This window comes from Oncorhynchus mykiss, chromosome 13, assembly GCF_013265735.2.
Source record: "Oncorhynchus mykiss isolate Arlee chromosome 13, USDA_OmykA_1.1, whole genome shotgun sequence".
Lineage (NCBI taxonomy): Eukaryota > Metazoa > Chordata > Actinopteri > Salmoniformes > Salmonidae > Oncorhynchus > Oncorhynchus mykiss.
This window is the reverse complement of record NC_048577.1, coordinates 43245180-43372712: the sequence shown is the minus strand read 5'-3', so window position 1 is coordinate 43372712 and position 127533 is coordinate 43245180. Positions and strand designations below refer to the sequence as shown.

The 127533-nt window shown below is 42.7% G+C and overlaps 7 protein-coding genes and 1 pseudogene across 22 annotated transcripts in view; 4 read left to right on the top strand and 4 right to left on the bottom strand.

Moving 5' to 3' along the window:
* The first annotated feature begins 10473 nt into the window (after nt 1-10473).
* Nucleotides 10474-16984, top strand: LOC110487544 (retinal cone rhodopsin-sensitive cGMP 3',5'-cyclic phosphodiesterase subunit gamma-like). The gene is made up of 4 exons (XM_021559457.2): nt 10474-10548; nt 12590-12747; nt 14518-14558; nt 16097-16984. Exons 2-4 carry the CDS (start codon nt 12602-12604, stop codon nt 16171-16173), a joined length of 264 nt encoding a protein of 87 aa, XP_021415132.1. The 5' UTR covers nt 10474-10548; nt 12590-12601; the 3' UTR covers nt 16174-16984.
* Nucleotides 16985-19564: 2580 nt separating this feature from the next.
* LOC110486463 (G-protein coupled receptor family C group 5 member D) lies at nt 19565-25935 on the top strand. The gene is made up of 4 exons (XM_021558087.2): nt 19565-19901; nt 21268-22556; nt 22843-22898; nt 23804-25935. Exons 2-4 carry the CDS (start codon nt 21338-21340, stop codon nt 23900-23902), a joined length of 1374 nt encoding a protein of 457 aa, XP_021413762.2. The 5' UTR covers nt 19565-19901; nt 21268-21337; the 3' UTR covers nt 23903-25935.
* On the bottom strand, nt 25316-64345 carry LOC110486461 (RNA binding protein fox-1 homolog 2). 12 transcript variants are annotated; one of them, XM_036941152.1, is made up of 13 exons: nt 63378-64345; nt 58114-58164; nt 44610-44807; nt 44316-44486; nt 43840-43893; nt 43204-43296; nt 32169-32256; nt 31986-32039; nt 31707-31851; nt 30222-30264; nt 29014-29108; nt 28645-28720; nt 25316-28458 (listed from the first exon to the last, which is right to left on the bottom strand). In XM_036941152.1, exons 1-13 carry the CDS (start codon nt 63621-63623, stop codon nt 28414-28416), a joined length of 1359 nt encoding a protein of 452 aa, XP_036797047.1. In that variant the 5' UTR covers nt 63624-64345; the 3' UTR covers nt 25316-28413. The 12 variants fall into 12 exon arrangements, 11 of the variants coding, with proteins under 11 accessions (XP_036797047.1, XP_036797046.1, XP_021413758.1 ...); XM_036941151.1 differs by lacking the exon at nt 30222-30264 and adding an exon at nt 30652-30697 and having other exon boundaries at nt 63378-64339; XM_021558083.2 differs by lacking the exon at nt 30222-30264 and adding an exon at nt 30652-30697 and having other exon boundaries at nt 28582-28720; nt 31986-32042; nt 63378-64334.
* Nucleotides 64346-74863: 10518 nt separating this feature from the next.
* LOC110486460 (CD9 antigen) lies at nt 74864-86957 on the top strand. The gene is made up of 9 exons (XM_021558082.2): nt 74864-74981; nt 76174-76293; nt 78690-78792; nt 79019-79116; nt 81825-81899; nt 82071-82172; nt 82358-82447; nt 84513-84596; nt 84814-86957. The coding sequence occupies exons 2-9, from the start codon at nt 76228-76230 to the stop codon at nt 84979-84981; spliced, it is 786 nt and encodes a 261-aa protein (XP_021413757.1). The 5' UTR covers nt 74864-74981; nt 76174-76227; the 3' UTR covers nt 84982-86957.
* Nucleotides 86958-95032: 8075 nt separating this feature from the next.
* LOC118938568 lies at nt 95033-95090 on the bottom strand (annotated as a pseudogene).
* Nucleotides 95091-100658: 5568 nt separating this feature from the next.
* LOC110486458 (epithelial membrane protein 2) lies at nt 100659-106934 on the top strand. Of its 2 annotated transcripts, none has more exons than XM_036941144.1 (5): nt 100659-100767; nt 103682-103764; nt 104310-104412; nt 105221-105361; nt 105446-106934. In XM_036941144.1, exons 2-5 carry the CDS (start codon nt 103687-103689, stop codon nt 105607-105609), a joined length of 486 nt encoding a protein of 161 aa, XP_036797039.1. In that variant the 5' UTR covers nt 100659-100767; nt 103682-103686; the 3' UTR covers nt 105610-106934. The 2 variants fall into 2 exon arrangements, with proteins under 2 accessions (XP_036797039.1, XP_036797038.1); XM_036941143.1 differs by lacking the exon at nt 100659-100767 and adding an exon at nt 101046-101201.
* A 284-nt stretch (nt 106935-107218) lies between these two features.
* Nucleotides 107219-110939, bottom strand: LOC110485182 (germ cell-specific gene 1-like protein). The gene is made up of 4 exons (XM_036939744.1): nt 109991-110939; nt 108551-108712; nt 108067-108178; nt 107219-107723 (listed from the first exon to the last, which is right to left on the bottom strand). Exons 1-4 carry the CDS (start codon nt 110286-110288, stop codon nt 107219-107221), a joined length of 1077 nt encoding a protein of 358 aa, XP_036795639.1. The 5' UTR covers nt 110289-110939.
* Nucleotides 110940-119751: 8812 nt separating this feature from the next.
* The window catches only part of tcf20 (transcription factor 20), a 25133-nt gene continuing 17351 nt past the window's right edge, over nt 119752-127533 (bottom strand). For 2 of the 4 annotated variants that reach the window (XM_021558077.2, XM_036941142.1), the window contains 5 exons: nt 124123-127533; nt 123842-123935; nt 123596-123659; nt 122053-122153; nt 119752-121171 (listed from right to left, as the gene is read on the bottom strand). The exon at nt 124123-127533 is cut by the window's right edge and continues 5105 nt beyond it. In XM_021558077.2, coding sequence (XP_021413752.2) covers nt 121155-121171; nt 122053-122153; nt 123596-123659; nt 123842-123935; nt 124123-127533 — 3687 coding nt within the window. In that variant the 3' untranslated portion in view covers nt 119752-121154. The remainder of the gene's footprint in view (nt 121172-122052; nt 122154-123595; nt 123660-123841; nt 123936-124122) is intronic. The other 2 variants (XM_021558078.2, XM_021558079.2) reach the window with 2 other exon arrangements.

The window sequence follows — 127533 nt, the reverse complement described above, 5'->3', positions numbered from 1 at the left end:
GATTTTAACCTATGACAATGTCAGTATACATATATATATATATATATATATTGCTCAGGTGTACCCTTTAATCATATATCATATATCATTGAGAAGTTTAGATCCACAGTTATCCATCAGACACCTTTTTTTGTGCCATTGACATTAGGATGTTGAAACCTTAGCTTAGATCTGCCTCACAAGATGGAATTATTTCAAATTACATATGATTTCAGGGTTTATGTGAGCAATAACTTGTTGTATACTGACATAGTTTGTCATAGGTTAAAATCCCTATTGGAAAAAATGTATGGGATGGAGGAATGAAAGAACGAGCTCTCATTGCTGCACATTTTCCAACTCTAGGGACATGTACCTTCAAGGACTAAAACAGCAAATCCTGTTAATTTGGTTGTTGCCATGGTACCAAGAGATTTTGTCCAGAACTGGGGGTGAGGATTTTGGGATTCCACACTACAAAGCAAAAAGGAGCTTCATTCATTTAATAAAACATTTTAAAAATTGAGTTTTTGAATGACAAATTGCTAGTTATTTTCTTTTGTATATTTATTGGGATAAATGTACATGAAAATAGTCTAAAAGCTTCAAACATAAAGGGCCAGAAAGTATTCACACCCCTTTTCCCACATTTGTTGTGTTACAGCCTGAATTTTAAATGGATTAAATTGAGATGTTGTGTCACACACAATAACCCATAATTATGTTTTTGGAAATGTTTATAAATTAATACATAATAAAAAGCTGAAATGTTTTGAGTCAATAATTATTCAACTCCTTTGTTATGGCAAGCCTTAATAAGTTCAGGAGCACACATTTGCTTAACAAGTCACATAATACATTGCATGGACTCACACTATGTGTAATATGTGTTTAACATGATCTTTGATTGACAACCTCATCTCTGTTCCCCACACATACAATTATCTATAAGGTCCCTCAGTCGAGTAGTTTTCCAATGCCTCGCAAAGAAGGGCACCTATTGGGTGCGTAATGGACGGCAGAGAAGTCAGGCGCAGGAGAGCAGAACTTGGTAATAACCAGAGATTTATTAAGCAAAACCAACGGCATCCAGAACAACAAGAATAAATGGGCACAAAATAACCCGTTGTGCGCTCCCGGGGAACATGCACAAGCACTACAATAAACAATCCCACACAAAGACATGGGGGGAACAGAGGGTTAAATACACAACAAGTAAATGAGGGAATTGAAACCAGGTGTGAGGAAAAACAAGACAAAACCAATGGAAAATGAAAAGTGGATCGACGATTGCTAGAAGACCGGCGACGCTGACCGCCGAGCTCCGCCGAGCTCCACCGAACAAGGAGAGGACCCAACTTCGGCGGAAGTCGTGACAATTACACTTTGGATGGTGTATCAATACACCCAGTCACTACAAAGATACAGTTGTCGGTTCCTAACTCATTCACCGGAGAGGAAGTAAACCGCTCAGGGATTTCACAATGAGGCCAATGGTGACTTTAAAACAGTTACAGAGTTAGGGGAAAACTGAGGATGGATCAACAACATTGTAGTTACTCCACAATACTAAAATAATTGACAAAGTGAACAGAAGGAAGCCTGTACAAAATAGAAAATATCCCAAAACACGCATCCTGTTGGCAACAATGCACTTAAGCAATACTCCTAAAAATGTAGCAAAGCAATTCACTTTTTGTCCTGAATACAAAGTGTTATGTTTGTGAAAAATCAAATGCATCACATTACTGATTACCCCTCTCCATATTTTCATGAATTCCCCTTCCAGCAGGACAATAACCATAAACACAAGGCCAAATCTATATGGGGTTGCTTACTAAGAAGACAGGGAATGTCTGAGTTACAGTTTTGACTTAAATCTACTTAAAAATCTATGACAAGACCTGAAAATTGTGGTCTAACAATGATCAACAACCAATTTGAAAGAGCTTGAAGAATTTGAAAAGAATAATGGGCAAATGTTGCACAATCCAGGTGTGGAAAGCTCTTAGAGACTTACCCAGAAAGACTCACAGCTGTAATTGCATCCTAATTTGCTTCTACAATGTATTGACTCAGGGGTGTGAATACTTATGTAAATGATATATTTCTGTAATTCATTATTTGCTAACATTTCTAAAAACATGTTTTTTTACTTTGTCATTAGGTTGTGTAGATGGGTGAGAGAGAAAAAAATGATTGAATCCATTTTGAATTTAGGCTGTAGCATAACAAAATGTGGAATAAGTCAAGGTGTATGAATACTTTCTGAAGTATTCCCCCTTTTTTTATATGAGAAAAAATGTCAGAATTATTAAAGGCAATTCTCTCTTTCTCTCTCTAGGAAGTGTGCCAGTTAAGAAATGTGTCAATAAAGTGACAGGTCAGTGTTGGTATTCTATTTCAAGGTTGCTTGGCGATGGCGATTAAAGGGGGATACGAAGGATTATATGCAGTGTCACACATCTCACATGGTCTATCTGTCCAGACACCTTTAGTCTAGAACTGGGTGAGCTGAAACAAAGATCCTCCCTTCCAGACAGTCCCACATGTTGATATTGGTTGATACCTATTGAAAAGGATATACTGTATGATACAGGGTTTACTTAAAAGGCATAATCCATGAAGGTTCTCAGTCCCATTTGGCAATGTTATAAACTACACACATAATGAACCTGAGACTAAATAAAAACAAACCAGTGCCCCCAGTTCCTCTTCTTCATTTGTTTTGTGCAAAGAGGCACAGTGGCATAAGATTCCAGCCTTATAATTGACTAGTGCCATTTAAATTGGTGTATAGGATAATGGACATCAAGAGTATAAATTGGTTGACTACACTAGACCTATGTCAGCAGATGAGTTAGAGACACCTGTGACTGCTTTTAAATGTTAGCTTGTGGTGAGATTAGGGCTGGGCAATATCGCTTAAAAACTCATATTTTGTTTTTTTCAAACGAATGGGCGATTAACGATATACAATACTAGTCAAAGGTTTGGACACGCCAACTCATTCAAGGGTTTTTCTTTATTTTTACCATTTTCTACATTGTAGAATAATAGTGAAGATAACACATATGAAATCATGTAGTAACCAAAAAAGTGTCAAACAAATCAAAATATATTTCATATTAAGATTCTTCAAAGTAGCCACCCTTTGCCTTGATGACAGCTTTGCACACTCTTGGCATTCTCTCAACCAGATTCATGAGTTTGTCGCCTGTAATGCATTTCAGTTAACAGGTGTGACTTAAAAGTACATTTATGGAATTTCTTTCCTTCTTAATGTGTTTGAGTCAATCAGTTTTGTTATGACAAGGTAGGGGTGGTACAGAAGAAGATAGCCCTATTTAGTTAAAGACCAAGTCCATATTATGGCAAGAACAGCTCAAATAAGCAAAGTGAAACGACAGTCCATCATTACTTTAAGACATGAAGGTTAGTCAATCCAGAAAATGTCAAGAACTTTGAAAGTTTCTTCAAGTGCAGTCACAAAAACCATCAAGCGCTATGATGAAACTGGCTCTCATGAGGACCGCCACAGGAAAGGAAGACCCAGAGTTACCTCTGCTGCAGAGGATAAGTTCATTAGAGTTAACTGCACCTCAGATTGCAGACCAAAAAAATGCTTCACAGAGTTCAAGTAACAGACATATTTCAACATTAACTGTTCAGATGAGACTGCGTGAATTAGGCCTTCATGGTCGAATTGCTGCAAAGAAACCACTACTAATGGACAGCAACAATAAGAAGAGACTGGCTTGGGCCAAGAAACACGAGCAATGGACATTAGACCGATGGAAATCTGTCCTTTAGTCTGATGAGTCCAAATTTGAGATATTTGGTTCCAACCGCTGTGTCTTTGTGAGAAACAGAGTAGGTGAATGGATAATCTCCGCATGTGTGGTTCCCACCGTGAAGCATGAAGGAGGAGGTGTGATGGTGCTTTGCTGGTGACACTGTCTGTGATTTATTTAGAATTCAAGGCACACTTAAACCAGCATGGCTACCACAATATTCTGCAGCGATACGCCATCCCATCTGGTTTGCGCTTAGTGGGGCTATCATTTGTTTTTTCGACAGGACAATGACCCAACACACCTCCAGGCTGTGTAAGGGCTATTTGATGAAGGAGGAGAGTGATGGAGTGCTGCATCAAATGACGTGGCCTCCACAATCACCCGACCTCAACCCAAATGAGATGGTTTGGGATTAGATGGACTGCAGAGTGAAGGAAAAGCAGGCAACAAGTGTTCACCATATGTGGAAACTCCTTCAAGACATTCCAGGTGAAGTTGGTTGAGAGAATGCCAAGAGGGTAGAAAATCTGTCATCAAGGCAAAGGGTGGCTACGTTAAAGAATCTAAAATATAAAACATATTTTGATTTGTTTAACACTTTTTTGGTTACTACATGATTCCATATGTGTTATTTCATAGTTTGAGGTCTTCACTATTATTCTAGAATGTAGAAAATAGTGAAAATAAAGAAAAGCCCAAGAATGAGAAGGTGTGTCCAAACGTTTGACTGGTACTGTATATCTACATTATAAAAAAAGTGTTTTCTCTAATTAAGCTTTGTTGTACAATTAAAATGTAAAATACACTGCATTTAAAACAGTCAGCAATAAAGTTTAAATTCAGAGCTTGAGAAATTACACATAAGCTGAATATATGCCTTCCACAACCATAAGACCCACTAATAATTTAATCAAAATAGTTGTACCTGCTTTTTTGTGCAATAATCACTGATCTGGTTTTCAGGTCTGTCTATGAAAAGTGCCTTTTTGTTACAAATTTAACCAGAACCATGCATAATGCACATTCACTAATAATGCAGCAGGCATTATAGAAAATGTACACCGGTCTCATAAACAATCTCTCAAGCAAAAGCCCACACGCTAGTGTGTAGCCAGCTAATATTTTTATTTCAAGTTTAGCCAAATTGGATCTAGGTATAATCCCAAGCTTTGAATTCAGCTAACAAGGCAAAACAGTTTAATTGTTATGTATCTGTTATTTTACCAGGTAAATTGACTGAGAACACATTCTCATTTGCAGCAATGACCTGGGGAATAGTTACCGGGGAGAGGAGGGGGATTAATGAGCTAATTGTAAACTGAGAATTATTAGGTGACCATGATGGTTTGAGGGCCAGATTGGGAATTTAACCAGGACACCAGGGTTAACACCCCTATTCTTACTATAAGTGCCATGGGATCTTTAACGACCTCAGAGAGTCAAGACACCCGTTTAACATCCCATCCGAAAGACAGCACCCTACACAGGGCAGTGTCCCCAATCACTGCCCTGGGGCATTGGGATGTTTTGTTAGACCAGAGGAAAGAATGCCTCCTACTGGCCCTCCAACACCACTTCCAGCAGCATCTGGTCTCCCATCCAGGACCAACCCTGCTTAGCTTCAGAAGCAAGCCAGTAGTGGTATGCAGGGTGGTATGCTGCTGGCAATAAATTGTTAATTGTTATGAACACAACCTTCTGTCCGTCTCCAACTGTTTGAACAGCATGCTTACCTGTCCAGTTTATTCAGATGTTGAAATCAAGTGGCCTACCTTATTTCTCAGAATGGGAACGAGTTGCCAATTCCTAATAAAATTGTTTTATGATTATTGTAAATTTATAAAACACAGACTAGACAACTTGTATAACAATCTTTATTTGACTAAAATGCTGCTAGCGATACATGGTACCGTAATGCGCGCGCAACAAACTGAGTATTACTTTCCCAGAAAAAATGTCCACTGGTTACATCCGTGCTCTGCTCGAGATTTGAGGAGTTTAAACATAGTTAAACATATGGTTCGAAAGGTTAACTTCTCCTTTATTACAGTAAAATAATGTATCCATGTGTTTCAACCTCAAATGCAAATAGCGAGTTGAAACTATTTGTCAGAGATATATATATATTCACTTTATATATTATCTACCTCACTTTATTTGGCAATGTTAACACATGTTTCCCATGCCAATAAAGCCCTTGAATTGAATTGAATTGTAAGAAGTGATCTCTTATCTTCGTTGTTGTGAGTGAGAGAAAGAGGCGAAGCGATAGGTTTATATGCGCTCATTTTTAATTAACCGAGCTTGTCGCCTGCCTTCCCTCCTTTGGGACAATGACTCCCATTGTTAGGGTGGAGACATTAGCATCTCGTCATTATATACAGATCTCTGGTATAAATGGGAAGGTGCTCAACACAGAAGGAGCGAACGGGATGAGACCAAAAAGACAACACGAGAACAATCGGACACAAACGCTAATAAAAATATATCACCCAGCCGTAGGTCAGGTCCTCCCAGTCTGGACCATAAACAGGTTGGAAAATTCCAGAAAATTATGTCATGGCTTTAGAATCTTCTGATAGGCTAATAGACATAATTTGGGTCAATTGGAGGTGTACCTGTGGATGTATTTCAAGGCCTACCTTCAAACTCAGTGCCTCTTTGCTTGACATCATGGGAAAATCAAAAGAAATCAGCCAAGACATCAGAAAACAAATTGTAGACCTCCACAAGTCTGGTTCATCCTTGGTAGCAATTCCCAAACGCCTGAAGGTACCACGTTCATCTGTACAAACAATAGCACACAAGTATAAACACCATGGGACCACGCAGCCGTCATACCGCTCAGGAAGGAGACGCGTTCTGTCTCCTAGAGATGAATGCACTTCGGTGCGAAAAGTGCAAATCAATCCCAGAACAACAGCAAAGGACCTTGTGAAGATGCTGGAGGAAACAGGTACAAAAGTATCTATATCTACAGTAAAATGAGTCCTATATCGACATAACCTGAAAGGCCGCTCAGCAAGGAAGAAGCCACTGCTCTAAAACCGCCATAAATAAGACAGACTACGGTTTACAACTGCACATGGGGACAAATATTGTACTTTTTGGAGAAATGTCCTCTGGTCTGATGAAACAAAAATAGAACTGTTTGGCCATAATGACCATCATTATGTTTGGAGGAAAAAGGGGAGGCTTGCAAGCCGAATAACACCATCCCAACCGTGAAGCACGAGGGTGGCAGCGTCATGTTGTGGGGGTGCTTTGCTGCAGGAGGGACTGGTGCAGTTCACAAAATAGATGGAATCATGAGGCAGGAAAATTATGTGGATATATTGAAGCAACATCTCAAGACATCAGTCAGGAAGTTAAAGCTTGGTCGCAAATGGGTCTTCCAAATGGACAATGACCCCAAACATAATTCCAAAGTTGTGGCAAAATGGACAACAAAGTCAAGGTATTGGAGTGGCCATCGCAAAGCCCTGACCTCACTCCTATAGAAAATATGTGGGCAGAACTGAAAAAGCGGGTGTGAGCAAGGAGGCCTACAGACCTGACTCAGTTACACCAGCTCTGTCAGGAGGAATGGGCCAAAATTCACCCAACTTAATGTGGGAAGCTTGTGGAAGGCTATCTGAATCATTTGACCCAAGTTAAACAATTTAAAGGCAATGCTACCAAATACTAATTGAGTGTATGTAAACTTCTGACCCACTGGAAATGTGATGAAAGAAATAAAAGCTGAAATAAATCATTCTCTCTATTATTATTCTGACCTTTCACATTCTTAAAATAAAGTGGTGATCCTAACTGAACAAAGACAGGGAATTCTTACTAGGGTTAAATGTCAGGAATTGTGAAAAACTGAGTTTAAATGTATTTGACTGAGGTGTATGTACATTTCCGACTGTACACACCAAGACAGTTCATGTAGAATGCATGCTGTGTATTTGTCTGTCTATGTACTGCCTATAGTAAAGTCAAACCCCATCCAGGTAAATCAGTGCTAATTTCTTAACCCCTGTGTAATCCAATTATCCAAGTATTACTGTTAGCGCACATAAAGAAAAGGCTGGGCCTGTGGTCTTAAAAGATGTACATATTGACCTACTAATACTAACACCATGCTTTGACTTTCTGTTGCATTTAAAGTTAAATGTCAGTGTTGTTTATGGAAAAATGGTTGACAACAGTTAATTGTCTTTTAACTGTCTGTCAGACAGGTCATCACTAAGAGATCCCTAATCACATCAACTGTACTTAAATAACCTCTTGAACTATAGCTTCCTGACGTCTATTCTAGACGTTTCTTCAACAACAAAGTGAAAGACCAAGTGGCGTCTTCACAATGTATCAACAGAAAATGCAATATTCTGTTTATCCAAAGTTCTGTATGTAGTTACAGGATATTAGCTGTTTTTGTCACAGGTCAATAATTGAACATAGAATCCAGATCACTCTAAAGGGGTCAAGAAATGACCCAGTCCTAGCCTCATCAACCCAGGTACTGTCTGAGAGGCTGATCCATATCCATGCTTCTGAGTCTTTCAGATAAGGGTTTCTATAACTGGCCTGCCCTCAAAACCAGACCAGACCAGGGGTCTGGGTCAACATATCCAAGACTCAACTTGAGGAGCAATATGTATGGCTACCTGTTTCTCATTAAAATCATTCATATCAAAAAAAAGATTGAAATTATATGAAATATCTCTTATGAGACACAGGACCGCTAAGGGCAACTTTGCTAAGACCAAGCAGTGCAGACCTCCATTATCAGGCACGTGATGAAGTACTGTATATGAAATAACGTCAGCTTCCTTTAAAGGCCCTTGGTCTGCACTGCTTGGTCTGTCCTGTACCAAAGGGTCCTACATCTCTAATCCAGAATGTCCCCATTAACTCTAGGTCCATATTTGGCCACTTCACCATGCCCGACCTCAAGGTCAATGTCCTTGCACGTCAGAGCTCTGTGGTTAGACTGTTGCCTCCTGTGATGATGTGATTTTTGCTAGCACGGTTAATTTACATTGACATTTTTAGTCATTTAGCAGACGCTCTTATCCAGAGTGACTTACAGTTAGCACATTCATCTTAAGATAGCTAGTTGAGAAACACATATCACAGTCGTAGTAAGTACATTTCCCCATTAAATGGGCACCTTCCCATCTAATTATTCCCCATGGACATTTTTACCATATTCAACAAGGAAAAGTCAAATACAACACTACACCCTCCCCCCATACAGAGGTTTTGATTCATGCTGCACTTCATTACTAATACAAATAGCACTGAAGAAATTAATGGGGTAAAAAGAGTTTGATGTTGTGTAATGATCTTAAGTAACGCTACACTTAAACTGTACTGTCTAGAGTATAAACTATAGTGATTTGGGAATTATCTACTGTTACAGTTTGTTGTATTTGCTCTAAAACACATTTCAGAACTATGTGTTTACAGTTAGCTCTGAAACATTCATAAAAATCACTTATTGTTTGAATGTCCTTGATACAGTAAGATGCTGCGTGGTGATTGGATATATAGCTAAAAGTATTAGACTCACAGTATGTAGTCACATACTAGAAAAGGATGATCGTACGCAATGCAGATTCTCAGTACTTCCTCAATTGTCTGACGTATACCGAATACTGCAAGACGGACATGACGACTAACTTGGTTTTCAGTTAACTTGGAAAAAATTGTCTAGCCAATTATGAGTAATGGGATTGATCCATTATTAATTTTATCCACCAAAAAAATCCATTCTGAAAAATGTTGCTATTTTTTGCTATTGGCTTCAATGTTGGTTTAATCAGAAATGTTTTGATGTTATTTCTGATGGTAAAATACAGGTAGACCAGCTGTAACAGGACTGTTAAAGAATGCCACCTGCAAAAATACACTAAATACAGACACACTGATTATCACCAAGTAAAATAACTTTAGTAAATTGACCCCTAACCTACATGACAAGTCAGGAAATGTTCTTTATTTTTCAGGTGTGTTTGTGTGTGTGTCATTTTTTTATTTTACTAGAGCTATCGGTGTATCTTAGGTAAAATATCCCACTCAGGCAACAAAATAGTTGTGAGGAGAAGATAGTGGTCTAACCGTACCACCTGATCACAAGGATCAAGGAACATCATGAGTGACAACACAGTCTTTAAAGACCAATCACAGTGACAACGCAGTCTTTAAAGACCAATCACAGTGACAACACAGTCTTTAAAGACCAATCACAGTGACAACACAGTCTTTAAAGACCAATCACAGTGACAACACAGTCTTTAAAGACCAATCACAGTGACAACACAGTCTTTAAAGACCAATCACAGTGACAACACAGTCTTTAAAGACCAATCACAGTGACAACACAGTCTTTAAAGACCAATCACAGTGACAACCCAGACTCTTTAAAGACTCATCACATGGACCAGGAACGCAACCACATGCAGACACTGTCGACTCCTTTGACAAGCTTGACACAGGCGTGCCAAGGCTTAATGGGATAAGTTAGTTAAAAACGACCGTATTGACCTTCCTCACTGACGTCCCCACCTCCTCTGATGTCCAGGAATGAAGGTGGAGTGGGGTGCTGAAGGAGCTGGCTGACCTTTTTGGAGACCATGTGACTGGAAACCAGGAGACTCCACGATTAACAATCAGGGGTATTTAAACGAAGGCCGGTTCCTTGTGTTCACTTTGCTCTTGGACTGACATGCAGCAGTAGCTCTCATTTCGAGACAGAAGCTCCTTGGAACATTTGTGAAATTAGGTGAGGCAGAGACTTTTTATGTATTTATTTATTTAACCCTTATTTTCCAGGTAAGTTGACTGAGAACACATTCTCATTTACCACAATGACCTGGGGAATAGTTACGCGGGGGGGGGCGGGGCGGGGGGGGCTCCTTATTGCTACTTTTCTTTATTATTCCTTAGAAATAATACATTATTACTACTTAATTACGTATCGCTAATATAGATGAATACATTAGTGCTACAGTATAAGTACACATAACTTGTAAAGGAAGTATAAAGGAGAAGTTCTAAGAGTATCAACTTCTAAGATTGTGATTGATTGACTCATGCAAATCTAACACCTGTAGCCATGATGCAGAATGTACATGCATTTGTAATTGCAGCTCAACTGCTCATTGAGAATTCTAGCGTGATAGCAATGAGTGTGCATTCAGATTGGGAAGTGAAACAATGGATTATGGACACAGTGCATGGAGGAATCCAGTATTCCATACTAGAATACCATTAAGAAGGCATGGCCAATGCATTGCTTCCCACTCAGTGGTATGCTAGTGTTGATATTGAAACAGTGAGATTTTATTTATAATAGCGCAGTGGGAACTAGGTGGGAAAACATTTGTGCCAATCAATTGATAAATGATGTGACTGTAGAAACAGTTGACCTGCAGAAACAGTTGAACTGTAGAAACAGACAGGTTAATTCTGCTCCTTAGAGGGCATTTTCAAAACGTCCAGTGGAAGGCAGATATCTGAGAGAGTACAGACACCACATTCCTAGAGAGAGAGAGGCTAGACTTACCTGTTAGAAGCAAAGACTGAAATCACAACAACAGATGCTTTTGCACAGCTTTACAGATCTCTATCCACTCTGGATGGGTATTAGGCAGCAGCATAGGGAGAGCCAGATCTGGGATCTCATGCAGGTGCAGCATCTGTTGAGTTACACACCGTGTCCTGGTAAAGTGAGCTCCATCCACGTCATTATGTTAACAGGATTAAGGAGCTCCCAGGTTCGGGGAAGGGGGTACTCAGGAGACAGATTAGGAGGATACTGCTTAAACGGATGAAGAAGAACAGGAACAGGGACAGAGTGTGGCCTCACCTGTTGTCCAGTATAGTGTCTTAGCCACTAAAGAGATTGGCAGGCCAGCCACTGCCGGTCTCAATACCATCATTAATTAACGTCCGTCCAAACTTCCTTACTAAGTCATAAGGATCAACCTTTTTTTCACTGACGACATCAAAGGCCAATGGGATCTAAAATCAGATGCACAGTAGTGAATATATCATTTACAATAGTGTTACACTGCTATATGCATGTATAAAAATTCAGCGGGGGCAAGTCAATTCAATATTTTAGTCAGGTCAAAATAATTGATCATATAAAATCAGGCATCCAAAAAGAAGAAGATGTCCATGCTAAGAAAGGAGAGTGGCCAGTGTCAAGACAATGTACCAACCCAAATGGGAAAGACGTTTTGAAAAATATATTATGGGGACTGAGAAATGAAGGAGGTGATTTTCCCCCTCCCTTCGTGTTCTAAGCAATTGCATGTGACACAGAGGACATTCCTGGGATTTAAGAAGGGCAATTCATCAAATTGGGTTTTATATGGAATCAGAGATAATCTGGCTGTTTAGCTAAATCCCCCCGATCTTTTCTGATTACCAGTAAAGTGGCTGGAGGGAGCCTGGCAGAGAGCAAGAGATTAGCAGAAAGACAGCAGTAGAGAAGAAGGGAGGGGGGCAGACCTGAAGTGAAGTAAAACTAGCTAAGATAGACGTAGAAAATGGGAGTGAGGATAATACAAGATAGAGGGAAACTATAGACTTTCTGGCCAACACTATAACAGCTCACCATTTCTCTTTCTAATGGGATTCATTGGCTTGGGAAACATGTTTACATTACCAAAGCAAGTGAAATAAACAAAAATTAAATAAACAATCAGAAATGAAGAGTAATCATTACACTCACAAAAATCTTAAAACAATACAGACATTTCAAATGTTATTTTATGTACAGTCTTGTAACAATCTCTTGTCTCTCTCTGTGTCAGACCTCAGCAGAAATGAACACAGCTCCCCCTGCAGGAAGTGCCCTGGCAACGCCCGCTGGGACAGCTGGCCCCACCACCCCCAAGAAGGGACCCCCCAAGTTCAAGCAGAGGCAAACCCGTACATTCAAGAGCAAGGCCCCCAAGCCTGGCCAGAAAGGGTGAGAATCTTTCTCTGTCATCACACATTCACACAGATACACACAAAAACCACACACAACCGTTCCACATACAGTGCCTTGCGAAAGTATTCGGCCCCCTTGAACTTTGCGACCTTTTGCCACATTTCAGGCTTCAAACATAAAGATATAAAACTGTATTTTTTTGTGAAGAATCAACAACAAGTGGGACACAATCATGAAGTGGAACGACATTTATTGGATATTTCAAACTTTTTTAACAAATCAAAAACTGAAAAATTGGGCGTGTAAAATTATTCAGCCCCCTTAAGTTAATACTTTGTAGCGCCACCTTTTGCTGCGATTACAGCTGTAAGTCGCTTGGGGTATGTCTCTATCAGTTTTGCACATCGAGAGACTGAAATAATTTTCCCATTCCTCGTTGCAAAACAGCTCGAGCTCAGTGAGGTTGGATGGAGAGCATTTGTGAACAGCAGTTTTCAGTTCTTTCCACAGATTCTTGATTGGATTCAGGTCTGGACTTTGACATGGCCATTCTAACACCTGGATATGTTTATTTTTGAACCATTCCATTGTAGATTTTGCTTTATGTTTTGGATCATTGTCTTGTTGGAAGACAAATCTCCGTCCCAGTCTCAGGTCTTTTGCAGACTCCATCAGGTTTTCTTCCAGAATGGTCCTGTATTTGGCTCCATCCATCTTCCCATCAATTTTAACCATCTTCCCTGTCCCTGCTGAAGAAAAGCAGGCCCAAACCATGATGCTGCCACCACCATGTTTGACAGTGGGGATGGTGTGTTCAGGGTGATGAGCTGTGTTGCTTTTACGCCAAACATAACGTTTTGCATTGTTGCCAAAAAGTTCAATTTTGGTTTCATCTGACCAGAGCACCTTCTTCCACATGTTTGGTGTGTCTCCCAGGTGGCTTGTGGCAAACTTTAAACGACACTTTTTATGGATATCTTTAAGAAATGGCTTTCTTCTTGCCACTCTTCCATAAAGGCCAGATTTGTGCAATATACGACTGATTGTTGTCCTATGGACAGAGTCTCCCACCTCAGCTGTAGATCTCTGCAGTTCATCCAGAGTGATCATGGGCCTCTTGGCTGCATCTCTGATCAGTCTTCTCCTTGTATGAGCTGAAAGTTTAGAGGGACGGCCAGGTCTTGGTAGATTTGCAGTGGTCTGATACTCCTTCCATTTCAATATTATCGCTTGCACAGTGCTCCTTGGGATGTTTAAAGCTTGGGAAATCTTTTTGTATCCAAATCCGGCTTTAAACTTCTTCACAACAGTATCTGGGACCTGCCTGGTGTGTTCCTTGTTCTTCATGATGCTCTCTGCGCTTTTAACGGACCTCTGAGACTATCACAGTGCAGGTGCATTTATACGGAGACTTGATTACACACAGGTGGATTGTATTTATCATCATTAGTCATTTAGGTCAACATTGGATCATTCAGAGATCCTCACTGAACTTCTGGAGAGAGTTTGCTGCACTGAAAGTAATTTTTCAGTTTTTGATTTGTTAAAAAAGTTTGAAATATCCAATAAATGTCGTTCCACTTCATGATTGTGTATTGCTGATTCTTCACAAAAAAATACAGTTTTATATCTTTATGTTTGAAGCCTGAAATGTGGCAAAGGGTCACAAAGTTCAAGGGGGCCGAATACTTTCGCAAGGCACTGTATTCACACTAACACTTAGTTTTCTCACATTCTCAAACATGTATACAGACAGACAAATTCTATCATCTGTAAGATACAAACATGTTTCCTTGTCAATTGCAGATTTGGTGATGACATCCCAGGCATGGAGGGTCTTGGCACAGGTAACTTTGATATTCCATCTGCAATCATCAGTAGTCATGTTTGTTCATCTATATATTTGTATTTCTACTTTCAGTATACAGCACCTTCAGAAAGTCTTCATACCCCTTGAATTATCCCACATTTAGTTGTTACAGCCTGAATTCAAAATGGATTAAATAAATAAAAATGATCACACATCTACACGCAATACCCCACAAACACAAAGACAAAACATATTTCGAGACATTTTTGCAAATGTAATGAAAAAAAGTATACGTACATAAGTTCACTCCCTTGAGTCAATACATGTTCAAATCACTTGGTAAGTCTCAGAGTTTTGCACAATATTTTCCCATTATTATTTAAACATTTTAGCTCTGCTCATTGCTAGACAACCATTTTCAAGCAGATTTAAGTCAAAACTATAACTCGGACACTTAAGAACATTCACTGTCTTCTTGGTAAGCAACTCCAGTGTAGATTTGGCCTTGTGTTTTAAGTTATTGTCCTGCTGAAATGTAAATTCATCTCCCAGTGTCTGGTGGAAGGTTTTCCTTTAGGATTTTTCCTGTGCTTAGCTCCATTACGTTTTCTTTTTACCCTGTAAACTCCCCAGTCCTTAAAGATTACAAGCATACCCATAACAGGATGCAGCCACCACTGTACTTGAAAATATGGAGAGTGGTACTCAGTAATGTGTTGTATTGGACATAACACTTTGTAATCAGGACAAAAAGTGAACAGCTTTGCCACATTTTTCGCAGTTTTACTTCAGTGCCTTGTTGCAGACGATGCATGTTTTGTAATATTTTTATTCTGTACAGAGGTCCTTCTTTTCACTCTGTGAATTAGGTTAGTATTGTGGAGTAACTACAATGTTGTTGATCCATCCTCAGTTTTTTACTATCACAGCCATTAAACTCTATAACCATTGTAAAGTCACAATTGGGCTCATGGTGAAATCCCTGAGCGGTTTCCTTCCTCTCCGGCAACTGAGTTAGGAAGGACGCCTGTATATTTGTAAAGACTGGGTGTATTGATACACCATCCAAAGTTAAATTAATAACTTCACCATGCTCAAAGGGATACTCAATGTCTGCTTTTATTATTTTATAGGTGCCCTTTGTGATGAGGAATCGGAAAACCTCCCTGGTCTTTGAAGTTGAATCTGAGTTTGAAATTCACTGTTCGACTGAGGGACCATACAGATAATTTTTTGTGTGGGGTACAGAAATGAGGTAGTCATTTAAAAATTATGTTAAACACTATTATTGCACACAGAGTGAGTCCATCCAAGAAAATGTGTTGACTCAAGACATTTCAGATTTGAAATTGTAATTAATTTGTAAAAAATGTGCAAAACATAATTCCACTTTGACATTATGGGGTATTGTGTGTTTTAATCCATGTTCAATTCAGGCTGTAACACAACAAAATGTGAAATTACTTCTGAAGGCACTGTATATCGACAACCAAGACAACCAACAAGTGTTTCTTTCCCTTTTTCATCAACTGGACAATCAATAGTAATTATTTCTCCCTCTCTCATTCTCTCTAGACATAGCAGTGGTCTGCCCATGGGAGGCTTACGGCGACATGGAGCTCAGTGATCTGGCCAAATATGGAATCATCTAAGACTACTGCCTCCTGCCTTCCCTTAACCTCTACGCTCTTGACCCTTTCCTTCTGTGTTAGTCTGGCGCGCCACCATAAGGCGACTGGCCATCCCCCTAAAGTCATCTCGTCACTCCTCGCTGTTCTTAAGTCTGTTGTGGTCAGGCGCTGCGGCCTGAAAGACCACATACGATAGGCAGACGGAACACTGAACTGTTTATTTTTATTATTATCATATAATAGTATTATACTGTATTTTATACAGGACATAAGAGATACTTGATGTGATAAGACAAGACCACCCCCACCCCTTTCGACATTAGCCGACCTCGGCTCCCCCTTCCCTCTATCCTTTTGTAACCACTCAGATCCCGTTAGTCCCCCAATTCCTCTGTGAACCATCAACCACAGAATTGGACGCAAGCAAAAGACTAGCTATGACTAGCTTGTACTTGCTTAAAGTCTACCACAGAACTGTAAATATGTCTCTGTTTCCAATGCAACCTCTATCTTCGTTACCCTCCCTTTTTTACCCCAATCTCTTTTTTGCATTGTGTTTTTTACTTGCTGTTGATAAGGCGTGCTACTGTGAACACACAGGAAACGAAAGGGATGAGACCAGGGAGGAGGGTGTGTGATGCTTTGTCATAGATCATTATGGTGAAGGCATTCCCTGTTATCCCTGTGGTGCTACCACACCGCCCCCTTCTTAGTGTACGGTATGCCACCAAACATAATATAAATATATTGATGTGTTACAAACACAAACACATTCATATGACGGAATGTGTATGTGTGATTGAATGTCCTGATAGATACATTAAAGTTTTTATTTTCAATACACAGGTTGTCCTTTGCTCTTCTGTCATCTCTGAGAAAATATGAGAAAATACAACCCCTTCCATGATGGGTATCTGAGTATGTTATACTTTTAATTAATAACTGACATTCTTTTAATGAACATTCATAAGCATATAATTCAACCATATTTTTTTCTACGTTGCTCCACCATAGCAGACTGTAGTTTGAAACTTTAACAAATGTAGAGTACCAATCAATTGTTTGGACACCGACTCGTTCAAGGGTTTTCCTTTATTTTTTACTATGTTTTACATTGTAGAAAAATAGTGAAGACATCAATACGATGAAATAACACATATGGAATCATGTAGTAACTACAAAAGTGTTAAACAAATCAAAATCTATTTTATATTTGAGATTCTCAAAGTAACCTCCCTTTGCCTTGATGACAGCTTTGCACACTCTTGGCATTCTCTCAACCAACTTCATGTTGTTGTCACCTGGAATGCATTTCAATTAACTGGTGTGCCTAATTTGTGGAATTGCTTTCCTTCTTAATGCGTTTGAGCCAATCAGTTGTGTTGTGACAAGGTAGGGGTGGTATACAGAAGATAGCCCTATTTGGTAAAAGACCAAGTCCATATTATGGCAAGAACAGCTCAAATAAGCAAAGAGAAACGACAGTCCATCATTACTTTAAGGCATGAAGGTCAGTCAATATGGAAAATGTCAAGAACTTTGAAAGTTTCTTCAAGTGCAGTTGCAAAAAACATCAAGCGCTATGATGAAACTGGCTCTCATGAGGACCGCCACAGGAAAGGAAGACCCAGAGTTTCCTCTGCTGCAGAGGATAAATTCAGTACAGTTAACTGCATCTCAGATTGCAGCCCAAATAAATGCTTCACAGAGTTCAAGTAACAGACACATCTCAACATCAACTGTTCAGAGGAGACTGCGTGAATCAGGCCTTCATGGTCAAATTGCTGCAAAGAAACCACTACTAAAGGACACCAATAAGAAGAAGAGACGTGCTTGGGCCAAGAAACACGAGTAATGGATATTAGACCGGTGGAAATCTGTCCTTTGGTCTGATGAGTCCAAATTTGAGATTTTTGGTTCTAACCGCCGTGTCTTTGTTTTGAGATGGCTTTGAGATGGCTTTGGATGAGTTGGACCACAGAGTGAAGGAAAAGCAGCCAACAAGTGCTCAGTATATGTGGGAACTCCTTCAAGACTGTTGGAAAAGCATTCCTCATGAAGCTGGTTAAGAGAATGCCAAGAGTGTGCAAAGCTGTCATCAAGGCAAAAAGTGGTTACTTTGAAGAATCTAAAATAGATTTGGATTTATTTAACACTTTTTTGTTACTACATGATTCCATGTGTTAGTTCATAGTTTTGATGTCTTCACTATTATTCTACAATGTAGAAAATAGTAAAAATAAAGAAAAACCCTTGAATGAGTAGGTGTGTCCAAACTTTTGACTGGTACTGTATATATTTCTCACAAACGGTTACTAATTTCCATGACATACCAACCACAATTATTGAGTAAGAATACTACAGTATGCCACTCTTGGAATATCCCAGACAATGTCCTGGGTGTTACAATCCCTTAGCACACGAAAGGAGGGGGAAATCAACTCCTTTATTTCACAGTCCCCCAAATATCATTCTCAAAACGTCTTTCCCATTTGTGTTGCTACGTTGTATTGGTTGATGCCCTGTGTTCATAGGTCAGTCTGTGTCTGTGCTTTGATATGTATTTAGTAACTCTTGATAGTCTGCTGATACGGTATATTCTTCTCCTAGGTCCCTGAAGCTTATGGAAATCCTATACTGTGAACAGACAAACTATCCCGGCCTTTGTGTCTGTCTCTATGAAAGCTTCAGTGTTGATCCACTCTGCTCCATTTACACACACCTTACAGAACGTCCTTGCCTGTACAGACTTGATCCCAGGAGCTCAGCACGGGCTTGTTCATACAGAGACCCATTGGAAGGCATTCTCCCTCCCTGAGGGGTATCAGTGTTGTGGGGTTATGTCTAAGTGGTTACTGTTAGTCTCAGGGACAGTTAGATGAGTCAGTTGTGTTTTTCAGCCTCCTCCTTCCTCCTCCTCGGTTGTCACTAGTTACTACAGCCACAAAGTAATAAACCAAGTCCATTTCTACAAAAATGAGATTTTAAACCTAACCTTAATCCTAACCACACTTGTGTCTAAACCTAACCTTAAAATAAAACCAAAAAGCTCATTTTTGTTTGAATGAATAGCCCATTTTGAGTTTGTGGTTGTAGTAACTAGTGGAAACCCTCCCCCTCACCTGTAACCTCTCTCTTTTTAACATAGCAACCAGCAGTGTGATTATTTATGATGACATGGCATTCAGATCCTTGCCTATGCATATCATTTCCAATCATGTGGTCAACTCTCATAGATAGATGTTCAACCTTAGCATTTCTTTAATACTGTGTGTGTGTCTGTGCGTGCGTGCGTGCTTGCGTGCGTGTGTGTGTGTGTGTGTGTCAGTGCCTGTTCCATAGCCTCCAGGGATTCGAGCCCCACCTATACTTTGCTGTTTTGTGAGATAGACTAAGAAAAAGAGAGTGCGAGGAGGGGAAGTCAGGGGTGGGTCAGTCCAAACGTCTCTCCTATCGCTTCACCAGTAGATGTAAATGTGGGTGAGGTAAAAAAAAAAAACACCATCTTTCGTTTCCAAAATAATTTACTCCCTCTCTCATTCCTCTCTTCCTGCTTTCCCTCCCTCCCTCTTGCACTGCTTGTGAAAGATATGGGAACATCCTTGAGTTAGGAGGCACGTTCATACATAGATGACTGTCTACTGATGCATCAGCTGAGAGTTTATTGCAAATCTCAAGTGGAACTACAAGTAGGATCAGAAATAACCACCGACCACAGAGGTGGATGCACTGAAGCCTCAGGATAAAGGGTAAATAATTAATGTTACTATTCTCTGTTAGTTTGAAAGTTGTAGCTTGAAAGGAGGTATACCCTACCAATTTGTTTGCCACCTGTTTTGCCACAGGAAGAGTTTGTTGTTTTAAAGTAAAAATGTTGCTCACAAGATTAAAAGTAAGCAGTTGAGGCAGCGATGCCTTCATGTCTCCTGTTGTTGGATGACAATGAATCATTATTGTTTAGACTGTTGTTACTGTCAACCAATTCAACAACCCAATCAATGGAAAAACATTCAAAACAATTGTTTTATTCAATATTTGTTTATGTTAGGTAACAAATTACCAGCCACATAAACATGTTCCTTAAATAATCAGTAAAGATAGACTTGATAGAGATGTTTTAGTGACTTTTAGAGGTTTTATCTCCTGCCCTCTGTGCAAAACGGAGTTATCCTTAAGGGTTAAATAAAGTGGCCAGGGCCATATTTATCCAGCGATAAGCATATTAAATGTCATATTTGAATCCCTGACACTGAAACAAGGGCTCTGTTATGAACTAGAGGAAGTGACAATCAACTATCAGGAGGGTATATCTCTGGCTTCTTTCTCTCACTTCAATCTCAGTGTGTCAACCTCCCTTGCATTTGTATTTCACTGTCACGCTCACTCCCTATTGCCGTCTTTCCGGGTTTCACACGACTTTATGAGTTAATGTAGTCTATATTTTTCCTCTGTGGGAGAGCAGGGATGGGCAACGGGACGTCACAATTTATTTATGATTTATTACGAATTCAGTTGGGGTTTCAACTTACTGCTGCGAGTTAAAATAGTGGAATATACAAGGTGCAATTTCGAAAGGTGGTTGTGCATCAGCAGTTATTCTCTTGTCATGTAAAGCACTGACAGTCTGTCAATTAGCCCATGTCAGCTAACATTTTTTAGATCCCTAAGTTAGTTTTGCGGCCAGCTATCTAAACATTTCTCTCCACCCTATGGCAAAATGTGTAGAATTGCAGGAAATGATCTGTAAAACAATGTGGGTACGCAGACCCGCGAGCAACTGCGACCCCTCATGATGAGTTCAGATTTTCTGTGGCCCCGACTCCCTCCAAGTTGTCCATCCCTGATGTAGAGTATCTAGAACCTGTTCCTAATTAAATCGCTCCTAATTCCTCTATTCTTACCTTGTACACAAAGTTATTTCCTTGTCCTGGCATGTCTGTGGTCTGGCTGCTCCCTTCCCTCTGGCTGCTCGCTCGCTCGCTCTTTCTCTCTCTCTCTCTGATCTTTATTCAAAAGCACCTTAATTGATTTGATTGTCCTAAATACCGCTATGCTCTATAAATAAAGATATTCAGAGTTAAAAATACATGCTCTCATGTCTGCTACTTTTTCCAGGTAGCAAGGGCCCATCTGAGCAGGGAGTATACCATCAAAACAGAAAACCAGAGAGGAAGGACACAACAACATGCAGACAAAACAAAACAAAAGGATGGTCTTTCCATTCCAGACACACAAATCTATTTTTCTCATCCTACTATTCAATGTCCCACTTCCCAGCACATGTCAGACCACACTGAATGCCAGCACCCTCAACCAAACCATCCATCCCAGTGCTGCCACTAGCTCTAATGCTATCCCCAATACCACCACTAACAATCCCACTGTAAAATCCACTATCAACCGAGGCACCACTTCCTTCCTCCAACGCAACTCTTCCTCAAACTCCACTTCCCAGGATGCAATCCTGGGGTGTGGGGCGGATCTGGACCCTGTGTACTCCTACCTGTGTGACCGTCAGGCGGCGTGGGGTATCGTAGTGGAGAGCCTGGCCTCACTGGGTTTTGTGGTCAGTTCAGGGCTGCTGGTGGGGCTGCTGTTCTGGACCCTGTGGATGTGTGTGTCGTCCCGCCAGCGCAGGGGCATCGGGGGGAGCGTAGCTTCCATGGCTCTGTTCCTGCTCAGCACGGCGGGGGTCTTCGCCCTGACCTTTGCCTTCGTCATCCGCCTCACCACCCAGACATGCCCCACGCGCCTCTTCCTGTTCGGGGTGCTGTTCTCCCTGGCTTTCTCCTGCCTGCTGGCTCGCTGCCTGGCCCTGCTGGGCTTCTCTGTAGCCCGGGGCTGGGGGGAGGCTGGGGTGGCTCTGGCCCTCTCCACCCTCCAGGTGGTCATCGCTACAGAGTGGCTGATCATCGTGCTGCTGCGGGACGGCCAGCCCTGCCAGTACTCCCAGGGGGAGTTTGTCATGTTGCTCATCTACGTGCTGGTTCTGCTGGCCGCCGGCCTGGTCCTCTCCCTGTGCTGCCTCTGCCGCTCCTGTCTCACCTACAGCTATAGCGGGGGCAGCCACCGACAGAGCCAGGTCCAGGCCACGCTGCTCTGCCTCACCCTGCTGCTGTCTGCTGCTATCTGGGTGGTGTGGATCGCCCTGCTGACCCGGGGTAACATGGAGATGGGCCGGCGGCCGCAGTGGGATGACCCGGTGCTGAGTATAGCCCTGGTGGCCAACGGCTGGGTCCTGCTGCTGGGCCACGGACTAGCCCAAGTGGTTCTCCTCTGCAGGTGGGAGGCCAGCTCCAAGGAGGGCCCCCTAGACTTTGGTGGATGGACCAGTCCCAACGCCAACCTGCCAGGGCTGGGGAGCCCGAAAGAAGGGAGGGAGAACAGAAGCTTTGAGAACGACGGTGAGGAACGGAGAAGTGAGAAACAGTAGCACTGGAAAGGAGTAAAGCAGGGAAATGTACTGTACTGCATGTCTACGTTTAGTTAATCAGCAACATAACATTAGAAACACAGAAAATGGACTGGTGGTACAGTACTAATAAGTTAGCATGGAAGCTACATCATATATGGGCTAGATCCAATGAATAAAATATTACATATGAGGTTAATTACGCAATCTGTCACTTTAATACTCACTGTATGGAATCTGCAGATAATTGAGTCATTGTATTGTGTTCTCTTCCCCAGGCAGAAAACAAGACCCCGTTTTCCAATCACCATATGAGTCTGGATTCTCAATGACAGTGAGTAGGCGTCAAAATGGCTCTGGGCTTACTGGGTGATTATAGGAACAAGAATCAGCATGTTGTAACAAAGAATAACTAACAAAAACATATACTTAATCCAGTATAAGATAATGTATAGAATTGTATTTTACAAGAGACACAATTCACAAATTCTACAGCACAAGTGTAGAGTCATGTTTTAAGTGTAAAACTAACAGACTCAATAATCCATGCCTTCTGGGAATGCTATTAAGTCCAGAAGTTGTGGGCGGAGCTAGAAAGTTGGCTGTCAGAAGTATTACAATGTAAATGTATTTCTGCATATTTCAAGACATGGCACATGGGGGTGTAGTGAGATACCCGGTGGTTTGGATGATTCTCTAACAAAAACTGAACATACGCACATCCAGGTACTTTACATGGATGCCTGATGAAAACTTACGGGTTGTAATGTTGTTATAAATAAATATCACCTGGGAGCGTGAGCAGCAGTGTGCGGCATTTCCTTTCTGTTTTCCATGGACAATTCTCTTCTCATCACTCATCTTGAAAAAACGTATACTAAAAATGTGGAAATCAATCAATTTGCCATCGTTAACACAATGGAAAAATCTAATGATTTATTATTTCAATATTGAAAGAGCGTGGGCTACGGAGAGAAACAAAATGTTGCAGTTTCAGGCCATGTGGAGGAAAGTAGTGGGGGTGTGTGCTAGTGGATCTGGGCAGGTGTGATGTGGTTGATGTTTGTATGATGTTGTCATTTGAATGTTTATGTCTTGTGTTGTTCATAAAAGATAAATAACATCTTACAAAAGAATATGACCCGTGCCATTACAAGCCATGTATATGTAATGCCGAACAACTAATTGACATTATTTACTTCACTAATGTTTTAAAGTTTCACTATGTTTGTGTTTCAGGAAATAGATCCTGACAAAGATTACTCCATCCCTCGTCCTCAGACCACCAACATCAGCGAGCCCTATGATGTATACTATGGACACAGCCTGTCTGATTAAGATCGCTTTGCTTTTCATGTACACACACCCACAGACAAAGACAACCTAACAGCTTAACATATATAAAAAAACGTTACAACCGCAATAGCATCTGCTATATATGTGTATGTGACTAATACAATTTCATTTATACATGCACTCTCACATGGCCCAGAAATGTTTTGGAAGTTCAGCTACAAATGTACATGTCTTGTATAGAACCTGCATTGCAACATGATTTCCATAATTACGTGACTAAGGCTCAATTGATTAATTACATGTTTCTTTACTCAGGCTGGATCCAGATAGAATGAGCTTACTGAATCTGAGCTGAATGTGACAAGTGTTTTTGCAACATGCTACTTGAAAACACCAGAGACAGTGTCTAATAGTCTCAGGCAGGAGGAGGCGTGAATCTGTCTGTATCAGGGTGCCAAACTGCAGGGATGGGCAGGGGCAGCGCCAGGCATGTGTGAAGGAGAGACAGGACCTGGCAGCGATAAAATAGACCCTTGTCATCATGTCTTAACATCTTACGTAAAGGTGCATGCCATTTTTTTATTTTTTACATCCCACTTTATAAACACGTTTATGCATATAAATACATGCTATGCATATTGTGCCGTTTGAAAAAGTGTTATTAAAATGGAATGTTAAAAGGTATTTTTGTTAGTCGTATCTAACAGCAGAGGGCTGATTCATTCCCACAAAAAGAAGCATAAGCTAGACTGAGTGGTACTACGGTTTTCACCACTAGGTGACACTGTACAAGATGTGAATTATTGTTGGTGGGATTCAATTTACCTCAATGTTCATACCATTATTGAGCCACCAAATGTAAACAAATGCATTCCATCATGTCATTTCCCCATGCAAATAGCAGTGTACTGATATTAATGATAGATCTGTAGCGCTCTAGGAATGACATGAGAGCAATATAACGTTCTACTCTGCCTGCCTATAGCCATCATGGTCATCTCATAATGGGCGAGTCAGTCGGGTTAATACCTCAATAATTCAGTGGATCCATGTGCTTTATTGTTTCACTGATCAAACAGCCCTCAATGTAATCCTTTCACTTAGTCCTACTTCAATCATCTGGAAGTGCATGTCATCAAATTGGCAATTAGCCTCTTGTGCATTAGAGCAATTAACAGGGATATGAGATTTCCTCCAAGCTCAACCCAGACATTCACATTCATTAACTTTAGACACAATGGTTAGTTAGACACAATGATTAGACACAATGATTGGTTAGGGAAAATTGGCTACTTTAGAGTTCAAGTTGGCATAGTTTCGTCCAGCTCTACTACTAGTGAACAATAGGTATGAACTGTGTGACAGAGCCATACCCTATGATTACATAAAAATAATCAATGGCAACTAAATCTAGTAAACATTTTACCCATATAAGGAGTTGAGAAAAGAAGAGTATAAAAACCAAACCGTTTATTATGTACATTCAATAACAATGACAGGAAATAGAAGGCAAACATGAAGATGGAAAAAAATGAAAAGAAATACACAAGTCACTTGAAGAAAATAAAAACAATATCACTTGGATCAATGAGCTTAGCAATGCACATGTGAAAACAAAAAAAGTCGCATGCAATTCCAACTCATATGAAATCCCGGTCCAACAACTCCCACTAGGTTGACTTCAGCACAGTGCAGGGGTAAGTCAGACACACAGTTGGGTCTAAGGTGATCGCCGTGAGAGGGCACGTGGGAGTCTCCACTGCTGGGTAACAAGTGGAAGGTTATGGAGGGATGGTCAGTTGCTGTGCCATAGAGCAGTCTTGTGCTACAATGCAAGGCATTGGAAACAACAGTTCAGTCTGTGCTGGACTGCTGTGTGCATGGTGGGACAACATCATTGGTTACTTAACATACTTCAAAGGAAAAACTGCAGGGGTTCAACATTCCAAATTAAAATTGAACTAAGGGATACTGGTAATTCAAATGATACCATGACCACAGAAGAACATAGATAAACCCAGGCATAAACTTAACAAAACAAGCAGTATTTTACATATCATTACCCCCCCCCCCCCCCCCAACTAGAAACAAACTCAAATGGACTATGTTGAAACCCCTCTCAATCCTGCCTTCATATTTCACATAACCTCCTTTCCATAGAAATTGTTTTGATTCATGCAACAAATGAAATGACTTTTGACCCTGTCCTTCTCACAAAAACATGCATACTGATACTTTTAATACTTTTTAAGAGAAGTTCAAAATTCTTATTCTCACGATATCATGGCATAAATACTCAACAGAATAACTAATGTGGCTGTATGCATCCCTCCAGGCCTGATAACACAGCTAGCATCATGTCAAAAGGTGGTTTATGGCTCAGCTCTTTACCTGGGTCCTCCACCCTACAACTGTTCCTGAACTACACACTCACTCCCAACTGGAAAAAGGAGGCATGTGGGGGCTCTTTAAAAGGGTGTGGAATAGAACACTTTGTTTCACCATCACACTCACTCTAGTCTGACATTTATTCTCTATCAAAATGCCAAATTCCCCTCTCAAGTCTACTGTGGACTCCTAAATGTTATATTTAACCCAACATTTTCCACTGATTTATCTGCCTGGGACCACTTCATCCAAACCCCCTTGGCACATTCAGCAGCCCCGTTTTAAAAGACCAACTGTGACAGTTCCCAAATGTATTTTGGGGGATTTTAAGTCTATTAATCTGTTGCTATAAAATTCTGTAAATAAATTCATGTTTGCCCCTATCTTCCCTCTCCACTTCTCAGATGACATTTCCCAGGACACGGTGCTTTTAAAACACCACCATCAGCAAACTGAAAGGGAGCACTTTGAACCCACCATAAAATAGAAAAAGAGCTAAAATAACAGCAAGAACAATCAGAAAAAGTATAATAAATGTGTACACTTGACCAACAAATGTGCTTTTAGAGAATCTTTGGAACCAAAAGAAACAATAGCAATAACATATTCAGAGTATATGGAGATACATAATAGGTCAAAGACTATTTATATATTTTTGTTGGTCACTTCCTGTACCTTAAAGTAGCATTGAGGCAGTGACTTTAATACATATTGGACTAGAACATTCCCAAAGACATAGGAGGGAGGAAGATTGCATTGGGTGAACATTACGTTGTTTCACTTCTCGCGGGTCTGTATTTGTGTCAACTTGACAAAAAAATATATATTAAAAATGGTGAAACCAAAAGTAACATCAACTTGCAGTGTTTGTAACTCTCATGTTTCCTACCATCTGGTTTGTTCTCTCAAACCCCTAAGAATTCCATTCTTATCTGTAAATAGCTGGGTCCAGCTTGCATGACTGGTTTCTACAGCATGTTAGCTATGCCCAGACACTTTCAATGTTTTTACCCCGTTCAGTCTCCATTCTGATGCTACACCTGGAATGTCATATAGTCTAGTAAGGAGAACATGTATACGGAGTTGTGTTGAGCAGGCATGAGTTGTACAATATTCTCAAAAGTAAAAAATGAAGACAATGTAGGTATATGATAGTAAGGATACATGATACAGATCAAAAGACGTGTCATTATAGTTTCAACTACAGTAAGAATCATAATCATAATACTTAGACCAGCAATAGCAGTATTAATCAACTGGAAAATGGGAAAAAATGATGATGAGAGTGGATGTAATTTCATTGCATCCACATTATATAATAACTTTAAGCAATGCTTTTTCATAGATAATTATAGAAAAGAAAAACTGAGGTAATGCAGAACAAAAACAAGTCATTTTGTTTATTTTTCCTTGTCATTTTCACACCATTTATCGTTTTTTGTCCTTTACAGTTGGGTTGGTGGTGTAATGTAATGTAATGGTAGACTGTTTGGATTTCTCTAATCATTTCCCGAGCAACAGCTGTTACCTAGATTTAACTGCGTCGTCGCTCAGCTTTTATAGTTCAGATTATTGACTTTTTGCTACTTTTGCGTTTCTTCGTGCCATTCACCTTTTTGTTGAACAGGTTCTTTAAAAAAAAAACAACTTGGATGTGTTCATTGTTTAACTGATGGGAGTCCACCACTGGGCAGGTTGTCAATGTAGTGTTTCATATAAAGGACCTAAGATTTCACGCTAGTGATGGCCTACTTTTAGGTCGTACTAACACATGGAGCTGTGTACATATGTGTGCATTTTACATTTGAGTATTATTACCACAGACTATCAGGAGCAAAGGTTTGTAGTGATGTAGTGTAAAAAGTTACTGGTGGGCAGCAATTTCTCCATTCATGTCCAATAGTGTTTTTTATGGAACCATTCTTGTTCTTCCCACAGTTGTCTTCAGTTATTGTTGCCAGTCTTGAAATTCATAGGCAGTTTTCATTCATCCATTACTATGTCACTGAGTGTGACCGTTGAAGCAAGCCGAGTTACAGTTGAGTTTGAGTGGATGACCTTTTTCCAAAACACATGGGTTAATACTACCACCCGTAGAAAATGGAGGGGAGCTCTTTCCAAATGAAGAGGTTCAGAAATGTGGAATTCCGTGGTGCGAGTGCTGTTTAGTACGGCGCAAACCTACTGTATCCAGCCCGATATAAACTAGCCTGGAGGAGAGCGAAAGGGAGAGAGATAAAGAGAAATTAGAAATAAGGAAAAGAGGATGTATCTGTTTTTAAACAACAGACAGCAGTGAAAAAGATGTGCGAGGAGTAAATAACTACATTTACATAAAGTGAAGATAACTCAGTTTCCAGCCTGTTGTTGTAGTGTTGCGGCTGGGGGGCTCTTACCATGGCACCGACTCCATAGGCAGCTGCAGCAGGACCTAGAGCGTGGTAGGGATCTGTAGTGTACACTCGCCCATAACTGTCCCAGAGGAATACCAACACATGTATTTCAGCTGCATATAGTTACAGTGAGAATATAACACACACCGTGCACTGACTCATAAATAGGCTGAGATATTACAAATCACATAAAAGATCTGTAAGATCACGTGATACTGATCTGTAAGATCATAAATACCCACCAGAAAAACAACTAAAATCATTTCTACTGTGAGTCATAGCCTAGCATGTTATTGTGTAAAAGTCTGCCCACATTACTGCATTTCGAGGCTGCTGCTTTTTGAGTCCTCAGACGATCCTCCTTATTCTTACCTGTCACTGTAAGCAGCAGCTGCTGCCGCGGCAGCAGTTGCCCCGGTTACAGCAGTAGGCTGAGCAAAGCGATAGGCAGCGGCAGGATAGCCTCCCTGGGAGACAGAGGGACAAATGGAGGTTATTACCATGGTACAGCTGAGGTAGACAGGATCATTACCGAGGCAGAGTTGTGTAAGTGCAGAGTGAGTTAAAGAATCACACAGTACAACAACCAAGTTTAGAACATTTGTGGTTAAAGATTGAAGTATTAACAAATGTAAAAACAAATCATAATAATTACACTGGAGGTTGTTGACAATCGTCAATAATGCAGCATATCAACGATTCAGAATTATAGAGAAAGATAAGTAACATTTACACGAACCATCCATATTATCGTTGTGATCTCTCATATGCATATAAGACAAAGAGAGAGGGGGGAAATAGAGATGCCACACTCAAACACACTCACAGTGTCACCTCCTGGCATTGAGACAGCATGCTTGCCCCGATTCAATGCAAATCTATTTGAACACACCACTGCATTTGGACCTAATCATACAGAACACAACCCAGAGCATTCCCCTGGAAACCTGCAGTACAACTAGTGACAGGACAGAGGGAGGGGGGCTGTAAGAGAAGGTAAGGGGGAGAGAGAAAAGGTAGGCCTATGCCTGTAGAGCATGCAGACGTGGATCAGCATGCTTCAGAGAAGAGTCGAGACCGGGAAGGGGTTGGGGACAGGCTTTAGTAATAAGAAACCGTGTTCTCCTCGTCTTTATTTTCAGCCCCACAGGGCACTGCTGCTACACAGATAGAGTATCTTCCAGCTCATCTCTGTACCTGTTCCAGCTATGGATGTTACTCAGCATAATGGATGTGGTAACTTCCAATCATAAGAAATGGTGCTGGGAACATTGGTGTTTGTATGAAATAAGAGGCTCTCTGCCAGTGACTTCAAGACAAATACAACTGCCACCTTTCGTGTTATCACTGCCAGCAGTCTACCTTTCAGAGACCAGGTTCTCTTTGAACAAACTGGCAAAAAACACTCGCTGTTTAGTAGCTTAGTAACAAACCCCTTCCCCACAATCCACCTGTGCAGATGTCAGTGAGTTAGTAGGAAAATGAAAAGCAAGTTACCGTTTCAAAACAAAACAACATCAAAAGATCATAATCACCAGAGGGATAATAAAAATACACACTGTGTTTGGTAATGACCCTACCTGAGGCAATCTGCTACTAATGACAGAGTCCTGAAACACTATTCTATAGAGAGAACAGAAACAGCCATTGTCAACCTGGACACACGCACACACACTGACAGACACGCGCCCTGACACAAGCGCACACAGAGCGGCCCGGCTACCCATGTTGGAACCCCGTGTTACAACACCAGACTACAACACCCTCTGTTACAGTCTGTCTTCTGGGAAAACTCAGACCCACAGGTGTGATCCCAGGCAGCGGTGGAATGGTAAAGTACAGAGTGTAACTATTAGCATAATTCAACATAGGAGCTGTATGCATGAAACAGTCGGTTTTTTTTCAGTCACATTTGGGCAGCTCTGTGCAGCGCAATTAATTATGCACATGCAGAAACGCACAGAGAGAAAGGAGAGAGTCGTGAGGGAGTGTGAGTGGGAATTTACTTACGTATAAGTCTGCAGCTCCATAAAACCCACCATCCTGATACACCACGCTACGAGAGAAAGGCAGACAGAGGAGATGGCAGACAGAGGAGATGGCAGACAGAGGAGATGGCAGACAGAGGAGATGGCAGACAGAGGAGATGGCAGGTGAAGAGAGGGGTGGAGGGAGGAAATAGGGAGGGACAAAGGAGGGAGGAATAGGAGCAGAGGAGATGGCAGGTGAAGAGAGGGGTTGAGGGAGGAGATAGGGAGAGACAAAGGAGAGAGGAACAGGAGCAGAGGAGATGGCAAACAGTGGAGATGAAAGGGTCGGTGTGTACAGTGAGATGGTCCAAGACCAGAGTGGCAGGAATGAAAGCCAGTGTGGAGGAAAGTCAACAGGGAGATGATTGAGGGGAAAAGTGAACGCACAAGGAGAGAGATAGAACAGTTATTTCACACACATGCAGCATGCAGAGGAAATACACTACCATTTATTTCTTCCATTACTGCTGAACCAAGTGGTATTATCAACATGAATGTATTATAGGGTACCATCCTCTATCAGCATCCCCCAGGGAGAGGGAACGGAGGCCCATTTACATTGACAAGGTCCTGGACAGACAGAGGACAAATCAGCCAGTCGTTTGTTTGAAGTCAGGCAGTAGTGGATTAAATATGGAAGAGCCATTTCCTGCAGCACTAGTTAAAATAAAAAAAAATCCAGAATATTGCAGTTGCATCTCCAGAATATTGCAGTCCACAGCAGTTGCATCCCCATTAACCAATTGGCACAGCCCAGCAACATGCAACACAGTACAGTTTCTCTGTGAGTCAATCTAGTGGAATTATTGGAACACAGAAAAATAGGAAGAAAATGTGTCTGGTCTTTGTGTGCAGTGTGACGCAGAGGATCAAATTATTGTTCTGCTCAGAGAGAGTTTGTGTCTATACTACAAACTAATGACATTACACTTATTGGTATTTATAGTAAAGTCCTGAATTTACTGAAGGAACGTATATAAACGTCATGTTAAGTGTGTCCGTTCAGAGGATGGATTCTGTAGTTGAATCCCTTACCCAGGGTAGGCAGGGAGGGCAGGCTGCGGCACCGCCGCACGCACAGCGCCGTACACTGGCCTTCCCCGACCCCTAAGGTGGGCACCACGGAAAGCAGCTGCCGTGGAGGCTGCCGCTGCCGCAGACGGGTAGGGGAACCCCGGAACTGAGGGAGAGGGAAGGAGAGAGAGAGGATATGAAAATCCAATGCCTGGGGGCACTATGAATTAGGGATGTTTAAATGAAGTCATATTTGGGTGAAATGAAGGGCATGAAATCTAAGAGGAAGACAAGGTTTACCTGCATAGAGCTCTGGTCCGTACATGGCCTGCACCATTGGGCTTAGCTTCCATCCTGCTGAGAAGCAGAGAGAAGGCAGAAATAGGAGGGTTTCATATAGATAGGGGATACACAGGGAGATGGGCAGCTGACTAACAGTTAGGGATCATAATGAGGCTGATGGAGTAGTCTGCATCTGGTTACCATATGGCAGGGTGCTAAGGGCCTCTCCGTTGGGGTAGGGGCTGACCATCTTCTTATTGGTCATCACCCTGGCCGTGGCATTGTTAACCTGGGGAGTGGGAGGAGGGACAGTGAGCACAACGTTTGGCCCGTTCTATTCAATTGAGGAAACACACACAAACACTCTGACACAAAAGACAATCACACAAGTGGACCAATATTAGACATTTACACATGATAGCAATTGCTTAAAATAAAGCATATCTAACTCTGACTTTGTGAATAATACAATGGTAATAACACTCCTGCGGTCTAAGGTCAACAGACCATTTGCCAAGAAGATGGTGATTGTGTGTACACATACAGGGAGGCCACAGTTACAGTCTGCTCCCCATTCACCATCGCTGGATCGTCCACATCAATACGGTGGTGGGTTTGATGCATCACATCGTTAACTCCTCCCTGCCAGGCTGCCTCCTCCCCAGCCAGTTATACGACAGCTGACAACATCGCTTATGATGAAGTAGTCTCTGCTCTCCCTGGCGGTGTTTGTGTGCGCGTGTGTACATGAGTGGGTGGAGGATTGTTAGGGGGGAATCTTAGTCATGCAATTAAAGTGTTCTGCCCAAGAGGAGTGTAATCGATGACTCATTGTGGAGACAACTAGCTACACTGAGGGCCAGTGGTTGAGCCCAGCGGTGAGAGGAAGAGAGATTTATAGGTAAGAGAAGAAAGGAAGAGATAAGGTGGAGGAGAAGAGCTGGGATACATGGCACTGCAGGAGAATAATAATATGTGTTTGCAGTATGCAGGTGTGTGAACAAAGACGGGTATTTCTGTCTAGTGCTGCGCCCGGCTGTTGAATCAAGATGGCTGCTAGCTAGGCTAATCCCCCCACTGAACTTCAAAGGGCCATATTAGGCTCCCTTAATCGTTATCCATCTCCTTTGATGGGGTTTATGAGAATGACTGTTGTGTCGTGCAATTTCACAGTTTGAGTGTGCCGTCGTGCCATGTCAAACTTTGTTGTGAGCTACTAATGACCTATTGGCCAATTGGAGAGCTTTGAGACTTCTATGTGACGAAGTTCCACTTAGAAGGCCATTATGGATTCAGCCACCTTCAACACCCCACTAGTCATACTCTATCACTGCAGCCCTCATTCAAATGGAAATGAGAATTACCTCATTTTCCTTCATTGCAAATGAGATGGTCAGCCTTGAATGATTCAATTAGCTGACATAATTGTCCCTGTGAGTGAAGACACTAAAATAAAACGAATAAATCAGCCTAATGAATCAGATTAATGCTGATAATCTTTTTACATCACAGCATTCATATCAGGGTCATTTATAAACCTCTATTTTGTGTGTGATAACTGGGCAATGATGCATTTCCTTATGTATAGTTAGTGGTGTGTCAATACCAGGGGAGGTAATGCAATTTGATCAATCTCACAGAGAGGTAAACATGCAAATCAAACAGAGACCAGTGAGAAACACATCTGCATGGGTTAATAATAAACATTCAACCCCATCCCAACTTAGGACACAAGCCCACAGCAGTACCAATAGAACTGGACCGCCCCCAAATTAAACCAAACTTGTTGGGGTTAACCTAAAAAGAAATCAACATCAATACATAAAAAGGGGGAGAGAAAGAGGGGTGCAAAAAACATTTGTTGGACAAAATTAATAATTTTATAAGACAAAAATTATACGCAGCCAAATATGGGCGCATCACATGACCAAGAGTGAGAATAAAGAACCAAAAAATGTAATTCAGCCAATCAGCAAGCGTCGGATGCAGCATAGAGACCAATCAAAACAATCGCAGCACTCCCATATCAAACGCATACAGAGACAGATGGGACAGGTAAGGAGTTCAGGAGAGGGATGCAGGTGAGAAAGAGAGAGATAGATACAGAGCCAGTCCACATACAGTAACAGGGAAACACAAAGATGGTGTAAGAAAGAGAGAGACATCGTCTACATAAGCAACAACAAAAATCAACAATTATTTTTCAAAAACAAAAATAACAAATACCAAGGTGCGTCATTCAAAAAAAGCAATTAGATTCTGTGACCATTCTCCCAAAAATCTCACTAAGTTATATGTGGAGGAATAGAGAGACAGAGTACCAAAGGATGGAGGGAAGAGAGAGAAGAGCAATCCTCATACCCCAAAAAAGAGAGAAATCAAATAATACAAGACACTGCCAGGCATTATTACTGTGTGTCACGAACTAAGACCAGTACACAAACTAATACACACACCATTCAATAAAAGAAAACCAAACCAAAGAGGAGTTAAAAGGACAGCAAAAGACAGACCAAAGGATCAACCAGTTCATCCCAATGTGTTTATATATAGTTATCTTTTCAGGAATTAGGCTACTCTATAAAGGAATTCATACATTCTGTTCTGTGTGCTTTAACTCCTGCTTGTTAATCCCATTACTACACTCACTACAGAGAGGTGAGTTATTGCCGTTATAAACTTTATTGATTGACTATTCTCTTAAAGTGCATTCTATAAGATGCCCTGCTACTGCTCACAATTTGATCTTCAAAAATCCTCAAGCTTCAAGAGCAACACGATTAACGTTGCTTTTCATTGTGAAGAGAAAATATGGACAGATGGATGAGCTATCTTTTCTAAACAATTGCAATTTCACCTACTCCTGTAACAGATATACTGACAATGACTGCTGAATGGACATAGATCTTGTACCTTTTGTTAATGCAGGGGCATAGCCAGAAATTGGTGGGTGGGCCTGCAGAAATTTGGATTGGCCAACAGGACCAATCTGATTGGGTGGGTCTGGCAGGGCCTGGCTCCCCAGTGGGTGGGCCCGTGTCCACCCCACAAATGCCTGTGCCCCTGTGTTAATCTATCGGTTTCCATGAGTGATTCTCCCTGAAGTTTCAAAATGTGAAATACATAAGCATATACACTTTAGCGCAGAATGCGTTCACATTTAGAACACAGAAAAACACATAGAATTAGGAATTAGAATACTAGAATTGACATTAATAATTTTATGATAGGATAAAGGTGAGCCATTTTGGTCAGGGAGTTGGTCAATTATGGTTTGCCAATGCTGTGATAAGATGATGTAAAACAGGGCTGGGAAACTAGTGGCCGCAGCCCCCCTTTTTGAAGGCCCTCGGATATACTGCTTTTTTTTTTATTGGGGGGGGGGGGGGGGGGGGGGGGGGGGGGGGGCTCAGTCGGGGTCACAACTTACTATTGCGAAGCAGAATACACAAGATGCAATTTCAAAATGTTGTACATCAACTGTTCTAATCTTCTGTCAGTCAAATTAGCCCATGTCAGCTAACATGTTCTATATTGGTAAATTATTCTAGCAGCCAGTTATCCAAACTTATAGTAATCAAGATCGAATTAGAGCTTGGGGGCATTGATTTTGCTAGTCAGTCTCACAGGTATTATATTAAAAACTAAAAAGGATTGCATGAAATTTGTTCTAAAATTGGAAAATCTTCTCCCCACCTCATTGCACTTAAAAAAAAAACTGCAGTAAACTAGCTCAAAAAGAGCAACATTTTATCTCCACCCCATGGTGCCCATCCCTGACATAAAATAATGAATTTATCTGCCCTGTATGTTTGTTAGCTAGCAATCCAGCCAGTTTTAGAGGAATGTTTCCATGGATTTTTGTATTTTTATTAACTGCCAATATGCCAACATCCCATTCGATCAATGCAGTCAATCCACAGCCATACACTGGCTGAAATCAGTTGATAGGACTTAGACAAGTTGGAAATACAACAAGTACTGATATTATATCATAAAATAGCACTCAACTGCCCATGAAAACAAACATTTTTAACATGTATGGTTTACATACATATATTTTAAATGATATTTATACAGAAAATTGGTATAAACCTTTAAACTGTATTCATAATTATATCACAATATTTTAGGTTAACAATAATTTGATTACACAATTTCTGATATATCACATGCATTACTTTAATTTTCCAGCATATGTAAATTCTGGATTATGCCTCAGCCATTAATTCCAATTAGACTGGTTTGGATTTCTCCCTGACCAATATGGCAGCCATTTTAACCCCATTCTAGAACTTTGAGGGCTTATGAAATTGCCCCTCTAGTAATTGAATAGGATCTCTATGGAAAAACACACCATGTTATAGGAAGCAATACTGTGTTCTAAGCATGTCCATAGAATTACCATTCTATGTGCAAGTGCAAGTTCAACTTGATTGGGTTGATTCATTATTGTACCATCTAATCAGCATAACTGATGTCCCATGTTACCGTGTTTGAAAATGGTAACTGTAATTTCTGTACTACTTTCTGTGTGCCTGAAAGCAGACGAGCCACATTTTGTGCATTAGGATTTATAACTGCAATATGTAACTATTTGGGCGACCCGTCCAAATTCATGTTCGCAGGCAATATTAACTAGAGAAATTGTGTCACTTCTCTTGCGTTCAGTGCGGGGCATATACACTGACTCTGTAATTGCAAACAAAGGTTTCTGTACCAAGTATTACGTTCTGCTTTTCTGATGTATCAAATACTTATGTCATGCAATAAAATGCTAATTAATTACTTAAAAATCATACAATGTGATTTTCTGGAGTTTTGTTTTAGATTCCGCCTCTCACAGTTGAAGTGTACCTATGATAAAAATGACAGACCTCTACATGCTTTGTAAGTAGGAAAGCCTGCAAAATCGGCAGTGTATCAAATACTTGTTCAACCCCCCTGTATATGAAATACAAATGGAATAGAGAGAAATAGTCAACGCGTCATAATTTCTATAATAACCACCAGCTTTCATATGTTCTCATGTTCTGGGCAAGGAACTTAAACGTTAGCTTTTTTACATGGCACATATTGCACTTTTACTTTCTTCTCCAACACTTTGTTTTTGCGTTATTTAAACCAAATTGAACATGTTTCATTATTTATTTGAGACTAAATAGATTTTATGTATTATATTAAGTTAAAATAAGTGTTCATTAAATTCAGTAATTGTCACTATTACATCTATCTATCTATATATATATATATATATAATAAAAAAAAAGGTATACAAAATTACAAAATATTAATAAAAATCAGACGATTAATCTGTATCTGCTTTTTTTTGGTATCAGTATCAGCGTTGAAAATTCATAATCGGTTGACCTCTACTTCAAACAGCTGAAAATACAATATTTTTACGTTATTGAAAATATATTTCACAGCGGTTTAAATGGTACAATGACTCTCTACACTACAGGTCTGTCAAATAAACAGAAAATTAGGCTAACTATTAGAATTTTAGCAACCAGGAAATGGCAAAGCGATTTCTGCATTTGCACCTTTACACAGGCCCTTCCATGAATCTGAAACCCGCCCAACACTAGAGACAAAGAAAAGTTATAATGACAGATTTATTTTCCCCTTAACACTGACTGAAGCAGCTGAAAGGATGATAACAATTGAACAGGAGCTTCCCAGAGAGCCATGGATTATCATCATTACTGGGGATAACAATTCATTAGGAAAAATATACATACAATGAAATATTAATCAAATGGGTTCTGGTAAGCCATGTCATTGCAAAGAGGAGGATGATTAAACTTGGACATTCCGGGGAGGTGTTAATGAGAGGAGGGGAGGGGGGTGGATCCATTATTATTACTAGTTAGACCAGGCTATCAATGGGCTGTGTGTGTGTGTGTGCCTCGTCACTGCTACCTTCCCTATCAATGCAGGTCCCATCATAACAGGGACTTATACTCTGGATAGCTGGGAGATCAGAACAATGCGAGGCTACCATACTTCAAATGTATTTGTAATATACAATACAAAGATGCTGTGGACATAACTAAAGCATGCAACTACTGTACGTCTTGCTCCCAGCATCTACTGCCACTGAGCTAATTGAAAGATTGAAACTTCCAAATTAACGGTTCCTTTAGAAATATTCAAAACAATGTGTGATTTTTCGTCTACTGCCTTTTTCAAGGAAGGGGTGGGGGTCAGATCAGCGAATGTCATTTATACACAACTTACCGTTGCCGAAGAAACAGCGTGAGGACACGCGAGTGGTTACCGTGGAGACTGACAACACACAGAAGTCATCAGGGAAACAGAAAAAATATAATAACAAATAAATAAACCAACAAACATCCCAATAAATTAAAATTAAAATCCCCCCAATGTGAAATAAAATGGGGATAATAGTTGAAAGCAGTGATACAGTTTTTGAGAGAGAAAAATCATCCAAAATGAGTTTCTGCTCAATGCATGAGCATCTTTCTATTTCTAGAGAGACACACGGACTGGAGGGGTGCTTCTTTCAACGTATGTAAATTATAGTGGTCATAAGATTAAGGGACACAAAAACCAGGTCGACCACTTTTGTATTAAGAGATTGGCTTAATTGCGTCTAAAAATATGTCTCCCACAGTCAAGAGTGGCAGTAAAAATACTTAAGTGAAATGTAGCATAAAATGATTCTTAGTAAAAGGCGACGTGGGCAGGATTCATATTTTGATCTGCATGGGGGGGTAATTGTATAAAGAAATTACTTTGGAACATTTAGTTCCGCCATGAATCACAACAAAATAACATTAGAATTAAAAAAAATAAAGATAAAAAGAGAAGGATGGGGTAAGGGACTAAAGACGAAAATATAACATGTGAAAGGACATACAATGAGAGGTATTACACACATACAAGACAAGAGGGTGAGGACTGGGGAGTGTCACACAGGGAAAGATAACAGTGGAGAAACAAAGGAAGACAAACTTGACTGGCTTGGAGAGAATGGGAGTGTGAAGGACAGAGAGAGGGAGAGAAGGAGAGAGAGAGAGAGAGAGAGAGAAGCAGAGAGAGAGGGAGAGAGAGGGAGAAGGAGAGAGAGAAGGAGAGAGAGAAGGAGAGAGAGGGAGAAGGAGAGAGAGAGAAGGAGAGAGAGAGGGAGAAGGAGAGAGAGAGATGGAGCAGCCTGTGGTCTGGGAGAAAGAGGGAGGAGTGGAAAGGGAACAGTTCATACTCCCTGTCCCCTTTTCTTTTGCCCTCCTCTCACATAAACACACACAACCACACCAATCCATTCACAAGTTCACCTCTTTTTCTCTGTCAATCATGCAAAGTATCTGAAACAAGCAACAACCATGACTAAATCCAAAGCTAAGCCCAGTTTATCACAAACAGCCCATTTAGAGCAGTAATACAGTTCTGGGGAGCAGAGTGATCACAGCCTTCTTTTGATTTGAGCCAATTCACATCTAAAGCTCAAGTAAAAGAGCTGGTGTTGAAAAAGGATCCAAATCAATGCCTTTTCAATGAGGTTGACGCCGAGGTGGAATGTCAGGATTAAACATCCAGTCTGATTGGCTTTCTTGAAGAACATGACCCTTTTCTTTAAAAGACAGACAGAACTGTTTCAAATGGAGGCTGTGAGTGGTTTGCCACCTGCAGTAGTGTAGCGTACATCTATCACTGAATGAGAACGGATCAGCCATGCAGGATCAGGTGAACAGTCACAGTAAGTTAGTCCTTATCACACCCAGCTCTCTTTAGTCAGAGACTCAGGCTCATGCAGTGGTGACATGGTCGGTCTCTGAGTGAGGAGCTCTCCTCTCTGCGACCCTGTGTCTGATGAGATGCATGCAGACTCAAGAGCACCAGGAGACGAGACGTTGCTCGTTCTCATTACCACCACTACTGGGGTGATAGACTGCACCTTCATATTCTACTGCATCTAATGTCTGCCTAAAACTCTGCGCCACGGAGCACTCACTTCCCATCACACCAACACATCAACAAGAGCGGCATGCGGTGAGAGAGACACACCTACACGTTCAATACGCTGTTACTACTACAGTACCTCAGGGTGGGAACTGTGGTGTGACAGCACGGTGACAAGACTTAAAGGGCTTTGTCAAATGTCGGGGTATCCCACAGTCAAATGTCGGGGTATCCCAGTCAAATGTCGGGGTATCCCACAGTTAAATGTCTTAAATGTCACTTTCAAAACATCAGTGTGATGAGTTGCTTTGATGGCATATAATTGTTACTGCCTGGAAATTGATTAAGCGTCTATGGCAGGGCTCTCCAACCCTGTTCCTGGAGAGCTACCGTCCTGTAGGTTATCTAGCACACTCGATTCTAATAATTAGCTGGTTGAAAAGCCGAATCAGGTACGTTGCAAATGGGGTTGGAGCGAAAACCTACAGGAGGGTAGCTCTCCGGGAACAGGGTTGGAGTGAAAACCTACAAGAGGGTACCTCTCCGGGAACAGGGTTGGAGTGAAAACCTACAGGAGGGTAGCTCTCCGGGAACAGGGTTGGAGTGAAAACCTACAGGAGGGTAGCTCTCCGGGAACAGGGTTGGAGTGAAAACCTACAGGAGGGTACCTCTCCAGGAACAGGGTTGGAGTGAAAACCTACAGGAGGGTAGCTCTCCGGGAACAGGGTTGGAGTGAAAACCTACAGGAGGGTAGCTCTCCGGGAACAGGGTTGGAGTGAAAACCTACAGGAGGGTAGCTCTCCGGGAACAGGGTTGGAGTGAAAACCTACAGGAGGGTAGCCTTCCAGGAACAGGGTTGGAGAGTCCTGGTCTATGGGGTGTGATGTCAATGTCTTTAGTTAGAGTGCTTTTTGTGGAATACCCTTTGATATGAGGAGGACACACACAGACTGATAGAGGAGATGCATGGTGTGTGTGCAGACTTAGACACACACAGACTGATGGAGGAGATGCATGGTGTGTGTGCAGACTTAGACACACACAGACTGATGGAGGAGATGCATGGTGTGTGTGCAGACTTAGACACACACCGTCGTGTGGAGTGGACACACAAACAGCAGGAAGACAAGTGAATCGGACCACTTACATGGGTACATTGGACGCGCACGGGAAACTGACTTCTTCAAAGCGCAGAGTTTTATTCCAGACAAAAAGAAGTACACTTCGATGTAATAGAATAGGCCACCGCAGAGATCAATACTACACTCTGTGTAGAACCAACAGCCATGCACACTTAGGGTTCCAAACAGACTAGCTAGGAGAACATTCGCTACAGATTCCCATGCACTGACAGACTAGTCAACAACATGAAATAAAATATTGATTCCAATCAACAATTGCCTTTTTCTGTTTTATGGATAAACAGACCTTCATAAAAGTAGTAAGGCATTTTCAACTTTGAGAAGATGTCATGCTAAACAACCAAAAGTCCACATCACTATCACCAAAAATCATCTAGTCTTAACAAAATAGCCGATATAAAAGACATGCAAGAAATCCCAGACTGTCCGCACTAGCACTGCAGTGACAGCCATGTTACAACACCATAGTATTATCATGCACACATACTTCCAATAAATCCCAAGCAAAAGGACAGCAAACAGAATATACACACTCCTGATTTCAAAAACAATCTGCTAAAATACTACCATGGTATATCTTTCAGAGTTTCCTAAGCAAAACAATGGGTTAGGAAACTGAAAGACATACTACGGTAGTATTTTAAGCAAAACAATGTGTAATCTAAGCCTAGCCTAGTACGGGACCATTAACACATCTAAACATTCCTCATGTCAGAACATTGCCTCTAAGCTTAGCCAGTTTTAAATTAGCGTCTTCACATTTGTTAGAATAACAGCCAGTTAAAAAACAAACGGAAATGATATTACCAAGGACAAAGCTAGGGTTGCAAACAACTTCTAGGAGAGAGAAGAATCGTCACATAGCAGTGCCTCAAAGGCATGCTGGGCTTTTCCTCCGGTGCTGAATGAGTGTATAAATACAGAACAACCTTTATTTGCCCTTAGTCTATACGGCTGTTCTATCCCATGCACTAGTCAAACACAGACAAACCTGATGACAGACACTCCTGTTGACCCCATGCAGATTACAAAGGCCTGGCCACAGCTTCAGAGAGATCAACTACTGTCACACATGCAGCAATGATAAAAGGTGAAGGGGAGAAAGAGAGACACACTTCCTTACAATTAAAGTGATAAAGATCATGCATGAAATAAGAAGATACTCCAAAGGCTACATAGACAAGAGGTTACAGAACCACCAGGGCCAAACAAATAGGTTGATGATTTATAGAAGTTTAACTGATGTGGGTTTTCATTGGGCTCCATCAGTATCCATTCAACTTGCTGATTGACTGAAGGTGAAATGTAGGATTTATAGACCATTGGATGCAGGTGGCATTCAGAACCAGATGTTTGAGAGCTGACAGATGAAACCCAAGCGGGTCCAGCCATCACCATCATGCAGGACACAACTACCACAGTTAACCACAGCAAGGAGGCAGGAGCCCATGCAGAATCGTGATTGGCTAAGAACCTGGCTTAAAATAGATCTGCTCCAGAGATGGGCAGGATATCACTGGCACGCAAACGGACAATATGTCAAAGAAAAACATGCATCTTCTCAGCTTCTCCCCAACCCTGAAACAGTCACATACGAGCCAAAGCTTCATTTTATAAAATGATAGTGAAAGGAGGGAGCTAAATATGAAATAAATGGCGTAGTTATTTTACAGGTGGAGAGGAGAGCACTGTGCTGCATGCTGGAGGCCAGGAGACATAAGCTTGTCACTAGCACTTTGCAGCACGGGGGGAAAAAAGGAACATTCTAGACTAGGAACTAAGATATGATCAACCTGGCTACAATCGGCCATGCATCATCGTCTCATCACGCTCTCCTAATGTCCCGCGGTTCCAGCAACAGAGAAAGATGATTTAGATTGTATTTTGAAATCAAAGCAGTGGAAGCTATAATAAGAAATGGTGCAAGACAGAACCGAGACCTAAACGATTTAGAGAGCGAAAACTTCCCAGCATGCCTTGAGGTGTCAACTCTCCCCCCGCCCCAAATTAACCAGGAAACAAGAAACACCCAAAAAAAAGGCAGCAAACCATCTGGGGGGTACCAGCAGAGACCACATTAGAGCATGTCAGTGGAAAAGGATGGCAGCTAGCGGAATCAGTGTACAGGCAGAGGAACAATGGTAGGAGGAGGAGATGGGTTAAATTACCTCTATCTTGCGACCTTCCACTAGCGTGCCGTGAAGCCTTTCCCGGGCTTTCTCCGCGTCGGCGCTGGTCTCAAACGTGACAAAGCCAAAGCCCTGGGGTAAACAGACAGAGGGCCACAAAGACAGCACCACAAAGACAGCGTAAGGAGAGGGGTGGAAGAAACAGAACAGTTGTTCTGTAGAAAATCAAAACACTTTGATTTAGCTAGTTTTACTCATTTCATTACACATTTACTGAACAGGAACACAGTTATAATCACTGGTTAATAATGTTGTTTGTTCTAGAACTGATATACGGTGGTTACTGATTAGTGAAGGGTTGGGCAAACGGAATGTCGAAATTCAACAGAGGGCCGCACAGATTGTCTTGGGACCGGTTTGCTTTTCAAAATCTATTTGCAGTTATTAGAAAATATATAGGTCCAGTATAATTTTGACTTACTTTCAATCTAGTTTCAGACGTTCAATAGTGGCCTGGAGTGGTTTTTAACCATAATACTACCCTGTTGTTTATACTATCAGTGCAGGTCAGTAGGACACAGAGTGTGTGGAAAATGTAGCATTGAGACACAGTGAACTTTTTCATCATAGTGTCCACAGCGGTGGGACTGAGGACATGTTTACCATCTCACTCACCTTTGAGCCCCTCTCATTGAAAATGATCTCAACATCAATAATCTTCCCAAATTGCTGAAAATAAACAAAACACAAGAAATTAGGATACAAACAAAAACTTAACGTGCATTATGTACTCAGTGTAATTAAATTACAATCAGGGGTGAACTACACCTGCAGCTCACTAGGAGGCAGTATTGTACCAAAATAAATTCAATCAAATTGCACCTACCTTCTATTGTCTATTTTTCTATCCCTTTGTTACTACATGCCTTCCTTTCCTCACTCGTTCACTAACTACTGACTACCTCTCTGTGGCTCTCATGGCCCTATGATAGAGAAAATCAAAGGACATGAGTGTTCCTCCCTTTGTGACTGTCTGGCCCTTTGTTCTTCTCAACACCCACTCTGACACCAACCATCAATTAAACAACAGGAGGGTTAAACTGATTTACTCCTCATCTCAAAGTGCAGCAAGGAAGTTCCCAGATTCTTACCCCAAACATCTGCCTGAGGTCAGGGTCTCGGAAGCGGAAGGGGATGTTGGAGACGTGAAGTCGTTTTGGGGTTCCTTTGGCCTCTGCGGAGTCAGCCCCGGATACTCCTGCTAATTCTACTGCCACGCACTGCCCCACTCCATCTACCTGACCTGGGGACACTTCTGTCTGCTGGGGAAGAGAGAGAGTGGAGGGGAAGGGAGAGGCTGATAAATGGAATAAACGTAGGAGTTATGAGCATTTTTGGGACAAATGCAGTGAGCGCCTAACAACAAAACCAACCACAACACTCACCGGGGTGGGTAAGATGTTGGAAGTGGTGGCTGAGCCATTTGTTCCAGCCCCTGAATCCGAAGGCCCCTGTCCACTAGCACCAAACAAAGCGCCGACAAACTCTGTCCCCAGGCCATTCTGCGGAGGGGGTGGTGGAGGGAACACTGAGAAGGGCGGGGGCACCAGCCCCTCCTGGCCCCCCGTTGAATCTTGAGAACCCTGACAGAGGAGAAGACGGGGTTAATACTAGTAGGCATTACTGTTCTGTACAGTGCAGATGGAGGGCAGGGAGAGAGACTAGAACGAGGGTTAAAAACACAGCTTCAATTTCACCCTCACTCCTACTCTCTCTCTCTCTCTCCATATCTCTGACAGCAGAGCGTTTCAGTCAGCCTACCATGAAATATTCACTGCAACCACATCTATTATTGACAGTCACAAAATCTGATACACACATTGCTACACAAGCCTGCTCACTATCCATGTACACACATATCCAGATAATATTTACAACAATGAGTACCTGTTATACCCCGTGAACAGATACCGTTATCCTTTTTAGTTACACTTGATATGAATTCATATCAGAACCAGTTGAGTTGGGAGACGGCTCCAGGCCATTGCCACAGCACTGTTACTATACGGTCTTCATGATAAGCCCGGTAATGGATTGTAGTGCCGGCCGGTCACGATTTAAAAAAAGGTGTCAGTTATATGGTGACACTGTGATATAGCACTCCTCAGTCACACACTCAAGGACATCCTGTAATAACTTCAAAAACACCCCAACTGTGTTCAGAAAGAGCAGAGCCTGTAGGGGGAGGGAGGAATGGGGTGGGGGGGGCGCCATTTTGTTTCAGGCCATGAAACTGCTTCGTGGCCTTCCAGGCGTGATGACAGCATCCAATACCATTAAAACGGGCCAGTCAGTCAGCCGGCCAGCCAGGCCTGGGCGAGGCGACACCCAGGCTCCAGACAGCCTTTTTAATTACCAGGGAAACTAAGTTGCAGGGCAGTAAAGCAAATGAGGATTCACTAATCCCAGAGACTGCAGACTTCTCATCTTGAAACGACAGTGGAAAGAACCGTCCCGGCTACTGTTAAATCCCCTCCACTTGATAAGGAGGACTGAGCTCTCGGTTCTGTGCCTCCAAGATAACGAGTGCAACAAAAGTAGGTTTAATTCAGAACAGGATGGAAAAGTGTTCTACTGCTATATTCCACCAGCCTCTCCTGATGTATTCTGGTCCATATGAATCGCTTATGAGGCTGACTGCAAACTGCATTCATTGCAATGTCATTAACTTAATAATACCAATAGCACATAAGTCCTGCATAAAACGGGGAGGACGATTAAATGAAGGAGGATTCCAAATAGGTTAAATGGACTCCCTCCTGTAAAGACGTGTCATCCATAAACATGTAGAAGCCTGGAACCAGGCAGTAAAGGGTGCTCCCCATCATCTGAGTCACAGTGACCAAATCCAAATCTGTGTTGGAGGCTCAGAGGATGGGGGTGGGGTGGAAGCGAAGTGGGTGTTTCTAACAGTACAGTATCTCGATCATGTGAGTACTGGAATGGATATTTAGGCTACTCACTGGTATCCACTGAAGGATGGACACAGCTAAATAGTAGAGAGAAGGTACTGGCTGAGGGCTGGTAGCACTCAACCCATTGGCCAACTGGACATTCCTGCCACACTCACTGAGAGGTAACAGTAACACTGCCCTAAATGGCAGTATCTCACACACAGAGCGAGAGAGGAGGGAGAGAGAAGAGAGAGAGAGGAGGGAGAGAGAGAGAGAGGAGGGAGAGAGAGAGGAGGGAGAGAGAGAGAGAGGAGGGAGAGAGATAGAGGGAGAGAGAAGAGGGAGAGAGAAGAGGGAGAGAGAAGAGGGAGGGAGAGAGAAGAGGGAGAGAGAAGAGGGAGAGAGAGAGAGGGAGAGAAGAGGGAGAGAGAGGGAGGGAGAGAGAAGAGAGAGAGAGAGAGAGAGAGAAGAGGGAGAGAGAGAGAGAGAGAGGAGGGAGAGAGAAGAGAGAGAGAGAGGAGGGAGAGAGAAAAGAGAGAGAGAGGAGGGAGAGAGAAGAGAGAGAGAAGAGAGAGAGAGAGAGGGAGAGAGAGAGAGAGGAGAGAGAGAGGGAGAGAGAGAGAGGAGGGAGAGAGAGAGAGGAGGGAGAGAGAGGCTATTATAAAAGGGAGTCAGCTGTATTGCAAAAAGGAAAGAATGAAATCATGTGGAAAAACGTATTAAAAACGGAAACTGAAAATGATCAAATTGTTTACAAATTTCAAGAGAGGGGGGTACAGTCAAATTGTATAATATTTCATAAATATGTATAATTGTATACGATATCATAAATATCATAACTCACTAGTAAGCTACTAGGTGATGTTCAAAGGCAACGCAGGAATGAATATAAAATAGTCTAAGCATAACAAATCTCATTTGACCACAAGGTAACTTCAGATTTACTGTTCTGCATGAACGTATAACACAGTATTAAATGCACCATCTGAATTACGATAGGCTAAACTCTGCATCCCTCTTTCTCTACACACTCGACAGCGGTAGTACAGAAGTGTTACCTGAGACACCATAGGTTTTTCCATACACCAGGAGGACCGGGGGGGAGAGAGAGGGCTTGCAATGTGGGTCAAAATATTCAGCGAACGTTGCGAGAGTGCATGTGTTAAAATGTGTGCAGTGACTGCAGCGTAATGAAATAATTTGAATTCAGTTGCACAGTACAGTAGACAGTCAGTGAAGAGTGTTAGTAGACTGCAGTAATCTCTTTAACCTGCTAGTTACTCTAATCCCAATCCGTGTATCATGAATGAATAACTGAATGACCACTATTAATCTAATCTACTGTGACGCATTGCTTTGCATTAAATATGCCGCCTCTTCCCCCCTCTCTCTCCAATGCAGTAGTACGCTCCTCTTCCTTTTTCTGCAACTGAAGAAATAGATATGCTTCCCCTCTCCTTTTTCCTCTCCTTCTTTCTCCCTCCTCGCTTGATGAAATCCAGACGAGGGTTTCTACCTCCGCCCCGCCTCCCCCAAGTCAGTCAAAGCCACCGCCGCTATGAAACGTGACCCACGGATCCCAAGAGCCAGTCAAGCATAACGCTGTAGCCGCCTCCCATCTCCATGTAAGGGCGCCGCAGTACTGAAACCCTGTCACTCCTTCAGGGAGTCAACCAATGAAAATCACAACACATAATATACAGCCTATTCCAACATGGTACATTAACAGCTAATTGGCTTAAACCCGACAGGCACCACAAGCTAAATAACACATGGCAATTCATTTAAGGGTAACAGAGCATTAGACTCTTAACAAAAGAGTTGGTCAGTTTCTAAAGGTCCGGTGGTAGTACAGGCTATTGTATTCACTGACTCAGTCAATATGACATACACACCAAAGAGATCAGAGGTTGTTGTTGGCCATGAAGGATGGGACCATGCAAGGGCAGTGTGAGGTTCAGCCGTACCACACTGATTCTGAAAGCCCGGCTGGACCCGTCTCACAGGACCTCTTTAAAAAGACTTCCCATTATATACTCCTACAGACGGCCCAACGTGAGCCACGTCCACTACGGCACCAACACCACGGTGGCCATACACGGTCCCAAAACTCTGAAAGATGTCTGGTATGGTGGAGTAGCAAACCTCCTCCCTGACACTTAACCTTTGCCAAGTTCACTGACATGACCCTCCTAATCCTTCGGTCTCTCTATGAAACGCTGCTCTATGCAGATAATTGCAGAGGGAAACAACCCAGCACCCTAAGACCTAGCCTGCTGTAGGGGGACGAATCAGTGTATTTGGGAGGATTAACATCCATGCCCGATCGCTGTTAAAGTTTCCTCACAATATTTAGTTGAGTCAGCCACCAACACTAGTGAGGATTTCTTCTCTTTCGGCCCAGAGAAGAAGACAAGAGAATAAACGTTGCTGCGCCATGTGTCCATTGAACTGAACCAGCTCCGTCAGCCGATAGTGGGGGAAGGGGCTTAAGGAGCCTCTGAGACTCAACACTGCACTGCAGCAGAACTGGCCATGGTTTCTGTCAGTCACAATAGTGCATGTGTGCAAATTAACATACTTGCTGTGCGGTCTATTCAAAGCTCAATGCTTTTCTGCACGTCCCTTGAGCCAGCTGGATTGTCAGTACTGCAGGTTTAGATGGGCAGAGTGAGGGGCAGCAGTAAGCCTGTAGTGGAGACAGATGTCTCAGAGTGCATTAGTGCTGTAATATTGTCTGCCAGTTCTGCAGCAGTTTGGTTGGTGCAAATGTGAAGCAGCAGGTAAGTCTCATACCCCTGGGGGCGAACACTTGGGTGGGGCTCCGCAAAATACTTTCAATCCCTGCCTTCCCTCTCTAAACCAAGCAGGGTGCTGCAGTAATGGAGATGAGGCAGTAAAATACACCACAATCCCTGCCTTCCCTCTCTAAACCAAGCAGGGTGCTGCAGTAATGGAGGTGAGGCAGTAAAATACACCACCATCACGCCATTTCTCAGAACCCGGCATTCATACGATTGGTTGCGGTGTTTGCACTTTGCTTGGTTGCTTAGGAAGTTAAATTGATGGGGGAGCAAACAGCATTTATAACCCAAACGCACTCACACGCATACACTTTAAATCTGGTTTATAATGAAGAAATATCAACTAAAAGAAGGCATTTTCTTAACCTCACTTCTCTCTGATCACATGGGACAGTGGATGATTGGTGACACCTTTAAAATCCATTCACACTGGACCCCTCCCCCCCCCCCCCCCCCCATTTGGCTGCCCATGCCGTTTGAGAAGAAAAACATGTTTAGGTAACAGCTGCTGATGCCCGAGGGAAGAGAAACGGCAGAGAAATGGGAGAGAGGGGAGGGTCGAGCTCCAAGTCACACAGCCCTAGAAATGCATGTGCTGGAGTTAAAAGCACTTGGGGAGATTCCTGCTGCTAACTGTCCAATCAGCACCCAGAGCACAGAACCTCACAGCACCCCATCCAGTATTGTGGCGGGAGGAAAGTGGAGGCTGGGTCGTACCAACAGAGAAGGATTGAGGGGAAGGAGTCACAACTGTTTCTTGGCACCTGTCTATTTCACTCAGGGGGGGGGGGTTACACAGCAAAGACAGCTGGGTAGACAACAAAGAATTGATGTAGCACCCCCTTCTCATTCCAACAGCCCCCCACCGCTCCCCCTGGACTAACATGATGTTCTGTACAGTCGGTATGGCCGCAACGTGCGACATACACACAGCTCAACACTGCTAATTTACAGAGACATTTGCAGAAGCCTGGACCTCCTTGAGGGCCCTGAAGCACAGCCAGGACCACAGAACATGTTGGGGCAGCAGGCTCATTAGAACATGTACACAGTTAACCCCTCTTGCTGCCAGTAACACATCTACATATTTAAATGATAAAAAACAAGTTACGTTACACAATACTAGTCACAAAACACTGAGCGTTCCTCAATGTGTAGGCTATGTGCATGTGTTTGTGGTAGAAGAGAAACAACAGTATAACTCCACGCAGTAATCTGAGGCCTTGCCTTATGCAACGTATCAAAACTAGCTAGGTAAACATCAGTCGAATCAACTGCATATTATTTCAAAACATAGAAAAGAGCAAAGTATTTTGTTCTTTAGTTGTTCCAGGTCTAAACCTGCTATACTGGATAGGAGCGTACAGAAAACTAGCTATGACATGAACTCACCGTCAACACCGCAGGATAGTACAGCCCCATCATTGTCTGCACAGGAAGGAAGAGTCTCTCTCTCTCTCTATTCCACTCTGAATGTGGTCTGTTACCATCCGCCGGGAAGCACCTTCTGTCCACGTCTCTCACAGATTCAAATTCTCCCTCGCTCTCCGCCAGTGTTCCCCCTTGCCTTAGCACCACGCAAGCCTTGTGTCCTTGTCACTCTCCCCCTCTTCTCTGTTTGCCCCTTGTCAGTTCTCTCCTCTGACAGCGCAAGTCTCTTCTTCCTCCGACGTGTGTCACTTCTCACTCACACTACCGCTCCTGCTCTGCTCGGTCATGGCTTCTGCATGTTCCATCCCCCTTCAAACTTTCCCTCTCTGTGAGCCTGGCTGGGTCCCTCCTATCCATCAGTCTCTCCATCCCCTCCCCTCTCAGGCTAGGTACTGACAGGTTAGGAAGGAAGGAGCTGCTGTTTGGCAGCCCTGAGAAGAAGACGCTCCGTTTCACACTGTAACGCTACCCACTGCATTGCAGGTTTTTTTAATCATTTATTTATTGGATGGCAGCTTGTCAACCCCATGTTAGGCTGGCAGGCAGGCAGGCAGGCAGGCAGTCAGGCAGGCAGCTCCCCCTCACCTCCCCATGTTCATTACCCAGAGAGGAAACAGCTTCAAACTGCTACGGCCCAATTCTACACCTTCACAACATGTATATTTATTAATCTGCATTGCGCTTTTTCATTTCCTAATCTACAGTACTGTTGGGGTTCGACGGGAGAGAGGAGTGCAGTTCCCCTGCACTTCTTGTTTTTTTCTCCCATTTTCTGCCCTGCCTGCAAAACGTCTATGCCAGTATGCAGACATCTGCTGAGGTTGGCTACTACAGAGGGGAGAGAGAGATGGAGAGAGGGAGGGAGAGAGGGACCAAAAGAGGTGATGGGAGGTGGTGGGAAAGGGGTAAGCGAGAGGCTGAGAGAGGCAGTGGATGCGAGCGAGAGATAACGGGATAGAGATAAAAGGATAAAGGGATGGGGGAAAGAGCGAGGGATGACGGGATTAGGGTGTAAGTGAGGAGGATGAGAGGATGAATGGGGGATGATCTAAGGATTAACTACACAGACTGAACACACTGATAAACACACAGATGCACAGCCATATTTATTGTGCACCCTGGCAGGAATACAAACACACACATGCTTTCAAACAAAGGGCTATTTCCATCACACACATACATTCAAACAATGCCCCTCCCCCAAAAAACACAGATCATCATGAGGCCATGCATATAGGGATGCACTGATATGGGCATTCTGGGCTGATGCAATAGTCCTAATCAATATTTTCTTGTCCATGGTGGATTATATATTGATATGGCAATATTAATTTGAAGGCCAATAAATGTATCCCTACATACCAACGAACAATACATAGCTCTACTAATTAGGTAGATTGAATTTATTAGACTATTAAAGTAGTAGGCTGGTCCAGCCGGAGTTAGAATACCTCATGATAAGCTGTAGACCACACTATTTACCAAGACAGATTTCATCTATTTTTTCTTAGCTGTTTATTTACTACCACAAACCGATGCTGGCACTAAGACTGCACTCAACAAACTGTATAAGGCCATAAGCAAATAATCATGCAGAGGCAGCACTCCTAGCGGTCGGTGATTTGAATGCAGGAACACTGAAATCAGTCTTCCCGCAATTTGTGCCAGCATTTAACCTGTGAAACTAGAGGCGAACAAAAACTCTAGACCACCTTTACTCCACACACAGAGACGCATAGCAAAGCTCTCCCTCCCCCTCCATTTGGCAAATCTGACCATAACTCTAATCCCCTGATTCCCGCTTACAAGCAAAAACTCAAATAGGAAGTAGCAGTGACACCCTCAATACGGAAGCAGTCCAATGAAGCGGATGCTAGGGTACAGGACTGTTTTACAAGTCAGACTGGAATATGTTCCGGGACTCATCCGATGGCATTGAGGACTATACCACATCAGTCATTGGCTTCATTAATAAATGCATTGATGACGTCGTCCCCAAGTGACCGTACGTACATATCCCAACCAGAAACAATGGATTATAGGCAACATCCGCACTGAGCTAAAGGCTACAGCTGATGCTTTCAAGGAGCGGGATACTAACCCAGACACATTAGAAATCCCACTACGCCCTCCGACAAACCATCAAACAGGCAAAAGCGTCAATACAGGACTAAGATCAAATCCTACTACACTGGCTCTGATGTGGCAGGGCTTGCAAACTATCACGGATTACAAAGGGAAACCCAGCCGCGAGCTGCCCAATGAAGTGCGCCTACCAGGTGAGCTAAATGCCTTCTATGCACTGAACCATACGTGAGAGCGCCAGCTCATCCGGACAACTGTGCGATCACGCTCTCAGTAGCCGATGTGAGTAAGCCCTTTAAACAGGTTAACATTCACAAGGCTGCGAGGCTAGACGGATTACCAGGACGCATACATGCGCTGACAAGCTGGCAAGTGTCTTCACTGACATTTTCAACCTATCCCTGACCTGGTCTGTAATACCAACTTGTTTCAAGCAGACCTCCATAGTCCCTGTGTCCAAGAACGCCAAGGTAACCCGTCTAAATGGCTCGTAGCACTCACATCTGTAGCCATGAAATGGTTTAAAAGGCAGGTCATGGCTCACATCAACACCATGATCCCAAACACCCTGAACCCACTCCAATTCACATACAAAAAGACAAATCTACGTGAGAATGCTATTTATTGACTATAACTCAGCGTTCAACACCGTAGTACCCTCCAAGCTCATCACTAAGCTAAGGAACCTGGATATCCTGACGGACCACCCCCAGTTGGTGAGAGTAGGCAACACATCCACCACGCTGACCTTTAACACGAGGGCCCCTCAGGGGTGCATGCTTAGTTCCCTCCTGTATTCCCTATTCACCCACAACTGCGTGGCTGCGCACAACACCAATACAATCAATATAAGTTTCAGGACGACACGATGGTGGTAGGCCTGATCACAGACGACGATGGAACAGCCTATAATGAGTGTGATGCCAGGACAACAACCTCTCCCTTAACGTCGGCAAGACAAAGAAGCTGATCGTGGACTACAGGATACGGAGGGCCAAGCACACCCCCATTCACATCGACTGGGCTGTAGTGGAGCGGGTCGAAAGCTTTCAGTTCCTTGATGTCCACATCACTAAGTATCTATCATGGTCCAAAAACACCAACATAGTCGTGAAGAGGGCACACCAACGCCTCTTCACTCTCATGAGGCTGAAAAGATTTTGAATGGGCCCTCAAATCCTCAAAAAGTTAAACAGCTGCACCACTGAGAGCATCTTAACTGCCTACATCACTGCCTGGTATGATAACAGCTCGGCCTCCGACCGCAAGGCGGGTAGTGCGTATGGCCCAGGGTAGTGCGTATGGCCCAGTGCATCACCGAGTCCAAGCTCTCTGCCATTCAGGACCTCTATGCCAGGCAGTGTCAGAGGAAGGCCCTAAAAAAAAGTCAAAGATTCCAGCCACCCAAGTCATAGACTGTTCTCTCTGCTACAGCACAGCAAGCAGTACCGATGCATCAAGTCTGGAACCAACAGCACCCTGAACAGCTTCCACCCCCAAGCCATAAGGCTGCTAAATAGTTAGATAAATAGTTAACCAAATAGATACCTGGACTATCTGCATTGACCCTTTTTGCACAAACTTTTTTGACTCATCACATACACTGCTGCTACTGTTTACTGTCACCTTATTCCTAGTTATATTTACATATCTACCTCAATTACCTCATACCCCCTGCACATCGACTAGGTACTGGCACCCGTTGAACCAAGTTATCGTTACTCATTATGTATCTATTATTACATGTTTTACTTTTCTTTTATTTCTAAAAAGTCTTTCTCTGTATTGTTATTAAACTGGGTAGCGTGAGTTTTCTAAGGTGCTGGATTTAGACTCCAGTCTCTATGGAGGTGTGGGTTCGAATCCCACCTGTGCCAACGTTGATGTTACCTTGGGGCGGCAAGTAGCCTAGTAAAAATCTGTCATTCTGCCCCTGAACAAGGCAGTTAACCCATTGTAAATAAGAATTTGTTCTTAACTGACTAGCCTAGTTAAATAAAGTTTAAAATAAAAATGTTAAAACAAATTAAGGGCCCCCTCAGTAAGCATTTCACTGTGAGTCCACACCTGTTGTTTACGAAACAAAAATACATACATACAGATTAAAGGATAAAACACAAAGCCAGGAGGCTTATTTCCATTGTGGTCCTCAGGTATGGATGTGATTTTGCTGCAGTAAATGCACAACACAATACTGCACAACTGACCCAACAGTCAGAAGTTATCTCTTCTATATAATCAGAGCCAGATACAGCACTGTGTGGTCACTGTATACTAAAGTCTTCAAAAGCCAAGTTAATAAACAGATCACTGACCATTTCAAATCCCACCGTACCTTCTCCGCTGTGCAATCCGGTTTCCGAGCTGGTCACAGGTGCACCTCAGCCACGCTCAAGGTACCAAATGATATCATAACCGCCATCGATAAAAGACAGTACTGTGCAGCCGTCTTCATCGACCTGGCCAAGGCTTTCGACTCTGTCAATCACTGTATTCTTATCGGCAGACTCAATAGCCTTGGTTTCTCAAATGCCTGGTTCACCAACTACTTCTCAGATAGAGTTCAGTGTGTCAAATCGGAGGGCCTGTTGTCTGGACCTCTGGCAGTCTCTATGAGGGTACCACAAGGTTCAATTCTCAGGCCAACTCTTTTCTCTGTATATTTCAACGATGTCGCTCTTGCTGCGGATGATTCCCTGATCCACCTCTACGAAGACGACACCATTCTGTATACATTTGGCCCTTCTTTGGACACTGTGTTAAACTTCCAAATGAGCTTCAATGCCATACAACACTCCTTCCGTTGCCTACAACTGCTCTTAAACGCTAGTAAAACCAAATGCATGCTTTTCAACCCTTCGCTGCCCGCACCCGCCCGACTAGCATCACTACTCTGGACGGTTCTGACTTAGAATGTGGACAACTACAAATACCTAGGTGTCTGGCTAGACTGTAAACTCTCCTTCCAGACTCATTAAATGAAACCAAAATGAAATCTAGAATCGGCTTCCTATTTCGCAACAAAGCCTCTAATCATACCCTTGTAAAACTGACCATCCTACCGATCCTTGACTTCGGCGATATCATTTACAAAGTAGCCTCCAACACTCTACTCAGCAAACTGGATGCAGTCCATCACATTGCCATCCATTTTGTCACCAAAGCCCCATATACCACCCACCACTGCGACCTGTTTGCTCTCGTTGGCTGGCCCTCGCTACATATTAGTCGCCAGACCCACTGGCTCCAGATCATCTATAGGTCTTTGCTAGGTAAAGCTCCACTTTATCTCAGCTCACTGGTCACGATAACATCCACCCGTAGCACACGCTCCAGCAGGTATAGCTCACTGGTCTTCCCCAAAGCCAACACCTTGTTTGGCAGCCTTTGCTTCCAGTTCTCTGCTGCCAATGACTGGAACAAACTGCAAAAATCGCTGAAGCTGGAGACTTATATTTCCCTCACTAACTTTATACATCAGCTAACCGATCGCTGCAGCTGTAAATAGCCCATCAAATCTACCTACCTGATCCCCATATTTGTTATTTACTTTGCTGCTCTTTTGCACAGCAGTTTTTCTACTTGCACATCATCATCTGCACATCTATCACTAGTGTTAATTGTAATTACTTGCTACTATGGCCTATTTATTGCCTTACCTCATGCCATTTGCACACACTGTATATAGACTTTTTTTTCTATTGTGTTATTGACTGTACACTTGTTTATTCCATGTGTAACTCTGTGTTGTGGTTTGTGTCGCACTGCTTTGCTTTATCTTGGCCAGGTCGCAGTTGTAAATAAGAACGAGTTCTCAACTAGCCTACCTGGTTAAATAAAGGTGAAATAAAAAATAAAAAAATATATACTGACTGACTGGGACCGTCATAATCATCATGGCTTCTGTAGCCTAAACATGATGAGGAGAGGCACTAGACTCATACTACAGGACCCTACCAATCTCCAGACAAACCCACATACGTAGGGTTTTGGCTAAGCCACCATGCAGGGGCGGCAGGTAGTCTAGTGGTTAGAGCGTTGGACTTGAAACTGACAGGTTGCAAGATCGAATCCCCGAGCTGACAAGGTAAAAATCTGCCATTCTGCCCCTGAACAAGGCAGTTAACCCACTGTTCCTAGGCAGTCATTGAAAATAAGTACTTGTTCTTAACTGACTTGCCTAGTTAAATAAAGGTAAAATATATTTTTTTAAATTATAAACATTGACACAGCCAAAGCTACAGGTAGATCAACCAGCGCAAAACAGCTCTTAGGAACTCCAGCTAGAGTGTAGGCTAGACTAACTCCTCCACCCCTTTGCATGACAACCGGCTCAACACCTATGTGTACCCGATTACATCACTAAGAACTAGCTAGCATTAAATCATTTGTTGTATGTTTGACTAGTCTTGAATCAAATAAGTAAGTTATGATCCAAACAAACACATGGGAACCTAACTATTTTAACAACCTTACCAAATGCATGTTACTTCAGACGTTTCTAGCCCAATTGCCTCAGCAGGAATTTCTGGCATCCCCATTTTTTTCGCAGGGATTTCTCTCCAAATCTAACATTGGTAAAATTATTTTTACATCAACAAATAATCTTTAATTCATTACATTTTCATCTCTTATCAAAATTAAAAGAAAAACAATTACATTTACTCAATAAAGTTGTATTTTTTAAATTATCTTTCCTAAAAATATTTGTATATTGTCCTATACAATAATATGCACTCTTAATTTTTATTTAAAAAAAAATATTTTGGCAACCCCACCGCAGTTCCCCCGTGACCCACTTTGAATACCACTCATCTAGCCTATATATTACCTCACCACAGAAAGGTTAACTTCAATATGGTGGCTCACTTGCTTCAGTCTCTGTCCTCCGATGCTCTCACTTTCCCTCTCTCCTGCCTCTTCTGCTTTCCATCCATCCACCCCTCCTCCTCCCCCTCTCTCCAGCACAAGCAGCGAGCGAGCTGCATTCCCAAGAAAGGAGATGGCAGGGGTAGAGGAACGCACGTTGGAGGAAAAAACACAATGAAGATAAAGCTGTGGAGACCCATTATGTTGAGAGGAGAGGGAGGGCAGGCAGGCAGACCAACACCCCCCTCCTGTGGCTCTGCCAGAGACCTGCACTCACATCTCAGCCATGACAACAGACAGAAGACACAGCACTGTGCTGCTGCTCCCAGACCGATAAGAGACTCTCAGAAACAGCCCTGTCTGGTGCACATAAGGAACTCATTACTGGAAGTGATATTTAAAACTCCGTCCAAACCCGGACGACGCTGGGCCAATTGTGCGCCGCCCTATGGGACTCCCAATCACGGCCGGATGTGACGCAGCCTGGATTCGAACCAGGGACTGTAGTGACGCCTCTTGCACTGAGATGCAGTGCCTTAGACCGCTGCACCACTCGATATGGAGGGAGACCACAAGAAATTAGAGCGAGAAGGGGAAAGAGAGCAGGGGAATGTGGATTGTGGAAAAGTGTGCACAGCAGCCAAGCAGATCAAATTGATTCAGAGAAAATGTCACAGTTTCTGTAGGCGATGTTCGTGTTGGGCCTTTGAAGTACTATAATAGTACTATAACGTGTTTCATGAAACTCCATACATCCATCAACTATACCTAAATTAAAGGAGACTTCAGTAAGATGGTACTCTTACCTGGCTGTGGGGTGGGTATCCAAGGAAACCTGGGGTTAAAGGGTCGTTGTTCTAAAAAAAAAAGAAGAAAGAAAGAAAGAAAGAAAGAGAGAGAGGTAAGGGTTTGGAAAATGTGATGCGATTCAACATGAGTCTAACATTTTGCAGTGAAGTCACTTTTCAGCTTCAATCTTCACCCCTAACAAAGTAATATGCTCCAGAGGAGAAATAGCCTAGCTGTTACTTGTGATGGGGGAACAATGTATACAGTAAGATATCAGGATGTCATTTTTGCATTATTGCAAAATTATGTTTGTATTTTTCCTTCTTAGCTTGTTCTCCATCTTGTTTTCAGCACTTTCATTAAAACTCGTTTTCTCATGGCTCGCTCTAGTCCCTCTGCAGCAAACGTAGGGTGAGCAATATGTTTGGAATCACAACACATATAGAATCGTGAGAATCGCAATTCATATCATATCGGCACCTAAGTATCGTGAGGGCCCTGGCAGTTCCCAGCCCTATCTGTTACGGTATACCCTACAGCCCAATACATTTATGAAAATACGTATGGTGCAGGAAAGAAGCAGGGAACTTAAGGTGGCACATTTCATAAAGGATTATACAAGTTAACATGATGACTCTTTTGGTTTAGACCCGGAGCGCTGCCTCAACCATGTAGAGCAGCTGGTGAATCATTCTGCAGCCAGGCCAGGTCCTTATTCAGCAGACAAAACAAGTTGCACTCCGCAACAACAACAAAGAGCACCCTTCCCCCAGTCATGCCCCAGAATCTAGTGTTGTGGTTAATTGATCTGTAATTACTTCTAATTAGATTATTTCTGTCGACCCCTCCCTCTCCCTCTGGCAGAAGAGCCATTGTTCATTGCAATGTAATGGAAGGGAAAAGAACGGGGGAGAGGGGGCAGGATATAACAATAGGGGAAAAGTTAAACCAAACGATGATATTGACAACAGTAAGGAGAGACGATTACAGCGATCCCGTCTGACATGCTAGCAGTACACTGTGCAGGGAAAATAGGCAGAGTAACAATCATTCTCAGGGAAAGGAGGGTGGAACATCCTACACGTGTTAAAAAGGGCGAATATGTTTCCATTGTGCTTGTGCTAAAAGACGAGAGTCAGAAACTCATTATAAATTCATACATTATCTCCATTAGCTTCCATTCAGTGAGAGGCCAGTGCTGGTGTAATGTAGTAAAAAGGTGGTCGTGGCCTCTTCATTGTAAACAGACAGAGGTAACCTCCTGCTTCTGCCCCAACCTGCTTCCTGGGGGAATTGGTCCCTCCCTACTATAATTTTTTCAACCAATCATGGGAAAGGTCTGACTCAGGATGCCATGGCGACAGCACGGGAGAGATGCCCTCTCAGAAAGCTAGCTGTGCTGGCTGTGCTTACTACACTAACCCTGGATGGGGCTCCACAGCCACGCCACAATGAGACATGGTGGTGGTAGAGGGAGGGAGTGGCAGAGCAAAAACAGGGAGGGGACAGAGGAAGGAAAGGGGAATGAGGTCAATCAAACAAGTAGAGAAGGACAACATTTGACAGGGCACAGAGAGCGTTTAAGTCGTGAGCAGCAGAAGTGAGTGACAGACTGATGCTGTCTGGACAGTACAGACTATAGCATACATGACTCATGCCAGAGGAGTGAGATGTATGCTACTCAGTCCAGCAGTGTCCGGTCTACCTCTCCTACATAAAACAGCCCGCTCTTTGTCTCCCCCTCTCCACTTCCTGTTTCATCTGGAACCAATTCCCCCCTCGTGCCTAGTCCCCTGGGGGAACACACTCTTCAGTGCGCCGCATTAAAGTGGGAGAGCCGCGGAACGGACAGTGCTGTATTCAGCAACACACGAGGTAAAAACACTGGTAGTCTTCAAAGACTGGACAGTGGAGGACTGATGATGATGCGACACACTGAACATTTGAAAGGATGCAGGTCTCCAATGCCTCTGGCAATGTCAGAGTTACACACTCGTGTTTACAAGGCACCATCAGTGGAAAAACAATGTAGCGCATCACTTGGAAACCAGAACTACCCCACATGATACATAAGGCTGCAGTAAAAAAATGATTTGTTCCAGTAGAAAGGCAGGATGAAGAGGGAGGACTTTAGGTTAGAACAGGGGGAGGGAGAGGAGAAGAATTTGGTAACATCTGGAATCAATCTGTCTGGAGGAAAGGGGGAGGGAGACGAATGGGGGATGGAGGGAAAAGAAAGAACAAGAGAGTGAGATGGAAATTAGGAGAGAAAGACAGGGGTGGAAGAATGTGGGGATTAAGAAAGACAAAGACAAGAAGTGAAAAATACAGCAAAAAGAAGAGACCAAGAAATGGAGACAATGACTCATACCCCAAGAATGTCATGTGACTTATATTTCCTTAAAGGGTGGGGGAGGGGGGTCTGAACTTGATACTCATTGTTAAAACACACACACACTTTCTTTTGCGGGGCATATGGCGCTTTGGTCTGCATATCAGGGCTGCTTTGTCTGTAAAGTTTTTCAAGTTTTTATTACGCTCAACGAAACTCAGTCCCTCTTCCATGCAGATACAGACAGTAATTTAACAGGGTACCAACTACTTTGGTATTAATTACACTCATTTACAGTAGAGGGGTAGTTATGAGGTGTGGCTGCTCTGAGGGCCAGGGCTCCAGACTCTACGGATCAGAAATGTACACACACCTCATACAGTGACTTTCTCTCTGTATGCTCAAGTAAAGGGCGTCGCTCTGCTGGGTTTTTCTCTCCCCCACTTTCTATTTGAGGAAAAGTCAAGAAGTTGAGAGTTGGAGCAAATGGGCAGAAAAAGAGAGCAGTGGAGGGAGGAGGGCAAAATGGCATGAGGTCAACAGATGGTGAGGGAGGAGGGGGATGGGGAAGAAGAGATGGAGGGGTGGACAGAGGGTGGTACGCTGAGGAGCAGAGGGGACAAAAATAAGGAGAAAGAAGACAGGATGAATCAACGTTACCGACAGGGAGACATTCGCAGGCGGAGATGAAAGTACATATGACAGTTTGGGGGCAGCGGGGTAGAAGGGGAGGTGACAACAACCAGTGTCCAGGGTTAACATGCGAGTGTAAGTGGCAGGCCCTGCATCTGATTAAATGAGTGGCGGACTGTAAAAAAGGGGGGGAGGGGGGGGGGGAGTTTGAGCACTGTTGTGTTGAGCAACATCTTGAAGAGAATTTTGTGCTTATCTCAAGGGGTGAAAGGTCAAGGGTGACACCGTTGCATTGCGCTCAAAGTTCAGTGACAACCATTAGTGAGTGTCCACTAGTGTGCTGCACATTATAACTCCTACTTTTTTCTTTGGGGTTTTAATGACAGCCAATGTTCCCGCTATTACTAGTCAACATTCCCTGGTAGCCTGATAGTTTCAAGGAATACTGCACCTTTGGAGCTTATCTGTGCAAAACTGTATAATCTTAATGGTTTGTTTATATCGTAGTTTCCTCTTCAACACTCGCCCACCCTCTCCCCCCTTTACTCTCCTCTCCTTGAAGCGATCAGTCTGGTTAATGCCCTCTCCTAAATGAGCTTTGATCTCGTTAGCGCGACACAAAGCCTCTTTACTGCCAACGATAGGATAAATCTGCTCTCGGGGAGCCGGAGGGAGGCATATAGAGCACACTGTACACTATCAGGCTGGACTAGGCTAGGGCACATCAATACTGCATAGTGGGAAACAGAGAGAGAGATTGGACGGTAGAGACAGTGAGCAGGGGTGGGGAGGTTTGTCTCACAGGCAGTGCACACTCAAATTCTATGGACCAGGAGTTAATTAGCAATCTGGAAATATGCCTTAGGGGGAGGATGACGGAAACCAAAGAAGAGGATGGAGAAGAGAGGACACTCCTCTCCCATTTAATATGTCAGCCATGATTTAGGCTGTTACCCATCCTGTCCTCTGGGTAGCAATGAACATCAAATAGCTACCCATCGACACACCAAAAATATTTTGTGAACTCATCTTCTCAGCACTGAACATGATGTCACCTACTTAATTACATTAAGCACCACCATTGTAATTTCCTAATGTTTACCCTTAGTTATCGTCAAACCTAAGCTGCATAGAGGATTTTTCTACAACTTTCTCCTTCTCTCGTGTTAAAATGTTCTCTCATACTGTAAATCCTGCCTTCTATCCTCCTGTTTCCTCCCTCTCTCCTGTGGGCGTATTTCCAGCCTGATCCACAATGGCAGGAGATCAATATAAGTGATTGGCAGCGAGATCCTGTTGCACCTCTCATTGTCACACCAGCTACACGTAACCTTTTGTCATCACCATTCATCCATTATATGGTGTGAGGAACATGGCCTGCCCATTTGTCATTGCAATAGGTATGCAGCAGTACCAATTGAAACATTTTCCCAATCCCCAGGATTCAATTACCCACAGCTGACCCGGAACCATGTTTGACTGCTGCCTCAAACAAAAACACTATGTCAGCTATTTTCAATGATGCTTACAGATACTGTATGTGCATGTAATATCACTGTTTAGCCGAAGAGCAGAGTACTGTTGCTATGCTGTATCAGCAGTCAAGTCATGGAGAGGCCCATAGCTAGAGGCAAGGTATCCTATCCTAAAGCCCCTTTCCTTCCTACTCCCTTATTCACGAATAGGGGTCTGTTCTTTGTCTCTCCCATAGTGACCCCTCCCCCAACCCCCTGTCTCTCTCCTCTTTTTAGCACCTAGCTCCAATCACAGACCAGGGGGACTGGCACAAATTACTGTTCCCAATGCGAGTACCCTCCTGTGTCGGAGGCTTTGATGTGATGTCCAACGACAAAGACCTACCATAATGGTAAAGGCGGGAATAGCAGTGTGTACATATCTGCAGTGCACGTAAATTCATGAAAGGCATTTATGTATCGTCGGATATATGCTGTAGCGTAACTGTCACTGCCGAGAAGCTGTGGGCTATCATATTACCTTTGCCTCGGCCATAATCATGGTGTTAGTGTAGCTGCCACGAGCACAGAACAATGTGCAAGACACGTTTTGTACCTAGATTGTAATTCTACTGCACGCTCGTTACTGCAGTTGATGCGACGAGGCATGCTATTGATAGGCGGGCCTGCCTGTCAGCAGAATCATGACCCACTGATGTTCTTGAAACAATAGACGTAGCGTGCTATTGAAATGAAATCGTTTAATGCAGGGGTTACAATGTTGCACACATTCAATGAAAACAACACATTGACCGGAAACAAACAGCAATGTGGCTTCATTTGTTGATGTTCTACTCCTTACCTGTCCAATGTCACCAACACCCACCGTCCCGTCTATCCTTGGCCGTTTGCACTCTGCTCCTGCTAATTCGGTCAAAGCTGCAGCTGTTTGCTCAGGATCCCCTCGTTTCATTCCCCGGACGATTGCTGCTGGACCCCCGGTCGTGTTCGCGTGGGGTCCAGTCGCTGTATCAATGTCCTTTTCCCGGTCCATCATTCCCCGAGAAACGGGTAACATTATGGATGCGACGTCGGTCGACATTAACATTGGACGGCAGATAGTCTACACTTACAAGTCTAGCTATTTTTTTTAAAACCTTTTACTTCTTCCCTATCCTGGGATAAGTAATGCTATTCCCTGAATGTGCAAATAGCTGATTGTAGCTGGTCTTCTTGGCCAAATGTATTGTACCGCTAGCAAGATTGTTATTGTCTAATCAATACATAACACCATGACCATGTGTGGCTCGTGCACATTTCACACGATTACTAGCGTTAGAAAAATAGTCACAATAGAACACGTAAACCAAGTAAATACAAAACACTAATTCCTTGCTAATTAGCTAGCTACACATTCCGCTAGCTAGCTAACGATACTTCTATCTTCGCCGAATATCGAAAATGTTAGGAAATGATTTGAATCACTAATCTTCTCCTTGCGAAGCCAATGCGTCCTCCGCTCCCAACCAAATATATTTTTTAAGCCTTTCTTTGCTTTCACCTTCTCTTTCTCCTAGCCTTTTTTATCACCCTTCTTTTTCTCGCAGTATGTTCAGTGAATTCTAGTGGCGTGTACAGACTGGCGAGGAACACGATTTCCTCTCTATCGTGTACGTCCCGATTGGTGTGGTGTGGAACGGGCCGCAGAGAGTGCACTGATCTGGTGTCAGTTTTTTCTCCATGTGCTAAGATTACGATAGGGGTAAACAATTTAGACGGGTCCTAGATCTGCCCTCTCTATATTCCCCTCCTTTTCCTCTGTCGTATTCCCTCCTGCACCCCCCTTCTCTTTTTTTTCACCATAACATACACAGTGGCATTTCATTTAGCGTAGCCTCCCTCAAATGTATTTTTACGGCTTTTGTCATTACCGAAAGATTACATTGAAATAATTTAATTTCGTAAACATTTATCGTGTAAATTGGTATGTTTATGTTTAGGGGATTGTTTGTGTGAAAATATGAGACGGCTTGCCACGATTTATGGCGAGGTATTTGTCTTCTTTTTTTTTTACGACTGCGCACACCCCACCACCCCTCTGCATGAAGCGTCCATGCTTGAGCGAGTGTTCAAATCAAGGAATAGAGTATAAAGAGTTTCCCCACGACGCTTTAATTGACTTTCACTAGTCAGATGGCGGTGATACAGCTAATGAAGCGGAGGGGAGGGGTTCTAAAATAAAGAGGGAATATATTGGGATAGGCCTAAAATAACACACAACCAGCAATTTAACAATGTAGAATACGTATGTGTGAGAAAAGACGCAGGGTAGTATAGGCCTGGCTGCACACATGTTAAATATGATCTATTATAAACCACTCAAACCTAGGCAATTTCAAAGGCGAATTATTTTACAGGACTGATATGAAAGCATGTTTTTTTATGATAGTGCGACGCCTGGTGGATATCAAACAACTTAATCAATGGACATGCAAGTGACACGTTTCAAGTTTTTAATGTCACATGCACAAATCCAGGGAAATGCATTTCTTGCAAAGCTCTAAACCCAACAAAACTGTAATGAATAACAATGTAATAACAAATAACATAAGATAGAACAAAAACACACAAGAAATAAGAAAAACATGAGAAAGTAAGTAAGAATAATATATACAGGGTCAGTCAGCTTCAGTACCATATTTACAATGTGCAGGGATACTGGAGTAATAGAGGTAGATCTTTGGGCTACCGAGTGGCGCAGCAGTCTGAGGCACGGCATCTCCATGCTAGAGGTGTCACTACAGATCCTAGTTCAATTCCAGGCTGTATCACAACCTGCCGTGATTGGGAGTCCCATAAGGCGGCACACAATTGGCCCAGTGTTCCCAGGGTTAGAGTTTGGCCTGGGTAGGCTGTCATTGTAAATAGGAATTTGTTCTTAACTGACTTGCCTGGTTAAATAAATCAAATCAGTGGAAGCTGAAGGGAGGACAGCTCATAATAATGTCTGGAATGGTGCAAATGGAATGGCATCAAACACATAAAAAACATGTGTTTGATTCCATTCCACTTATTGTGCTCCAGCCATTACCACAAGCCCATCCTCCCCAATTAAGGTGACACCAACCTCCTTTGGTAGATATGTATAGGGGTAAGGTGACTAGGCATCAGGATACAGTGCCTTGCGAAAGTATTCGGCCCCCTTGAACTTTGCGACCTTTTGCCACATTTCAGGCTTCAAACATAAAGATATAAAACTGTATTTTTTTGTGAAGAATCAACAACAAGTGGAACACAATCATGAAGTGGAACGACATTTATTGGATATTTCAAACTTTTTTAACAAATCAAAAACTGAAAAATTGAGCGTGCAAAATTATTCAGCCCCCTTAAGTTAATACTTTGTAGCGCCACCTTTTGCTGCGATTACAGCTGTAAGTCGCTTGGGGTATGTCTCTATCAGTTTTGCACATCGAAAGACTGACATTTTTTTCCCATTCCTCCTTGCAAAACAGCTCGAGCTCAGTGAGGTTGGATGGAGAGCATTTGTGAACAGCAGTTTTCAGTTCTTTCCACAGATTCTCGATTGGATTCAGGTCTGGACTTTGACTTGGCCATTCTAACACCTGGATATGTTTATTTTTGAACCATTCCATTGTAGATTTTGCTTTATGTTTTGGATCATTGTCTTGTTGGAAGACAAATCTCCGTCCCAGTCTCAGGTCTTTTGCAGACTCCATCAGGTTTTCTTCCAGAATGGTCCTGTATTTGGCTCCATCCATATTCCCATCAATTTTAACCATCTTCCCTGTCCCTGCTGAAGAAAAGCAGGCCCAAACCATGATGCTGCCACCACCATGGTTGACAGTGGGGATGGTGTGTTCAGGCTGATGAGCTGTGTTGCTTTTACGCCAAACATAACGTTTTGCATTGTTGCCAAAAAGTTCAATTTTGGTTTCATCTGACCAGAGCACCTTCTTCCACATATTTGGTGTGTCTCCCAGATGGCTTGTGGCAAACTTTAAACAACACTTTTTTATGGATATCTTTAAGAAATGGCTTTCTTCTTGCCACTCTTCCATAAAGGCCAGATTTGTGCAATATACGACTGATTGTTGTCCTATGGACAGAGTCTCCCACCTCAGCTGTAGATCTCTGTAGTTCATCCAGAGTGATCATGGGCCTCTTGGCTGCATCTCTGATCAGTCTTCTCCTTGTATGAGCTGAAAGTTTAGAGGGACGGCAGGTCTTGGTAGATTTGCAGTGGTCTGATACTCCTTCCATTTCAATATTATCGCTTGCACAGTGCTCCTTGGGATGTTTAAAGCTTGGGAAATATTTTTGTATCCAAATCCGGCTTCTTTAAACTTCTTCACAACAGTATCTCGGACCTGCCTGGTGTGTTCCTTGTTCTTCATGATGCTCTCTGCGCTTTTAACGGACCTCTGAGACTATCACAGTGCAGGTGCATTTATACGGAGACTTGATTACACACAGGTGGATTGTATTTATCATCATTAGTCATTTAGGTCAACATTGGATCATTCAGAGATCCTCACTGAACTTCTGGAGAGAGTTTGCTGAACTGAAAGTAAAGGGGCTGAATAATTTTGCACGCCCAATTTTTCAGTTTTTGATTTGTTAAAAAAGTTTGAAATATCCAATAAATGTCGTTCCACTTCATGATTGTGTCCCACTTGTTGTTGATTCTTCACAAAAAAATACAGTTTTATATCTTTATGTTTGAAGCCTGAAATGTGGCAAAAGGTCGCAAAGTTCAAGGGGGCCGAATACTTTCGCAAGGCACTGTATATGATAAAAAGAGAAGCAGCAGTAGACTGTAGAGTCAGTATAAATGTATGTGCATATTATGTGTGTGAGCAAATGATGGCGTGAGTGTTGGAGTGTCTGTGTGCGTGACTGTATAGGGACCTGTGAGTGTGCATAGAGACAGTGCAAAAATACAATTCAGGGGTCAACTCTGATAATCCATGTAGCCGTTTTGTTAGCTCTTTAGCAGTCTTATGGCTTGGGGATAGAAGCTGTTCAGGAGCCTCTTGGTGTCAGACTTGATGCACCAGCACCGCTTGCCATGTGGAAGCAGAGAGAACAGTCTGTGGCTTGGGTGGCTGGAGTCTTTAACAATTTTCTGGGCCTTTCCTGATATAGAGGTTCTGGTTGGAAGGGAGCTCAGCTCCAGTGATGTACCGGGCTGTCCGCACCACCCTCTGTAGCACCATGCAATCGAGCGTGGTGCTATTACCATACCAAGCAGTGATGCAGCCAGTCAAGATGCTCTCAATAGTACAGCTGTATAACTTTTTGAGGATTTGAGGGCCCATGCCAAGCCTTTTCAACCTCTGGAGGGGGAAGAGGCGCTGTCATGCGTTCTTCACGACTGCACGTATGTTTGTGGGCCATTTTAAGTCCTTAGCGATTTGGACAGCAAGGAACTTGAAGCTCTCTACCTGCTCCACTATAGCCAAGCTATTGTGGATGGAAAACACCAGTCTCAACATCAGCAGTGAAGAGGCAACTCCGGGATGCTGGCCTTCTAGGCAGAGTTGCAAAGAAAAAGGCATATCTCAGACTGGCCAATAAAAAGAAAAGATTAAGATGGGCAAAAGAACACAAACACTGGACAGAGGAACTCTGCCTAGAAGGCCAGCATCGTGGAGTTGCGTCTTCACTGTTGACGTTGAGACTGGTGTTTTGCAGGTACTATTTAATGAAGCTGCCAGTTGAGGACTTGTGAGGCATCTGTTTCTCAAAATAGACACTCTAATGTACTTGTCCTCTTGCTCAGTTGTGCACCCGGGCCTCCAACCACTCTTTCTATTCTGGTTAGAGCAAATAGAAAGAGTAGTGGGAGGCCCGGGTGCACAACTGAGCAAGAGGACAAGTACATTAGAGTGTTCTGTGAAGGGAGTAGTACACATCGTTGTACGAGATCTTCAGTTTCTTGTCAATTTCTCGCATGGAATAGACTTCATTTCTCAGAACAAGAATAGACTGACGAGTTTCAGAAGAAAGTTCTTTGTTTCTGGCCATTTTGAACCTGTAATCGAACCCACAAATGCGGATGCTCCAGATACTCAACTTGTCTGAAGGCCAGTTTTATTGCTTCTTTAATCAGGACAACAGTTTTCAGCTGTGCTAACATAATTTCAAAAGAGTTTTCTAATGAGCAATTAGCCTTTTAAAATTATAAACTTCGATTAGCTAACACAACGTGCCATTGGAACACAGGAGTGATGATTGCTGATAATGAGCCTCTGTACGCCTATAGAGATATTCTATTAAAAAAATCAGCCGTTTCCAGCTACAAAAGTCATTTACAACATTAACAATGTCTACACTGTATTTCTGATAAATTTTATGTTATTTTAATGGACAAAAAAATGTGCTTTTCTTTTAAAAACGAGGACATTTCTATGTGACCCCAAACTTTTGAATAGTAGTGTACATTATCCCCCAATTTTAGGGGACCAAATGTATTAGGACAAATTCACTTATGTGTATAAAAGTAGTAAAAATGTAAGTATTTGGTCCCATATTCCTAGCACGCAATGACTACATTAAGCTTGTGACTGTAAAAACTTGTTGGATGCATTTGCTGTTTGTTTTGGTTGTGTTTCAGATTATTTTGTGCCCAATAGAAATGAATGGTATATAATGTGTCATTTTGGAGTCACTTTTATTGTAAATAAGAATAGAATATGTTTCTAAACACTTCTACATTAATGTGGACGTTACCATGATTACAGATAATCCTGAATGAATCGTGAATGATGAGTGAGAAAGTTACAGACTCTCACCATTACATTAACAAAGGAGGTTAGTGTTTTTTGTTTTTTTTATGATATTTATACCTCTGTAACTTTTTCACTCATCATTACTCAGGATTTATTCAAGATTCTCCACAATCATGGTAGCAGCCACATTAATGTATAAGTGTTAATTGCAATGGAAAGGAGAGGAAGCATGTGATATATCAGGCCAATACTTTCAGCAGCAGTTTCAGTAATCCATAAAGTGCATACAATTGCTACTTGCAACTATTTTCACTCACATGTACGTTTTATTTTTTAAATGTAACCTTTATTTAACTAGGCAAGTCAGTTAAGAACAAATTCTTATTTACAATGATGGCCTACCAGGGAACAGTGGGTTAACTGCCTTGTTCAGGGGTAGAACAACAGCCCTTGTCAGCTCGGGGATTTGATCCAGCAACCTTTCGTCTCTAACCACTAGGCTCCCGCCGCCCCAAAATGATTTATTTAACTACGTTACATTATTTAACTATGTTACATGTAGTTAAATAGTAATACATCAAGTATATTCCTCATTTCTTCTTTCTGCAAGTGCTGGATTTTCACCCACAGTGGCCAATCCACCAAGTTATATTATTTTAGTGGCGATTTAAGGAACATCAAAATCGCTGTATCAATTGCTGTGTCTGTGGCAACACTCACATTTTTATTGAAAGCAAGAACATCACAGCATAAAAAACGTCAAAGATTAATTGAACATACAAGGTGAACAAGCAACAAACAATTAAATTATATTTCTACTTCGCCTTTGAGATTACTCCTCCACAATCCCTTCAGCATCACTACTTCAGAAAACATTATTGCAGCCGCTTTGAGATGGGTGTCCATCAGTGCTATCACAGCCCTCTCTTCAGTAGCCACTGAACCTGCTATGAACTTCCAGGGGTCATTCCATTGTCTGCTTTGGCCCAAGGAGGGCAGGCCAGCCATAATTCTTTCCTGTAATATCATGGAATTTCTTGGGGCCATGGACTTTATTGATCACGGAACAGAGCCAAACCAGTTGGATCTGGTTCCTGGGGAAGAGATTGTCCACATAACAGGTAACACACCAAAGGTGAAAAAAAGCCTTTTGCATCCCAATAATACACTGACCAAATGCAATATACAGTGGGGCAAAAAAGTATTTAGTCAGCCACCAATTGTGCAAGTTCTCCCACTTAAAAAGATGAGAGAGGCCTGTAATTTTCATCATAGGTACACTTCAACTGTGACAGACGAAATGAGAAAAAAAATCCAGAATATCACATTGTAGGATTTTTAATGATTTTATTTGCAAATTATGGTGGAAAATAAGTATTTGGTCACCTACAAACAAGCAAGATTTCTGGCTCTCACAGACCTGTAACTTCTTCTTTAAGAGGCTCCTCTGTCCTCCACTCGTTACCTGTATTAATGGCACCAGTTTGAACTTGTTATCAGTATAAAAGACACCTGTCCACAACCTCAAACAGTCACACTCCAAACTCCACTATGGCCAAGACCAAAGAGCTGTCAAAGGACACCAGAAACAAAATTGTAGACCTGCACCAGGCTGGGAAGACTGAATCTGCAATAGGTAAGCAGCTTGGTTTGAAGAAATCAACTGTGGGAGCAATTATTAGGAAATGGAAGACATACAAGACCACTGATAATCTCCCTCGATCTGGGGCTCCACGCAAGATCTCACCCCGTGGGGTCAAAATGATCACAAGAACGGTGAGCAAAAATCCCAGAACCACACGGGGGGGACCTAGTGAATGACCTGCAGAGAGCTGGGACCAAAGTAACAAAGCCTACCATCAGTAACACACTACGCCGCCAGGGACTCAAATCCTGCAGTGCCAGACGTGTCCCCCTGCTTAAGCCAGTACATGTCCAGGCCCGTCTGAAGTTTGCTAGAGAGCATTTGGATGATCCAGAAGAAGATTGGGAGAATGTCATATGGTGTGCCTTGTTAAAAATTAAATAGTGGAATTTCTTTCCTTCTTAATGTGTTTTAGCCAATCAGTTGTGTTGTGACAAGGTAGGGTGGTATACAGAAGATAGCACTATTTGGTAAAAGCCCAAGTCCATATTATGACAAGAACAGCTCAAATAAACAAAGAGAAATGACAGTCCATCAAACTTTAAAACATAAAGGTCAGTCAATATGGAAAATGTCAAGAACTTTGAAAGTTTCTTCAAGTGCAGTCGCAAAAACTATCAAGCGCTATGATGAAACTGGCTCTTATGAGAACAGCCACAAGAAAGGAAGACCAGAGTTCTCTGTTGCAGAGATGAGTTCATTAGAGTTATTAGCCTCAGAAATTGCAGCCCAAATAAATGCTTCACAGAGTTCAAGTAACAGACACTCAACATCAACTGTTCAAAGGCTTCGTGAATCAGGCCTTCATGGTCGAATTGCTGCAAAGTAACCACTACTAAAGGACACCAATAAGAAGAAGCTTGCTTGGGCCAAGAAACACGAGCAATGTATGTTAGACCGGTGGAAATCTTTCCTTTGGTCTGATGAGTCCAAATTTGAGATGTTTGGTTCCAACTGCCGTGTCTTTGTGAGACAGAGTAGGTGAACGGATGATCACCGCATGTGTGGTTCCCACCATGAAGCATGGAGAAGGAGCTGTGATGGTGTGGGGGTGCTTTGCTGGTGACACTGTCTGTGATTTATTTAGAATTAAAGGCACACTTAACCAGCATGGCTACCACAGCATTATGCCGCAATACACCATCCCATCTGGTTTGTGCTTAGTGGGACTATCATTTGTTTTTCAACAGGACAATGACCCAACACACTTCCAGGCTGTGTAAGGGCTATTTGACCAAGAAGGAGAGTGATGGAGTGCTGCATCAGATGACCTGGCCTCCACAATTACCCAACCTCAACCCAACTGAGATGGTTTGGGATGAATTGGACCGCAGAGTGAAGGAAAAGCAGCCAACAAGTGCTCAGCATATGTGTGAACTCCTTCAAGGCAGTTGGAAAAGCATTCCAGATGAAGCTGGTTGAGAGAATGCCAAAAGTGTTCAAAGGGTGGCTACTTTGAAGAATCTCAACTATAAAATATATTTTGATTTGTTTAACACTTTTTTGGTTACTACATGATTCCATATGTGTTATTTCATAGTTTTGATGTCTTCACTATTATTCTACAATGTATATAAATAATGGTGTGTACATACAGTATGGACAGTATATGAATAGAAAAGGTGTGTACAGCAGTAGTTATATAGGATGAGCCAATACAATATATACTGTACATATATAGTGGGTTAGTACAGTATGTAAACATTATTCCTCTGTCACACCCTGACCTTAGAGAGCCTGTTTATTTCTCTATTTGGTTAGGTCAGGGTGTGATTTGGGTGGGCATTCTAGTTTTCTATTTCTTTGTTGGCCGGGTATGGTTCCCAATCAGAGGCAGCTGTCTATCGTTGTCTCTGATAGGGAATCATACGTAGGCAGTCTGTTTTCCACCTGAGTTTGTGGGATCTTGTTTTTGCACAGTTGCTGTATTGCCCTGCAGAACTTTATGGTCGCTGATATTTTTTAATTTTTTTAGTGTTCAGCTAAAATAAAGTAAGATGTACACGTTCCATGCTGCGCTTTGGTCTTATTCCGACGACGGAAGTAACATCCTCAAAGTTGACCGTCCCTGATCTACATCAGTCTGTCCTGACTGGTGAAATTCTTCTGTCTTATTTGGTGTCCTGTGTGAACGTAAGTATGCTCCCTCTAATATCTTTCTCTGAGCCCTAGGACCATGCCTCAGGACTACCTGGCCCGATGACTCCTGGCTGTCCCCAGTCCACCTGGTTGTGCTGCTGATCCAGTTTCAACTGTTTTGCCTGTGGCTATGGAACTCTGATCTGTTCACCTGACGTGCTACCTTGTCATGCTGCTGCTCCAGTTTCAACTGTTCTGCGGCTATGGAACCCTAACCCGTTCACTGGACATGCTACCTTGTCCCGGACCTGCTGTTTTCAACCCTCTCTCTCTCACCCTCCCTCTCGCTCTACTGCACTTGCTGTCTCAACCTCTGAATGCTCGGCTATGAAAAGCCAACTGACATTTACTCCTAAGTTGCTGGCCTGTTACACCCTCTACAACCACTGTGATTAATATTTGACCCTGCTGGTCATCTATGAATGTTTGTAAATCTGGAAGAACTACCTGACCTTAATGGCCATGTACTCTTTTAATATCCATCTGGCACAGCCAGAAGACTGGCTGCCACTCAGAGCCTGGGTCCTCTTTAGGTTTCTTCCTAGATTCCTACCTTTCTAGGGAGTTTTTCTTAGCCCCAGTGCTTCTGCATTGCTTGCTGTTTGGGGTTTAGGCTGGGTTTCTGTATTAGTGATGGGTCGTTGGCGAACGAGTCGGCTCAAAGAGCCGTCTCTTGTAGGTGAACATTGTGAGCCAGCTCGCATATCAGAAGAGCCGACTCTATTTATATAAAAAAAAAGATGAATAATCAAAATATTTAAATGAATAGAATTAACTAATTCAAAGAACAAAAAAAAAAATTAATATAGGCCTAAATGCTCAAGCGCACACATTCGTTCTGAAAGATCTGCAGATCCTCTGAGCTGGTGGAAGAACAAGGCCTCTGTCTACCCACGGCTTACTAAAGTCATGACAGGGAGACTTCACAGTGGCCACATCCGTTCCCTCTAAGAGGGTCTTCTCGAAATAATTACTGAGAGAAGAAACCACATCAGCCCCTCGAAAGTCAGGCAGCTTGCATTTCTGAATGCAAATCTCTCATAAAAGCAAAATATGGTCAGCATTGATGTGTGCTGCTGGTTATAACATGGCAATAAAGAGAGAGAAAAGAGGGACTAGTTTTGCACATGATTTTTCTTTGATATGGTGCAATATTATTTTATTCAGATTGTATTCGTTTTGAATTGTTAGATTTATATGCACTTTGTTTATATACAATAAAAAGTTATACTTTAAATGCAAATGTTTAATATCATTTTCATAACAAACCAATGCATTTTTAAATGCATTGTGGTTAAGGTAGAGTATGATTTCATTTAATAATTTAATTAGAATTGTTTTAACATCAATCAGTCCAAGTATCGCAAACTGTACAAAACATATATTTTTAAATAGCCGTTCGGAGCCAAAAAAAACGGCTCTTTTTGGTGAGCTGAGCCGGAATGCCCATCACTTCTGTATGAGCACTTTGCGACATCTACTGACGTAAAAATGGCTTTATAAATACATTTGATTTGATCATTTGATCATGAAAGGCCTATTTGATATACTGTATGTGGCTATAACTGTACAGTACACTTACCTGCTTACTGATTTTCACTCATTATTACCTGCACAACACACCTGCTTGTCGCATAACGAAAGTGTTTTCCCAGAACTGGCCAAAGATAAGTTTCATTTCACCATCATTGCCACTCCTAAATCCGGTTTCCCGTTTTCTGGGTGGTACTGCCCCCCCACCCCCCTACCCTTCACTCAACACCCTAATCCAATCAAATGATTCATTCGGATTGAGGGGCTGGACTTAAACCAGACGAAAACCCACAATACATTGTTTTCTTCACACACGTCTGAAATTTGAGAACGGGTTGGTGTTGCAGCTACATTCTGCAGTGTGAAGAGATTGATCTGCACGTAAATAATTCAGGTAGGTTTATTTGTTAAGGCATGCGTTACATTTCCCTCACTGTAGTTCGAGGTAGAAGATGAAACACGAGCTGTTACAAAATGTTCCTAATGAAGTATTTTACCTTGTAATGATTCAACCCTGTCTATGATACTGTATAGTTAACTAAATACTTCCACCAACCCTCGTATGGGGTCAATTTCACGCCCTATGTATTGAATCCAAAATAAAATAAATCGGGGACATGAAAAATAAACCTGAGAATGTAAACATTATATTTGAGGACAGCTGAAATAATGGATGTTGAAATAAAAAAACAAACAATTGAAAGCAAATTGTATAGAATTGTAAACAAAAATAAGACATCAAAAGCAAAACCCTAAAACTTAAGCAAATACTTTAAAAGCGAGAGTAAAACTTTATGACAAACGATTAACAAAAATATTTATAAACGAATGCAAAAATTATTTTAGGTTAAACTTTCCCAGCAACCAATCCTATTGAATACATTTTTTTCTACGCTCTTGCCTACATGTACTAGCTTTTGGTTACGCTACTCGGATCTTTACTTTCGATTTTTTTTCTTTCACTGCCATGCTTTTCGATTGCGAGTTTTTGCATTATTATTTTTCCGTGAAGGGCGGGGTTTAGGGGAAGGCGTAGACAATGAGGCTCCATTTGTTCGCTAGTTTTGGAGTGACGGTTCGTCTTAAACCCAATCAATGAACATGATAGACAGGCTTTTTTTCTATTGCCTACTTGGGTAGACGGTCTGACGTCACTTCGTTTTAGTTAACGTACTTCAATTGCCACGGGTCAAATAATGTACGGACATTGGAAGCACGTCTAACTACTTAGGTAAACATATGAATTACCTGTTGCACAACGTTCGGCGCAGGTGTTGGTAACTGGTTCGCCATACACCTGCGTCGGAAAAAATGTTTGCCTAAGTAGTTAGATGGTTTGTCATTAAATGTATTAGATAGACATGGTTCTAATATCCCTACATTGACCCGTGACTGACAATTGACCCATCATCGAAAATGTTTACATTCAACTTTATTTTTCATGTTCACGATTTATTTTATTTTGAATTCAATACATATGGCGTGAAATTGAGCCCATACCCTCGACAGTCTATTACCTATCACCGCACTTTTTTCACACATTGTAAACATCTAAATGTTTACAATATCTTCCATTCTTTTCCCAGGACACCAGACTATTTCTGACTTCCTGAGTGTAGCGTGTTAGCAAACGTTTGATCATGGCACTGGACGGATGTGGCCAGCTGTGCAAGTGTATCCTCATCCTTTTCAACATCCTTTTTGCCGTAAGTATCCGTAATCTAACTAAACTGTAGGCCTAGTGGTAACAAATTGGTATCTGGTGTGTATGAGATGTAAAATGTGAATAGCTCAAAGGGCATTGTATATTTATCTTTGATCAACCTAGGCAGCATTTGTCATTTACTGATATGGAAATCAGCTTTACTTAAAGTCAAATAGCTAAATCTTATATTTAAATTTTGTCCAGACCCTTGCAACCATCTCTGTATGGGTAAGAGATTCACTGCTGTTATTACAAGGCTGCATGTATTGTCTGTCTGATTAAACCCCTTTCCCATCAAAGTATCAGCTCATTTCTATTGCTCACAGTTGTCCACTTCAAATAAAATTGGTTTGTCACATGTGCTGAATATAACTGGTGTAGACTTTACCGTGGAATGCTTGCCCTTCCCAGCGATGCAGAGTTTTAAAAGAACAATACAAATAAAATAGTAACAAGAAATAAAATACAGGAGAATGGAGCTGCAGACAGGGAGTACCAAATGAATGTGCAGCTATATACGGGGAGTACCAGATCAATGTGCAGAGGTATTTGAGGTAGATATGTACATGAAGGCAGGGTAAAGTGACTAGGCATCAGGATAGATAATGATCAAGGTAAAATAAAGTAACAGCAGCAAATTGTGTGTAATGAAACGGTGTTTCGGTTTGCGTGTGTGTTCGTGCGTATGTAGTGTACGCACACATCAGTTCTCCTTCATTAATGGAAATAAGCAAGACATTTTGTTTCAACATGTTGGCATTCATCCACACAACCGTTTAGGTGACCCTTCTGATCGGGCCTTTATATCCAATAAATGCAATAAGAATACAAAATAAGTAACAAAACATTTACCTTGCAGCTGAAAAGCAGGCCTAAATCATTGAACAGGTAAATAGTATGTGAAATATGAGCCGACAGATGCAAAACCACAGACTTACTGCATCATTGAGGTGTGGTTAGTCTACTAACTGATAATCCAACCAGGGGAATTCCCATATAAATGAATCAAAGTAAGAAACAAAACCAAAAACAAACTTAAATAGCAGAGTGGAATCACACAAGTGTGCTGTTTAATTTGTTGAACTAGTTTAATCCTGCCCACTGGCTGAGGAAGCTATTCTGTTCAGTATTTATTCTGTGCTTTGAAAGGAATGCCTCTTGAAACATGTTCTTAATGTCTTGTTTATCTAGCTTTCCCAAACTAGACTATATTTGTAGTCCTTTTTTTCTAAACAGTGCTACACCTCACATTACATGATGACATTACTGTCATCATGTTACCAAACATCATTGTCGGATGAAAACCTCCAAAACATCCATATTTTTCCATTAACAAACATACAATTATGAAACTTCAGAAGCTATTTTGAATACATTTCTTGGTCCTAGAGTCATGAAATGTTCACAGTACATTGAGGGGAGTTACTGCTTTCAATATACAGTACACGTCGAAAGTTTGGACACATGTACTCATTCAAGGGTTTTTAATTGGTACTATTTTCTAAAATCAGCAAAAAAAGAAACGTCCTCACTGTCAACTCTTTTATTTTCACAACTGCGACTCGTCAGAGAATAACACTTTTTGCCAGTCCTGTCTGATCCAGCAACGGTGGGTTTGTGCCCATAGGCAATGTTGTTGCAGGTGATGTCTGGTGAGGACCTGCCATACAACAGGCCTGCAAGCCCTCAGTCCAGCCTCTGTCTATTGCAGATACTCTGAGCACTGATGGAGGGATTGTGCGTTCCTGGTGTAACTAGGGCAGTTGTTGCCATCCTGTACCTGTCCCGCAGGTGTGATGTTCGGCGGTACCGATCCTGTGCAGGTGTTGTTACACGTGGTGTGCCACTGCGAGGACGAGTCTTAGGCGTCTCACAGTACGGGCATTGCAATTTATTGTCCTGGCCACATCTGCAGTCCTCATGCCTCCTTGCAGCATGCCAAAGGCGCATTCACGCAGATGAGCAGGGACCCTGGGCATCTTTCTTTTGGTGTTTTTCAGAGTCAGTAGAAAGGCCTCTTTAGTGTCTTAAGTTTTCATAACTGTGACCTTAATTGTCTACCGCCTGTAAGCTGTTAGTGTCTTAATGACCGTTCCACAGGTACATGTTCATTGAACAAGCATGGGAAACAGTGTTTAAACGATTTACAAATAAGATCTGAAGTTACTTGGATTTTTACGAATTATCTTTGAAAGACAGGGCCCTGAAAAAGGGATTTTTTTTGTTTTTTTTTTGCTGGGTTTATATAGTTAACAGGCTTCGTTGCCAAAATCCAGAAGTATCCCTTTAATACAAGAACATATTTTACACTATTTGTAGCATATTGTGTGAGACTGATCTTGAGGTGTGGTTGCACAACCGGTTTCATGCACAGTTTGTGGTTTCTTCCTCTGACAGCTGGTGGGTTTTGCAATGTTGGGGTTGGGCTTGTGGCTGAGGTTCAGCTCTGAGACCAGAGGATTTTTCAACATAGACCTCAACACACAACAGTTTGTCATCGGTGAGCTCACAAAACACTGCTCTCTACAAACTTCATCCCCAAATGTTTTGGAAAGCTTTTTGCAGCTGTAAGTCATGGATAGACAGACTATACAACTTTGTTTATTAATGACTTATAAACCACTTAAATCATTTATAAAGTATACCTTAAGTGTTACTGAAAAATAATTAGTGCTGAACAGCTAACATTGACAAATGGGCATCTCTTTCTCCCTCTCATACTGTAGGTGTGTCAGTGTTGATTGCGTTAGGAGCAGTGATATTGCTCGTGGCTGTTTTCGGAGACTATGGAGCATGCAATGAGAATAGGACTGCATTGGGAGTGGTAAGCTACAACAAATAAAAACATCAATTTTCCATTAGTTACACTACCCTGAAGTGGGGGTACAAAGTGTTTGACAGCCCTGATTTAGAGTCTTGAGTGGGCAGAGGTAAGTAACCTTAGATAATAACATGCATTAGTTTCACTTCCTAATAAGAGTTCCTCACTTGAAAGTATCTCAACTTGTTCAGCCCAATATTTCACCCAAAGCCCATACCCACAAAGCACCAGTGGAAATCTAATCTGGGACATGGATTGTTGAGTGAACCTGCTGCTTTTTCCCGCCACAGAATTCTCAGGTTCTCCTTGCCGCACCTCTGACCTCTCAAGGGCCTAGCAAGCACTTTGCAACCGTAGAGGAGCACTGGGAATCTCGCCTCTGTCTGAGAAGGCCAGAGACTTTTAAGCTCCCATTTAACAAGAGCTTGAGATAGGAAATACTTGCTTCCTGTATGAAGCTTTGCTGCAGGACATGCCCTCGGCATACATTTTTGTGTATGACCAACTCAGTGGGTGACCTGTTTCCTGGTTCACCACCATTCCATGGGTATTGTGACAGGTTTCCAGTTCTTAGGGATAGTGAGTTCAAGGAAGAGGTCAAAGGGTCTAACGAAGTTCCTAGATTTGGAAAACACTTTCACAGCATGAAATAACCCCTACGAAACACACTACAGTCCTAGATGTCAGAGAGAAACAGATGATGCAATTGTGATTGCTTCATATCTCAGATTGACAAAGCAATGCGCTTACTAATTTACAGTTATGATGAGCTGAAACTGGTTTCTGGCTGCAGGTTCAGAAATCAGACTAATTGAGGAATGTTAGCTCTTCTATGCTTGAGTAGCTTGTGAAGATAGCCAGTGATTTACTTTAGAGGCACATAGTGACCTTCAGTTTCTCAGAAAGGTCATGGTCTTTTCTCATTGTTGCAACTTCAAATTCAACTTGATTTATTGTGCATACAGTGCCTTGCGAAAGTATTCGGCCCCCTTGAACTTTGCAACCTTTTGCCACATTTCAGGCTTCAAACATAAAGATATACAACTGTATTTTTTTGTGAAGAATCAACAACAAGTGGGACACAATCATGAAGTGGAACGACATTTATTGGATATTTCAAACTTTTTTAACAAATCAAAAACTGAAAAATTGGGCGTGCAAAATTATTCAGCCCCTTTACTTTCAGTGCAGCAAACTCTCTCCAGAAGTTCGGTGAGGATCTCTGAATGATCCAATGTTGACCTAAATGACTAATGATGATAAATACAATCCACCTGTGTGTAATCAAGTCTCCGTATAAATGCACCTGCACTGTGATAGTCTCAGAGGTCCGTCAAAAGCGCAGAGAGCATCATGAAGAACAAGGAACACACCAGGCAGGTCCGAGATACTGTTGTGAAGAAGTTTAAAGCCTGATTTGGATACAAAAAGATTTCCCAAGCTTTAAACATCCCAAGGAACACTGTGCAAGCGATAATATTGAAATGGAAGGAGTATCAGACCACTGCAAATCTACCAAGACCTGGCCGTCCCTCTAAACGTTCAGCTCATACAAGGAGAAGACTGATCAGAGATGAAGCCAAGAGGCCCATGATCACTCTGGATGAACTGCAGAGATCTACAGCTGAGGTGGGAGACTCTGTCCATAGGACAACAATCAGTCGTATATTGCACAAATCTGCCCTTTATGGAAGAGTGGCAAGAAGAAAGCCATTTCTTAAAGATATCCATAAAAAGTGTCGTTTAAAGTTTGCCACAAGCCACCTGGGAGACACACCAAACATGTGGAAGAAGGTGCTCTGGTCAGATTAAACCAAAATTGAACTTTTTGGCAACAATGCAAAACGTTATGTTTGGCGTAAAAGCAACACAGCTGAACACACCATCCCCACTGTCAAACATGGTGGTGGCAGCATCATGGTTTGGGCCTGCTTTTCTTCAGCAGGGACAGGGAAGATGGTTAAAATTGATGGGAATATGGATGGAGCCAAATACAGGACCATTCTGGAAGAACCTGATGGAGTCTGCAAAAGACCTGAGACTGGGACGGAGATTTGTCTTCCAACAAGACAATGATCCAAAACATAAAGCAAAATCTACAATGGAATGGTTCAAAAATAAACATATCCAGGTGTTAGAATGGCCAAGTCAAAGTCCAGACCTGAATCCAATTGAGAATCTGTGGAAAGAACTGAAAACTGCTGTTCACAAATGCTCTCCATCCAACCTCACTGAGCTCGAGCTGTTTTGCAAGGAGGAATGGGATAAAATTTCAGTCTCTCGATGTGCAAAACTGATAGAGACATACCCCAAGCGACTTACAGCTGTAATCGCAGCAAAAGGTGGCGCTACAAAGTATTAACTTAAGGGGGCTGAATAATTTTGCACGCCCAATTTTTCAGTTTTTGATTTGTTAAAATTTTTTGAAATATCCAATAAATGTCGTTCCACTTCATGATTGTGTCCCACTTGTTGTTGATTCTTCACAAAAAAATACAGTTTTGTATCTTTATGTTTGAAGCCTGAAATGTGGCAAAAGGTCGCAAAGTTCAAGGGGGCCGAATACTTTCGCAAGGCACTGTACATTTAACTTCAACACGAATAAGAAATAAGTCCATTTAAAGGACAGTTTATACATATCCAGTGATACTGTGGTTATATGTGTGGTAATTCATACTGTATGTGTTCTGCTGTTTACCTGCCCCTCCCAGTTTTCCTGCCTGCTGGCTATCCTGGCTGGATTAGAGATTGGAGCCGGTGTCTTCGCCTACATGAGAAGCGATGAGGTGAGAGAGGGAAGGGAAAAAGGGAGCGAGAGAATTATGAATGATAAACAACTTCAAGCCAAGGCTTCCCTTTCACGCAGATCACCAAACCCTGTGCTATTTCATGAAATGGTAGTAGTCAACAGTGTAACTCTAGCTCATGTGTTGTTGTCTTCTCTTTTTGCTGTGCAGGTGGGAGAGCAGCTGGCAAAATTCTATTTAACTGTGTACGCTCAGTATGTGGACAAAGGAGACCCTGGCTTGGCTGTTACCCTGTCCATGTTCCACAATGTGGTAAAGATCAAACCTATTCCCAAACTATTGATGGCATCACAGCTTTAGTTAGGCACATTTCACTCCATCAGAGCTAATTCAATCCACAGCTCTTTAACAATTGTACAACTATTGTAACAATTATGTACACATTCTGAATGGCACTTGCCTTCTCTCTCTCTCTCTCTCTCTCTCGCTCTCTCTAGTTGCACTGCTGTGGACTCATTGGTGCCTTGGACCCCTTGGTCAAAAAAACATGTCCCGATACCGGCTTTTTGGAGACCTTCACTCTCCCTGTGAGTGTGTTCATTATAGGCCAAATCCTATTAACTTAAAAAAAACATGTGCAGCTTGAACTTCAATGTATTTCATACATTGTTGTCCATTCAATGGATATTTGCGAGTAAATATAAGTTACAGGTGCAGAAGCTGCCCTGTGCTCATTTTCTCAAAGGCGCAGCATTTTTCACTTGTCTGTTCACAGCGCACCTCTACAGGGTGCTGTTGGAGAAATGCATTGCTGCGGCGCTCCACCAACATTCCATCAAATCTAGCATAAATCATGTAGTAAATACAGGATATGGTAAAAAGAGTATGTGGCCTTTTTCTGTAGCCTACAGGCTGGAGATAATCTATGACAATGTAATGAGATGGACACTTTTACAACATGCAGATTTCTCCGATCAAAGAAAACCTAATTGGCACCCAATCAAACGTGCTTACATGGTAACAACATATCCATAAAACAGGACAGGTCAAAGAAAAATTGACAATCAGGCTAGTCACATCTGCTGTCCAGGAGTTTCAGCTTCTGGGTTAAATTGTCATGATCAGGGCCTCCCGGGTGGCGCAGTGGTTAAGGGCGCTGTACTGCAGCGCCAGCTGTGCCACCAGAGACTCTGGGTTCGCGCCCAGGCTCTGTTGCAACCGGCCGCGACCGGGAGGTCCGTGGGGCGACGCACAATTGGCCCAGCGTCGTCCGGGTTAGGGACCTGTTTGGCTGGTAGGGATTTCCTTGACTCATCGCGCACCAGCGACTCCAGGTGCACGGTGTTTCCTCCGACACATTGGTGCGGCTGGCTTCCGGGTTGGATGCACGCTGTGTTAAGAAGCAGTGCGGCTTGGTTGGGTTGTGCATCGGAGGACGCATGACTTTCAACCTTTGTCTCTCCCGAGCCCGTATGGGAGTTGTAGCGATGAGACAAGATATTAGCTACTAAACAATTGGACACCATGAAATTGGGGAGAAAAAGAGGTAAAAAAATGTGTCATGATCAGTGGCTTCAAGTTTGTATCTTGTATCATAGCGAAGAAAAAAAAAATTCTGCATTTCCTGCTGTGTAAACACATTGCAAATAAGCTCAGGATAACTCCTGATAATGTTGAATAGCTGATATTCAGAGTTTTTAATCGCCAAATTGATTAGTCCGTGCAGTCCGGACAGGCCTTAATTTCTACGTCCACAGACATTGGTTTTTGGTCCAATCATAGATTATTTTTGGTTCAGTCTGAACCAAATCAGATTTCGTCTGGTGTGGACCGGCCTTGATTTGGTCCAAACATAGACGTCTATAAACGACATCTTTTCAACTTCCATTCAGAACTGAAAATAAAACTGATATGAAAGTCCGGAAATTATGTATTTTTCAACGTGCCATAAAATACAGAACCAAAATTGAACATTACTTCAACATCTGGGAAAATATGTATTTTAGGCAGATTTTCAACGTCATTTTGCTTACTGGGACCATTTTGTTTCACTCGACATTACCGGCCCTTTACAGGTGCACATGATTCAGTCGTTTCTTTTTTTTTACCCCTTTTTTTCTCCGCAATTTCGTGGTATCCAATTGGTAGTCTTGTCTCATCGCTGCAACTCCCGTACGGACTCGGGAGAGGCGAAGGTCGAGAGCCATGTGTCCTCCGAAACACAACCTAACCTAATCGCTCTGCTTCTTGACACAACGCACATCCAACCCGGAAGCCAGCCGCACCAATGTGTCGGAGGAAACACCATACACCTGCCGACCTGGTCAGCGTGCACTGCGCCCGGCCCGCCACAGGAGTCACTAGTGCGCGATGAGACAAGGGAACCCAGAATCTCTGGTGGCACAGCTAGCACTGCGATGCAGTGCCTTAGACCACTGCGCCACTCGGGAGGCCCGATTCAGTCATTTCTCATATTGACTGTATAACTGACTATAATAAAAACATGTAAAATAATCAGTTGACTGACAAATTAAATGTGTTACTTTATTTATTCTACTATGGAGGCATCGAGGAGCCTGGCCTAGATTTCCATATCTCTGCTCTGCCCAAGGCCCTAACCTGTCCCCTTCTGGTGTCTCTGTCCCCCTGCAGGCCTGCCCCACAGTGATCGTCAACCTCTTTGAGTCCAATGCGCCTCTGGTGATGGGCCTCTTCCTTGGGACTGCTGCTTTGCTGGTAGGCAATACTACACACAGTTCAGTGGACACATTTGTTAACCAGGGTAGATGTTGCTGCAGGGTTAGAAATGCACTGAATTTGATGAAACTGATTGTCAGAGGAGTTGAAGCAAACCAACCCCTCTGCTTCTCCTTTGTTATAAACCCATACCTGTGTCTGTTTCTCCCATCCTATACCATCCCTCCCCTCCCTTTCCCTCTCTCCATCCTTTCAGATCTTGGCCCTGGTGTGCAGCTCCCTCCTCAGCAAAGAGATCCAGCGCTCCCAGTCCTCTCCTCCCCCCTACATCCTCCTCTCCTCTACTGTCCTCTCCCCCCCTAACCAGGACCCTGTGGTCTTTTCCCCGCTCCCCGTCATCATACCTGTGGCTGATGCACTGTAACTCCTTACCCCTCCATCTTTATTTACACCAATGATCTATGCTTCTTTCCTTGCACACAGATTCTTTCTTTCCACTGCTCAGTAAGGTCAATGTCTAGTCTCACTGCAAGCTATCCAACTTGTCCCATTTAAATGTCTGGAATTAGTGTTTCTCATCTTCAATTCACACTCCTTTGGTACATTTGCTTGTCTCAGAAGCCATATTTTAGGTGGGGATTTGCACTAATGAATCTCACCCTGTTGCAGCATGTGGTCTAATCCTGAAGGTGATGGGGGGGTGATTGCTCCACCCTGCTCTCTTTATCTGATCCCATTCTGCTTAACCCTTTCCTCCCTGCATCCCCACCTCCTCCTGTTGCTCCTAGATCACGGCCCTGGTGTGCTGCAGCATCCTCATGAAACAGATCAAGAGGAGTCACCTCTCTGCCCTCTGTACCACAGCCAGGCTGTGTATTGAGGGGACAGGACCACCACCATATTCAAACACAGTTTTCTCCACTGGGAGACCAAACCAGATAGTTGTCATTCAGTGATCATCACCCCATCCTTTCACATAATACTTCTGGAGAGGCGCCCAATAAAAACGGATGTCCTAATTAGCTTTCATTCATTTGTGTAGCTGGTCAGGGCTCTAGATCATCTTGACATGCCATTAGCAGTGCTCAGAAGAATGAGACCACACCATCCATTTAGATGACATGTGAACAGGGCAGACAAGACACTGTTGCTCTGTAGCAGCTGTTTGTTCTGCCCCTCTTCCCACTTTAGTCCTTAATCTTCTTTCTTTTTTTAAAAACAACCTTTTTAATCACTTATCATATGTTAGTGAATAGCTGCTCTTGCTGACATGAATGCTGCTTACATGAAAGGGGCCATTTGATTAGATATTCAATGCTCCGTATGACTGAGGGCACTACTGTAATCAGAGAAGTGAAGCTGCTCATGCTTTTTTTTTTTTAAATCACTGTCCAACATGTTGACCTTTCCCTGTAATCACATCAGTTTAGAATCATGTCTGTGTTGCAATACATATCAATGTACTGCTGACAGAATTGTGATCCTAGAAAATGTATTTCTTAAAGTTAATTTTTACAAGGATTAAACTGCGAACTGGATTGTTCTGTAGTTGGTAGTCTCCATGCCAAATTGAGTACATTTATTAACAATGTAGTTAATTAACATCTTAATCATTCTTTACGATACTAATCCCCCAACTTCAGCTCCACTTGTACGCTCTGAGGTGATATGAAACACCTTTGATTTCTTCATTCCATGTTTGGATGTTGACGTCGGATGATACCATATACAAAGTTGAGTCCGGGATCCTTAAAAATGTCTCTGGAACGTTAAAATTTGCTTGACTTATTCTATTACGTTGATGCCCATTTCTAGCACGTGAACTGATTTTTATAAGCAAACTAATGTATGCAACTAGGATATATGTCCTTGTAATTTTGAGTCACTCAAACCTTATTGCTATTGGGAATCATCTCCCTGAATGCCCTGTCAAGCAGCAGTTGTAATGGAGGCTGAGTGTGATAGAATAAACACTTCATATGGAGTGCCTTGGTACACTAGCCAAAGTGTTGCCCAGTAAACGCAGGAGTGGGCCCAACGGTGTACCTAACCAGGTCAATTGTCTTGTAGTGAGTCTTTTTTTTATAGATTTTCAATTTCCAACACTTGTTTTGCACTGGAGAACCGCTTATGTTCTGTTGCAAGCTAATACTGACTGTGTAACGTTTATTTTTTATTTTATTTAACTAGGCAAGTCAGTTAACAAATTCTTATTTACATAGACAGCCTACCCCAGCCAAACCCTAACGACGCTGGGCCAATTGTGCGCCGCCCTATGGGACTCCCAATCCCGGCCGGTTGTGATGGAATCGAACCAGGGTCTGTAGTGACACTTCTTGTACTGAGATTCTGCACCAAATGTGGAGCTTTTTGTTCAAATAAAGTGTTTCATCCCCTCTTGTCTGATGTCATTGTGCTTACTGCCTGACTGAATAAGTGCTGGAGGAGAACAAATCATTGACCAATTGTGAGTAAACATGTATTTGTTCAGTTGTCCAGGTTTGATCCTACAAATGAGTAATAGTTCATGTAACTTAGACATGAGTGTCAAGTTGAATACTGTAAGAAACAAGTACATTTGAGCACTTCAGTATTAATACAGTACATTATAATAACTTCAAGAAATGGATGGTTTATACTCTCACCTTGTGCTCAAAATTGTCCAACCCATTATAGGAGTGTTAATTCAACCACTGAAGCAACCCTCAATACAGTCCCCATCTGCTGGGGAGCACATGAAGTAGAGCTGTTGTGGATGAGGACAGGAGAACACATTCAAATGCACTGAATCAAACTCAGTCATATGACCCCATTGCTGAAACTGACCTGGTCCTCCAGGTGGGAGTGACTTCCTGCGGGTAAAGACTGGAAGTTGGTGATTGTGAGCCTCTGGGTGTGGCGGGGTGGGGGAGGAGCCTGGGAGTCACCACGGCCGGGACAGCTGAAAAACAAGACAAAACAATGTGGAGGTTTTCTTCAGACAAAATAATTGCCTGTTCACTATATGGACAGTTATTTAGTGGAGCTGAGCAGCAGGTGCTGTGGAAAAACCTATAGAATATGGATATTTCATGCATCTTTGCAGTGCTTTCTATGTGCTGTTGCATGTAAACAAACAGGAACTAGAGTGGAACAATCTACCCATCATAGATGGCCTGTGGTGTGTCTGGGTAAGCCAGACAGTAGTGCACCAGGCCAGGGTCCATGTCTGGGGGGCTCAGCAGACTCACCTCCAGGTGCAGAGGTCGCCCCTGAAGTAGACTGAGTGGTCGATGTTTCTCTGAGTAGAAGCTGCTGTAGTGCTCATCTACAGGCAGAAGTAAACATGTGGAGGGTTAGTTGGCAGATACAGTATGATAAAACCCTCTCCTCAGAGTCCTACATAGCTCTGCTGCTACTCCTGAATGTTTCATTACTTATACAGTCCTACCTGTAGCGATTCGTATTTGGACAGCCAATGAGCCCTGAGTGGGGACAGGGGTGGTGTTCCTCACCTGGTACCTCACCCTCCCTGGAGAACCAGGAGAAGAACTGCACTCCATCAATCTACACAGAAGACAAGCTCGCTCATGTTACACTATCCCATCTGTACTAAATGATTGCAAGTTCATCATCATGGTTTGAAAGCATTAGCATTCAAATGGTAACTTCTGGGAAAAATAATGAAATACATTTGCTGGGGATTTGAACCACTTGTTCAGGTAGTAAAATCTCTTTACCGGACAGGTGAGTCTTCAGACGTGGTGCTGTGTTTATGTTGTGTGGAAAGTAGAGCGTTGAACTCCAACAAGTGGACCATGGCCTGACCATGACCAAATCATGGCCTGACCATGACCAAACCATGATCTGACCATGACCAAACCATGGCCTGACCATGACCAAACCATGGCCTGACCATGACCAAACCATGGCCTGACCATGACCAAACCACCAGAGAGCCAGGGCCCGCAAAGACAAATTGACGCCCCGATGTACACTGAGGGTTGACACACACACTAATGAGTAAACTAATGAGTAGCAAAGCAGTTTGAAAACGGACATTCCCGAAATACCAAGCATGTGCACATGGCCTTGGACACGCTGGAAGACCACTTCCTCTCCTCCTATCTTAGATCTTCCTCTGGGACGTGCTTTGATGTCAGCGAAACACCAAACAGCCAACCGTTATGGCTTCTCCATAGCAACACCAAGACCAGTAGCTTGAGATCGAGAGACTAACCATTCACAAGGTAAGAGCAGCAACCTAAGGAGCAGTCACAGTCATGGTCGGACAAGCCACAGGGTGTGTGTGTGTATCGGCTTTTAAACCAGGGTCTGTATGGAGGAAAAGGAAACGATACTGGTGTGACAAACCAGATTTATGAACTACATAAGAAAGTGGATATTTGATACTGAAGTGAAACCAATTACACGGTGGTCTCCAGAATCACCTAGTAGAGGTGAGGTGCCCTCTTGTGGCTCTTTATAGTGCCTGCACTGATATGAGAACCACAGCCTTTCAATAGTGGTTCAGTTCACACATACAGTAGAAATATTCAAGATGAAGACTCACCTTTCATCACTGTGTCTAGCAGATCTCCAGGGGCCCTGGGTTGGGACGATGAGGGGAAGGAATGGTTGAAAGTTGTGGATGAATGATGTGATGGTGTGAGGGGTTATGAATGGGGTTGGTGGTAGGATGGGGTGCATGGGTTGGACTCGCCACAGGAGTGCGGGCAAATCTTCCTCTTCTATAATGGTCAGAATCTAGGGAAGCTTGAGCCCCTGATGTCTTTTCGGCATGTGTACTGGGATCATAGCTTTGGTCCTGGTCGTAGATGGACATTCCAGGATGGTAGTAGTAGTAAGGGTCAAAGGGAAAAGGTGGGATTTCAGGAGTTGTAGATTCTGGGGTTGGAGTGGAGGTTTGAGGAATGTTAGTGGCAGGAGAAGGCCGAGGTTGGGTAGTAATCTGGATAGGCATTTTGGCCTGGGCGTAGTCATATGGGAGGGCTAGTTGGTGAGAAGTCTCCATAGTGTGAGGAGCAGAGGTCTGAGATGGAGGAGTCGGAGCTCCTTTCAATGGGGCAGAAGATGCATGATCAATAGGTTGGGGTAATCTGTATGGATCATAAGGCATTGAGTAGTAATAGTATGGGTGATCGTAGTAGTGTGGATAAACTGGATGGCCAGATGCTGGAGTAGAGGTTGAAGAGGATGCAGGCGGAGCAGTGGGGAGGACAGTAACAGGCTTTTGTTCTTGTTGAGGGTTGCTGATGGGTGATTTGAGATGGAGGTAGTACAACAGGGGGAAGTTCGGAAAGAGAAGAGGTTTGGTTGCAGCACGGGCAACAGAGGTTGAACTGGTAGACAGACTCTGGGCTGTGTGTGAATTGGAGGGCTGTTGTTGTGGAGGCCATTTCAGGTGACCATGAGGGTGTGACTTTCCACTTTGTTCAGGAGACGACGCAGGGGGAGATGGGACAACTGGAGGTTGTTCGTCCATGGGACTAGAGGGATTGTTGGTCTGGAGACCAAGTCTATGTTTCTGGATCAGTGGAGGCTTGTAAGGAAAATTAAGAGTGTATTGGTAGAATGGGATCTCTGTTAAGGTGGGAGATGAGTAAGGGGAAGTGATAGGTTTCAAAGGTTGAAGATGAATAAAAGGGTCATTCACAGGTTGATGGGATCTCTTGACTTCACCACTGGGTGTTTGTGGGGTGTAGTAGTGAGGATAGGGTGGAGGGTGAGTCACATGAGGAACAGGAGTTCTACGGTGTGTTTGTGAACTGCTAACAGGGAGAGTAGAGTGAGAGGCAGGGCTATCAGGCTGAGGAAGTTGGGTGGGTTATAGGGAGGCACTTTGGGGTGGTCAGGTAGTAGTGTGGAAACACCGGGTTAGGGGTGTGAGGGGCAGGTGGTTCAACCTGAGGACCATTGGTGGAAGTACCCATCTTGGCACCAGGACTGGGCCCTTGAGGTGGCTCAAGCATAGGGATTTTGGGGTGATGCTAGTATGGGTGGAGAGTATACTCAGGGGTTCGGAGAGTGGGGGCTTAAGAGTGAACTGGATGACCAGCTGTAGTGGAAGAATACTGAGTAAAATGGGGGTTATTGTAGTTGGGGTGGCTTGGGATAGGAGTGTGGCCTGGCTTCAACTCAGTGAGGCCTGTAGTTGGGAGTTGAGTGGGGGGACTAGAGGAGAGGGGTGACTGGTATGACTCACTGAGGGGCATCGTGTGGAGGTAGTAATACTAATAGAATGGGTAGGCCTGAAGACGCTGAGCCAGGGGAGGATGGACAGAGGGGCCTGTAGTTGGGAGCTGAGTGGGGGGAGTAGAGGAGAGGGGTGACTGGTATGACTCACTGAGTGGCATCTTGTGGAGGTAGTAATACTAATAGAATGGGTAGGCCTGAAGACACTGAGCCAGGGGAGGATGGACAGAAGGGCCTGTAGTCAAGGGAGAAGTAACATGGATACCAGGGCTAGGAGGCTGATCAGGGGGCAATGTGGGCAGGGGATTAAATGGGAAGGATGGGTGAAGCACTGGGTAAGACAGGGTTATGGAAGAAGGGTTAGACAGCAGGGTTGAGGAAACTGAGTTTGTTGGGCCCATAGTTACATAATGGGGAAATCTACTGCAGGTCGGAGGGGTTGTATTACTTGGTCAGGCAGAGAAGAAGGACAGGCCAGTGTGATGGCTTTCTCTCCTACTTGAAGAGAGTGCGTATTTTCCATCCTGGAAGAAAATGTACATTATTTCAGTTAGGTGGGGAAATTATAATTTCACTGAGCGTACAAATATTAGGAACACAGTTCCTAATATTGAGTTGCACCCAGTTTTTCTCTCAGAACAGACTCAATTCTTCGGGGCATGGACTATAAGGTGTTGAAAGCGTTCCACAGGGATGCTGTCCCATGTTTACTCCAATGCTTCCCACAGTTGTGTCAAGTTGGCTGGATGTCCTTTTGGTGGTGGAACCATCCTTGATACACTCAGGAAACTTTTGAGTATGAAAACCCCAGCAGCGTTGCAGTTCTTTTTTTTATTTCACCTTTATTTAACCAGGTAGGCCAGTTGAGAACAAGTTCTCATTTACAACTGCGACCTGGCCAAGATAAAGCAAAGCAGTGCGACACAAACAACAGAGTTACACATGGAATAAACAAAAGTACAGTCAACAATAGAGAAAAGTCTATATACGGTGTGTGGCAATAAATAGGCCATAGTAGCGAAGTAATTACAATTTAGCAAATGAACACTGGAGTGATCGATGTGCAGATGATGTGCATCTTGACAAACTGGTGCGCTTGGCACCTACTACCATACCCTGTTCAAAGGCACTGCAATCTTTTGTCTTGCCCATTCAACCCTCTGAACGGCACACATACACAATCCATGTCTCAAGGCCTAAAAGTGAGCTTTCACCTGGCCAGTCTCATGGAAAGAGCAGGTGTTCCTAATGTTTTGTTCACTCAGTGTAAAACACAACCTTATTAAGCAAAGAAATTGATTTAGCAAATCTCATGTAAAAGCAAAAAGGACAGTCAAGTAGCCCCGAGTCGTCATTTCCAACCCAAGTCATAGCGCAATAGGAGTGCCACGGCTCACCTTTGATGTGACCACACAGGCAGTGAAGGGTGCAGATATGAGCAGCTCTCCATGTTGCCTGTCCATACTGTAGCCACACTGCAGGGCCAGCGAAAGCAGTGGCGTCCATTTTCCTCTACCTGCAGGGGGAAACCAACACAGCACACATACAGACCTGACAGTATCCCTATAGACTCATGATAGCAGTAGAAATATAGTTACAGAAACATTGGATTCAGTCCAAATTATGCCTCTAAATCTGTCTGTTCAGCAGCCATAGTGTGCATGCGGAGTACAATTGTGATAAATTATACTATATAACTCCACACTTACCCTGGACTCGGAGCTCCTCTTTGGCTCCATGAACTTGCAGTCTGACAGTCATTCCCTGAGACGAGCAGCAGAGGGAGGAGGGGGCCAGGGCCTGAGACACTGGGCAGGACATCTTCACAGGGGTCCCTCTCCAGATCAGGGGCAACACATAACTACCATCCTGTCAGCAGCACCGCAGGCCACAGGAAAGGGGTGAATAACAGTGTGTGAAGAACAATAGAAAAAGCTTTTATGTTGACAGAATGACAGTCACAGAACAGTTTTGACCTGCCAGCCTGACAAGTTTGGAGAATGGATTGTGATTATGGACATCAAGTCACTTTTAAGGGGAGAGGGGTGAGTGCTACTTTACCTCTTCTTGCTTGATGTGACAGGCATTATAAGGTACCACAAACATCAGGTCTCGCCATTTCGACTCGACAGAGTAGCCACATGCAGAGGGTAGTTGGGCCAAGGTGACAGCAGAGGCATTCGCTAAAGGCAAGAGGACAAATGAATAGAATAGCCTAGTTATGCATCATTCATACCCACACACCTTGTGGTCAGACTTAGGCTACTTTAGTCCATTATTGGGATAACTTTACTCCTTATAGTCCAAGGACCTTACATGTTTTGTTAAAGGTGAATTGGCTCTGGAAGACAAAATTGTCAAATACTCCATCGAAAACGTGAATCAATTCTCAATTGCAGTATGTTTCTAGAAACATAAATCCCTCTACTTTCATATCACATCAAAATCATTTCACAAATGAAATTACTGTACACTGTTTTCAACACAGTTGCAGCCAATATTATTTTTTTAGTGACGACTCAAGTTTGTGGCGTCCGTTTTCCATTTACAAAGGTGTTCAGAGACGCAGATAGCTAATTAGCACAGTAGTCCACTGTCTTCCGTATTATTCTGTACGTAAATCCGTGACACTCCATGTAATATGATATGCTACATTTTGTATGGTATGTGTTCATTTGTATAAAAACAATGGCTAACTTCAGCTAGTCTAGGGATCAAGGTTAAAGTTAAGTAACCATCTGTCTTGTGTAACCATACCAAACCAATTTGAGTGTCCCAGATTTACACTTACTATGTTACGTCTAGGCTGGGGAACCCTAACGTTATAAAAAGGTGTGTATCGATTTAAGTTTTTGTTTTTATAAATTATGTCTTGCTGATATGAAAGATAAGGAAGGTCCTTATGCTTATAAAACCCTACCCCAAGCGATGTGAGTTACTGTTCAGACCGAGCGTCAGGGCTCTTTAAAAAAACTCCGCTGTACAGAAGACACCTTCATCCAGTGACTAATGTGTAACGGAACTGAGAGTCACGATCAACGGGATAGGTCACTGTCCGATTTACCTCTTGTCTACCAGCAGATGTTGGGCTCTTCTCTCTCTGATAGTGAGGGTCATAGTCTCCACATTCTACCTCTGGCTCCGTTCTCAACCAGCTCTCTGCTTTCGCTATCTCACCTCGAACTCGGATCTTTCCTGCACGCACTCCTAAAACAGACATAACATTAGCCTATTATGCATATTTTGAGAAAATAAATAAGTATCTAGTCAAACTAAACGGGATAGGCTGAATGGTAGAATAGCCTACACGACAAACAGAGCCCACTTATAGTTTAGAGTTACCTGGAGTTACTGAATCTGAGTGGTTCTCATCGTTTCCTGTGAAGGAAAACTTTCCACGATGTAAATTCTGAATTTTTCCTTGATTGCAATCGCTATTACTGTATGATTTAAATGGCAAATCTCCCGAATGCTTCACCTCGTGTTGTTTGGCATGGTACTTGTCGTTCTTATCATTGAATAGCACCATTCTAGGTTGAAAACGCATCCGTTTTCTACCCGAAACTCGTGAGAATGTAAAGTAGGAGGATACCGTAAACTTTTTGTTTAAAATACATTGCCAATATGATTGTTTCTCAACGTGCATCAACACACTGGGACGAGGCAAAAGGGAAAGGTATATACCACATGTATTCACGTATTCAAGTAGTCTTAATTGGCAATTATTCTCAACAATGGCATGCCGATTCCAATTATGCTTGTCAGTTCTACAGGGATATATAATTTCAGGCTTGCTATATAATTTACCATAATACAAGTCAAATTGACACTTAATCACAATTACGTTAGAGATGACACGCTCTCTTCACTCCACAAGAGGGTGGCATTGTCATGCAAGTCAAAGCACACATTGAATTATCCAATCCCCCCGAGGAGCCTCTGGTCATTACACCCTTACCCTGATATGGCCAAGTAACCTTACACAGTTCCTAGAACTTTGCTTTGTTATTATGGTAGGAAAATAAACCATAATCTGCTGTAGCACAAGAACATCAGCAATTGCTGAGAGGTGAACCAGACCCTAATCAAGTTTCACTTTTGAATGTATGGGTTAGGGAACCTGCTTTTGTACCAGCCCACATGATGTAATACTATAGTATACTATGGTATAAATACTGTAGTATTACTATATTTATACAATATAGTATTCACCGTAGTGTTTTAGCAGAGTAGTGTATTATTTACTATACTGTATTGTTTTTGTATCTTTGACATAAAAGTGGGGTCTTTCTCCTTGAGGAAACCTGCTGGACAAATACTAAAAGAGCAAATGATCCATAACCTGCATGTAGGTAGGACTGGAGCCTGAACAGATAATTCAGCTCTTCTGTAACCTGTAGGGAACACAACATATGATCTATACTTGGCATGTAGGTTTCTCACTGATGACTGACACAAATTGGGATATGGGGGAGGGGAATGGTTGGGGTATATGCAAATTAAAAACTAGTGTTTTTGCAGACACTGTAGTGCTTTGGGGGAGGATAATACTGTAGTATTTACTATAATATATCTATATATAGTAAGCACTACACAATCGAAGGATACTACAGTGTGAGGTGTAGTATACAAGACAATTATATAGTAAGTACTACATATGATCAAGGGATACTACAGTGTGGAGTATATTATTCTACAGTATACTACAACATTCTATAGTAAGCACTACACGATTGAGGAATACTACAGTGTGGAAAATAGTGTTCTATAGAATTGTATAGTAAGTACTATAGTAAACTGTAGTCTTTTTTGTGTGGGAACTGCCCTGAAATCTTTTGTATTGAATGTAAACAGTTGTTGGAACAACCAAAACAACCAGTTGCTACATTTCTTATCGGTTTTCTGTTACTACATTGGGCTTCATGTCCCTTAAAGCTATGCCATCTAGAAAATTTGTGCATCGTAGGGATTTTACTTAGCGTTTCCTTTGTAATATCATCACTATAACCATTGCTATTATTGTCATAGTGACACTGTGCCACCACATGACAACATCAATGTTGATCATTATCAACCAAACTGTACAGTGGCGTGAATTGTACGGACAGCAGTAGGCCTAAGAGTGACTGGAAAACAAATTCCACTGTACTTTCCTCTTTTATCAGGCATCTGCATACAAACTACTGTAATATTCAAGAAGGACAAGTAAGTAACAGAGGGATTTCATTGAAACTGAGCATAATGTACACTAACTGAACCACACTATTCAATAGGCTACATGAAGAGAGTGTACAGGGGAGGAGAGGGGGTTGATGGGCGAGGCAGAGTGATGACTCATATTGTGAGTTGCCTAGCTACCAACGGTCAGGAGTTGTTTTCTTTTCAACCTTTCAAAGCAAAAAATATGTATGTCTGGATTTCATTGAGAGAAAAGAGGGAGCGGGGGTGGTAAACGAGGGCCGAGCAGGAAAAGGAGGGACAAAACAGTCAGAGAAGGAGGAGGAGAAGGGTAGATCATGTGCAAACTAAGTGAAATGTAGCAATGTGAGATCTAAAAAAAGAAGTGACAGAGAGGGAGTGGATCAAGAATAAAACCCTGACCAGTCACCATGGAAACGGGCGGCTCCACAAAATATCAGGATTTCTTTTGTATTGAATGTAAACATTTGTTGGAACAACCAAAACAACCAGTTGCTACATTTCTTATCTGTTTTCTGTTACTACATTGGGCTTCATGTCCCTTAAAGCTATCCCTGGCAGTTTACTTTTTCTTCTTAAAAAAACAACAACAACAGACTGCTTTAAGACCTGTTGGAATTCCCCTTGCAGGGACCCACGTGAAAAAATACTATAGTATTCTATGGTATAAATACTATAATATTCACTGTAGTGTGTTTGCAGACTTTACTGTAGTATTCACTGTAGTGTACCTTTATTTAACAAGGTAAGCCAGTTAAGAACAAATTCTTATTTACAATGACGGCCTACCGGGGAACAGTGGGTGAACTGCCTTGTTCAGGAGCAGAACGACAGATTTTTACCTTGTCAGCTCGAGGAATCGATCCAGTTAACTATAGTATAAATACTGTAGTTAAAGAAAATGGTAGTATAAACTATGGTTATTTATGTAGTGCTTTTGCGGATTGTAGTATACAGTAGTATTTACTGTAGTGTTTTTGCAGATTGTAGTATACAGTAGTATTTACTGTAGTGCTTTTGCAGATTGTAGTATACAGTAGTATTTACTGTAGTGCTTTTGCAGATTGTAGTATACAGTAGTATTTACTGTAGTGTTTTTGCAGATTGTAGTATGTATTGTAGTGTTTTTGCGGACTGTAGTATACTGTAGTATTTACTGTAGTGTTTTTGCAGACACTACTGTAGTATTTAGCTTACTATAGTGTTTTTGTTTTATTATCTTAGACGTGGAGGCTTTTTCCTTCAGGAAACCTACTGGAGAAATACTAAAAGATCACATTTTCCATAACCTTTAGATAGTAGGACTGGGGTCTGAACAGATAGCTCAGAGCTTCTACTCTTTTATATAACCTGTAGGTAACACAATACTGTATGTGGTCTATACTTGGCATGTAGGTTTCTCACTTATTTTTTTGCGGGCATTACTGTAATGTATACTACAGTGTTTTTGGGAGGGGGTAATATTGAGTATTTACTATAGTATTCTACAGTATACTTCAACATTATATAGTAAGTACTACACATTATCGAGGGATACTACAGTTATAGTATAGTATTCTACAGTATAATACAGTTTACTATCATTCTATAGAAGGTACTGTAGTATTCTATAGGAAACTGTAGTATTTTCTTTAAACGTGGGGAGCATTGAGAAACCCCAGACGAATCTATTGGAACCACAGACTGCCATAGTTTTGCCGTTACAGGCCTCAACTGATCACTGTCCCCATCATCCCCAGGGAAATCAGAGTGTTATGCAAAAGTAGATATAATCTCTTGAAACCAAAATGATAATGACAGAGCAAATCAAATGTCATTCTCATTCTGGTCACGTAAAGGGTAACACAAATCACAGGATGTCCATGTACTCTGCATAATGATATCATTTAGTTCCGAGGCTTACATAAAATCACATTGATGTCGATGTCCTAGGACCTAGTCCAACTCTACCTGTTTCTGGCTGACCTATGATGGCACCTGGCTGACCTGAATGTTGCTCCACCTTAATTAGGCTCATATGTCTCTTACTTTGGCTGGCTTTCCAGTGGCTTACCAGGTATTACCAAATAATCACAGACCCCTACTACTTTACACTTTCCTCTTGAATTTTTCAGCAAGAATATTGTCCCTGGGATCTCTAATGGAGGGAGTGACCAGATTTAGCAGCCCTCAGTACACTAATATGGGTGGTAGCTGCACCTGGGCAGTTTCAAGGGGCTTGATCTTGCTTGTGAATTACTTGTGCATTACAAAGAATAATGTATGTGGACGGAGCATGCCACAACATGGAGATCATGGGAGTTGTATCCTTCAACTGGCAGCAATGTTCCCTCTAAGCTGTGAGCACGTGTGCAGAAGAAATATCAGCGTGCAGAGAAGCACGAGATTAAACTTCCCTCAACTTTCTAGAGTTTCCCCCCTTAGTTAACACTATAACACTATACACTGGCTGCTACTGTAGGCTAAACAACAGAACACCTATTACCATGTTAAAATGTTATGTGATGCCTTTTCTCCATTGTTTTTGATGGTAGGCTACTCTGGTAGGCCTACATTATGATCAAATAGCCACAGTAGCCTACTTGACCACTGTTAGTTCTAACTTAAAGCGGGTACATCCTCGGTGTTCACAGTAAACGCACGCCGGAAGTTGCACAGAATTTTCACAACTTTCAAGTTTGCGTTCAACAGACCTGAAATTTGCTCAGTGATGAAAAAACATGAGAGGGAACATTGACTGGCAGGCATAGAATTAGACGATCCATTTGCTCCTTTGATCCAGGTGCTATTCCCTGTAGGATAGGGAGCTCCTTTCACCTTCCACTGTGTGTGTGTGTGTGTGTGTGTGGCATTAATCTGAGGGCCAGAAGGGTGTGATCGTGTGTGTGTGTGTGTTACAACGGCACCATGACATCAGTGTGTACCTTACCTGTATAGGAAACCAGTCAAGCGACAAGTGGGAGTGAAGGGATGAGTGAGATCCCAATAGCCTCATCCCAATTAGTCAACACTGGATAGGGAGAGAGTTTCAACACACTGTTTTTGATACAGGCTCTGTTCCGACTCATTAAACAGTTTTCTTTCAAAATTACCCAGCAAATCCCCTACATAGCCTAGCTGTCTTTCTAAATGTAAACCTAGCAATCAGACCTCTAGGACAGTCATGTTGCCGTAGACAGACTCAGACAGGCAGAGACCGGGGAGAATGACACAGCTAACCACAGCAGATCATTTGACCATTGTAAAGCGACGTGCTTATGGTCACACTTACTCCCTTTGGCATGTGGACACTGGACCTGTTTCACACGGCCGTGTGGAAATACTCTGTCAGTGAGCGGCCCTGGGAGCTCCTCAGCGTTGAGTCACAAGCGGCGTGGTCTTTCTCAACGCTCACAGAAGTAACCCACGCATTCTAACTTCTCATCCCACACAAGGCGAGCCACGGCCACGCTGTAGACCCACCTTGGATCTGCCTTGAATATTAAGGAGCGAACACGTTCTTAATACTGTACATACAACACTTCAATTCAAGCAATATCACAACTGTTCCCGTCTGCCTTTAGGGCACGTGTCAAACTGATTCCACAGAGGGTCGAGTGGCTGCAGGTTTTCACTCCACCCTTGTACTTGATTGATTAATTAAGGTCACTGATTAGTAAGGAACTCCCCTCACCTGGTTGTCTAGGTCTTAATTGAAAAGATAAAAACAAACCGGCCGACACTCAGCCCTCCATGGAATGAGTTTGACACCCCTGCTTTAAGGGCTCTGGTTTTTCCAGTTTTGATTAAGGAAGGGAAACGAAGGGCTGATTGTTGATGAAACGATCCCATTGGTCCTCTCAAAAGCTACACAGGCAAGTTAGTTGTTCATTTCACTGGGGCCCCGCCCAGCTCGGGACCAGCTTCCATAGGCAGGCAGAGGCAGCAGGGATATATAGTAGGCCACACTGTACCCAAGCTAGCTTACCTCACCTGTCAGGTAGGTGGGGCCGATACACCCTGGGAAGAGGCAGGCTAGACAACATTTCTAAATTCCCTCTCTGCCTTTTTCTATATTTGAGGCCCAGTATTTGAGTTGCCTGTCCCCCTAGGGGCTAGGGTGTATCCTATTGGATTTGTGACAGTCACAGCCTTAATGTTGGGTGTGGGGAGTCCCCAGTACATCTTTAGAGGTTACTCCGCATTCCTTGACTTTGACCCAAGTGAGGAATCGTGTTTGTGGAACCGTATCCACCAATAACCCAGTGTGTGACGTGCCCAGTAGATAATACTTTGAGGTCTGAGAGTCACTTGGCCAAACATGTCTGAAACCCTATCATTACCCTGTGACATCACCTGAGGCTGCTGAAGCACTCTGTATGTAGCACATTACCTCAGCAGAGGTCATCAGGAGTAGGTTTCTTTCACCCTACGTATATTGTCAGACTATTGTCCTAGATAGTGCACTATATCTATCAATCAAGTGTGAATATGAGTTGTACTTGTGGGAAACCGGTTTCTCTCACTCGTTCTCATGCAAACACACAATCTCTCTCTTTCTCTCTCTCAGGCTATGACTTGCACTTGTTACCTCCTCCTCTCCCTCCCTCCCTTCCAACCAACTACATTCCTTCATTCTGACTATCCTCCCGGAGAGAGAGCTTTGGAGGGGAAATGGAGAGAGGGGGTGGGGATCAGGCAGAAAAACTACACCCACCACGTCAGTGTGTGGAGATACAACAGCAACAATGTGGTCGCTCTGGCTACTACTGAGTCTCCATGGCAGCAGGGATTTGAATTCATGACAATATTTTGGGAGTTCCCCAAACATCAGTGGGTGAGTCAGTGAGCTTCCTCTGAGTACTCATGGATATAATGGCCTAAATAGACAGAGTGACAAAGACATAGCTATAACATGAAAAACAAATACTCCACCACAACATTGTTGAAATAGTGGCTTTTTGGGTAATTGCATGCATGTGAGACAGAGAGAGGGGGAGAGAGACAGCGAGAGAGAGACAGAGAGAGGGGAGAGAGAGACAGAGAGAGAGAGAGAGACAGAGAGAGGGGAGAGAGAGACAGAGAGAGAGAGGGAGAAAAAAGGAGGGAGAGATTTGGGTGGGGTGTGGACTCGAGGAAAAGAGGGAGGGAAGTGGGTGGAGGTGTGGTTGTGAGTGTTTGTGTGTTCCTTGGCGGCGAGGGCTGAGTCTGACATTTGGAACGTAGAGAGCAGAAGGAATTGGGCTTCAACAGAAAAGCTACCATCAAAAAGTAAGTTGAACATTTGTGTTCTCCTTCAGAACTCTCAACTCTTTGACATTCCCTTCGTGTGTTTTTTAAATGATAATAGCCTACACAATAGCCTATATGCCTGCCTTCTATTTTATTACTCTCAAGACTAATACAATTGCACGCAGTCAGTAGAGGAGCGAATTAATTAGAATTGTAGCTAGCACGTCTTTTGTAATGCAAGTGATACTGGTAGTTTATTCCTTTGCCAGGTAAGTTCAGTGTGGGCGTGTTCAGGTAATTGATCAGGGAGTTGGTTCTGAAACAAACATTACAAGGTGGAAATTCAAATGCACTGCAATTCTGAAACTTTAAGTATACATTTAATTAAAGTTCCTAATGCACACGCTTTAGCACATGAAACCTATCCTGTAATTTCTGGTAGGTAGCTGAGTGCATGATGGAACTATGCTCCATCCTAGAAGGCAGGGAGTTTGTCATGAATTCAGTGTTTACTCTCTGTGACTCTGGCAAACTGCTGCGGTTGGATAGGGTGTACTTTGTATTTCCTTCACATAACAGAACAGCAGCTGTCAGCTCAGACAGTCAGAGGTTTAATTGTCTAAGACTAGCTCGAGTTCCCTCTTCATTTGTCCCTTCAGCACTTAGATGAGAAGCTCTCATATGAGAAATTACACAGACCATCTTTTGCGTTCTCAAATATTTACACACAGTTGAGCTAACTAAGAAGTACTTGATCCCAATTACAGTCATTTTGATGTGTACGTGGGCGGGAACTTGGGGTGGGTCAGTGTTGATGTAGATCACATGTCTGGACCCAACCCAGACCAGCCCTTTATCCCAGAGAGGTTCCCTGCATTCCAGATGGGCTCTCGCCTCACTCTGTCCACACCCACCAGATCCCAAGCCGCTCTATTGCCAGTAGTAGGGGTGGGAAGGAACTCTAAAGTGTATCTGTGAGTTGTTCTCACAATATGATTGTATTTAGGAAAAACAAGCATCAAGCAATCGCGCCTTCTCTCTACTGAGAATGGCCATTCAAACAGTCATTCAGCTTATTTTGTTTTGATTGTTTATGGTCTTTACTGAATGAATAAATCAAATAATGGCCATTGTAATTGGTGAATTGAGATTGTTTATCAATATTTTGAGTTGAGCTGCCTAGCTAATCTGAACTGGTTAAGGCAGGGGTTCTCAAAGTGGGGTCATTCAAACCCACTAGCAATGGATTGCAGTGGGTTCGCAACCACATCTCAAAATATATATATTTAGAACATAAATTGTATTATATGAATATTACTAACAACAACAGATGTAAAAAAATAAAACAATGTCCAAGGGATCTGTGGAGTACGTTTAGGGGTTGTAATACAACACAATGCAATATTATTCATCTACAATATGTTCTTACGTTTAGGGGTTGTAATACAACACAATGTAATATTATTAATCTATAATATGTTCTTAACTCCAGGCGACATGGGCCTGGGAAGCTCACAGGGATATTGGTATCCACAATAGTTTTACATAAATGCAGTGTAATTTCATCTTTAAAACTGCAAAGTTCTCGCTCTGCCACATGACAAAATCTGTAGAATTGCAGGAAATTAGCTTGGAAACGGCAACATTTTCTCTCAGATGGCAAGAGACGAGCCTTTAAAATGTTCCTTCCTAAGGCCCAAAACTTGGCCACACACTGCCGTAGTCATGCCAATACTCCTTGTATGCTATTATTATTATTAACTTGAGTTGTGTTCTGATTATGGGGGGGGGGGGGGGGTTACATGATGAATTTACTATCCCAAAAGGGGTCCCCGGCCCCGTAAAGTTTGAGAACCCCTGGGTTAAGGTGTGTGTTTATTTGGGGGAGGTGGGGCAGGCAGGGAAGTAGGTATTTTGTGCAGTTATTCTAAGGAGTGGCGGTTTGTTGCAAGCTACAAACAAGTTACAACTCGTCTCCTGCCGACACTTCCCCCTTTATCCCTCTGATTTTCTCGCTCTCTGTTTCCCAGGCCTATCACTACTTCACTTGACCAATCACTATGTCCGATCTCAAATCTCTTCCTCTGAATCCTTTAGATTCATTTTTTATCACGCCTCCCTCCATTTCTGTTAGTGTGTGTGGCTATAACCCATCTAGAGTTATAAAGCCGCGCCCTGGGGGGGTGCAGACTCAGGCCTTCCATCATTAATGACGGCCTGTTTCAAAGTGCTGAAGCCAAGCCTCACAGTGCAGCCTTTGTCAACATCCATATCTAATAGTATTTAATGATAAAAATACATGAGATTTAAAGCTTTCAATAAACCAAAGGACACTGTACAGCAAGAGTACAAAACAATAGAGTATCTGATTCCTGTCACTCATGTTAAGCCCTGTGACAGTGTCTGTGTCCCTCAGTCTCCCTTTATTTGATATGGTATAGAACAGGGAAGTGTTTGACCAACTTTGAACCAAAAATATATATATTTTCTCCCTCTCCCTTGTTCTGTCTTTCTCTCAGTCATCATGTTGGTTCTTCTAGCCGGAATCTTCCTCCTTCACCTCACCGGCATCATCCTCCTCCTAGTGGCAACTATCGACAATGTAAGTAATCCCCCACTGCTCCTCCACTTAGTTCTCTTCATGTTGACATAGCCCTGTGGAGCTACACACGAGGGCACGTCTCTTCCACTATGTCTGTGGAGTGTTGAATCAAAAGATGAAAGCATGCTATGTTAGCCCTCATCGGCTCAGGCCTTTGGTGCTGTTCTGTCAGTGTTCCACTTTGGTATTCTGGACTACATTTCTGAGCTCACTCTCACCCCTGAAAGAAGATGGGTGACAAACAGGTTGGCCAGTGTTTCATCACTCTGAGTGTGTGTGTGTGTGTGTGTGTACCTGTGTGTTATCGTCAACATTGAGGCTGCATAAACATGCTCTTGTTCGTGTGTGGGATTCCAGTGAGTGTTTAAAGGCCTGTTGTAGTGAGAGGCACATACCTGGCTGCTGTGGTATGCTGCTATGTTCTACCGATGTACCGTCAACCCATTGACTGTTATCCCTGTTCCTGGACTTCCAAATGCATGTGACGACACAACACATGAACCTGTGGATGTTCATTGACTATCTCTCCTCTCTGTCCTGTCCAGGCCTGGTGGATGACAAAAATCGTGTCCACTGATGTGTGGGCCAGGTGGATACTGACCAATGGAACCTGGAGCTCCAACGATCTCCCCGGCCAGTACCCTCAAGGTAAGCCTGGGCCATACTGAACCGCTGGGCTAAAATGTAAGGAAACATTCTCTGTGGAAAAAAAACCAGCACTGCAGGAAATTAGCATAGCTCCTGGATATACAGTATATGTAAATATCATCCTACATGTGAATTAAATGTTTTCTTCATGTCTCAATTCACCCCAAGATATACATTTTTGCAGCACAGAAACAGGAACAGGTGTAGTTTATCCAGGATGTGGGTTTACTGCGCTGGAGGTTTGGTTGAATTCAGGGTAGAGCTCCATAACAACTGCCATCTAACTTGTCTCTGTGTGTCTGTCACTGAAGTATGATTGATCAGTAAGCACTCAATTGCCCAACGAGGGAGAACAATGCCATTTTCTCATAGAGGAAACTGAACAGGGCGTGGCAGGATCAGAGACAGGGTTGGGGCTGGTGGGGAGGTTCAGATTTGCTTGAGTAAATACACTGAAAGTGCATTACAAATACATTGAGTCTGTGTGTAGACCTTTTAGTGAATGTGTGGTCAAAAGTATGTATGTAGCAATGTTGTATCTCTCATAAAGTGTTTTATTTGATTGCTGAGAAACCCTTTTACAACCTATGAAATGAACTCGTCTTAAACCCTCTCATAACTATTCCTTAGCACACAATTTTCCACATTAAAATACTTTCATTGTGTCTCTAAAAAACAGATCTGCCCCTTTCACCTCTGCATTCCAGAGCGTGACACAACACTGTTTCGTTAATATGGTGTTGATTTCTGGGTGTGTCTGTTCTGTAAATAGTCCTTACTCAGTGTCTGTCTCTGTCTCCCTCTACAGAATACCTCCAGGCAGTGCAGGCTAGCTCCATTCTGGCCTGCATATTCTCTTCCCTTGGCCTGTTTGTGTTTGTGGGACAGCTCTTCACTCTGTCAAAGGGACAGAGATTCACCTTCTCTGGCATCTTCCAGCTCCTAGCCTGTACGTATTGCCCTAAACACTTTCAATCTTCAACCTGTTAAACAACTAGTTCTGTCTTTGCTTGACGTTTGTCCCTCCCTCCAGGCCTGTGCATCATGATCGCTGCCTCCATCTACACAGACATCTTTCACAAGAATGAATCGGATGGTTGGTATGGCCACTCCTTCATTCTGGCCTGGATCTCCTTTGCGTTCACCTTCATCTCCAGTATAATCTACTTTGTCCTGCGAAAGAAGACCGCAAACTAGAAGCAGAAGACTAGCCCAAACCCAAGGGACAGGCTCAATATCTTACGATCTGATTGTTTTTTGTACAATTAGGTATGGATATGAGTGTGGGATACAAAAGAGGAGAGTTATCCACAGATTTTCTGGCTTGAATTTTGATTCATGTATCTCTTTTGGTTCCCTGAAGTGTGTCTAAACATATTGTAATAACTTACCTGTCCTGCCCACAGTTATAACTTACCTGTCCTGCCCACAGTTATAACTTACCTGTCCTGCCCACAGTTATAACTTACCTGTCCTGCCCACAGTTATAACTTACCTGTCCTACCCACAGTTATAACCTACCTGTCCTGCCAACATAGTAATAACCTACCTGTCCTGCCCACATAGTAATAACTTACCTGTCCTGCCAACATAGTAATAACCTACCTGTCCTGCCCACATAGTAATAACCTACCTGTCCTGCCCACATAGTTATAACCTACCTGTCCTGCCAACATAGTAATAACCTACCTGTCCTGCCCACATAGTAATAACCTACCTGTCCTGCCCACATAGTAATAACCTACCTGTCCTGCCCACATAGTAATAACCTACCTGTCCTGCCCACATATTACCAAGTCCATGTTTAGTTTTCATGGGCTCTTAATATAAAGTGGGACAACATTTTCAAAGTTGATGAAACTTTTACAGCCCTCATATATTCGTTGGAGAAGGTAGAAGGGAGTCAGAGAGTAGACTGACAGTATCTCATTATTTCAGAATCATAGTCCTGAACTATTCTTGCTTACATTTGATTTATTTCTCAATTAGGCTCATAATAAAACAAGGCCAAAACTCTCAAAACCAGAAGAATGAATTGACTAGTGCCGCAAACAGAATCCAATTTGAGAAACTGTCAACGATCATTACCCCGTTTGACTTACAGCCCTACTGTAGTGTGCTGAATAAGACAAAAATATGATGTATTTGCCAATGTCCATACATTGAATGGAACATTAGTACTAACCTCACTGCTAACTGGACCCCTCCCCTTTTTAGTTATGTCATTATTTTTGCCAATTATTTTATGCTTTGTACCATTAGTCTTATTGTGTAGGTTAACTTCCGTTTGTCTGAATCAACCTATCCCCCAGACACACCCATGGACTGACAGACAGACAGACGGATAGATCTTGAGTGCCTTGAAATCTGACAGAGCATATTTGCTCGCTGCACATTGAGATATATGTGTAAATATGAACATGTTTGGTTCCACATTGTGCTTTGTATGTCTAATGCAATTTTATTTTTGTTACTATTATCAGTTTGATAATAATTTGTATTAAAACCTGATTTAAATCTAATTTCTCCTGTCAATGCTAAACAATTTTATATGAATCATAATTGGTGAAGGAGGACAGATTGCAGGAAGATGAATGATACCTAGTCACTGGTAGAGGGACACCACAGTGAAACTGACAGAAGGCATACTAGTCTGTGAATGAAAACCATTTTGCACATTTTCACAAAGTTTTATTGACAGCATGCATACAAGTTTGGACAGAGAGCTTCAGACTACTTCACACTGATTTGCTCTGTCAAAATCCAAATGCATGTTGGCTCATAGGTAAGTATCACACACATACAGTCAAAGTGGGCTGTACTCCTCATCGGAGTACTCCCTCCCCTCTTCCTCCATCTCTCTGCCCCTGTCCTCTGAGTAGTACTGGGGTGTGTAACTGTGGACGGACAGGGGTAGAGTGATGGAGGGAGAGGGGAGGGAGTGGCGGTGATAGGGGGACAGGGGAGCAGGGTGGGATGGGGGAGGTGGGAAGTATTCAGGGTGGGGGAGTGTGTAGCAGTGGGGGAGGGAGAGGGAGTGGGTGAGTGGACGGGGTGATGAGGTTGGGGGTAGCGAAGGGGAGTCATAGTAGGGTGACAGGGGTGAGAGTTCTGGGGATGGTGGGGACATACAGGGGTGAGGGGGCGGAGGGCAGTAGTAGGGGGCCGGGGCTAGCAGGGGCTCTATGTCAGGGAATCGAGGGGGGTACAGGCGGGCTTTGCGCCTACGCTCCATTACAGTCTTCTTGGTGTAGTTGTTGAGGGTGGAGACTCCTGACAACATGCAGCAGGTAAAGGCCAGCCATGCCACACTAAGACAGAAACATAGAGTAGAGAGACAGGAGCAGCAAGGAGGATCGTGTTAATCTGAACCCATGTGTGGAAGCCTACAAACATATTTCATACCCTTATCTTACTAAAACACAATTGCTACAAGGCATATGCGATATTGCAATAATCTATTTGAGATGGACAGAGGTCTTTAACAGGAGCCCTGGCCTCATGAGAGTCGTTGAGATATCTCTCTTATTTAAAGGGGAACATGTAAACACTTAAGCCCACTTGCTCCTGGAGACCAAAGAATCAGGAGAGCACACTGTAGATCAGAGAATAAGTAGTGGTACAGTAGTAAACAGTGTGTGTGTGCAGACTCACTAAAAGCCCCAGGAGTAGCCATAGCTGTGTGGTTTGAAGTCCTCTGGACCCATAGAGGCAGTAGTCTGAAACACCTGCATGAACATCATGTGAGCCACCATTCCCAGTAACCCTAAGATAATTAAACAGACATTGAAAGTTTTTATGTGGATTCCATCAGAGGGAGCTTTATTAAAGATAGTTTTACTTGCAATGACTGTGATGTGTGGTTGTCTTACCTACCTTAGTTGGGACGCACTGGTTGTAAGTTGCTCTGCATAAGAGCTTCTGCTATAACAGGTTTTCCCAAACTCGGTTCTGGGGCCATCCCCCGGGTACACGTTTTGGTTTTTGCCCTAGCACTACACTGATGACTCAAATCATTAAAGCTCGATGACTAGTTGGTTACTTGAATCAGATGTAGTGACGACGACTCAGAACCGAGTTTGGGAAACCCTACGCTAATTGATCAACAAAAAGATAGAATCTAAATTCAAATGTGTACCTCCTAATATAGTGAAGACTGCAGAGTAGGCATTGAGGAGCTGTCCCCAGATCTGTGAGGGCCAAAAGGCATCCAGACACAACTGAAGAGACAGCAGCACACAGCTGACACACAGCAGCCCAACATACATGAGCTCCATTGACACCGACAACCACAACATTCCTGCAGGGAGAGAGAGGACGATTACAGTACAACTGTGTCATGACTGTGTAATGTGTACCAACATACAATCTTGACACTGCAGAATCATTTACCTTTTTCACCCCCTGGAGTTAAAGAAAGAAAACTGCGACACTTTTCCTCTAAAAAAGAAAGTACATTATTATTTCATGAATAAAATCATGATCATCTATCAGACAAGGTACATTTATGTGTGGGACAGATTACACACATAGTATCAGGAATAGTGGTCCTTGAGAAAACCTTTCTACCCAATGGGCACACATCATTTCAACTTGGATAACTTGGGTAATATTTGGTTTAGACAGTTGTTCCAATGTGTTATCACTGTGCTTTCAACCATCTAAAAGCACAACCAAATGTCTGATCTTTGGTTCATTTGTACTACAGTTTGTGTTATCACTGTGTTTCATCTAACAGCAGAACCAAATGATCTGGATTGCAGTTAAATAACATTAAAAAGGTAGATTTAACAGAGAAAATGAAATGTAACCATACTTTATAAGTCATATATCATCACTAATACTATTTAGGCCTGTATAGCATCTGCAATTCAACCAAAAGATAGAGAACACATACAGTAGACTCTACTGAGTAGAGGCTTAGGGTTTCAAGCTTTGGTTGATTTGAAATGGAATCTTCAAGTTAATCATTAACATGTTGGATTCACGTCTCCATCTAAACCAAACATCTAAATTGAAGAACAGGACTAAATAAGTGCATTTAAAGTTTGATTAAATTAGATTTAGTCCTATTCTTTCATTTCGATTTTTGGTTTAGATGGAGACTTGAATCCAACATATAAATGATTAATTTGGAGACAAATTGCCTCTATCAAGTCTTCTCCAGCCCCAGCTTTAGGGTGTTGAGTTCAGTCAAGGCGGGGGGTTGAATAATATAAACCTTTCTCTCTACCTGGTCATAATCCATAATTAAGTCATGCTGTTCGAATCTAAATCCCCCTGAACAGAGCACCGATAGTAATCCTCTTTATAGAGTGCAAGAGCTCACACACACACACACACACACACACACACACACACACACACACACACACACACACACACACACACACACTCCACCGTACCTAGACTCTCATTGCGTTTAATCTCACCAGCGATATTCATTTTGATCCTCGCTTCCCATTGTTACATTACTGTGTGACTGCAACTCCCCCACTTTGAACCCACTATATTCAACTCTTGGACACAATCCTAGAGGTATTAAAGTTCCAACCATTTTCACCCCCCAAAGTCTCACCCCAGGCGTCAGTGTAGATGTTCTCCTCACAGCTCATCCACATGCCTGCATGGAAGGCAGGGAAGACGAAGCGGTCGTCCCCCGTCTCCCAGGAGAACTGGATGGAGGTGGAGTTGTGCGAGACCCCGGGCACAGGTATGCATTTGGTCAGTTTGTTGGCCGAGCAGAGGGGCTTGGGGACCTTCTGACTGCCCTCACACCAGTAGGACGACAAGAGGGCCATGGCCCCCAGGACCAGAGACACTAGCGTCTGGAAGAAGGTGAGCTTGGGGGACCGCACCCAGGACAGAAACGACATGATGAAGGGAGAGAGCGTGAACCTGGGGTGGGAGGAGGTGTTGGAGAGGGGGAGAAGTTGTATTTTAACAGCTGGTCAAACACTCCCTCAGTCTATACTATATAATGACAAAGGTAGACGGGCCCACTTCAGACACAGACTCTGTCAGAGCACTTAACATGACAGGAATCAGACATGGACGTTGACAAAGTGCACTGTGAGGCTCTCTTTTAAACAGTATTAAGATAGTTGAGAGAGAGCATATGGAAAAGGAAAAGAAAGTATTCAGAGGAATTTCCAACCCAACTGAAAGAAAACAATCTAATCCCCCAAAGTCTTTCCTTGCTTGGACACCCCTCACCCCACTTTATTTTGACCTCCACACATAATTGGAAGAGGAAGTGTAAACTCTAACATAGCCTATTAGCTACAAAGGTAACTCCAAACACATTTTCAATAAGAGCAGCTGTTTAGCTGGTTAAACAAAAGTTAGACATGTGTTGGGAAACACTTATGTCTAAGTTAAGAAAGCTTACCAGCAGCCAGAGGCACTTTCCGTACTGGTAGCTTATTCGTAGGTGCTTTTTCAAAGCCTGTGAGAGACTCCAGTAAGTGTAATACCAAATACAGTATAAACTCTGTTTACAGTGCATCCGGAAACTATTCAGACACCTTGACTTTTCCCACATTTTGTTACATTACAGCCTTATTCTAAAATGTGGGTAGCCTAGTGGTTAGAGCAGGTAGCCTAGTGGGGTAGCCTAGTGGTTAGAGCAGGTAGCCTAGTGGTTAGAGCAGGTAGCCTAGTGGTTAGAGCAGGTAGCCTAGTGGGTAGCCTAGTGGTTAGAGCAGGTAGCCTAGTGGTTAGAGCAGGTAGCCTAGTGGTTAGATCAGGTAGCCTAGTGGTTAGAGCAGGTAGCCTAGTGGTTAGATCAGGTAGCCTAGTGGTTAGAGCAGGTAGCCTAGTGGTTAGAGCAGGTAGCCTAGTGGTTAGATCAGGTAGCCTAGTGGTTAGAGCAGGTAGCCTAGTGGTTAGAGCAGGTAGCCTAGTGGTTAGAGCAGGTAGCCTAGTGGTTAGATCAGGTAGCCTAGTGGTTAGAGCAGGTAGCCTAGTGGTTAGAGCGTTGGGCCAGTAACCGAAAGGTTGCTGGACAAAAAAACATTTTTTTTAAATAAAAATTAAACAAATCTATTTCACCTTTACATTTACAACTGCGACCTGGCCAAGATAAAGAAAAACGGTGCGACACAAACAACACAGATTTACACATGGAATAAACAAAAGTACAGTCAGTTACACACTAGAAAAAATCTATGTATAGTGTGTGCAAATGAGGTAAGATTAGGAAATAAATAGGCCGTAGTGGCAAAATAATTACAATTTAGCAATTAAACACTGGAGTGATAGATGTGCAGAAGATGAATGTGAAAGTATAGATAATGGGGTGCAAAGGAGCAAAAAATGTAATAAAATAAATAACAATATTTTATTTTTATTTATTTTACCTTTATTTAACCAGGCAAGTCAGTTAAGAACAAATTCTTATTTTCAATGACGGCCTGGGAACAGTGGGTTAACTGCCTGTTCAGGGGCAGAACGACAGATTTGTACCTTGTCAGCTCGGGGGTTTGAACTCGCAACCTTCCGGTTACTAGTCCAACACTCTAACCACTAGGCTACAATATGGGGATGAGGTAGATTAATCCTCAAGCTGACAAAGTAAAAATCTGTCGTTCTGCCCCTGAACAAGGCAGTTCACCCACTGTTCTCCGGTAGGCCGTTTTTGTAAATAAGAATTTGTTTTCAACTGACTTTCCTAGTTAAATTAAAAAAAATAAAAAAAATTCAATACCCCAAAATGACAAAGCGAAAACAGGTTCGCAAATGTATAAAACATAAAAAACAGAAATACCTTATTTGCATAAGTATTCAGACCCTTTGCTATGAGACTCGAAATTGAGCTCAGGTGCATCCTGTTCCAATTGATCATCCTTGAGATGTTTCTACAACTTGATTGGAGTCCACCTATGGTAAATTCAATTGATTGGACATGATTTGGAAAGGCACACACCTGTCTACAGTATATAAGGTCCCACAGTTGACAGTGCAAGTAGAGAAAAAACCAAGCCATGAGGTCGAAGGAATTGTTCGTAGAACTCCATGACAGGATTGTGTTGAGGCACAGATCTGGGGAAGGGTACCAAAAAATGTCTGCAGCATTGAAGGTCCCCAAGAACAAAGTGGCCTCCAACATTCTTAAATGGAAGAAAGTTTTTGAACCACCAAGACTCTTCCTAGAGCTGGCCGCCCGGCCAAACTGAGCAATCGGGGGAGAAGGGCCTTGGTCAGGGAGGTGACCAAGAACCCGATGGTCACTCAAAGAGCTCCAGAGTTCCTCTGTGGAGATGGGAGAACCTTCCAGAAGGACAACCATCTCTGCAGCCCTCCACCAATCAGGCCTTTATGGTAGTGGCCAGACGGAAGCCACTCCTCAGTAAAAGGCACATGACAGCGTCCCTGGAGTTTGCCAAAAGGCACCTAAAGGACTCTCAGACCCTGAGAAGCAACATTCTCTGGTCTGATGAAACCAAGATTGAACTCTTTGTCCTGAATGCCAAGAGTCACGTCTGGAGGAAACCTGGCACCATCCCTTCGGTAAAGTATGGTGGTGGCATGTCCTTGAGTGGGCCAACCAGAGCCCGGACTTGAACCCGATAGAATATCTCTGGAGAGACTTGAATATAGCTGTGCTATATTCAGACCCAAGAAGATTCGAGGCTGTAGTCGCTGCCAAATGTGCTTGAACAAAGTACTGACTAAAGGGTCTGAATACTTACAAAAATGTATATTTGGGGTTTTACCCCTGTGCAAGAGGGCAGGTGTAGTTTGAGACGGATTACATTCCTAATTATATAACTGAATGGTAGGAAACGGTAGGAAGACCAGCAGGACTAGAAAATGTCAGCAATTACAGGAGAAAATAGCTTTTCTGTTAATCCTATAGAACAAATAATGGCTCAAATGTTCAGCAGCATTGACGTCAGACAGTAAGGATCATTTGAAAGAGAAAAAGGACCCACCTTCTTCAACCCGTCTTATTTCCTCTTGATCTTCAGTTCTTCATGTAGTGAGTGTAGATTGTGGTAGTATTTAATGGACTCCTATTCCTCTACCCGTCTCCTCTCTCTCTTCTCTTCCTCGCCATCAGATAGCATGTCAGTGATTCAGGGTGTTGACCCTCACACTAACCTATGTGGAGTGTGTGGCTGTCACTCTTCATGATACCGCTTGGTCAGTAAGTCAGGGTGCTCAACCAAGCCTTAAGCTCCCCTCTTCTTTAATCTATTGATACAACTCTAAATCCACAGTGGACAACTCCATTCAATCTGTTCTCATTTTCCTCCATTTTATCCCACTCTTTTACCCCTCCTGTCTTCCCGCTTTCTCTCGAACTAGCCACACTCTCCTAATACCACCAGTTTGAATATAGTGTACCAGATATAGTGTACTAGCACCACAGCAACTTTCAAAGTAAAATGTATGACTTCACATCACTTGAACATTAATTACACCGGATGATGTATTTCATCTCACAAATAAGAAACTCCTGGACAAATTCTATTCCCACACAGACATGCTTCTGGTAGTTAGTCTCACAGACTTTCCATAGAACTTTACCAGAATGGTAAATCTCCCATCTGTTTTTCCTCAGAACATCCTGAATAAATAGCATCTTAACTATTTTATTTCTTGGAAGGTCTTAATTCAATCCGTAGCGCTGAAGATCTGCGCTGTAGCGCAATTGAAATGTAAAGGCCCAGCGTAGTCAAAATTCTGTTTTGCCTGTGTCTTATATCATATTGTACAACAGCTGTAAAAGCCTGAAAAAATTTGACCTGTGTTATTTCCTTATAGTCTGGTTTAAAAAAAAACTGGAAAAAAATATGTAAACACAACAGGCAACAATTTCAAAGATTTTACATACAGTGCCTTGCGAAAGTATTCGGCCCCCTTGAACTTTGCGACCTTTTGCCACATTTCACATTTTTGTGAAGAATCAACAACAAGTGGGACACAATCATGAAGTGGAACGACATTTATTGGATATTTCAAACTTTTTTAACAAATCAAAAACTGAAAAATTGGGCGTGCAATATTATTCAGCCCCTTTACTTTCAGTGCAGCAAACTCTCTCCAGAAGTTCAGTGAGGATCTCTGAATGATCCAATGTTGACCTAAATGACTAATGATGATAAATACAATCCACCTGTGTGTAATCAAGTCTCCGTATAAATGCACCTGCACTGTGATAGTCTCAGAGGTCCGTTAAAAGCGCAGAGAGCATCATGAAGAACAAGGAACACACCAGGCAGGTCCGAGATACTGTTGTGAAGAAGTTTAAAGCCGGATTTGGATACAAAAATATTTCCCAAGCTTTAAACATCCCAAGGAGCACTGTGCAAGCGATAATATTGAAATGGAAGGAGTATCAGACCACTGCAAATCTACCAAGACCTGCCGTCCCTCTAAACTTTCAGCTCATACAAGGAGAAGACTGATCAGAGATGCAGCCAAGAGGCCCATGATCACTCTGGATGAACTGCAGAGATCTACAGCTGAGGTGGGAGACTCTGTCCATAGGACAACAATCAGTCGTATATTGCACAAATCTGGCCTTTATGGAAGAGTGGCAAGAAGAAAGCCATTTCTTAAAGATATCCATAAAAAGTGTAGTTTAAAGTTTGCCACAAGCCACCTGGGAGACACACCAAACATGTGGAAGAAGGTGCTCTGGTCAGATGAAACCAAAATTGAACTTTTTGGCAACAATGCAAAACGTTATGTTTGGCGTAAAAGCAACACAGCTGAACACACCATCCCCACTGTCAAACATGGTGGTGGCAGCATCATGGTTTGGGCCTGCTTTTCTTCAGCAGGGACAGGGAAGATGGTTAAAATTGATGGGAAGATGGATGGAGCCAAATACAGGACCATTCTGGAAGAAAACCTGATGGAGTCTGCAAAAGACCTGAGACTGGGATGGAGATTTGTCTTCTAACAAGACAATGATCCAAAACATACAGCAAAATCTACAATGGAATGGTTCAAAAATATCCAGGTGTTAGAATGGCCAAGTCAAAGTCCAGACCTGAATCCAATCGAGAATGTGTGGAAAGAACTGAAAACTGCTGTTCACAAATGCTCTCCATCCAACCTCACTGAGCTTGAGCTGTTTTGCAAGGAGGAATGTAAAAAAAATTCAGTCTCTCGATGTGCAAAACTGATAGAGACATACCCCAAGCGACTTACAGCTGTAATCGCAGCAAAAGGTGGCGCTACAAAGTATTAACTTAAGGGGGCTGAATAATTTTGCACGCCCAATTTTTCAGTTTTTGATTTGTTAAAAAAGTTTGAAATATCCAATAAATGTTGTTCCACTTCATGATTGTGTCCCACTTGTTGTTGATTCTTCACAAAAAAATACAGTTTTATATATTTATGTTTGAAGCCTGAAATGTGGCAAAAGGTCGCAAAGTTCAAGGGGGCAGAATACTTTCGCAAGGCACTGTAGTTACAGTTCATATAAAGAAATCAGTCAATTTAAATAAATTCTAATCTATGGCTTTCACATGACTGGGGCAAGGATCAGAAAAACAGTCAGTAACTGGTTTGACCACCATTTGCCTCATGCAACGCAACACATTTCCTTCAAATAGAGTTGATCAGGCTGTTGATTGTGACCTGTGGAATGTTGTCTCACTCCTCTTCAATGGCTGGTGGAAGTTGCTGGATATTGGCGGGAACTGGAACACGCTGTCGTACACGTCGATCCAGAGCATCCCAAACTTGCTCAATGGGTGACATGTCTGGTGAGTATGTAGGTCATCGAAGAACTGGGACATTTTCAGCTTCCGGGAATTGAGTACAGATCCTTGTGACATGAGGCTGTGTATTATAATGCTGAAACATGAGGTGACAGCGGGGGATGAATGGCACGACAATGGGCCTCAGGATCTCGTCACGGTATCTCTGTGCATTCAAATTGCCATCGATATAATGGAATTGTGTTCATTGTCCATAGCTTATGCCTGCCCATACCATAACCCCACCGCCACCATGGATCACTCTGTTCACAACGTTGACATCAGCAAACCGCTCGCCCACACAACGCCATACACACTGTCTGCCCGGTAGAGTTTAAACCGGGATTCATTTGTGAAGAGCACACTTCTCCAGCGTGCCAATGGCCAACGAAGTCATTTACGATGCAGAACTGCACCCTGGTGAGGACGACGAGCATGCAGATGAGCTTCCCTGAGACGGTTTCTGACAATTTGTGCATAAATTATTTTCATCAGATGTCCGGGTGGCTGGTCTCAGACGATCCCACAGGTGAAGCCAGATGTGGAGGTCCTGGGCTGGCGTGGTTACACGTGGTCTGTAGTTGTGAGGCTGGTTGGACGTACTGCCAAATTCTCTAAAACGACATTGTCTTATGGTAGAGAAATTAAGGCAAAATGATATGGCAACAGCTCTGGTGGACATTCTTGCAGTCAGCATTCCAATTGCACGCTCCCTGAAGACATCTCTGGCAATGTTACAACTGTTACAGACCTATATCCATCCTGCCCTGCCTATCTAAGGTCTTCGAAAGCCAAGTCAACAAACAGGTCACTGACCATCTCGAATCCCACCGTACCTTCTCCGCTGTGCAATCTGGTTTCCGAGCCGGTCACGGGTGCACCTCAGCCACGCTCAAGGTACTAAACGATATCATAACCACCATCGATAAAAGACAGTACTGTGCAGCAGTCTTCATCGACCTGGCCAAGGCTTTCGACTCTGTCAAACATATTCTTATTGGCAGACTCAGTAGCCTCGGTTTTTCTAATGACTGCCTTGCCTGGTTCACCAACTACTTTGCAGACAGAGTTCAGTGTGTCAAATCGGAGGGCATGTTGTCCGGTCCTCTGGCAGTCTCTATGGGGGTGCCACAGGGTTCAATTCTCGGGCTGACTCTTTTCTCTGTATATATCAATGATGTTGCTCTTGCTGCGGGCGATTCCCTGATCCACCTCTACGCAGACGACACCATTCTGTATACTTCCGGCCCTTCCTTGGACACTGTGCTATCTAACCTCCAAACGAGCTTCAACGCCATACAACACTCCTTCCATGGCCTCCAACTGCTCTTAAACGCTAGTAAAACCAAATGCATGCTTTTCAACCGTTCGCTGCCTGCACCCGCACGCCCAACTAGCATCACCACACTGGATGGTTCTGACCTAGAATATGTGGACATCTATAAGTACCTAGGTGTCTGGCTAGACTGTAAACTCTCCTTCCAGACTCATATCAAACATCTCCAATCTAAAAATCAAATCTAGAGTCAGCTTTCTATTCCGCAACAAAGCCTCCTTCACTCACGCCGCCAAACTTACCCTAGTAAAACTGACTCTCCTACCGATCCTCGACTTCGGCGATGTCATCTGCAAAATAGCTTTCAATACTCTACTCAGCAAACTGGATGCAGTTTATCACAGTGCCATCCGTTTTGTTACTAAAGCACCTTATACCACCCACCACTGCGACCTGTATGCTCTAGCCGGCTGGCCCTCGCTACATATTCGTCGCCAGACCCACTGGCTCCAGGTCATCGACAAGTCCATGCTAGGCAAAGCTCCGCCTTATCTCAGTTCACTGGTCACGATGGCAACACCCACCCGTAGCATGCGCTCCAGCAGGTGTATCTCACTGATCATCCCTAAAGCCAATACCTCATTTGGCCGCCTTTCGTTCCAGTTCTCTGCTGCCTGTGACTGGAACGAATTGCAAAAATCGCTGAAGTTGGAGACTTTTATATCCCTCACCAACTTCAAACATCTGCTATCTGAGCAGCTAACCGATCGCTGCAGCTGTACATAGTCTATCGGTAAATAGCCCACCCAATTTACCTACCTCATCCCCATACTGTTTATATTTATTTACTTTTCTGCTCTTTTGCACACCAATATCTCTACTTGCACATGACCATCTGATCATTTATCACTCCAGTGTTAATCTGCAAAAATTGTTATTATTCACCTACCTCCTCATGCCTTTTGCACACAATGTATATAGACTCTCTTTTTTTTCTACTGTGTTATTGACTTGTTAATTGTTTACTCCATGTGTAACTCTGTTCACACTGCTATGCTTTATCTTGGCCAGGTCGCAGTTGTAAATGAGAACTTGTTGTCAACTAGCCTACCTGGTTAAATAAAGGTGAAAAAAAAATGGAAAAAAAAGTGTTGTATGATAAAACTGCACATTTTAGCGTGGCCTTTTGTCCCCAACACAAGGTGCACCTGTGTAATGATCATGCTGTTAAATATCTTGGCAAAGGAGAAATGCTAACAGGGATGTATTTAAAAAATATATCTATCTATCTATCTATCTTTATTTAACTAGGCAATTCAGTTAAGAACAAATTCTTATTTACAATGACGTCCTACCCCAGCCAAACCCTAACCAAGACAATGCTGGGACAATTGTGCGCCGCCCTATGGGACTCCCAATCACGGCCGTTTGTGATACAGCCTGAAATCGAACCAGGGTCTGTAGTGACGCCTCTAGCACTGAGATGCAGTGCCTTAAGACTGCTGCACCACTCGGGAGCCCCGTAAACATGTTATGCCAAACATTTTAGAGAAATAAGCTTTTTGTGTTTATGTACATTTTCTGGCTGCATTGAGCCTTTATAAAGGCCATTTCCGTTTGAGCTGACATATGCAGTGTTCACCGTGAATGCAGTCTCCGTGAACACAGGAACATTGCCTTTACATTTCAATCATGCTGTAGTGCGGATCTTCAGCGCAACGGATTGAATCGAGCCCTTGGGGTTTTCAGGAAAGTGGGGAGCTGGCTCCAACCACAAGGAGCTCTTCATCGACATTAAGGAAAAAACTGATTTACACAACACACATCCATGATGAAACACACAGTACAGTACTCAAAACACCATGATGATGTCAAAACACAGACTAGCATCCCTACTGACCTTCAAGGAGACATGCAGAGGGACGGACACTCATAACTCAAAAAGGTGTTACTGCCAAGACAATATGGCGACCATGCTTCAACCAAAATGTAGCTGTAGGGCACAGTTCTCAGCACATTTCTGACATTTGGTTTGTGAATGACATTTGTGACTGAACGCATCACTTACACTTGGGTCTGATATGTGGGGCCAGATTTAATCCTCACTTGGAATATAAAGTGAACCTGAGGCTCACTGTCAGCGGTACACAATTTAAAACACAGCAGGAGTGAGAAGAGTGTGTGCGTGTGAGAGAGAAAGGGACTGAGAAGAAAAGGAGTGACAGAATGAAAGGAGAGACTATTTGGCTGAGAGAACTCAGAAAGGATCTTCCTCTCCAATAAAAACAAATGAAGTTTGAATGTAAAAAATGAATGGCTTAAAAAGGACAACAGTACAATGTGAAATATTCAAAAGGATAGCATTCTTTGAAGCATTTAGTAAGTAGTTCATATACATATTGACAGGTTTCTAATACAGCATGTTTTCAATATCATACTTGTTTTCTTTCAGTTCAACATTTTTTTTTTTTTTACAAGTACAATAATAAAAAATGATAGACAACACCACGTAGGACTCACTTGTTAAGTTTATGGCAACGCTTCTTTTGAATGCATTTAGCATCTCTTGATCCATATCTTAAGTGTCATTGAGAAATGAACCTATTAAAGTACTCAGGATATACTGACTCCTCGTTCCACAGTAAAGGTGGGGACTCCCAGTCCCAGTCATTCCAAAAACCCTCTAGATTCCAAAAGGTTTTGGTAATGCTCGTTAGAATTTTGTCAGCCAAATGTGACTTTCTTTTCACGTAAAACCCCACCCATATACTGAACAAGGTCCACCACAACGTCAGCACTTGGTTTACCTGTTAAGTGACGTCTTCTCCCAATCAACATGGTCAAAGATGGCAGGCAGGCATGCATTAGTCTCCTTCTGTCATGGTTCAATTGTTCTCTCAGCACATTATGAATATTTTGTTTGAAAAATAAGATCATGTCCATTCGATTTTCATGACTACTATCTGTACCGTAAAAACCCCAAGGATGAAAAATAAGAACACTTTTCAAAGGACCAAAAATGGACACTCAAATCCACATTTTCACACACATTCACTCTTATACATACGCACTTTGAAAGGCAACAAATGTCCATTCTCCAAGGCAATAATGTCTTTGTGGCAACTCGGCCTTGACATTCCAAATGATGTCATTCTGGCACCTCCCTCTCCAGGAATGATAAAATATCCGATGTTTGATAAATGTTAACAAAATATAAAATGGCGATAAATCTATTTCAGTAAATACTGATGCAGATACAAAATAATAATGATAACTAAAATAATGATTATGAAGATTATGATAAAATACTACATGAAGTAGATACATTGCCTCTCCTTCCCTTCCAACTATAATGTCAACTTTTCACCCCAACGCTCTCTTATAGTCCCTCTGGGTGGGTTGTTCCCAATACTCTGATTCATAACATTTGGACAAAAAAAACATGATAGATAAAATGACTAGAGCCATGATGGAAAGAAGAGTTTGAGAGTATTTCCAGAAATGCAAAGTTTGCCTAGAGAGGCTGTTTGTTTCTTCCCACCTTGGTCTTCCTTTTTAAGTCTTCCTCAGCGTTGCTTTGATCTGGTTTTATTTTTAAAGTAAGGAGTTTTTCTTTTTCTTAAATGTTTTAAACTTCATTCCTGTTCAGAAATTTTACAATCCTCTTTTTTCTCCGTCATCATAGTCCACCCGTCAAAAGATGCACGTCCCATCCTGTTTAGGGCTGTTTGCTTCACTGACAATCCTCATCGTCCAAACATACCTGGAAAGGATACAAAAAGCAAGTGTGTATTGACACCAAGGATTACACAACCCTGTGTGTGGTGGAAACAGTGGGCATCTCCAAATATATGATGAGCAGAATACTTAAAAAAATACGTTGTGTTACCTTGAAGCTTATTATATAAACAAAAATAATAAGCAGCCATGGGCTAATAAATATTGAGCTTCATTTTTGACAGACACTTTTTTTGGTTTAACAATTTGCTAATTTGAGGATAATTTGGGGGAATATGAACACAAACAAATAGAACAGGGTGCTCAGTCTCACACCAAACAAATAGAACAGGGTGCTCAGTCTCATACCAAACAAATAGAACAGGGTGCTCAGTCTCACACCAAACAAATAGAACAGGGTGCTCAGTCTCACACCAAACAAATAGAACAGGGTGCTCAGTCTCACACCAAACAAATAGAACAGGGTGCTCAGTCTCACACCAAACAAATAGAACAGGGTGCTCAGTCTCACACCAAACAAATAGAACAGGGTGCTCAGTCTCACACCAAACAAATAGAACAGGGTGCTCAGTCTCACACCAAACAAATAGAACAGGGTGCTCAGTCTCACACCAAACAAATAGAACAGGGTGCTCAGTCTCACACCAAACAAATAGAACAGGGTGCTCAGTCTCACACCAAACAAATAGAACAGGGTGCTCAGTCTCACACCAAACAAATAGAACAGGGTGCTCAGTCTCATACCAAACAAATAGAACAGGGTGCTCAGTCTCACACCAAACAAATAGAACAGGGTTCTCAGTCTCATACCAAACAAATATTAGTCTTTTCAAATCCTTTAGAGCGTTGTAACATTCATTTCGGTGCCCTCTCACACGGGCGCACCACTGCCTTTTAAAAACGTACCGATCCTATACTCCTGTGTCTCCTCCTCCTCAGTGTCTCTCTCAGCCTCTCTCAGACTGCTCAAGGTACACAGATTTAGCTGGCTGGCTGCTCTGGGGAAACTGCAGAATATAAGAGGGGGTGGGGGAGGTGCAAAGGAGAGAAGGTAATTCAAGTGGTAATTTGTTTCTTAACTATAGTGGCAGAATTGAGTTTCTTAACTATAGTGGCAGAATTGAGTTTCTTAATAACTATAGTGGCATAATTGAGTTTCTTAATAACTATAGTGGCATAATTGTGTTTCTTAATAACTATAGTGGCAGAATTGAGTTTCTTAATAACTATAGTGGCAGAATTGAGTTTCTTAATAACTATAGTGGCAGAATTGAGTTTCTTAACTATAGTGGCAGAATTGAGTTTCTTATTAACTATAGTGGCAGAATTGAGTTTCTTAATAACTATAGTGGCAGAATTGAGTTTCTTATTAACTATAGTGGCAGAATTGAGTTTCTTAATAACTATAGTGGCAGAATTGAGTTTCTTAATAACTATAGTGGCAGAATTGAGTTTCTTAATAACTATAGTGGCAGAATTGAGTTTCTTATTAACTATAGTGGCAGAATTGAGTTTCTTAATAACTATAGTGGCAGAACTGAGTTTCTTAATAACTATAGTGGCAGAATTGAGTTTCTTAATAACTATAGTGGCAGAATTGAGTTTCTTATTAACTATAGTGGCAGAATTGAGTTTCTTAATAACTATAGTGGCAGAATTGAGTTTCTTAATAACTATAGTGGCAGAATTGAGTTTCTTAATAACTATAGTGGCAGAATTGAGTTTCTTATTAACTATAGTGGCAGAATTGAGTTTCTTATTAACTATAGTGGCAGAATTGAGTTTCTTAATAACTATAGTGGCAGAATTGAGTTTCTTAATAACTATAGTGGCAGAATTGAGTTTCTTAATAACTATAGTGGCAGAATTGAGTTTCTTAACTATAGTGGCAGAATTGAGTTTCTTATTAACTATAGTGGCAGAATTGAGTTTCTTAATAACTATAGTGGCAGAATTGAGTTTCTTAACTATAGTGGCAGAATTGAGTTTCTTATTAACTATAGTGGCAGAATTGAGTTTCTTAATAACTATAGTGGCAGAATTGAGTTTCTTAATAACTATAGTGGCAGAATTGAGTTTCTTAACTATAGTGGCAGAATTGAGTTTCTTATTAACTATAGTGGCAGAATTGAGTTTCTTAATAACTATAGTGGCAGAATTGAGTTTCTTAATAACTATAGTGGCAGAATTGAGTTTCTTATTAACTATAGTGGCAGAATTGAGTTTCTTAATAACTATAGTGGCAGAATTGAGTTTCTTAATAACTATAGTGGCAGAATTGAGTTTCTTAATAACTATAGTGGCAGAATTGAGTTTCTTAATAACTATAGTGGCAGAATTGAGTTTCTTATTAACTATAGTGGCCCATGAGATAAAGGACTTTAAAATATATTAACACAATGAAGAGTCACAAATATTTGGTTTCCCTAAGAATTATATAATAACCAACCTCTCCTTTTTTACCTTGTGCTTCGGACATCGTAGTGAAAAGTTATCTTCATTCAGAGAGCAGTCTGAGGAGAGGTGAAGGAAAAGTGATACAAATGACATAACCATCAACTCAGAAAATTATAACACTCAAAATAATTGGGTACTATTGTAGTTAACGTAGGCAGTGAGAGGTAAGGTTTAGGGCACAGCATATGAGTAATGAGATTTAACATTCGGTATTAAGGAAATGTTTTTCTGCTCTTACCTGCATCCATGGCACACGGGTAGTGATATCTCAGTGTGCAGCCTTTGCTGTAACAGCCGAGGGTTGAGCCAACCATTTCACAATATGAGCAGACCTGAAGACAGACAGACAGACATAACATAGAGAATAACAGAAGACAGTGAAAAAAACAATTAAACGTATAACTGTGGACGTCTGAGAACTGCTTTAGGTATATTGAGCTGAAAATAATATCTATATATAGTAACTAATATCATTACATTGTAAACTGTATAGACGTCAACAACAAAAAGATTACTCACTGTGTCTCTGGCACCATCTAGTGCCTCCTGTAGGCCATACAGTCTTCCATTGACCAGGTAAACCCCACTGGTCCAGACCATGCATGCCTCATGCACCCACAGCTCCTCTGGGTCCATAGGCATCTGAGGAAGTTGGGCCAGCTGTGCCAAAGGCCCAAGGGAGTCTAAGGTTGGGGGAGGAGGCTGGAATGGCAATGAGGCTTTGCTGTTGGATGGCACCATTCTTGGGGAATTCTCACTGGATTTCTGTCTCCTTTTAAATCTCGGGTGCGACGTCAGCTTTCTGTGTTGTGGCCTTTGTTGAGTGTCTTCTGTCTGCTGTTGCTGGCATGGTTGGTTTTGCTGACTGTAAGTGGGCTCATTCTGAAGTTCAGGTTGTTTCCTTAGATCAGTAACTGGCTTTAACTCTGGAGGCATGTCCCAATTAAGAACAGTTGTCTTGTTGGTGGTGCTTTTAGCAAGTTTGCTGGCCAGATAAAGCATCTCCCCTCCACCTGCTGGAGAGGCAGTGCCAACAGCAGTGGCAGGGGAAGTTGTACTTGTCTCTTGACTGAACATGCAATCACTATAAGTTGAGGACTTGATAATTGGCACATCTTGCAGTTCAGGGCCCTGGGTGGTCAACACATTTGAAATGGTGTCTAGATTTTGCACATTTCTACTCATCCCAGTAGTTACAAGACTCTGTCGAATCTGGGGTTGATTCTTGGGAAGCCTCGTAGCATATTCAGGAGGGTAGTAAGGTCCATAGAGATCCCCAAGGTTTTTGTAATTGGCCCATTTCTGGCACAGGCAGCAGAGAAGACGGCCAGAATGAATGGATTCAGTAATCACAGGGCCTGGTAGAAGGTACTCAGATGAAGGTAGAACCTTTCCTGCCTGGAGGGCAGAGTCTACATCCTCCAGTTCCCTCTTCTCTTTGACCCTCTCAATGTCTCCGTCTCTCCTAGGCAGTTGAGACAAAAGAGCTGAGGTCAGAAGAGCTTCAATACCACTACTGCTTGCTTTCCCTCCAACTGCTCCACGCTCTCCCTTCATCTTTTCCTCTTCACCATTCACAATTGTGCACACGGCTCCCATCTCAGCTACTTTCCTCTCCACATGTATGTATGGAGCAAAGGCACACTTGCTATTATCAGGAAAAACTCTGCTGTTTTCAAAATGTTCCCCTGCTCTTGTAGCCGCTTCCAGGTCATCTTTGGCCGCCGCTGCTGCTACTCCTCTTCTCCTCCTCCTCTGCCTGCCTCTTGATCCCACTACCTCACTCTCATCTTTCACCCCCCCTTGTTTCTGGCAGACTGATATCACTTCTGGCTCTGGCTGAGTGTCCTCACTTTCTGCATCCACTTTTACTGCTTGGGTCAAGACTGGTGGAATCTCAGGAGGAGTCATTTTCTGATCAGTTGGAGGAGTGACTGATGGGGCAGAGGCTGTAGTGCTAGGGCTTGGGGCTACCTGTGGACTAACAGTTGCAGGAGATTCAATGGGTGGGCCAGACAGAGCACTTGGGCTCGCATTCTGTGCCTGGGCCTGGGTGGCTTGAGCACGTTTTTGCTTATTCACACTTCCAACAGGCCTTCCCTTCTTCTTGCCTGATGGGAAATAGCCTTTGGGTACAGAATTGTCTGATTGTTTGGAATCTTGTGGTGACCCTGTCATTGCCAAAGATGACCTTGGAGAAGTTTGATGTGGCTGTCTTAGTAAGTGCCCTTGAGTCTGACTGTGGTGTGGTGGGGTTGTTCCATAATAGTCACTGCTACTGTAATCATCAAATCCAATCCCAGTTTCTTCAAGTTTTTGTCTCAGAAGGTTAGCAGCAGATTGTTCACCTCTTCGAGTCTCAAGTTGCTGGTAAGTATTAGTGAAATGTTGAATATCAGACAAGGCAGATGAAGAAGGTGGGGGGGAGCCCTGTACTGGACAAGGTAGTGGTGGAGGTGGGGGTAAGGGCCCTAACAAGGTGAAGTCAGCAGGTATCTCTTTATCTCTATCACCAGTACTAGATACTGCAGTCCCTAACCCAAAGTCAAAGTCTGGCTGCAAAGGTCTTGTAACAGTTCCTGTGGTGCCGCGTTTAAGAACTTGTGATGTCTGGTGAGGATCACAGGGGTATGCGGTGGGAGGTAACGGTCCAGTCTCATCAACCCCTCTGTAGGGCATAATGTCACTTAATGAGAGACTTTCATCGAGATAAGGTAAACATTCCTCTTCGTCCTGTGTGTCAGTAAACTGTGACATTTCAGTGTGAGAAAATCCAGCAAAATCATTTGAGTCAACATCGGTATGGCCGCTGTTAGTAGATTTCTTCACATTTGGTGTAATTTTCTGAACAATAGCCTCCAGTTTCAAACCTCTCCCTTTTCTTGGAGGCAGACTCTTCTTACCCTGAACAGGTGAGGAGGATTGTGAATAAGTGCTTTGTCCAGGTGTGGGACAAGGAGTATTAGGCGAACCAAGTGTAGTTATATCTGAACTGGATGAGTCATCGTCATTTTGGAGGCTGGATTCAGAGTAGGTCAAAGGTGAGTGATATGAACTAGGGGCACTCCTTTGCTGTGATACATCCTGATGCTGCCTCTTGGCTGGGATAGGGGAAATGAAAGAACGAACTCTCCTCCTCAACATTAATGGATTAGTGTCCCCAGAACCCCCAGTTTTATTTGGTCGATGGCTCTGTGGCATCTCGGAATTGACATTCCCACCAATACTGGGACCAACTGTTTTCATGGAATTAGGTGTTGGATGGAGTGATTTAAAGATTTCTTCTGTAACCACTCGGGAGACAGGTGATTCAAGAATGTTAGAGAGTGGTGGAGCTGTTGGAACCAATTGGGGGGCAACAGACCCAAGAGGAGCAGCAGGAGGTGGCTGTTGACTTCTCTGGTAAGGATCCCCCTCCAACATCCCCATACTCTCTCTACCAGAGTGTGTTGACTCCCACATTTTCATGTCATAGTAAGTGTTCTGATGAGGAACTTGCTGTTTAGCAAACGGTTGGCGATTGTGCAAAATGTCAGTTGGAGACTGCATTCTTTGTCTCTGCTCTGAATGACTGAGTTTATGTCTACCTGGAGAAGTACTGGACTGCATCATATCCTTGGTGGGTCTATTAATGGTAGTTGCCCAATCAAGCCTGTCATCCAAGTCATGAGCATGGAGGTGAGTATACATTTGTAATTTGTTTGCGGATTGTGGGTTTTGTAAATGAACTTGGGGTGAGTGGTAGGGATTGTGAAAATGGGGGTTACGTGGCATCATATTGCCCTCTCTTGCATCACCAAACCTGGAACCAGGAAAGCCACTGGCATGCCCTGCAGATAAATCTACACCATGCGGGTATGACTGATGTCTTGATGGTGGAGACAGAGGGTTGGTGGTAGAGGGATAGTGAGAGGTTTGCTGCAGATGTTG

Excerpts from the sequence above, each read along its gene's own strand:
- LOC110486461 (XM_021558083.2), bottom strand. The coding sequence starts at position 63,623 with ATGTTAATGTCGACCGACGTCGCATCCATAATGTTACCCGTTTCTCGG. Across the intron at positions 44,808-58,113 it reads GATACCCACCCCACAGCCAG|GGTTCTCAAGATTCAACGGG; the intron begins GTAAGAGTACCA and ends CTCCTCTGTCAG. Across the intron at positions 32,043-32,168 it reads CCTTAGCACCCTGCCATATG|CAGGATGGAAGCTAAGCCCA; the intron begins GTAACCAGATGC and ends TCTGCTTCTCAG.
- LOC110485182 (XM_036939744.1), bottom strand. The coding sequence starts at position 110,288 with ATGTCGTTTCTGTCCTGGGTGCGGTCCCCCAAGCTCACCTTCTTCCAG. Across the intron at positions 108,713-109,990 it reads CATCTACACTGACGCCTGGG|GAATGTTGTGGTTGTCGGTG; the intron begins GTGAGACTTTGG and ends CTCTCCCTGCAG. Across the intron at positions 107,724-108,066 it reads GGCTACTCCTGGGGCTTTTA|TGTGGCATGGCTGGCCTTTA; the intron begins GTGAGTCTGCAC and ends TTTCTGTCTTAG.
- LOC110486460 (XM_021558082.2), top strand. The coding sequence starts at position 76,228 with ATGGCACTGGACGGATGTGGCCAGCTGTGCAAGTGTATCCTCATCCTT. Across the intron at positions 79,117-81,824 it reads ATAGGACTGCATTGGGAGTG|TTTTCCTGCCTGCTGGCTAT; the intron begins GTAAGCTACAAC and ends TGCCCCTCCCAG. Across the intron at positions 82,173-82,357 it reads TGTCCATGTTCCACAATGTG|TTGCACTGCTGTGGACTCAT; the intron begins GTAAAGATCAAA and ends CGCTCTCTCTAG.
- LOC110487544 (XM_021559457.2), top strand. The coding sequence starts at position 12,602 with ATGAACACAGCTCCCCCTGCAGGAAGTGCCCTGGCAACGCCCGCTGGG. Across the intron at positions 12,748-14,517 it reads CCCAAGCCTGGCCAGAAAGG|ATTTGGTGATGACATCCCAG; the intron begins GTGAGAATCTTT and ends TGTCAATTGCAG. Across the intron at positions 14,559-16,096 it reads CATGGAGGGTCTTGGCACAG|ACATAGCAGTGGTCTGCCCA; the intron begins GTAACTTTGATA and ends CATTCTCTCTAG.
- LOC110486458 (XM_036941144.1), top strand. The coding sequence starts at position 103,687 with ATGTTGGTTCTTCTAGCCGGAATCTTCCTCCTTCACCTCACCGGCATC. Across the intron at positions 103,765-104,309 it reads TAGTGGCAACTATCGACAAT|GCCTGGTGGATGACAAAAAT; the intron begins GTAAGTAATCCC and ends TGTCCTGTCCAG. Across the intron at positions 104,413-105,220 it reads CCCCGGCCAGTACCCTCAAG|AATACCTCCAGGCAGTGCAG; the intron begins GTAAGCCTGGGC and ends CTCCCTCTACAG.
- LOC110486463 (XM_021558087.2), top strand. The coding sequence starts at position 21,338 with ATGCAGACAAAACAAAACAAAAGGATGGTCTTTCCATTCCAGACACAC. Across the intron at positions 22,557-22,842 it reads CAGAAGCTTTGAGAACGACG|GCAGAAAACAAGACCCCGTT; the intron begins GTGAGGAACGGA and ends TCTCTTCCCCAG. Across the intron at positions 22,899-23,803 it reads AGTCTGGATTCTCAATGACA|GAAATAGATCCTGACAAAGA; the intron begins GTGAGTAGGCGT and ends TTTGTGTTTCAG.